The sequence below is a fragment of the Sorex fumeus genome, unplaced genomic scaffold (genome assembly GCF_029834395.1).
Source record: "Sorex fumeus unplaced genomic scaffold, SorFum_2.1 ptg000058l, whole genome shotgun sequence".
Classification (NCBI taxonomy): domain Eukaryota; kingdom Metazoa; phylum Chordata; class Mammalia; order Eulipotyphla; family Soricidae; genus Sorex; species Sorex fumeus.
This window is the reverse complement of record NW_026606115.1, coordinates 74,422-218,600: the sequence shown is the minus strand read 5'-3', so window position 1 is coordinate 218,600 and position 144,179 is coordinate 74,422. Positions and strand designations below refer to the sequence as shown.

Sequence of the window (144,179 nt, the reverse complement as noted above, 5' to 3'; positions counted from 1 at the left end):
TCTTATTTTTGCAATGGTGTCCTGCAGTAGTTTTCTGCATATGAACCTGAATTCACTTCTATTATCTTCTTGCAAGTGGAATTGTGATTTTAGTGCTGGAATTCTCCTTTGGTTTTATGAAAATGAAGGAGATTGTTAAGTCAATGTCAGCGAGGAAATGGAAAACTTCTATTGATAGATCTGTGTTGCCAGTAGAATTTGGGAGGGGTTCAGTCCAGAGGGCGAGCTCCTAGGCCTCTGTGGCCACTCTTATCTGTTTCTGCCAACAGTCCACCTTATATTCTGTAATATAGGAAAGAAGAGACTCAACTGGTTCAGTTGCTGCTAGCTCAATAGATTATGACTCAGGATTTTTGTTGTTGCTTTTTTCCCAGAGATTACTTTCTTCCAACAACACAGTCTGTTATCTCTTACAGAGAGAAGGAAATTTGTAACTCACACCTAACTACTCCAGGCCTGTTGCTATGGGAAACAGCTTCTTGGCTAAGAAGCCTATCAGTAATGTTATTGTTACACTGCATCATTTTATTACTTCATTCTACTGTAGATCTGCCGTTTATGTTTGATTTTGATACTTTTGGTCGGATGAGTGCTTTTTAACAAAGGTACGATTATCTGTCATAGCTTTGAGGGAAGAAACTGCAGACGAAAACACACCATTTTAAAAGATGCCTTCCATTTCCGATTGTTTATACTCATGATATGCTCTAAAGACGTATTCAGGTTCTTTTCACAAGTTATAGTAATACGTTTCTTTATGGCTTATCACTCCCAGTGTTATATACCTTAGAAAGGTATCTATGTCCCCATCCTAGAAAATAGACACTATGTAATTTTTCTTTTTGCTTGCCTCACTGTCCTCTCGTTATTCAGTTATTCATCGATTTGCTCGAGCAGGCCCAGTAACGTCTCCATTTTGAGACTTGTTGTTACTATGTTTGGCATATTGAATATGTCACGGATAGCTTGCCAGGCTTTGCCGTGCGGGCGAGATACTCTAGGTAGCTTGCTGGGCTCTCTGAAAGGGGCGGAGGAATAGAACCCAGCTCTGTCGGGCTGGCTGTGTGCAAGGCAAACGCCCTACCACTGTGCTATCGCTCAGAACTTAATGCTTGCCTCATAGTTTTCAATAACTATATCTGAGATCATATTGAATATATCAGTGGCCATTAGCCACTAGTATAATCCAAAATTACTTAGGACACTTGATAAAAGTGAGAATGGTAAAATTCAACTTAAGATGTCTGAAGTGATTTAAGAAGCGTTCATATTTTCAACAGTCATCCAGTGATTCTGAAATTAGCATACTTAAAACACACATAGAAATTAATAAATAAAATTAAATAAAATTAATAAAATGAGACTATAAAAACCAGCTCCCGGAACTGCGCGGCCACGAATGCCATCCTATTATGACATCTTATTATCTCATTCCTACTTTGGACAAACAGGCAGGCTACCGAATGTAGCCTGCCCACATGGCAGAGTCTGGCAAACTCCCCGTGGCGTACCCAATATGCCAAATACCAGTAACAATGATGGGTCTCATTCTCCTAAAGAGCCTTGAATATAATCTCAGGGCTAGGATGAAGGAGACGTTACTGGGGCCTGCTCGAGGCAATCGACGATTAACAGGATGATTTGTGATTTTGTGATTTTGTGAGATAGGGTTAAGTATGTGTTTCAAACCCTTCATATAGAGTTCAATTTTGAACTCCAAATTCATTTTCTAGAGAAATCATTTATGTATACTGGAAAAAGTTGGAGCAAGAAGTCCTATCTCAGCTGTTACTTATTTTCAAATATATTAAGAACTTGGGCTGGAGCGACAGCATAGCGGTAGGGAATTTGCCTTGCATGCAGCCAGCCAGGCCGAGCCAGTTTCGATTCCTCCTCCCCTCTCGGAGAGCCCGGCAAGCTACCGAGAGTATCTTGCCCGCACGGCAAAGCCTGGCAAGCTACCCGTGATGTATTCAATATGCTAAACACAGTAACAACAAGTCTCACAATGGAGACGTTATTGGGCCCACTCGAGCAAATTGATGAACAATGGGAGGACAGTGACAGTGACAGTGATTAAGAACTTATTACTTGTTAGACAATGTGCTGGGTATTAGCATTAACACAAAGGAAAGACAGGCGCTGTGTTTTGATACAAGAATAATGTATTGTTTCTCAACTTGTCTCTTTTTTTGAGGCATAACCTGCAGTGCTCAGAGGCCTTGAGGTCAATCACAGCTGTATTAGCTTCCAGATGTGCAAGCCTGCTGGTTCCATGTTTGGACCTGATAATACAGTGCTCAGGCCTAGTGGTGCTAGGAACAACCAGGGCCGAAGCAGTTCTTGGAGGATATGACGTCCAGGAGTTTGAACTCTGCTTCTTGACTCACTCACTATATTGAGATATTTCACAGACCCCCCCATTTCTCAATTTTTATTTATCTATTGGGTAGTTTGGGCCATACCTGGTGGTGTTCAGGGCTTATCCCTGCTTAAGATAAATTTCTCCTGGCAGTGCTCAGGGAACCACAAATGGTGCTGGGGGTGGAACCAGGTTCAGCTGTGCACAGGCACGTCCCTTTGCCTCTGTACTATCTTTCTGGCTTGATTTTTAGGGGAGGCACACCCAGAGGTACGCAGGGGTTATTTCTGACTCTGCATTCAGGAATTACTCCTGGTGGTGCTCAGAATACCATAAGTCAAACTCGAACTGGGCATATAAAAGACAAACTCACGACCCTCTGTATTATGTCTGTAGCCTCCAAAATCTCAATTTTTATAAAGGACTTTAGCTCACACTCAGAAATTTCTTCATCACAATTCAGAGTGTAAAAGTATAACCATATGCATATTGCCGAAATACGTCATGAAATGTTATGCACCTGCAATGCAATCCAGTATTTACAATATGGTTCAAATTAATATTATTCTAGCTTATTTCATTTTTAAAATTGCAGGTATGGGGGCTGGAGCAATAGCACAGCGGTAGGGCGTTTGCCTTGCACGCGGCCAACCCAGGTTCGATTCGCAGCATCCCATATGGTCCCCTGAGCACTGCCCGGGCTGATTCCTGAGTGCAGAGCCAGGAGTAACCCCTGTGTGTCGCCAGGTGTGACCCAAAAAGCAAAAAAAAAATTGCAGGTATGTCTAAAACTCAAATAGCAATAACTTTGTAAATCACAGTGTTTTAATAAAATAAATTTAAAAAAATTAGGTTTTGACTTGCTGAATTTTCAAGCTCTACTAATGTAGGGAATGTAGTATTTCTGTTTTGACAAATAGGTCTAATTATTAATTTATAATATGCATTATAGTATTATAAAATTAATCATAACACATATATTTATCCTTCAAACCACATACTTTGTGTGAAAGTAAGAGTGGGTGGTTAAGAAGACGCTACTTTAAATATTTGGTGCTTCTCAAATTTTAATGTGCCCGGAATGGCCTGCAGATCACGTCAAAATGTAAATTCTGATTGAGTGGGTCTGGGATAGGAACCTCAGATTCTGCATTTCTAAGTATCTATCAGGTGATGCAGGGAGTTCTGCCATTGACCAAAACTTAACTAGTAGTATTCTAAAATCCACAAGTGATGGTAGGTGTGTTAACCTTGTAAAGTAGAACCTGGCAGAAGTTTCTCAGCAAATGATTTCCTTAGTGAGATGAGACCAGTATATGCTGCTTGGAGTTCACATGGCCCCACATAGCTTAATCTGATGAAGAGACAGCTATATATGAAAACCTGTTTGGAAAGAAACATGGAAAGTATAGTTTTGCTAAAAATCAGAAACCAATTAAAGACTAAAGCATCACTGAAGTATCATTCACATTGCTAAGTATTTAGCATCATCATTTACATGGCTCAGTATAGCTCAAATGTGGAAGAAATTGATTTATTCACACATCTAAAAATCTTGGGATGGGCCAGATTTTAGTTCACTGGAAAAGAAAATAAAAAGAAAATCAAAATCAAAAATCAAAGAAAAATTAATTATGCTTTGCCATCTTGAGAACTCCAAACCTATAGCATCAGTGAGGGCCTATGGAGTGCAGGATTCAAGTACTATTCCCAAAAGGCATGATAGTACCCAGAGTATTGGCACATCCCTTTTGATTCCCTGAACCTATTTCTAGGTACTCTTCTTAAGGAGTTCTGGTCTTGTTAGTACTGGGGACAAGACAGAAGCCAGGCCAACACGCACTCAGTATCTCACCTGATCCACTATTTGTTAATGTGTAGACAGTAGTACTTCCATTTCACAGATGATAAAATTGATTCTTAAATTACTGGATCAATTCCTCTATAATCCCAGAAATAATGTCTCTTATGTCATTTCAGGTTCTTATAACACTTTTTTGTTTTGGATTTGGGGCCATAATCATTCAGTGGTGCTTATGCTTCGGGGACCACATGCAGTGCTTGGGATAAACCAGGGTCAGCTGAGTGGTGCAAGGCAAGCATACTGTACTATTTCTCCGGTTCCTTGGCAATAATTTTTTCTCTTGTTTTTTAATTGAATCACCATAAGAGTTACAAATCTGATCATGATTGGGTTTCAGTCATACGGTGTTCTAACACCCATCCCTCCACCAGCGTACATTTCCCACCACCACTGTCACCAGTTTCCCTCCCGCTACCCTCTGCTCAGCCTGTCTTTATGGCAGGCACTTTCCTTCTCTCTCTCTGTCTGCCTCACCATCCTACTCCCCCGACACCTTTGTCTCTCCCTCCCCTTTGAGGCATTATGGTTTGCAATATAGGCACTGAGAGGTTATCATATTTGTTCCTTTACCTACTTTCAGCACATAGTTCTTATCCAGTGATCATTCCCAACTATCTTTGTCATGGTGGTCCCTTCTCTATCCCAAATGCCCTCTCCCCTAGGACTTGAAGCAGGCTGCCAACTGTGGACCAATCCTCCTGTCCCTTGTTTCCCTGACAATAATTTTGAGTTGTCTGACAAACTTCATAAACACACCGAATTCTTTGTATTGCTTCTAGTATGTTGTTTTAATTAAAATATGTTGCTATTTATTTTAAAAGGTAATCTCTATTACTTTGGAAAAATAAGCACATTAACAGAAAGGCACCGAGGAGTCACTTATAATAAAACAACCCAGAAAACTATGATAACCCTTTAGTGAAAATGTTTTTCTATTTTACCTGTACATAGATAAACTACATAAGTTTATTGTTTCTGAAAAAAAGTGAACCATTCCTGTAGATGTTATAAACTGCTTTATTTTTCAAAACTTCATATTTTTGTAGTGCACACGAGTGAAAACACATACTTATAGGACACTCTGAATGGGTCAGAAGGCTACTGAAGAATGCCACCTAAAGCAATGTATCAGAATAAGATTAACTCAAAGGGCCTGCAAAACCAACATAATGGGGGAAATGACTCACACATCTGAGTTGGAGGGATTAAAGGGAGAGGAGTTGGGGTCCTTGGGGGAAGGAGGTGGGTAGAATGCTAAGTGGCATCATGTCAGATTCAAATGCACAGAAACACTCATTAACAGTATTATAAATCACAGAACATCAATCAAAAGAAAAAGTTTAAAAAATGTAAAGCAAAGGAACTGGCAAAAGCTTGTCGGGGGGATTAAATAGGAGAAGTGTCTTCAGGGCCCTTCTGTGGGGCCATGCCACCACCCTGATTTTCCCTTGGACCCCTTGGCTGAGAGGCATCCTCTGATCTTTTATGCATACACATAAATCTCCCCAGTTTGAGTCTGGTTTTCTTCACTTCATCCTCCACCCAAGCCATCTTGTCAAATTCTTTTATCATCTCCTCATTGCTCAAATGCTTCTCATGTATGGCCTCTTTATGTTCTTTGAGGCACTGAGCCAACCCCTTGGTTTTTCTTTTGACTTTCCTGGGTACATCATCCTCAGCTGGACGCTTTTCTGCAGCCCTTGGTTCACTGGTTGGCTTTTCTTCATTTGCTTTTTCCTCACTCTCTAATTTTCCCTCACTTGCTGGCTTTTCCTGGGTCTCAGGGTGTTCCTCTTTTACATTTTCATGCTCTAGTTTTGCCTCATTGTCTACCTTTTCATTCTCTATTAACATTTCATCACCCGTTTTTTTCTCATTGTATAGCTTATCAGTGTTGTCTACAGTGGAAGCTACTTCTTGCTTTACCATATCCTCTGGCTTTTCTTCACTTTCCATATTCCCTTTGTTCTCAGATATTTTTTCATTTTCAGAGTAGGGTTTTTCCATATTGAGACTCGCACTTCTTTTTCTGTACTGGAGGATGGGACATGGGGTGGGGAAAAAGAGACAAAGAAAAGATAAGGACAACTGAGAATTTGAGCGTAGAATCTGTCTCTCTAGTTCTGATTACTCTACATTCCCCTGGACTAACCCGATGGTCTGACTGTGCCTTCAACAACCTCTACACCCCTGACTTTCCCCAACTTTATGCCACTGTTTCTCTCACACAAGCCAGTCAACCATTCTTTGGCAGACTTTACCAAAGAATGGTTCAGGGGATTTTAGTGTGTACAAATGGGTTGGGAGTTTTGAAGCTGAGCCCCAAATTCTGTTTAGAACCAGTCTTCCACTTTACCCCCCTGCCTCCACACCACATATGGGTACTTGATCAATGCCCCACCCGAAGAATCCCTTTTACTGACCTACAGGGATTCTGGATGACAGTTCCTCCTCCTTTTCTAGCTGTGCAGAGCGCTGGAAATTGACAAACAGACCTACAGGAGACAGGAGCAGGAGCCATGCATGAGGTGGCCTGGGGTTCTTTTCCATAAGCCAGGCCCTTCTCCCCGCTGGTCCCCTCCCCACCTCTCACGCCTCCCTCCCCTCTGAATCGCAGCCGCCATTACTTTCCAGGCCTCTGGCGCAGGCCAAGATGCTGTCCAAACTGTTCTGTCTCCACGTTTTCTTCCCTTTCAAGCCCTCCACCCTTTCTGCGGCGGTTAAATTTCCTCCTAGGCGCAGCGCACGAGAGGGGGCTCTTTCCAGAATCTACGTTTCACTGCTGCACTGGCACAGCGGGGGCGCTCCCCTCCCCCTTCTTCTCCCCTTCCCCCCTACACGCCCCGAATCGCTCGGAGCTGGGAAAGGGAGAGGGCGCCAAAACGAGGGGGGTGGAAGACGCGACAGGGCTGTGGCCGCGGTCTCCCTCCCTCCCTGCATGCTCCGGGTCCCAGAACCCCTCTCACCAACCTCCCGGTCTCGAGCCCTCATCCATCCCTTCCGCAGCGGGGTCCACCTCCAGACCTGCATGGGGACGCCGTCAGCGCCCCCTTTACACTGACCTGCCCGGCCCGGGGCAGGCCTGCGCCTCCTCGGGCTCGCCGAAGCCGGCTCGCCCCTCGCCCGCCGCTCCGGCAGCTCCGGGAGCCCGTTCCACGCGGACGGCAGACACCAACCAGGAGTAAGGCTGGCTGGGGACTGCTACCCACGTCGGCGCCCGGCCGGTCACGTGAGCGTGGCGTCACTGGCGCTCAGCCCCGCCGTCCCGCCCTCCGCCCCTCCCGGGGGAACTGGACAGCTGCAGACTGGGGGCAGCTGGTAATGGCAAGGCGGAACTCACCCAGCGAAGAGGTGGGCAGCCCTCTGACTGCAGGTGCTTTATCTGGTGCATACTAGCGCCCGGCACTGCATCCTTTGGAGATGCCCGTGAGCTCCAGGTGTGAGACAGGGAACTCCCTGACTTGACACAGAGAGATACCTGACTTGACCTAGAGAGCCCAGCACTGAGACCATGGCCCTCTGGCAAGACAAGCTGTGGCTGGTTCCAGAGCCTTGTGGTGGTACCTGCCGGGGGAAATGAGCTGCTTCTTTTTCTCCTCTGAGAACATACCCTCTCTCCCTGATGTACTCTTTTGATTTCCTTCCAAGCACAGATGATTCCCACGTCTACCTCTGAATCTCAGATCCTCCTTAACACTGTCTACTAGACAACTATGATCATAGACTATAAAATTATTTCTCCTACTTCCCTTTGCTTCTTTCACCTTTCTCCACAGTGAAAATTAACAGGTGTCCTGCTTTTATCTAGAGATAATGTCAGCAAAATTGTCATTTAAAAGTGAAGTGCTGAAATATTTTAGCTTCATATTTTATTTAAGTAATATTAATTTTCTAAAGTGAACACTTTTATATTTTAGTCGTATGATGTTACCGAGGTATGAGTTTTGTCTCACTGGGCCTTTTAAGTACAAATCTTCCCACCAAGGCATCCTCAGTCCAAGGATTTGTTTTACATGGGAATTGTCTATTCCTTTTTCTTTTTTTCTTTATATACCACTAATGGGCTGGAACGATAGCACAGCAGGTAGGGTGTTTGCCTTGCATGCGACCAACATGGGTTTGATTCCTCTGTTCCTCTTGGAGAGCCTGGCAAGCTACCGAGAATATCCTGCCCACATGACAGAGCCTGGCAAGCTCCCTGTGGCGTATTCAATATGCCAAAAACAGTAACCACAAGTCTCAAAATGGAGACGTAACTGGTGCCCGAGCAAATTGATGAACAACTGGAAGACAGCGCTACAGTGCTATGCCACTAATGTGTCAGATAATCAGGTATTTGTCTTTGTTCTACGACTTATTTTGCTTAGAAGGACATATTCAAGTACCATTCCTATGCAACAAAAGGCCATAGTCTATACTTTCTCACATCTGATTAGTATCCTGTTGTTTACACATCCACTCATCTGTTATTGGACCCTTGGGTTATTTCTAGATCTTTTCTATTAGTGTTTTCGTGGTCTTTGGATATATAGCTATGTGTGGGATTTCTGAGTTTTGTTGTTCTAGTTTTTATTTTTCTTAGAAACCTCCATACTGTTTCCCATAAAGGATCAGTCAAATTACATTCCCACCAACATTGAATGAAGATTCCTTTTTCTCCACATTCACGATAACACTTGTTATTTCTGCTCTCTTTGATATAGTAAATTACCAATACTGTGAAGCTATATCTCAATAGTATTTTATTTTGCATTTACCATAATAAGGTATTTTGAACACTTTTTTTCATGTGCCTATTAACCATATATATATCTTTTTTTGTTGAAATACCAATTCAATTCTTGTCTCCAGTTTATGGTGGTGTTTACATTTATAGTTCTTTATATATTTTGAATATCAGCCCTTTGTCACATCTTTGATCTCTGAATAGTTTTCTTATTCAGTAGACTATCTTTTTTTTGTATTGGTGATAACTTACTTGGTTGTTCAGAAGCTTTTTAGTTAGATGAAACCCCATATGTTTATTTTGTTCTTGCTGATGAAGTTGTAACCATAGGTGAAGCAAATATGATTGTTTACCTATTAAGGTTTAACATATGTCTTTAACTTTTCATAAACTTTTGTGTTTGGTGTCATCTATTTTATTTATTTCAATGTAGCAATCTAGTCACATTTGTTGATGAAACTTTCGTTTCTCCATTTTATGCTCTTGATTACTTGGTCATAAATTCACTGTCCATGTGTCTAAGGGTTTCGTCCTGGGCTCTAAATTCAATTTAATTTGGGGCTGGAGTGATAGCACAGTGGGTAGGTGTTTGCCTTGCACGCAGCCAACTCCAGTTCGATCCCCAGCATCCCATATGGTCCTCCAGCACTGCTAGAAGTAATTCATGAGTGCAGATCCAGGAGTAACCCCTGTGCATCGCCAGCTGTGACCCCAAAAGCAAAAATAAATAAATAAAATAAATAAATTCACTTTAAAAAATAAATTCAATTTAATTTAAGTGTCTGTTTTATTCTGACACTACATTGTTTTGATGATTATATCTGTATAGTATTGTTAAAGTCAATAACTGCAATGCCTCCTATCCTTTTTTTCATGACTACCCTGTCTGTTTGTAGACTTTGTGATTTATGTAGATTCTGTGGGTTTGAACAATGTCATTGTAATTTTGACAGGGATTGCAATGACTCTGTATATTCTTTTGTGTCAGCAGGCCAATTTTACAGAGCTAATCATTTCAATCAATCCATGCACATGGATAATCTATTTTCCTATATCTTCTGTTTCATTCATTGACCATTTATAGTTTTAATGTGTATGTCTTTCACTTTGTTTGTTGATTCCTTGGTACATAATTATTTTCTCAGTTAATATATATATATATATATATATATATATATATATATATTTGGCTTTTTGGGTCACACCTGGCTATGCACAGGGATTACTCCTGGCTTTGCACTCAGAAATTACTCCTGGCAGTAGCTCAGGGGACCATATGGGATGCTGGGAATCGAACCCGGGTCAGCTGCGTGCAAGGCAAACGCCCCACCTGCTGTGCTATCACTCCAGCTCCTCAGTTATTGTATTTTAAAAATTTGCATTATTATTGAGGTAACATGGTCTGCAATATTATTAGTGCTTATGCTTTGTGGCTACAAAATTGTTGCTGCTCTACCATCAACAAAGGGCCTATATCACTATATCACTTCTAGTCAGCCACATTCCTCCTCCTCATCCCCATCCCACAACTGGCTTGGTAATCTGTTGCCACAAGTGCTTCTTTTCATTTGTCTTTGTTTCTTTATATACCACATATAAGTGAGCTCATCCCGGAAGTTTCCTTTTACATCTAACTTATTTTTTCTTAAAACAACAATTCAATAATGCTCAGTGAAACGAGGAAATCAATAGAAAAGAGCATCAACTAAGAGGGAGAAACTATGAGAAATAACCAAGCAGAAATCACTGAGAAAAAGAGTAGAGCAGCTAAAAACGAATCTCTAAAAGCTGAAACTTTTTAGTTTCATCCAAGGTGTAGCAAAAGGCAAGATTTTAACTTTTATGTATAGCTGAGTAATATTAATTAGTGCATATTTAGAATAAAATTTTTATGCAATCATCTACTGTTGGGTACCTGAGTTGTATATATGTAGCATTGTAGTGAATATGTGTATATATCTTAATATATGTATCTACCATATTTGATAAAGTAATATATATATTACTTTATATTTATATTTGGGCTGGAGCAATAGCATAGGGGTAGGGCGTTTGCCTTGCACACAGCCAACATGGCCGACCCGAGTTCGATTCCTCCACGCCTCTTGGAGAGCCTGGCAAGCTACCCGTGACGTATTCGATATGCCAAACACAGTAACAACAAGTCTCAAGATGGAGACGTTACTGGGCCCACTCGAGCAAATCGATGAACAAAGGGAGGACAGTTATTTATATTTATATTTATATATTACTCCTGCCCCTGCGCCTGGCTGTCCTCACTGGGGCCCCTTGGAGGGGGTTGAGTTTCTCTCCCCACCCCGTCCCGAGAAGAGCCCCAGCAGCTGAGGACCTACGGAGCCAGCCACAGCCATGCTGGGACCACTCTCCACATGTCTGGATGGGCCTCATGCATGAAAGAACTGGCAGAGGAACCCAGGCATGAGGGTCCCCGGGCTGAGGTCTCCAAGCCTACCCGGATTGGGACTGGGCCTTTTCCACCCAGACCCCCCATCTTCCAGTAGGTAGGCGTCACACCCACCAGCTTCCGCCAATGCCAGGTTGGTCCCATCAACAGCCAAGATGCAGAGACTATAAAACCCAGATCCCGGAAGCGTGCGGCCGCATTTGCGGCCGCACAACATCTTATTATCTTTCCTTTGGAGAACCTGGCAGGCTACCAAAAGTATCCTGCCCGCATGACAGAGTCTGGCAAACTTCCCGTGTCATACTCAATATGCCAAATACCAGTAACAATGATGGGTCTCATCCTCCTAATCCTGAAAGAGCATTGAAATGGCTCTTTTAAAATCTCAGGGCTAGGTAGAAGGAGACGTTACTGGTGCCTGCTTGAGTCAATCGATGAATAACAGGATGATCGTGATCGTGAATATATATATATATATATATATATATATATATATATATATATGGGTAGGGTGTTTGCCTTGCATGCAGCCAACATGGCTGACCCGAGTTCGATTCCTCCGCACCTCTTGGAGATCCCGGCAAGCTACCGAGAGTATCTCGCCCTCACGGCAGAGCCTGGCAAGCTACCTGTGATGTATTCGATATGCCAAACACAGCAACAACAAAAGTCTCCAATGGAGACGTTACTGGGCCCACTCGAGAAAATTGATGAACAACGGGAGGACAGTGATATATATATATATATATATATATATATATATATATATCTTGGAGAGGCCAGCAAACTACTGAGAGTATCCCGCCTGCATGGCAGAGCCTGGCAAGCTAATTGTGGCGTATTTGGTATGCCAAAACAGTAATAACAACGGGTCTCATTCACCTGACCCTGAAAGAGCTTCCAATATGTTGGGAAAGACGGTAAGGAGAGGCTGCTAAAATCTCAGGGCTGGGACAAATGGAGACGTTAGTGGCGTCCACTCGAGTAAATTGAAGAACAATAGGATGACAGTGATACAGTGATACAGTGTTCTTAACTAGTGAGTAGTTTGTGTTCTTTGAATATCAAGGTCTATAGTCTCTGGGAAACATATAAATTATGTTTATATATTTTTTTAGAAATCCCCATATTGTTTTCTATAGAAGCTGAACCAGATATCAGTCCTACCAACAGTGAATGTGAAGTGATATAGCATTGCCATTTTGATTTTTTTCTCTGGTAGTCAGTGGTGATTAATATGTTTTCATATGCCTATTGATCATCTTTTTTACTGCTTTGAGGAAGTGTCTATTCAACCCCTTTCACCATTTTTGAAGGGGTTGTTTGCTTTGTGATTGATGTTTGTGTATTTATATTAGAACTTTGTCATATATACTGTCTGCAAACGGCTCCCACATTCAGTGGGGTGTGTTTTGATTTTAATCATAATTTCTTTCCCAGTCCAGAAACTTTTTAGTTTGTTGTGAACTCATTTGTTAATTTTCTCTTTTTGTATTCTTTGTCAATAAAGTTGAAAAATTGAAGACAACTATGAAATCAGTATTACAGAGAGTTACACCTCTGTTTTCCTCGAGGTATTGCATAAATTTGTATAATATTGATATTTATAGTCGATTTTTGTATTACATTTTGCGTATTGTGTGAAATGTGGATCCAGTTTTTTTTCTGGATAGAGTTAACCACTTTCAAAGAGACTTTCCCTCCTTTACTTAAATCAACCAACACCATTGTCATAAACTAACTTTCACATATCTGAGAAGTTAATACTGGGCTCTCAGTTGTATAAAATACATAGATGCCCATTTTATTTCATTATCACTATAGTTTTAACCACTATAATTTTATTTCATTATCACTATAGTTTTAACCACTATAATTTTATTTCATTATCACTATAGTTTTAATCACTATAAATTTATACTGTAGTTTAAATTCAGGGAATGCAGTGACCCCATGTACTTTTTATCTCAGGATTTATTTGCTATTCAGGGAATTTTATAGCTTTATACAAATTTTAATAGCATTTCTTCTGTTCTACGTCTTTGAGGGCTTGTAAGCAGCGAACTTTGGTTTGATACCCCTCACTCCACATCTGGTCTCCTACCATTGCAATGTAGCAGAAAAAGGGATTCCTGAATATAGAGCAAGGAGTGATCCCTGAAGCCCTGAGCATGGCTGGGTGGGTGTGGTGCAAAAGCCTCAAAATGCTTCTGGAATTTTGGTAGGGATTACATCCTGTCTGTGTAATGCTTTGGGCAGAATGGTCATTTTTTCAAAAAAATTAAGACTTTGTGATTTACAAAGTTAGTCACACTTGAGTTTTAGTTATAATATGTTCTAGAATCAGTTCCACCACCAGTGTAACCCCCTCCACCAGTGTACCCACATTCCCTACAGTCCTGCCTCTTTGACAGCACATTAAGTTTGGTTGTTGTGGTTTGGATTTCCTGCTTTCATTACTGACTCAGAAGTTTGAATGTATAACTATAGCACTCCTCTGTACCACTTATGTATCCAAAGCCCTGGGATGATTATTTTAAACAATGTTAATTCTTATAATCCATGAGCAAGGAATATTTTCTATTTACTTGTGTCTTCTTGTATTTCTTTCAATGACTTCACAGTGTGTGATCCCCAAACCCAAATCCAAAATTGCTCGAGCGGGCCCAGTAACGTCTCCATTGGAGACTTTGTTGTTACTGTGTCTGGCATATCGAATACGTCACGGGGAGCTTGCCAGGCTCTGCCATGCGGGCAAGATACTCTCGGTAGCTTGCCAGGCTCTCCAAGAGGGGTGGAGGAATCGAACTCGGGTCGGCCATGTTGGCTGCGTGCAAGGCAAACGCCCTACTGCTGTGCAATTAAAATAATAAATTTGAGTTGTATGTAAGCCTTATACCTTCTCTATTAAGTTTATTCCTTGGTGTTTGGGGACATACTTGTAACTTTTAAAATATATTCCCTTCCTGTTGTTTTAGTTATTTATTTCTTTGTTTTTGGGGCCACACCTGGCCGTGATCAAGGCTTACTCCTGGCTCTAAACTCAAAGATCATTCCTGGCAGCCTCAAGGGATCAAATGGGATGTCATGGATTAAATCTAGTTTAGCTGCATGCAAAACAAGCACCCTACTGACTACATTATCTCTCCAGTCCCCGACATTGTTTATATACATCAACACAATAAATTTTGTGGGATTCGTTTTCAGCTACTCTACTTTTTTTTCTCAATGATTTCTGTTTGGTTATTTTTCATATTTTCTCCCTCTTGGTTGATGCTCTCTTCTATTGATTTCCTCATTTCACTAAGCATTATTGAATTGTTGCTTAAAGTTTTATCAGTCTTATAAAAACTACTGCCCCCGCACCTGGCTGTTCTCACCGGGGCCCCTTGGAGGGGGGAGGGTTGAGTTTCCCTCCCTGCCCTGAGCAGAGCCCTGGCAGTCGAGGACCTCCATAACCAGCCACAGCCATGCCGAGACCACTCTCCACACGTCCGGACAAGCCTCATGCATGAAGGAACCGGCAGAGGAACCCAGGCATGCGGGTCCCGGGGCTGAGATCTCCAAGCCTGCTCAGATCAGAACTGAGCCTTCTCCACCTAGATCCCCCATCTTCCAGTAGGTAGGCGTTACACTCACCAGCTGCTGCTGGCGACAGGTGGTTCCCATCAACAGCCAAGACCCAGAGACTATAAAACCCAGCTTCCAGAAGCACGCGGCCGCATTTGCGGCCATGCAACACTTATTATCTCATTTTTTACTTTGGAGAACCCGGCAAGCTACCAAAAGTATCCTGCCCACACGGCAGAGTCTGGCAAACTTCCCGTGTTGTACTCAATATGCCAAATACCAGTGACAATGATAGGTCTCATTCTCCTAGCCCTGAAAGAGCATTGAATATGGCTCTTTTAAAATCCCAGGGCTAGGAAGGAGACATTACTGGTGCCTGCTTGAGGCAATCGATGAACAACAGGATGATCGTGATCGTGATCAGTTTTATAAAGTTGTTATGTGCTTGGGCGTTTTTCCCAGGTTTTTGTTTGCATCCACAAGTGCAGGTAAATTCCTCCAATTCATTATGCCAGTGTGGGGGGAGGGGAGCTAGTGGCAAACACCTGTTTTCAAATAATCCTGGGTGGATGTGACAACTGGAGTTCACAACTATAACTTCCATGCAGTGGCTTTGACCACTTTCAACGAGAATACACTGAAAACTAGGAAAACCTTGATGGAGGTCAGAACTTTCATATCCATGCTGTGCAGTACTCATGCATACTTTTAGCAGTTCTGAACTCCCTGGCACTTTACAGATGAGGTTATAGTAGGCAAAGCAGGAGGGCAGTAGCACTCTCTGTGTATTGTATCTCACTCATTCCCTGACTTTTCACCCTCCCATCTTGAGAACAGACATATATTCATTACTTCGGAAAAGCATTTATTTATGACAGTGATGTTCATTAAAACTTGAATTAACAGTGTATCTGTGTGCATGTGAGTGTGCACACTCACATTCACACACACACCACAGGTTTCTCCTCTTTTTCTGTTACCCCAAACATGTACTCACAAGTGTCACTTTGTCTTTAGGTTAAGATTCAAAATCACTTTGTCTTCAAATCAAGACTTTCAATCTAATATAATGTTGATATATATGAGAGAATGGAGAACACAAATCTATTTCTCACAGTAGGTGCAAAAGCCCCAGAAGAAATACTCTATGATGTAGCTAAGCCAAGATCATGTCTATTACTCATCCCTCTTTCCCCCTTGATGAGCTAGTTCCTAGATTTGAACTTATCAGTGCAGCAATGATGAATCCAACCACTAGATAGCCACTATCTCCATTTTGCTTTTTTAAATTTTGACTTTTTGAGTCATATCCTCCAATGCACAGGGATCACTCCTGGCTCTGCACTCAGGAATTACTCCTGGTTATGCTGGGGGACCATGTGGGATGCTGGGGATCAAAACCAGTCGGCCATGTGCAAGGCAAATGCCTTATCTGCTGTACTATTGCTTCGGCCCTCCATTTACTTTGTTTAGGGATTTGCATCTTTTGCAAAAATGTGATACAAAATGTCTATGGTGTCTATGGTCCTATAGGCTAAGATTAATATAGTGGGTTCGGCGCTATCCTTGCACAGGCCTGGCACAGTTCAATCTCGGGTATCCAATTTGATCCTTTAAACCCTGCCTGGAATGATCCCTTACCAAGAATAACTCCTGAGAATCACTGAGTGTGACTACATCCTCTCCCCCCAAAAAACTCAAGAAAAGTGTTCTATGATATAAATTATATTTATAAAATTCACATGTATTCAATAATTTGAGTTTGTTGTTAGCCCAAATCTACATATTCTTCACTGAATTATCTTTGTCTCTCACAAATATAGTAGAGGGGGATCACAGCCACGAGTTGTAATTCACGTTCCATAATCCTACATATGTAAGGCTTTACAGAGATTCTACCACGAGTCCTGGATACCAAAAACAGATGCCCAGATCCAGCTCCAAGGCCCACTCCCTTCTCAGTCAAGTCCCACTTGTCCTGCACTATCCTAAACCCTATTCCAGCTGACCTCCCCAGCAATACATCCACTTTGGGCTTCACTAAGAACTCACATTGGAGTTTAGGATTTCAACATATGAATTTTCGAGGCACAAAGATTCATTTTGTAGCAGAAATATTATTAGTATGTTCTAGAAGTGTATCTTTGCTTTGTAAACATAATTGTCAAAAATTGCTGAACCTCAAGGAAATTGTGAAGAACAGGGAAGCCACAATGTAAGCCTGGAATATCCTGTTGTGCCAAAAATAAGAACTATTTTTGGTTCAATCTCTTTGTTTTTTTTTTAGCCCACACCAAGTGGTTCTCAGGGTTTATTTCTGGCTCTGTGCTCAGGCATCACGCTTGGCAGTGCTCAGGGGACCGCATGTAGTGCCAGGGACCAAAGCAGAGTTGGCCACAAGCAAGGCAAATTATTAACTCCTGCACTACCTCTCAGTTCCAACAAGAATATTTTATTAGATATTTTTAATTTTTAGCAAGGCAGTGTGGTTTGGTTATTCATAATTGAGTTTTAGGAATACAGTATTTCAACACCAATTTCCATCACCAGAATCAGTTTCTCTCCTGCCATGTCTCAAGTTTCCCTCCCACCTGTAAGTCTGCCTCCTTGACAGGCAGACTCTTAAGTTTGGTTGTTTGGAAATTATGTTAGTCTTGTGGTTCACGTTTATAGATATATCATACCCCTACACCTCCAGTGTGTCCAAGGCCCTTTCATCATGTCCCTGTTGTCTCCTTCCTGCCTCTTCTTACTCCCCCACACCAGTTTCTTTCCTTCTCTCTCCTTTTCAGTTTTGTAACCTAGATATCCTACCTTTCATACTTTGAAATCCCTTGTCTTGCTATTATTGTCCTTTGCAATTCCTTGTCCTACTATTACTGTCCTTCGCAATCCATTGTCCTACCATAAATAATAAGGTCAGTCATTTGGTATTTGTCTTTATTGAATTACTACAATTGACATGATATCCTCCAGTTCATGCTAGTTGCAGTGAATTTTATGGTTTCATCATTCCTTGCAACTGCATAGTATTTCATTGTGTATATATGCAACTTTCTATCTTCTATCCTGGATATCTTGGCTGATTCCATATCCTAGCTATTTTTCTAAGTGTTGCAATGAATAATAGGTGTAGGTATGTCCTTTTGAATGAATGTTTTTGTATTCTGGGAGTAGATATCATGAAGTGGAATTGTTTCTTTAACTAGTCATCTGTTCTCGGGCACTCATGTTTTTTCCAGATTCTGGCTATTGTAAAGAGTGCTGCAATGAACAAACAAATGCAGATGTCACTTCGATTATACTTTTTTGCCCCTCTGGGATATATTCCTAGGAGTGGTATTGTTGGGTCAAATGGGAGCTCAATTTCTAATTTTTTGAGAATCGTCCATACTGTTTTCCAAAAGGGCTGAACCAGTCGGCATTCCCACCGGCAGTGAAGGAGGGCCCCTTTCTTGCCAATTCCACGCCAGCACTGGTTGCTTTTGTTCTTTTTGATCTGGGCCAGTCTCTGTGGTGTGAAATGATATCTCATTGTTGTTTTGATCTGCATCTACCTGATGATTAATGATGTAGAGCATTTTCTCATGTGCCCAATGGAGTACTATGTAGCTGTTAGAAAAGATGAAGTCATGAAATTTACATACAAGTGGTACAACATGGAAAGTATCATGTTAAGTGAAATGAGTCAGAAAAAAGAGGGATAGACATAGAAAGATTGCATTCATCTGGGGAACATAAAGTAACAAAATAGGAGACTAACACCCAAGAGTGGCCAAGATTAATACAAGGAGGTTTGCTCCATGGCTTGGAGGCCAGCCACACATGCTAGGGGAAAAGGGAGCTCAGATAGAGAAGGGAGCGCCAAATAAAGGGTGTTGGGAGGATTCTCCCAGGATGGGAGAAGCATGCTGAAAGTAGACTGTAGACCAAACATGATTGCCACATAATGCCTCTTTTGCAAACCACAACACCCAAAAGGAGAGAGAGAACAAAAGGGAATGCCCTGCCACAGAGGCAGGGTGGGATGGGGGGATTGGGGGTGGGAGGGATACTGGGACCTGTAGTGGTGGAAAATGGGCACTGGTGGAGGGTTGGGTACTTGGTCACTGTATAACTGAAAGCCAAGCACAAAAATTTGTAGGTCTACAACTGTACCTCGTGGTGTTTCACTAATAAAAATTAAAAAATAAAAAAAAGAAGTTGAATTGTTGTGTCATCTGTAACTCTATTGTTAATTTTAGGGGAAATATCCCATTTTTAAAAATTAATCAATAAGTGCCATTCTAACTTGTCTGAGATAATACCTTGTTGGTATCATCTTGATTTAGATTTTCCTGCTAGTAAGTGATAATGAGCACTTTTTCATGTACTATTGACATTTTATCTTCTTTGGATAACTATCTACTTATTTTCTGTCCCTATTTTGGATAGGGGCTTTTTTGTTGCTGTTATTTTTGTAAGTTTATTATATATCTTGGATATTAGACCTTTATCTGATGTGTTGAGTACATATATTTTCTTCCATTCAGTTGGATGTCCTTTACTTATATATTTTGTTACATCACTCTAATTTACAAAGTTGTTTTTAATAGAGTTGTTCCAAGTATACAACTTTCCAACTCTAATTCCACTACCAGTGTGCACTTTCCTCAACCAATGTCCCCACTTTCGCTCCCACACTCAGCCTGTCCTTTTAGCAGACATATAATAAATTTACTTCATATTATTTGCTCCAACAAAACTCAAAAGAATGCAAATAGAATTATCAGAAAATATACCAATAAAAGCCAATAGGAATATTTAAAAATGAGTCATTACAAAAAAGATATCTTTACAGGGCCCGAGTTGTGGCTATTTGAGCATCAAGATAAAAAATGAGTAGTTGAGAGAGACTGAATTAATATACTGAGGTCCAAAATTATGCACAAAGAGAAGTCAAGGTAAATAACACTTATTTGTCATTATGTAAGGTGACTGTTTAACAATCTTCACATCTTGAACATTGACAACATAAAGTGAAAAGTAAAGTTTTTACTAGTTTTGCAAGTTGTAGCTGAATGCTAGGTAATAAAATAATTATAACCAAACAATTCATTTTGGTGAAATTTCTACTTTATAGAAGAATAAGGTAAGGTAAAGGTAAAGGCCCTCCCGTTGATCGTCGATTTGCTCGAGCGGGCCCAGTAACGTCTCCATTGGAGACTTTGTTGTTACTGTGTCTGGCATATCGAATACTCTCGGTAGCTTGCCGGGCTCTCCGAGAGGGGCGGAGGAATCGAACTCGGGTCGGCCATGTTGGCCGCGTGTAAGGCGAACGCCCTACCTGCTGTGCTAAAAATAAACTTAACTAAAGGGATGAAAGATGTGCACATTGAAAACAATAACACACTGAATAGAGAAACTAAGACACAAATTAATTGAAAAATGTATGTTCATAGATAAAAATTAACATTACTAAAATGTCCATCTACCCCAAACAATCTATAGATTGATTTTTTCTTTTCTTTTTTTTTGCTTTTTGGGTCATACCCGGCGATGCTCAGGGGTTACTCCTGGCTCATATACTCAGGAATCACTTCTGGCAGTGCTCGGGGGACCATATGGGATGCTGGGAATCGAACCTGTGTCGGCCATGTTGGCTGCATGCAAGGCAAACGCCCTACCCGCTGTGCTATTGCTCCAGCCCCTATAGATTGATTTTTATCTCTATCCAAGTTTCTTTTTTATATTTCACTGGGAGAAAATATACCACAATTCATATAGAACTATTAAATACCCTGATTATCAAGAGAAATAACAAGAAAGAACAAATTCTGGAAGCATCACACTTCCTGATTTAAAAACATATTGCAAAACTGTAGTGATAAAAGTAAGTATGCTCTAGGCATAAAAATAAACCAGTGGAACACAATAGAGAGCACAAAATTAAGTCATACATGAAAAATTAGCTAATCTTGCACAAGATCTTTGAGATATATCACTATCTATCATTAAGTTTAGTCTATTTAGCAAACTATGTTCAGAAGATGAATATAAATATATAAAAGAATGACAATCAAGTATTATACCATATTTAAAAATCAACTACAAATAGATTTGAGACTTAAATAAAAAACCTCTAATTGTCAAACTTCTAGAAGAAAATGTGAAAATACCTGTCATAGACCTTGGAAATGATTTTTAATGTAGCATAAAACATAAATAAATAAATAAATTGATCTATAGCCTGGAGCTATAGTACGACACTTAGAGCACTTGCCTTGCATGAGAGCAACCTAGGTTTGATCCCTAGCCCACTATATGTTTGCCCGACCCTGCCAGGAGTGATATGTGAGTATATATAGTCAGGAGTAAGTCCTGGGCACTTCCAGGTATGGATCCCAAACAAAAGATAAGATTAAATGCATGAGTAAAAGTAACCATCAATAAAAATGAATAAAAGAACAACCATGGGAAAATGTAATATATTTAAAAGTCATATATATGTAGTAAGGTAAAAATCAAATATATATGGTAATCAAGCAATTCAAAAGCAAAACAGAAAATATACCAATGGAATACTATGAAACTCTTAGAAGAATAAAATTATGCAATTTTGGCACATGGATAGAACTAGAGGATATGCTGAGTAAAGTTGTCAGAAGGAAAGTGATAGCCCCAGAACAATCTTTCTCACATGTTGCACTTAAAGATACATAGAAAGGGAAGAACAAAGAGACAAAGAAAATCCACAAAATTGAGCTGGTGTTGGGGAAAAGGTTCAAAAGAAGGGGCATTAGGGTCTTGGGGGAGGTAGATGGGTACACTAGTGGCAGGTATGGTGTTGCAATTATGTGACTAAGAAACAATTATTAATCTCAATAATTTTTTTAAAAAAGCGAAACAGTAAATAATAATTTTTAATGGATAAAGGATCTGAAGAGATACTTTTCTAAATAAGACATGCAAATGATCAACAAGTTCATGAAAGGTGTTAATTATTGGGGAACTGCCAGTCAAAACTACTAGGAGATACATCCTTGTACCTGTTAGCATGATCATCATTAAAAAGACAAGAGATAAAATGTACTGTTGAGGATCTAGAGAAAATGAACCCTTGCACACAGTGGTGGAAATACAAATTTATGCAACTTTTATAGAAAATGATATGGAATTTCCTCTAAAACTAAAACTAAAAAGGAACTACCATATTATATATTTGAAGTAATCCCACTTTGAAATATATATCTGAAGGAAATAAACTTGGTATCTCAAATATTTGGAGATATTTGGATATTTGGATCCCATCTCATTATAGCATTATGCACAACAGTGGAAATTTAGAAACAATCTGAATATTTAGTGACAGATTGATTAATAAAGATTATGTGACTTGGGGGAATGCAAAGGGGGGATTCCCAGATCAATCTTGGCCCACAGTATAGGGAGAAGAAAAGAAAGAGTGGAAGGGAGGGGAAAAAAGATAAATGAGAAGCAATTGGGACCAGGTCAGGGGATTCAGGTACAAAGGTGATGTTAAGGAATGATAGATTCAAATATCCAAACCACAGAGTCAACAACAGTGAAATCACTCTTGACCAAACTTAGAAAAGTACCTGTCAAGAGGGCAGACTGGAGTGGGGGATAATATGAGATGGTACCTGGGAATACTGGTAGAGGAAATTTGACACTGGTAGTGGGATTGGTGTTGTAATACTGAGTTTCTAATACATTAGTTATGAATAAGTTTTAAAATCATGATACTTCTATAAGAAGGGGTGTGTGTGACTTACATCACAATCACATTTTCATTATATATGATATTATATATACTTATAAAATTCAGCCATGAAAAGAACTAAATTTTATAATTTCAGCAACATGAGTGAATCTGGACTGCATTATGCTAAGTAAAATAAGACAGACATCAATTTATGGTATATTTATATGTGGTGTTAAAAGAAAGTGAACCCATAGAACAGTGGTTTCCAGTGACTGTGGAATTTTTCAAGTAGGGAAATGTGAAAAATATATCGTAGAGACTAATATCCATGGCCAGCGAAAACAGGGGGTAGGAGGATTGGTCAATGGTTGGAATCAACCACAAGTGTGTGTGGGACAGAGGGTGGGTAAGATCAAGAAGAGACCAGTATGATAATAATAGCCGGGAATGATCACTCTGCACAAGGTCTGAGTGTTAAAAGTAGGAAAAGGGATATTCCTGACAACGTTTCAGTGTCAATATTGCAAACCACAATACCCCAAAGGAGAGAGACAGAGACAAAGAGAGAAGAAAAGCCCCTGCCATAGAGTCAGGCTGGAGGGTTAGGGAGTGGTGGTGGTGGGTTATTGAAGGGAACTTGGGAACACTGGTGCTGGGAAATGTACACTGGCTGAGGGATGGGTGTTGGAATATTGTGTGACTGAAATCTAATAATCAACAGCTTTATAAAGGTCTATTTCACTGTGATTCAATAAAAAAATTTAAAAACCCTGGGGAAATGTTGATCTGAGTGTGAACTTTATATTGTAAGATTAATACATCCTAGAAATCTAATGAACAGCTTAGTGACTGTATTTACTAATAATACAGTAATAGTGCTGACAGTTCTGCTGCCACAAGCGATTTCTGGCTCCACAGCAGTCAGATGTATAGAAAGATCACACAAACTTTGGTGAACATCACAGCTAAATGAAAATGTAGTTGGACTATCTAAAATATCCACATGTTAACGCCTTTACAGGCAAAAATTAATTATTATAAAGGATATTTGGTGAATGGTAGACAGAAAGTGGGATAATTGTTTAGTTGCGAAGTAGCAGGAAATCAATGAAGTTTCCTAGCCTCATTAAAAATAACAAATATAACAACAGGATCAGGTTATCATCATCTAGATATAGACATAGATAATGGAGACAATACTGGTGAGAGTCATAAATTATGCTTCTGGAATGATGTAGTATAATACCCCACCATCCCTTTAGTAGTTTTTCAGACAAAAATATTTCGCCTCAATGTGACCAAGACATTTTCAGGAAATACAGGAAACTGAGAGTCAAACTAAAGAATAACCAGGCAAAGCAATTTTCTAAATTCTGAATGAGGGGACACTTGACAATGCCTGATGAAAATTTCAGGGTCATGAAAAAGGCATGGCTTAGTTTTAAAAGGACTGTTCAGTCAGAGAGAGGATCAGATGCACCAGGTTTTCTCTCTTTTGATCACGATCATCCTGTTGTTCGTGGATTTCCTTCTTTCTAGCCCTGAGATTTTAAAAGAGCCATTTCAATGCTCTTTCAGTATTAGGAGAATGAGACCCATCATTGTTACTGGTATTTGGCATATTGAGTACGACACGGGAAGTTTGCCAGACTCTGCCATGCGGGCAAGATACTTTTGGTAGCCTGCCAGGTTCTCCAAAGGAAAAATAATATAATAAGATGTCGTGTGGCCGCAAATGCGGCCGCGTGCTTCCGGGATCTGGGTTTTCTAGTCTCTGCGTCTTGGCCATTGATGGGACCAACCTGGCGCTGGTGGCAGCTGGTGGATGTGATGCCTACCTACTGGAAGATGGGGGGTCTGGGTGGAGAAGGCCCAGTCCCAATCCGAGTAGTCTTGGAGACCTCAGCCCCAGGACCTGCATGCCTGGGTTCCTCTGCCAGTTCTTTCATGCATGAGGCCCATCTGGACGTGTGGAGAGTGGTCCCAGCATGGCTGTGGCTTGCTCTGGAGGTACTCAGCTGCTAGTGCTCTGCTCGGGGCGGGGGGAGGGGAGATAAACTCAACCCTCCCCCCTCCAAGGGACCTCGGTGAGGACAGCCAGGCACGGGAGCAGGAGACTCTGCGCTGTTCTCCTCCGGGAGCTGGGTTTTATAGTCTCTATGTCTTGGCCGTTGATGGGACCAACCTGGCGCTGGCGGCAGCTGGTGGATGTGATGCCTACCTACTGGAAGATGGGGGGTCTGGGTGGAGAAGGCCCAGTCCCAATCCGAGTAGTCTTGGAGACCTCAGCCCCAGGACCTGCATGCCTGGGTTCCTCTGCCAGTTCTTTCATGCATGAGGCCCATCCGGGCGTGTGGATAGTGGTCCCAGCATGGCCATGGCTGGATTCGGAGGTCCTCAGCTGCTGGGATTCTGCTCGGGGTTGGGGGGAGGGAGAGAAAGTCAACCCTCTCCCCTCCAATGGGCCCTGATGAGGACAGCCAGGCGCGGGGGCAGGAGACTGCGCTGTTCTCCTCCGGGAGCTGGGTTTTATAATCTCTGCATCTTGGCCGTTGATGGGATCAACCTGGCGCTGGCGGCAGCTGGTGGGTGTGATGCCTACCTACTGGAAGATGGGGGGTCTGAGTGTAGAAAGCCCAGTCCCAATCTGAGTAGGCTTGAGGACCTCAGCCCCGGGACCCTCATGCCTGGGTTCCTCTGGCAGTTCTTTCATGCATGAGGCAGAGTTTCCTGCCCCCGTGCCTGGCTGTCCTCACTAGGGACCCTCGGAGGGGGGAGGGTTGAGTTTCTCTCCACCCCCCCTGCCCCGAGCAGAGCCCCAGAACCTGAGGACCTCAGGAGCCAGCCACGGCCATGCTGGGACCACTCTCCACATGTCCAGGCGGGCCTCATGCATAAAATTTCTCTCTTTATCTCTCTCATATATGAAATATAAATAAACAGTTAGGTGTGAAAAGTAGCCAATGGTGAAATATTCTGTGAGTTGGAATATAAAACTGAATTTTCTAAAGGGGAGAGTTAGTTAGGATAGGGAGACCTTGAGACATTTGTGGAAGGACTCTGATATTATTGTGGTAAGTGTGGGGTTGGAACTTACTGTGCCTGAAACACTACTATTAACATCCAGCATCATACCCAGTGCATGCGGGACCAGAAATTTGAACTCTTGACCAAATGCTTCTAAGACAAGTGTTTCTCTGGGTCTTATCTAAATACATATTTTAAAGCTAGTGTAAAGGTAGTGTTCGTTATTCTTTATTAAGTTACAACTGGAAACAAAAATTGTATATATAAGTCTACAGTTTAGTAATTTCATATACATATACAAAAATCGTAAAATGATGACAAAATCAAGTTTATCAATATATCAATCACGTCAGAGTTTCTATTTTATTGTCTATGGTATTGGTAAGGGTACAGTAGCTTTGAAAAGAAAAATAATAAGTTTAATACTATTATAACATTATAGCATCTATAATAAAATAAATCATCACTTCTTCATTGGTCCCAGCCCTGCGATTTTAACAGCCTCTCCTTACTCATCTTTCCCAACACTGCCGTATTGGAGGCTCTTTCAGGGTCAGGGGAATTAGATCCATTATTGTTACTGTTTTTGGCATTTTATTTTATGTTTTTGGCATAAAATAAAATTCTAAATAAAAAACCAATAGATAGAGGTACAGGGTTTATAGTAATTCAATGCATTGTGTGATATTTAATTAGATTCTGGTTTAAATAAGGATCATTGAAGCAATTTGAATTGAGTACTCTGATAAAGAATTATTTTATATGATCATTAAAATTTTTTGTAATAGGTATAACAATGTTATTTTGACTGTCAGAGCAATGTGCTTTCTTTGTAGTGGTTAGTACTTAATATTTTAGTGTTATAATACTATGATATCTTTATTTTTAATTTTTTGATGATTTAATTGCTTTGGGCAGAGTGATAACACAGTGGCAAGGTGCTTGCCTTGCATGCAGCCAACCCGGGCTGACCCCGGTTCGACTCCTCCACCCCCTTGGAGAGCCCAGCAAGCTACCAAGAATATCGCGCCCTCATGGCAAAGCCTGGCATGCTACCTGTGACATATTCGATATGCCAAAAACAGTAACAACAAGTCTCACAATTTCTTGTGAGACGTTACTGGTGTCTGCTCAAGCAAATCGATGAACAACAGAGGACAGTGCTACACAGCTATTTAATTGTTTTACAATAACCTATTCTAGTGGAGGAATAGAACATGTAACTGTTCTTAGAAATAAATATGTCTCTTAGTAAAACTGACATAATGTTTGGTTACTGTCATTAAAGACATTTGATATAATGCATCCTTCTTCGCAGGTCCAAATAAAGACTACTGAATAGAGAACACACTCATTTATTATGCCATCTGGTAATCCAAGCTCACAGTCATACAGAAAAACAAAGAGTCTGGACCTGCCTTAAAACTATCAATAATGCATGCTCAAAACAGAACTGAGAAAGGACAGAAGGAACCTAAGAATAATGGTGGAAGAATGAAATATTTATAAAAACAACAATAGTATATATAGTAAAATTTAAATGTATAGAAAAATATGCATTAAAGTCATCATTGACTTCCTTTGATGAATGGGGGAAAATGGGATGAATGGATAGGGAAATATTATTTGTTTTTACTTCGATAAAACAACTTTGATTGACATATTTTAAAGAATATTACTTTTATAAGGGCTGGAGCGATAGCACAGCGGGTAGGGCGTTCGCCTTACACGCGGCCAACATGGCCGACCCGAGTTCGATTCCTCCGCCCCTCTCGGAGAGCCCGGCAAGCTACCGATATGCCAGACACAGTAACAACAAAGTCTCCAATGGAGACGTTACTGGGCCCGCTCGAGCAAATCGACGATCAACGGGAGGGCCTTTACCTTTACCTTTACCTTACTTTTATAAATTAAAAAACCTAGCGAATTACTATAAAAACGCTTTTTGTCCAATGGCAGTTACTATACACAATATAAAACTTAATAAATCTTCTGACTTTATATACATAACTTTATATACATATAAATTTGGATTAAAATTGAGTTTATACTTTGGTTTGGGGTAGACTGAGATATTTGTGATTGAAAGACCAAATGAACAATTATAGAATTTTAGACTCCAATAATACTGCATACAAAAATCTCAAAATTGACAACAGAGATATTCCACTAATTGCATGAAGTTGCTAGTGATTCAGACTTCTAGCACTCACTATTCATTAAATCCATGCTATTTCTATGTATCTGATGGGATATATTTTTCAGAGTAAATGAGTTTGGAATATGAGATAATCCTCTCTCTAATCAGAGGAAATAATGACCAGATTTCCATTCAATATGCTTATAATATCAGGGTGTTTCTAAGTTTGATATTCCTTAGCTGTGATACTAATCTACTGTATGAAATAGTCACTTGACTACTCTATATCATCCACATAGGACAAGAGAAAACAATGTTTATGCTACCTGCTATACCAAAAACAATCAGTTGTTTAAACCTATTTTGACAATTGTCTTGCCTCCTTACAAATCTATGAAAGAGTATCACTCTTAATAACTGTAGTAGTCTTTCTTGACCATTTGAACTTGTTATATTGTCACATAGGATATGTACGTGGGCCCGCTTGAGCAAATCGACGATCAACGGGAGGGCCTTTACCTTTACCTTTAAGTTGGGACCACACCTAGAAATGCTGGGAGTCCATCACTTTTGATAGCGCTACACTTAAAAGACAAACAGTGTTTGGCTGGTGATGCTTGGGGTTGGGTGGAAGTGGCACTACGTCCACACCAAGCATCAAGCCCAGCTTTGCTCTGAAGCCACCAGGGTTTTACCTAGTGTGAAGGAGTAGAGGCAACATCAGGGATCAAATTCAGGTCATTATACTTACTAGGCATGTTGTCTTACCACTTGAGCTATCCTCCAGGTCTAAAACTATATTTCATAATGTAACTTGTAATAAATAAAATTTGAAAAACTAGAAAATCACAAAAATTTGATGGTTTTAGGTTCTTTTTTGAAAAAATCAAACGGGTCCTATAGTTTGATTAATAAAGCTTTTCTCTCTCATTGGTTGTTCCCAGTAAGAGAACATTATAATCAGCACTTGACTGGAGTGTTTCACTCAAATTAACCCACATAGCTGTTTTTTTAATTCAATCGATCTTTACATTAACATTTAAATGCCATATCAATTTATATTGGATACAGAGGCTGTATTTAATTTCTCCCAAAGGCATGAATATTGTTTATTATCATTGACATTGGTATTGCTATTTCCCTTTAAAGCTACCTACTTCATTTAGTTATAGAAATATTTTAAAACTTCCAGTTTTATAAAGGTAATTAATTTTAGGAATACTGAATATTATTAGTTTTTCAAAATTTCTTACAATAATATATTTTTCCTTCTTGACTTATTTAAAGTCAAAAATGTTGTGCAACAGAAAATATTATCTTCATACACAATTATGTAAATTCTCTCAATTTTCTCATGTGAATGTATTACTTGTAACATTACTTTTAACATAAACTGAGCATCTTTGGGATTAGGTATGCAATTTGAAAAGAGAACTAAGCCCTCTCACAATGTTACTGAGGATGGCAAAGATCTGAGAATTTCAGAGGAGTTGAACATGAGAGCATAACCAGATTTTGCTCCTTTCTGAGCAGTGCAAAGTTTTTCCCATAGTTCAACCAATTCCACTAAGGACAAAACTTTGGGATTTGAGACTTAAAAGTCTGTAACAATTGAAAGATAAATGAAATCAGTCTTGAGACTTTGTGTGTCAAAGATGAATATTTGTTGAGGGAAATCTTGAGTCTGTGCAATCTTGAGTTTCTGTCCCCTTTCTGTAAGATATCATTATACTATACAAAAAATTGATACCAAAGTCTTAAAGCCAGCTTTCTGTCTATCTTTCATTATCTCCACTGATTTATCTTAGTAATAATCTTGTCCCATTACATCATTCAAACTTCAATGTGACATAAATGGCTTACGTGAAGCTTCCTTCATGTATTTTGAGGATAATTGAGGGCCAGCAGAAAATAAATAAAATTTTATTTGAGCTGTGTTTGTATAAGACGGTATATAAGAGGAAGGTGTTAGAGCCTGAATCAGAGAAATTTGATAGGAATATCTGAATAAGAAGTTTTATTTTTATGATTTTAGAATTTAGATTACCTGTGGTGAACATGTGTTAGGTACAGTTTTGTAAAGCAAATATGTATATATCACTAAAAGAATTTATTTTTGTGTTTGTTTTGCTTTTGGGGTTACATCTGACGGTGCTCAGGGTTTACTCCTGGCTCTTTGCTCAGGGATCATTCTTGGTGGGGCTTGGAGGACCTTATGTGGTTCTGGAAATCAAACCTGGCTTGGCTGTACGCAAGGTATGGCAAATCCCCTACTCACTGTACTATTGCTCTAGCACAAAAAATATTTTAAAAGTATATTTCAGACAATGATGTGTACATATTGTAGTTTGACATCATTGAATTTTATTTGTAGGAGTATTGCTATTTATTCAGCTGATTGAATTGGGCATTCATTAGGCTGATTGAATTAGGCATGAACTCCACATTACATTTTTAAAATTTTATTTATTGAATCACCATGAGACCAATTACAAAGCTTTTGCACTTAAGTCTAGGTCATACAATGAAACACTCGTACCTTCACCAGTGCCCATATTCCACCACCAAAAACCCCAGTATACCCCCCACCCCACACCTTCCCCCTACCTGTAGGGCAGATGATTTCCACATTACACTCTCTCTACTTAGATTACATTCAATATTTCAACACCAGACCCACCATTTTTTATTTGGGATTTTACCCCAACACACCGATCTGCTGAAAAGGCAACAGTAGATAATTTATTTCCTATTGCTGGTTATAAATAACATATTATGCCGTGTGGCTGCAGTAGTGGCTGCGCGATTTTGAAATTCCGAAATTTTAACAATTAAATCTGGAGGGATTTCTGCCAAAACCCGCTGGGTTCTGAGATTTACTTCTGAGTCTATGGGATCATGGATGTTAAGTAGTTCGATCAGTAACCAGAGAGGCCTTGCCTCTGGAGGATGGCGGCCACTGAGCCAACAGGGGGAATAGCCCCAGGGACAAAAATCTATTCCTACCTGGGGTGGCTCGGCTCCAGTAACCTACTGCAGGGACCAGACGCATTTCTGCCAAAAGCCACTGGGTTCCAAAATTTGTTTCTGAGTCTCTGGGATCATGGACATTAAGCAGCTTGATCAGGAGCCAGAGAGGACATTTGTGGGCAGCGACTCAGGGTCTCATTGGGATGGGGAGGAAAGGGCCGGTTCCACCCCCATCCCATGAGGCCCCACGTGTCTCATCACTGCAGGCCCAAACCTGACTGTCCAATGACCTCTGGAGGATGGCAGCCACCGAGCTGCCAAGGGGGAGCATGTGAAGGGACAACACCCTTTCCCCCCGGAGTAGTCTGGCGCTGGTAACCCATTGCTGACACAGGATGTGTTTCTGCCAAAAGCCGCTGGGTTTCGAGATTTGTCTCTGAGTCTCTGGGATCATGGCCGTTAAGCAGTTCGATCAGGAACCAGAGAGGCCTTGCCTCCAATCATATAGCTGAGCCCGAGGTGGTTTGTGGGTGTGTCTCCCACATACCTAACTTTTGGCTGTTTACTTTCTTGGTAAAATTTGTCCCAAGTTTTTGGGGTCTGGCCAAAGGCACAGCATCAATTTTGGGGTATCTGGAAGTCTGAAGGTGCCATCAGGCTGCTGATGCACTCACTTCACAGGTACAGATTGACCTACTGGTGGCACCATATACCCGACATCATTGGATTTTGGACTAATGGTCTTGAGTTTTGGTCTAATCCTCTGTAAAGAAAATGAATTTTCTGTGAAGAAAAAGAATCTTCTGTGAAGAAGTAAAGAAATGGGAATATTTAAGGCTAATGAACAGAGGCCATCTCTGGCCCATGCACAAAGGCCATCTCTGTCATCTTTGGCCTACCTCTCTAACATTATTACCCTTCCACCAACATATTGCAATCACTAGTTTGATGTTTATAATATTCAATATTTCTGGGTGTTTCATATAAATGGATTCATATAATATATAGTATTTTATTTCTGGTACCATTAAGTCAAACTTTTGGAGAACTTATTCACTTTATAGTATATATCAATACTGCATTTCTTTTATTAATTAATATCGCTCCAGTATATGGAAGTAAACCATTTATACACTGACAGATATTATTTATACCTTTGGGATATTATGAACAGAGCTTATAATCCTTAATGCACAAATATTTGTTTCATTACCTGTGTTAAATTTTTTGGATGATATATCTAGGAGTGAATGCTTTAGTCAAATGTCAGTAATGTATTTCACTATTTGAGAAAGAATCAAGCTGTTTGCTACAGCAACTGCATCTTTGTATTTCCCCAAGCTATGTATAAGTGAACCAATTTTTTCGCAGACTTGCTAACACTTGCTACTTAAAATTTTAATATAGATATTATAGAGAGTCACCTGATCACTACATCACTTGACATCCCGTTACTCATTGATTTGCTCAAGTGGTCACCATTAACATCTCCATTCATCGCTGTCACATGCCAGTGTAGCATAATGGCATCTGCTTGCTCCAGGAACACGAAGAGCCTCAAACCATTCCTTCAGGGTCTTGACAAAGAATTCTGACTATCTCGTAGATGGGTAGCCACTCAATCTTTTAACATCTTGTGGAATCCAGTCAGAGGTCTAGTCCAAATTCAAGTCCAGCGGTCATCTCCAAATCGCATTATGTGTCCAGCCCATCTGATTTTTGATGCCTGGCAAATGAGACAGCATCCCTGACTCTCGATCGTCAATGGAGGTCAGAACTCAGGATTCCTGCTCTCACTTGAGTGAAGCATGGTACTCCAAGCATAGCTCTTTTGATTCTTCTTTGGGAGACCCGAATAGTGCTCTCATCCTGTTTTCATCTAATCTTTGTCTAAGGGCCCAGGTCTCTGAGGCATATGTTAATGCAGGAAGAATGGTGGATTCGAAAAGATGTGCCCAGAGCCAGAGGTTGTTTACCCTCTTAACTATTTCTTTGACACTCTTGCAGGCATTACATGCAGCTCTCTTCCTCCTGCACAATCCAGGTACCAGGTCTTGCGTCATGTTGACTTCTCGACGTAGGTACACATAACTGCTGAGAGTAAAGGGTTAAATCATGGTAGTTTTTCCATAAAATAATGAATAAATATTATAAGCATATTTTCATGCACCTTATGACATTGGTATACCTTCTTGAAATAATGACCCGAAGAAGTTTTTTACCATTTTAAAAATTGAGTTTCTTTTGTTGTTGAATTATAAAAGTTCTTTATACATTCTGCATAGCAGAGACATCACTTATACAATTTGCAAGTGTTTTCTCTCTTGAAAAAGTTTGATACACAAAAGACTTTCTGTTTCTTGGGGGTATGGTGACGCCAGCAGGTCAATCTGTACCAGTGAGGCGAGTGCATCAGCAGCCTGATGGCGCCTATAGACTTACAGATATCAAAATTGCTGCTGTGCCTTTAGCCAGACCCCAAAAACATGGGGGAAAGTTTACCAAGAAAGTAAACGGCCAAAGGTTAGGTATGTGGGAGACACATCCACAAACCACCTCCGGTTCAGCTATATAATTGGTTGCATGGCCTCTCTGGTTCCTGATCGAATTGCTTAATGGCCATGATCCCAGAGACTTAGAAATCTCGAAATCAACGACTTTTGGCAGAAACATGTCTAGTCCCTGCAGTTGGTTACCGGCACTGGGCCAACCCAGGTGGGAATAGGTTTCATGCCTTGGCCTGTTCCCCCTGGCAGCCCAGTGGCCATCATCCTCCAGAGGCCACTGAACAGTCAGGTTTGGGTCTGCAGTGAAAAAGCATGCAGGGCCTCATGGGATGAGGCTGGAACTGGCCCTTTCCTCCCCACCCCAATGATACCCCGAGTCACTGCCCATGAATGGCCTCTGGCTCCTGATCAAGCTGATTAATGGCCATGATCCAGAGATTCAGAAACAAATCTTGAAACCCAGAGGCTTTTGACAGAAATACTTCTGGATTTAATTGTTAAAATTTAGGAATTTCAAAATCGCATGGCCACTACTGTAGGCACACAACATCATAAGTTATTCTTAACCAGCAATAGAAAGCAAATTGTCTACTGTTGCATTTTCAGTAGATCTGAGTGTTGGGGTAAAATCCCAAATAATAATGGTGGTTCTGGTGTCAAAATATTGACTGTAATCAACGTAGAGAGAGAGAGAGTAATGTGGAAATTATCTTCCCCACAGGTAGGGGGAGGGTGGGGGATGGGGGTATACTGGGGGTTTTGATGGTGGAGAATGGGCACTGGTGAAGGGATGGGTGTTTCATTGTATGATCGAGACTTAAATGCAAAAGCTTTGTAACTGCTCTCACGGTGATTCAATAAATAAAATTATAAAAAATGAAAAAAGTAAAGTAAGGTGGAGTTCATGCACAATTCAATCAGCTAATCAGTGGCATAATAAATAGCAGTACTCCTACATAAAAAAGTCACTTTGTTTCTTTCTTGCCTTTTTTAGTTTTCTTATTAATTTGATTTTGGGGACACACCTGAAAGTGCTTATAGGATGCCCCTAGTACATTGCTCAGGGGTTTTTCCAATAGATGATGAGGAACATGCGGTGCTAGAGATTGAACCTGGGCATACCAAATGTGCTAATCCTTTGGATTGTCTTCCTGGCCCAAAATTTTTATTAATTCAAATTTATCTGTAGATTAGATGGCATTATTCTAACAGTTCATTGGCAAATTCAACATCCTGAATGTTTACCACTATTTTCCTAAAACTTTATAATGTTAGCTGTTAAAATCAGATATTTGTTCCATTTCAGTTAATTTTTGCATGTGGTCTGAGGTTGGGGGTCTAACTTCGTTGATTTGCATTTATATATTCAGTAGTCTCTGAATCACTTGAAACTGTGCTTTCTCCATCAAACACGTTGTCTCATCACCTCTGTGAAAAATCAATTGGTCACTGACAGAGCAGTTTTGTTCTGGACTCAATTATATTTCATTGGTCCTGTATCATTATCACATTCTTTTTTGAGGGTACGGCGTCGTCACCTGCTCAGGGATTACTCCTTGCTGTGTGCTCAGGAATTACTCCTGGCAGTGATCAGGGGACTGTACGGGATGCTGGTGTTGGCCATGTGCAAGACAAATGCCCTAGCCATGTACTATTGCCCTAGCCACTTACTATTGCTCTGGCCACATATCATGCTCGTTTTTATTTTTGTAGTTTTATGATGAATTTCAAAATCAGAAAGTATGACTCTCAGAGGATATGTTTTATTTCACAAACATTATGATTTCCATTTCTTTAAAACTGTACTTGTTCCCACCTGTCCAAGCTGTGAACCGTCTTTCTTCCTCCTCCCTGTGCTAGTTGAGGAACATGTATCATTCAACCTGCCTCCATCATCCCTACACTTTCTCAGGAGAGCTCAGTTCCAAATTTCACCTACCACCTACTAGCTGGATACCCCCTGCCTATATGCAAATGTGTTAAAGCTCTGTCCCACAGACCTAACACACACACACCTATTCCTGTGAACCCAGAGCACTCACTGAAGTCCAAATTCTTCTTAGTCATTAGAACTTGAAAATTAACTCCACTCTTATTAATCTTGAGGAGAAATAAGTAAAACCAGCAATGGCACACAAATAATAATATTGACATAAGTAGTAGCCCAATATTGTAAAAACAGACCAAATTACTGCTTAGACCCTTTAAAATCTAAAATTCTACTCATAGGATTCAGGAAGGACTAAGAAATAATGGGGAAAAAACAAAGGAATTTAGCTGCCTTTTCATAAGGGGACAGAAGTCCAGATAATTAACTTGTCAAGTTTACCAGTAATCTCAATGCTGTCTGAAGATGATTTAAGAGCAGAAACATTCGGAGAGAGAGAACAAAAGGGAATGCCCAGCCACAGAGGCAGAGTGGAAGGTGGGGTTGGGGGTGGGAGGGACACTGGGATCCATGGTGGTGGAAAATGGGCACTGGTGGAAGGATGGGTATTTGATCATTGTATAATCAAAACCCAAGTACAAAAATTTGTAAGTCTATAACTGTACTTCATGGTGTTTCACTAATAAAAATAAAAATTAAAAAAGAGCAGAAACATGCTTGATGATGATAAATAATATAAAAACATGCATTGAAAGACAGATTCATGCAGCTTCAAGAGGCATTGGCAGAAAACAAATAAAATAATTCATTGAAAAAGAAATGAAGGATTTAACAAACAGAGTCACAGACTAGACTAGATCAGCTATTCAATGATCAATAATATCAAAGACAAATATAAAGGAATAAAAAAGGAATAAATAGAAAAATAATGAAGAGACTTTAAGGTATTTAATGGACCTTAGTAAGAGGAACAATCTCAGAACAATAGGAAAGCCAGGAGAGGAAAAAGAGAAAGGGGAGAAAAAGCTGGTTAAGGAGATAATAGCAAAAGGCTGATTAAGGAGATAATTTTGGCACACTTCCTGAGCCTGAGAAGGGAGACCTGTGAGCAGATCAAGGAAGTATAAAAATATTCCAAATAAATTAACTCACCACTAAGACACATTGCAATCAAAATGGCAAGAACGAAAAAGAAAGAACTACTAGAGGCAGCAAGAGAAAAACAGAACTTTGATTATAAGGAACATAGCAGAACGTTCACAGTAAATAATTCATATGAAACTAAGCAAGAATGAATTTTAATGACATACTCAAAGTAGTGAATAAAAGGAACTTCAAAAACCACAAGCTCTCTTCCTTGAGGGTTTTTTATACATATTTGAGGGAGGGATGAAAACATTCTCAGAATAACAGCAGCTTAAGGCGTTTGTTCAACCAATTTTGCTCTATAAAGAGCACTTAATGGTCTCTTACTTAAAACTAAGACAAATAATAAAAAAGGAAATAAATTTGATATAAATATGACTTTAAAGTCATTCATATTTATAATCTCTCTCAATGTCAATGGGCATCACAAGACATCACATAAGTTTTGTCTTCAAGATTATTTATACAGTTTTCAGCATTCTGTATTCAGTTACTATGACTTGCTATTGTATTTGTTATTTTCTTTAATATATTTTGATAAATTATTGTTTTGCATTAATATTTTTATTTTTATTATTTTTCATATTATTTTTTTACTTTAGTGAACCACTGTGAGGTAACAGAGCATTACAAACCTGTCATGATTAGGTTCCAACACCCATCCCCATCCCTCCACCAGTGTAATTTCACAGTACCAGTGTTTCCAGTTTCTGGTCCCACCGCCTCCCAAACCACCCTCCACACCAGCCTGACTCAATGGCAGACACCTCTCTTTTACCTTTCTTTCTTTTTCTCTCTTTCATTTTATGGATTATGGTTTGCGATACAGATGCTGAAAGATTATTATGTCTATCCCTTTACTGGCTTTAAATACTCAGTTCTTGTCCTGAGTGACCATTTCCAATTAGTATTGTCATAATGAACCCTCCTCTATCTTAAATATCCTCCATCTCCCACACCATTGACCCACCATTGACCAGTCCTCCTGGCCCATTTTTCCTGGCCTTGGATATTAGTTTCATACTGTATTGTTTATATACCACAAATGAATGCAGTCATTTTATATGTGTCCCTCTCCTCACTCATTTCACTCAACATGATACTCTTCAAGTCCATCCATTTATAGGCAAATGTAATGAACTCATTTTTCCTAACTCTGAATAGTATTCCAATGTTTAGATGTGCCATAGTTTCTTTATCCAGTCGTTTGTTCTCGGGCATTCAGGTTGTTTTCAGATTCTGGCTATTGTGAATACTGAGATTGGAACACATCCAAATGAACAAGAACAACCAATGCTGGTGCGGATGCATTGAGAAAGGGACTATTATTCATTTCTGGTGGGAATGCTGACTTGTCCAGCCTTTTTTTGACATTCCCCCACAAAAATCTAGAAATTGAGCTCCCATTTGATCCAGAAATACCACTTCAGGAGTATACCCTGGGGTCCAAATATACACAACAGAAACACCATCTGAACTTCTATATTCATTGCATTAATATTTTTAAATTGATTAATTTACGCTTCCAGAGTTTCCTTCATTTCCTCAACAATCACAAAAACGATTATTCTGAGATTCAGGCATAGTTGCATCAAGGTTCTTGATAAGTTTGAGGACTCCCCTGGACTTCTGTTCCCTTATGACTTAGAAGCTATTTTAGAAGCTGTTTCCTTGGAGTTTTCATTGATTTAAGTATTACATGGGTGGTAACATTTTGACTTCAGATGTAAGAGATATCAATGGAGATACAATATATTGGCCAACACAAAAACTTGTATTAGCCATTTGCTGCTTTCCGACCAACTCTTTCTGGCTATTTCAACAAGATAGGTTGGGAAATGCTAAGTTCCATGCTTTTATAACAGGGACTTTATGAATGTAGACTGGAACTAAACAAGACTCATGAATTTCCAACACAGGTTAGCATCCATTTGTAAGAAATAATACATGGGAATATCCAGTGGAAGAAGCCCAAATGAGGTGTACTGAGTGATGTGGGAGGATTAGAGTTGTCATGTGGATGCATAAGGAATTCAGGCACTTAGATATGGGGCAGTGTTCTTGGGAAGTCTCAATCACAATATATTCTGCATTGGATATAACTAGGGTCAGGGAGTGCTGCTGTCCCAAATCTCAGACTCAGTGTGTGGGATTACCAGAGGTTTCAGACAGACAAGAGAATGCAAGGTACCAAAGTTGGGAAAACCATTGGCTTTAGATTATAGAAATGAAAAAAAGAAGAGAGAGAAATAGCAGGGGAGCAAGGGGTAACAGAGTCAAGCATAGGGGCCTTGGACACATTGGTAGCATAGATGTGTGGATATTTTATATATTTAAACCACAGAAACATTAATACTATAATAATTAATCTTTTTAATATTTAAAATGTGCCGGTTTAAAAGGCAGATGCTAAGATTAGTGAAAGGAAGGAATCTGAAGGCATTCGTGGAGGGAAGGTGACACTTGTGGGTTTTAAATATTATATGCCTGAAAGTCTAGTTTGGACACAATTACAAATATCACGTGCCTAAATAAAACACTTATTTTTAAAATGACAGAATTGCTGGATAGATCAGGAAACAAAATTCAGCATTTTACTACTTACAGTAACCACTATACCATTGGGGCCGGAGAAGGTAGGGCATTTGCCTTGCATGTAGCAAACTTGAGTTCAACCCCTGGCATCCCACATGGTCCCCCAAGTACCACCAGGAGTAATTCCAGAGTGCAGATCAAGGAGTAACCCATGAGTATCGCTGGTTGTGACCCAAAAAGAAAAAAAAACCTTAAAATTAAAAAAAGTAACTACACTTGATATCAAACAATGAACACATCTCATAGTGAAAGAATGAAAAAGTCATACAATAGTCAAATGCATCTCTCCACAATAGACATTACTTGCTCCATGTCTGTCCCCAAGCCCATGCAAGTGACATGTTTCCCAGTGAATGCCAGTTCTTATCTTCTTTGTTTTCATTGTCTTTGGGTATTTGCTATTCTATCATTATGTTTCTTTATATGCTACATATGAGAGAGAGCATTCTGTCTCTCTCCCTCTGACTATCTTCACTCAGCATGATACTCTTCAAGTTCCTTCATGTAGCAGGAAAATTTCATTGTACTATCATATAGTCTCCTGTCCCCGAGCCTGGCTGTCCTCACCGGGACCCCTTGGAGGGGAGAGGGTTGAGTTTCTCTCCCTCTCCCACCCCAAACAGACCCCCAGCAGCTGAGGACCTCCGGAGCCAGCCACAGCCATGCTGGGACCACTCTCCACACGTCCAGACAGGCCTCATGCATGAAAGAACTGGCAGAGGAACCCAGGCATGAGGGTTCCGAGGCTGAGGTCTCCAAGCCTACTCGGATTGGGACTGGGCCTTCTTCACCCAGACCCCCCATCTTCCAGTAGGTAGGTGTCACACCCACCAGCTGCCGCCAGCGCCAGGTTGGTCGCATCAACAGCCAAGACGCAGAGACTATAAAACCCAGATCCCGGAAGCACGCGGCCGCATTTGCGGCAGTGGACATCTTATTATCTTTCCTTTGGAGAACGTGGCAGGTTACAAAAAGTATCCTGCCCGCATGGCAGAGTATGGAAAACTTCCCGTGTCGTACTCAATATGCCAAATACCAGTGACAATGATAGGTCTCATTCTCCTAATCCTGAAAGAGCATTGAAATGGCTCTTTTAAAATCTTAGGGCTAGGAAGAAGGAGACATTACTGGTGCCTGCTCGAGGAAATCGATGAACAACAGGATGATCGTGATCGTGATATCATATATCTCTAGCTCCAGTAGTGGGATATTTTAATACAATAATTTTGTCATTGACTTGATCAATGAGACAGAAATTTTGTAAGGAAACAGGAGTTCTAGATGAAAAATGGAAAGAAATAGGGTTGACATATAAAAATAATCATCCAACCCCAAAATGCAGTATATGAACTCTTCTCTAGTGCACATGGAGTGTTCTCCCCTGTAGCCCACATGCCAGGGTACAATTCAAGTAAGTATAAAATTTAAAAAATAGAAATTATATCAATAACATATTTTCTCTTTACCTTTGTTTAAGTAAAGAACTATGATTTACAAATTTATTGATAGTTGAGTTTTAGGTATATAATATTTCAACATCAATCCCATTGCTAGTGTTAGCTTCCCTCCACCAGTGTTTCCAGATTTCCTCCCCACAGCAACACCCTCCCCAACCCCACCTGTCAACTTAACAGGCACACTACAAAGTTTCAGTGGTTGCAGCATGGATCTCACATTCTCAATTATGTTGAGTCTGTGTTTTGGATATATGGCTATACCACTCACACATATTACCAGTGTAACTGAAGCCCAGATGTTTTTTCATCAATTATTTCCCGTTCTATTCTTCCCACCTATAGAGACTATAAAACCCAGCTCCCGGAAGAGAACTGTTCAGAGTCTCCTGCCCCCGAGCCTGGCTGTCCTTGCTGGGACCCCTTAGAGGGGAGGGGGTTGAGTTTCCCTCCCCATTCCAATCAGAGCTCTGGCAGCTGAAGACCTCTAGAACCAGCCACCACCATGGTGAGGCCACTCTCCACACGCATGAAGGTACCAGAAGAGGAACAAAGGCATGCGGGTTCCGGGGCTGAGATCTCCACGCCTGCTCAGATCGGGGCTGAGCATCCTCCACCCAGATCCTCCATCTTCCAGTAGGCAGGGGTCATACCTACCAACTAGCCCCCTGGCGCCGTGTAATCCCATCAACGGCCAAGACCCAGAGACTATAAAACCGAGCTCCCGGAAGAGCAAGGCTGCATCTGCAGCCACGCAGCATCTTATTATCTCATTCTTACTTTGGACAACCTGGCAGGCTACCGAATGTTACCTGCCCACACGGCAGAGTCTGGCAAACTCCCCATGGCGTACCCAATATGCCAAATACCAGTAACAATGATGGGCCTCATTCTCCTAATCCTGAAAGAGCCTTGAATATAGCACTTTTTAAAATCTCAGGGCTAGGACGAAGGAGACATTACTGGGGCCTGCTCGAGGCAATCGACGAACAACAGGATGATCGTGATAGTGATTCTTCCCACTTAATTTCTTTCCTTCCCTATATTTTTTTCCTCTAACACTGGGGTCAAGGGTGATCTTGGTACCTCCCTTTTACTATAATACATGTTATCATTCATTATTCTATAAACCACAGAAAAGTAATATTGTCCCATGTTTGTTTTCTGACTTATTTCACTGGCATGACATTTTCCAGTTCCAACCACATTACAGCAAAGAGCATGATTTTATCACTTATTGCAGCTGCATAGTATTTCACCGAGTATGTGTATATATGCATATATACATCACATCTTCATAATCCAGTCATCTGTGATTAAACACCTACATTTTTGTCTTATATTGTATTGAGTGCAGAAATGAATGATGGTGTGCATATATATTTCTGAAACTGTTTTTTGCTCTGGGGGTAGATGCTCAAAATTGGTACTCTTGGGTCATACGGCAGTTAAAATTCTAAGTTTACTGAGAACATCCAATAGTGTTTTCCAAGGGACAACATTCCCACCAAGAGTGGATGAGAGTTTATTTTACACCATGTCCCTCCAACACACATTATTTTGAATAGTTTTGATATGTGTGATTCTCACTGTTGTGAGATGATATCTCATTGTAATATTGATTTGGTTTTCTTGATGATAAGTAATGTTGGGAATTTTTTGATGCCGAGTAATTTTTCATGTGATTACTGGCCTTCCACCTGTTTTCTTCGCAGAAGTATTTATTCATTTCCTCCACTGATATTTTTAATAGAGTTTTTCAATTTTTTTTATGCAGGAGTACTGCTATTTATTCAGCCACTGATTAGCTGATTAAATTGGGCATGAATTTCATCTTACTTTTTTTCATTCTTTTATAATTTTATTTATTGAATCACCGTGAGAGCAGTTACAAAGCTTTCGGGTCTAAGTCTCGGTCATACAATGAAACACCCGTACCTTCACCAGTGTCCATTCTCCACCCCCAACAACCCCAGTATACCCCCATCCCAACCCTCCCCCTACCTGTGGGGCAGATGATTTCCACATTACTCTCTCTCTCTACTTTGATTACATTCAATATTTTGACACCAGACCCACAATTATTTGGGATTTTACCCTAACACTCAGATCTGCCGAAAAGGCAACAGTAGACAATTTGCTTTCTACTGCTGGTTATGAATAACATATGATGTTGCGTGGCTGCAGTAGTGGCCACGTGATTCTGAAATTTTGAAATTTTTACAATTAAATCTGGAGGGATTTCTGCCAAAACCTGCTGGGTTCCGAGATTTGCTCCTGAGTCTTTGGGATCATGGCCGTTAAGCAGCTTGATCAGGAGCCAGAAAGGCCGTTTATGGGCGGTGACTTGGGATCTTGTTGTGGCCACCAAGCCACCAAGGGGAAGTAGGCGGAGGGACAGCACACTTTCCCCCTGGGGTGGCCTGGCGACAGTAACCTACTGTGGGGTCTGGACGCATTTCTATTTTATTTTCTTTTTTGGTCACACCTGGTGGTGCACAGGGGTTACTCCTGGCTCAGAGCTCAGGAATTACCTCTGGTGGTGCTCAGGAGACCATATGGGATGCTGGGAATCGAACCCGGGTAGGCCACGTGCAAGGCAAACGCCCTACCCGCTGTGCTATTGCTCCAGCCCCCAATCTGGACCCGTTTCTGTCAAAAGCCGCTGGGTTTCGAGATTTGTTTCTGAGTGTCTGGGATCATGGCCATTAAGCAGCTTAATCAGGAGCCAGAGAGGCCTTGCCTCCAATTGTATAGCTGAGCTGGAGGTGTTTGTGGGTGTGTTTCCCACATACCTAACTTTTGGCCGTTCGTGGGGGGCGATTTGGGGTCTCTTCGGGATGGGGAGGAAAGGGCCGGCTCCACCCCCATCCCACGAGGCCCTGCGTGTCTTGTCACTGACTGTACAGTGGCCTCTGGAGGAAGGCGGCCACTGGGCCGCCAGGGGGAACAGGCCAAGACACAAAACCTATTCCCACCTGACTTGGCCCAGCACCAGTAACCTACTGCAGGGACCAGACACATTTCTGCCATAAGCTGCTGGGTTTCGAGATTTGTTTCTGAGTCTCTGGGATCATGGCCATTAAGCAGTTCGATCAGGAACCAGAGAGGCCATGCCTCCAATTGTATAGCTGAGCTGGAGGTGGTTTGTGGGTGTGTTTCCCACATACCTAACTTTTGGCTGTTTACTTTCTTGGTAAACTTTTCCCCAAGTTGTTGGGGTCTGGCCAAAGGCACAGCAGCAATTTGGGGGTATCTGGTAGTCTGAAGGCGCCATCAGGCTGCTGATGCACTCGCCTCACAGGTACAGATTGACCTGCTAGTGGCACCATACCCCCGATGTACCTGATTTTAGAGGATTTTTTTTTCAATTTTTCACCATTGAGGATGATACTGGCTGTTTGTTTGTTACAGATGATCATTACTAACTTAAGGAAGGTTTTATAACACCTATTTTGTTGAGGGTATTTTTAAAAAATAATGAATGGATGTTGGATCTTGTCAAATGCTTCCCCTGCATCAATTGATATGATTATATTATTTTGATACTTCCTTTTATTTATGTTTATTGATTTGCATATGTTGAATCAATCTTGCAGTCCTGTGATGAATCTCACTTTATCATTGCACGTGATGTTTTTGACATGTTGTTATATTCCGTTAGCTAAGACTTTGTTAAGGATTTTTGCATCAATATTCATCAGGGGGAGTGGTGAAATTTTCTTTTGTGTGAGTGTTTCTGTCTGCTTTGGGAATTAAAGTAATTTAAGCCTCATAGAATGTTTCAGCAAGTATAATCTGTGTCCGATATTTTGGAAGAACTTAAGGAGTAGAGGCAGCAAATCTTTGAATGTTTCATACAACTCACCAGTGAACCTACCTAGTCCAGGACTTTGTTCTTAGGGGGCATTCATTTTTATTTTTTTCTTAAATTTTTATTAGTGAAACACCATGATGTACAGTTGTAGACTTACAAATTTTTGTGCTTGGGATTCAGTTATACAATGATCAAATACACATACCTCTACCAGTGCCCATTCTCCACCACCACCAGTCCCAGTATCCCCCCCAACCCCCCCATCCCACCCTACCTCTGTGGCAGGGCATTCCCTTTTGTTTTCTCTCTCCTTTTGAGTGCTGTGGTTTGCAAAAGAGACATTGAGTGGCAATCTTGTTCAGTCTATAGTCTACTCTCATCACGCATTTCCCATCCTGAGAAGAACCTCGCAACACAGGAGGTATTCTTAATTACTGCTTCAATTTCCTTATTTGTATTCGGCCTGTGTAGGGTTTCTAATTCTGCCTTGTTCAGCTTACATGGCTCTTAAGCATCTATCCATTTATTTTAGATTATACAGCTTAAGAGCTTAAGATTGCTCACAGTAACCTCTCATTATATTTTTGTATTTCTGAAAGGGTCATTGCAATTTTTCTCCTTTCATCCCTGATGCAATTTATTTGAACATTTTCTCTTTTTACCCATTCATGGGTCTGTCTAAAGTTTTATCTATCTTGTTTATTTATTTGAAGAACCATCCCCTAGTTTCACTGATTCCTTGAATTGCTTTCCTGGTTTTTATGTTGTTGATTTCTGCTTATAGTTTTTATTATTGTCCTCCTTTTATTACTTATTGGATTTATTTGTTGTTTCTTGTCTATACTTTTGAGATATGTGTTTAGGTTGTTGGTTTGGTACTTTTTCTTCTTTCTTAATATAGGCCTGCATTTTTATATATTTTCTCCCTTAGTATAGCTTTTGCGGTATCCCATAGATTCTGGTAGCTTGTGTGTGTCTTCATTCTCATTACTGTCACTGTCACTGTCCTCCTGTTGTTCATCGATTTCCTTGAGCGGGCCCAGTAACATCTCCAACGTGAGACTTGTTACTGTGCTTGGCATATTGAATGCATCACGGATAGCTTGCCAGGCTTTAATTTCAAGGAATTTTTTTTATTTCTTCCTAGACTTCCTCTTTGATTCAATTATTGTTTAGCAGTGTTTTGTTCAGTATTCAAGTGTTAGAAAATTTCCCCATCTTCTTTCTGGGGTTAATTTCTACTTTCATAGCGTTGTGGTCTGAGAAGGCAATTAACATGTTTGTAAATTTATGTATGTTTGAGTGTACCTTAATATGTGATCTATCCTGGAGAATATTCCATGTGCATTAGAGAAGAATGTGGATTCTTGTTTTGGGAGATGTATAGCACTGCATATGTCCAACAATCCCAGTTCTTTCAGATCTTGTCTCTTTACTGATATTCTGTCTACTTAATCTGTATCACTTAATCATTTAATCTGTATAGTGGGGAAATTAGTGTGCTGAAGTCTCCCACTACTATTGCGTTTCTGCCAATGTGTTTCTATAGGTTTGTAAGCAGAAACTTTATCAACTAGGCTAAACCTTCATTTGGTGTGTAAAAGTTGGCAGTATATGTAGAGCAAAAAAAGGCCAGATGTTTACACTCAAAATGTTAACAGTTTCCTTCTCTAGGTAATAAAATATTAGTGGATTTGTGAAAAAAAAGTTGGCAGTATTTCATGATATATCCCCTTGACCAATAAGTAGTGTCCATCATTTTCCTCCAATTATTGTCTTCATATTGAATGGATTTGGTATGATATATGTATGGCTTCCCAGCTTTTTTGGTCTTCCATTGGATTGTATGATTGTTTTCCATCCTTTCACTCTAAGTTTGTATTTATCTTGAGAGTTTAAGTGTGTTTTCTATAAGCAGCAAATGGATAGATTTTTTCCTGGTTCATCCAGATACTCTGTTTTTATAGAGAATTTTAGTCTATCAACATTCATGGATATTATTGACATAAAGGGCTATATTGCCATTTTTGTAAATGTGTGTGACCCAGTTATTTTTTGTAAGAGTCTATTTTTAAAAAAGGTGTCCTTTCAGCAATTTTGGCAGAATTTGTTAGCTGTTTCAAATGCTGCCAGTTCTTGTTTGTCTGAAAAGGTCTTATCCCTCCTCCAAATATAAATGGTAACTTTGCGTGGCTGCATGGCAGTAGACTCTTGCCTGGAATATTTTTGTCAGTATTATTTCAACAGTGGATATATCATTACACTCTTTCCTGGTTTGTAAGATGTCATATAGAAGGTATGTTGTGATTCTTATCTTGTATCCCTTATATTTGAGCGTTTTCTTCTTTTTTGCTATTTTAAATGGTCTATTTTTTTATTTACCAGTTTGATTACTTTGTCTTGGCATTCTTTTGTTTGAGTCTATTTTGTTTGGTACTTTGGGACTCTTGAATATTTGCTAAAGGAACCTCTCTTAAGTTATCAAGAAAGTTCTCAGTTATTATTTCTTTGACCAGCTGTTCTTCTACATTTCCTTTTTTCTTTTCATATTCCTATGATTTGAAAATAATTTCTCTTGCTGTTATATATCAAGTACTACACATTTATTCCATTCATTTGCCTCTTTTTCTTTTTTCACTTTGTTATTGGTGATGGCTAGTATTTTGTCATCAATATCATTGATATAGTTCTCTATATCATGTTGAATTCTGTTACTGTGAATTGATATTGTATTTTTTAACTCCTTCAATTGTATTTGTATGGATTCTGATACCCTGGATCAGTTCATGCTTAAGTTGGTTGAATTTTCCCTCCAGTGATTGTTTTAGTTCCATGGGCATTATATTGGAGCATTTAATTTAGTTCCTCATAGATGAGGCTTGAAGGTTTATTTGTGTTTTGTGTTATTTGTGTTATCAGTGTTTTGCCAAGACTTCTCTCCCAGTCTGTCATAGCAGTTGAATTTGTTTGTATTACTTTCATTACTAAAGATTTGTAGGTGCTATGATTTCAGTTTCAGATGTCAGATATCCGAGGTCTGATCTAATTTGATACTTTTTGGCAAGTAGTTCTCATTATACTCTATTAGTCTAGCAATGTATGTGCCCGTACACTGTTGCATCACAACATAATGTGTTTGTGATGTCTAATATATCTAATATATTCGCTTGTATAGAAGGGTTAAACAGATATATTTGAGGAAATTCGTAAGACCCAATAGCCCTTGAAATTGGTGGTCAGAAGGGCTGGCATTGTCATGCAGAAGCTTTAGTACCTGCACAGTTTTGAGTTTGAGAGGGATTTGGGAGTATTTTCCTCGGTCCTGAATAGCAAGGAAGTAGCTGTAGATGGTGCAGGAATCATGTTGTGGGATGGGGGCTATTTCCCTTGATTCACCTGGGTGACGAAAGAGGCCAGTGTCAGTTTTTTGGGGCCTTTGGGGGTGTAATCTGTATTTGAGAGGGATTTTTAAAAAAATTTTATTGAATCACTGTGAGATAGTTACAAGCTTTCATGTGCCTTACAAGCGGCCAACATGGCCGACCCGAGTTCGATTCCTCCGCCCCTCTCGGAGAGCCCGGCAAGCTACCGAGAGTATTCGATATGCCAAACACAGTAACAACAAAGTCTCCAATGGAGACGTTACTGGGCCCGCTCGAGCAAATCGACGATCAACGGGAGGGCCTTTTACCTATGTTTGGGTTACAATCACACAATGTTCAAACATCCATCCCTCCACCAGTGCACATTCCCCACCACCAATATCCCCGGTATACCCCCCTTTCCCACCCTCCCCTGCATCCATGGCAGACAATATTCCCCATACTCTTGAGAGGGATTTTGGAAGGGTTTCCTTGGTCCTCGGCATTAAGGAGAAGGTCTCAGACTGATATCAAGTCTTGTCAGACCACAGTGCTATGGTGTTAGAAATTAACCATACAAATAAAGTGAGATAAAATGCAAACATTTGGATATGAGATAATGTGCTGTTATATAACTATTAGATCAAAGGGGAAATATAAGAAGTAAAAAGATTCCTTGAAACAAATGAGACTGAAAACACAAACTATCAAAAAGTAAATGGAAAGCGTTTGCGATACTAATACAAACGTTCAGAGCAATACAGGCTCATATCTGAAAAGAAGAAAATGTTCAAATTAATGGCCTTTCCACATTACTTCAGAAATGTTAAAAAGAACAACACACACAAGTCAAAGTAAATAGAAGGAAAGGAATTATAAAAATTACAGCAGAAATTATAGAAACCAAGAAAGCAATATAATGAATGGGTCAATGAAATCAGTAGATGGTTCTTAAAAAACTATACAAGATTGACAGTTCCTTACCTAAATAATGAGGAAAAATGATGAAAAATCCAAATAAATCAGATCAGCGATAAAAAGAAGAGAAAACAAAAGACACCTCAGAAATACAAAATGTTACAGATATGATTATCAACAAATCTATTACACTAAGCTGGAAAACATAGATGAAATCCTTGGTAATTTTGTAAATGATGTATACTAGGGGTTTAAATTCATTCTTAAACATTTGGCTTATCCCAATATCATTTGTTGAAAAGATGACATCTTCCTATGTAATAGTTTTGATAGGCTTGTTGAAAATCAATTGATAATAAATGTAATACATGATTTGTGAACTCATTCTATCCCATTGATTTATGTTTCATGATTTTTTTCCAGTACTCTTAACCAGGACACACTACTGCCTTTATATATTATGTGAGACCTCCTTGTATATTTGTGGCACCAGGCACAATAGATTGGTAGGGCAATAGCAAAGGACACTTTTCCCAGTAATTCAACAAATTGAGGCATATGTGCATGTGGAAGTTCCAGCTCCTGAACTAAACTTCTTTACTCAACTGTACTAATAAAAATGTGGTATAGCTGTGAGTCACAAATCCATCATAAGCTTCTATTTTGGTTGTTTGTGCAATATGATGTCATCACAGTTGATGACTGTTGCACTTCTGATGAGCTCTTGAAGGTCATTCAGAACTCCTTTAATCTCTTGCATAATGCTATCCTGTATGATAACTCCATTTTCTCTGCCAACCATAGAACTGCAGTTTGCAGCACACATCTCACACCAGTTTAAAAACATTAATCTGAATGTCAAGCATCTAGGGCTCCTTCGTATCTCAATGCCTATAAAACAAAAGCTTCTTCTTTCCGGCTTTGGTGGGTCAAGACTGGTGAGTCATATATGGTGATGGAGGAAGAGAGGAGTTTTTGGCTCATCCTAAGAAATGTGTTTGCCATATAAAACTAGTGATGGACTCCAAGTGTTCTTGCTTTTCCTTAGGTGAATGCCCAGCATTAGTAAATTCATTTATTGTATTTTATTTTACATTTTATTCCTGTAATGTTATTATTTTGGGGTACCCAAACCAGTTATTTTCAGGGATTACTCCTGTTCTATGCTCAGGTTCTATGCTCAGGTTCTATGCCCCTGGAGGGACTTGAGGGACAATATGTAGTGCAGGGGATTGAACTTGGGTTGACTGTATGCAGGTAATACCTAACCTGCTGTATTAGTTCTCTAGCCTTCTCTTTCTATTTTAATTGCTTCAGCAAGGACTTCCAAAACTATATCGAGTAGTTATGCTAATAGTGGACATCCTTTCCATGTACTTGGTCTTATAAGATAGGCTTTCTTTCAGTTATTTTCCATTATGATGTCCTGTGGGTTTGTTGTAAATGGCTGTTACTATTGAGAAACATCTTATCTATCTCCGTTTTATTGGGTATTTTAATTATAAATGGAATGAGATAAAATGTTTTACCTTGACTTTTGCTGATATGGTGTACTATGTAATTGATTAATGCATATTATACCATTTTTGAATGCCTGGTATAAATCCTACTTGATCACAATGTATGATACTTTTGATAAGCTGTTAGATTAAATTTGCTAACATTTTGTTGAAGATTTTTGTATCAGTGTTCATATCATTCTTTTAGTGGGTTTTTAAAATAACATCCGGGTATGATTTGGTACAAGGGTTGACCTCATAGAAATTCTTATGCGGAATTCTTTTTTTCTTTTGTTTCAGAGCACTTAAGTACAGGCAGTATTTCTTTGAAGGTTTGGTAGAAATCCATCTCACATGCCATTCTGTTCTTGGGTGACTTGTAGTTACTGTTTAAATTTCCTTAGTTGGAATTGGTCTGTTGAGGTTTTCTACTTCATACTAATTTAGTCTTGGAAGGTTATATGTTTCTAACAATTCATCCATTTCATATGATTTAGAATAACATTGGTTTGCCCTTCCTCCCTGGCCACAGGGAGCTTGGGTTTGTTGATTGCTCCCCCAACATGTCAATTACTTTTGCCTCCTGATCAGACACTGTTAACTTGTAAATATTGTTTTTCTCTTCTCCTTAATGTCCTTTGCATGGTTAGTTACTTCAGAGCAATTACTTTTTGTAGACACAGGAAGACAGTTAAAAAGACATGCTTTTGTAAGTTGGGAGTTAATTGATTCCAGATAATATTACCTCCTGGACATCTGCTCTCTCGACTTAAGTCTCAATTGCCTTCACTTCCTAGATCCCCCAAAACAGGGTCCCAACGAGGGACTGGATGGACCCAGGGCAAGTTGTGAGCTACTCTGGCATCAAAATGGGCCAGGCCAAAGTGCCATCATACTTAACTATAAGTTAAGAGCATGGTCATGGACAAATTCTGTCATAATACAAAAAGTAATAACAAGATTCAGACCCTGCTAGGGTTAGGAATGATTAATCTGGCCTGAGCACTATAATATGAGTCTGTGGCTGATGTCCCCAGGAGAATCACCCTACAAGCCTAAATGTGTCTATTACTGTGTCCATACAGAATGGCAAATGTTAGGAAGTTGAATTAAGATGTTTATTAAGTTACTGGTCTAAGGAGAGGAGAAACACACCCTAAGTGCTGTTTAGCCCTAGTGGGCTGCAGGTGGTCAAGAAGGCTTGATAAACATATCAATTGCTCTTCCGGGATGGGGGGGAGGTGTGGTTTGGGAGGCGTGGTTAGAGAAGAGGTGGTTGAGGTGGTGACTGTAGCAGAGTTGGGAGTGGGAGAGAGGGTTGGAGAGGAGAAGAGAAGAGGTGGTTGAGAGGGTGGCTGCGAACTGAGCTGGGTGTGGGAACGTGAGAGACAGAGTTGCAGTGAGAGTTGGGGAGAACGTCATGGAGCGATTTAGAGAAAGAGTTGTGGAGAGTTTGGGAGAGATGAGAGATGTAATAAACGGTAACTGATCACCAACCAGCTTGGCCCTCGTTCCTCCTTTGTCCAACCATTGCAACAGCTATCCTTGATGCAGAAGCGGTTCGAGAGCACCAAACGCGGGTAATGAGAGAGGGTTGCCCGAAGAGCCCGCGAACATGCGTTAATGTGTAATCCCCCATAGCGTCACCCAAGTTAAGGAGTTTACACAGCTCCTAGTTAAGGGATTTACACAATATGGGTTCTTCACTTTGGTGGCATAAAGGTTTTATTATTATGTTTTGTGTTTCTGGTTACCTATTGTAATTTCTCCTCTTTCATCTCTAATCCAAGTTATTTGGGTTTCTCTATTTTTTCTCATGTAAATTAAGAGATTGTAAATATTGTTCAACATTTTGAAGATCAGCTCCTGGTTTTGTTTATCCTTTGTGTAGTTTTATTGTTCTCTATATCATTAATAAAATATGTTCCTACTTCATTGCATGTAGAAATGCAAAAGGAATTATTTTGCTTTGTTTGTTTTGGTAACACCCTAAGATGCTCAGGGGACAACATGTTGGTAGGGTTACCAAGAGCTCCATCGAGCAACGTATGCATTATAAAACTTTGAGCCACCTCTGTGATCCAATAACTAAAACATATTTTATATATTTATTTTGAAACATGACATTTTATTTTATTTATTAATTTATTCTTAGACTTCTAACACTTTCATTAGTTTAAACAATTTTGTTTGGGGGCCATACTTGGCAGTGTTCAGTGTTTACCCCTCTTCTGCACTCAGGGACCAGTCTTAGTGGGTCTTAAGGACTACATGGGATGCCAGGATTGAACAAAATTGGTCATGTGAAAGGCAAGTATTCTATCCTCCCTATAGTATTGACCTAGTCCCCAATTTTTAATAAATAAATTTGGGGCCGGAGCGATAGTACAGCGGGTGTGGCGTTTGCTTTGCACGTGGCCAACCTGGGTTCAATCCCCAGCATCCCATATGGTCCTCTAAGCACTACCAGGATTAATTCCTGAGTGCAGAGCCAGGAGTAACCCCTGAGCATCGCTAGGTGTGACCCAAAAAGCAAATTAAAAAATCAAATAAATAAGTAAATAATAAATTTAAATGGGGTAAATGTCTTTTAGTGAACTCTTTAGGGTTTGTTCATTACATTATCATGACATCTGCAAGTATTGATTGTTTAACTTCTTTTCAAATTTTTAATATTTGTTCTTTTTCTTACCTAATTATATGACTAGACATTCAGATATCATGTTGAAGAATGGTGATGAGAGCCTTAGATGCATTAGCAGGAGATGCAGACATGGTATTTTTTAGTTCACAGAGGTAGGGCAATTGCCTTGCACGCAGCCGGTTGTGATTTCTCCGCCCCCCTCGGAGAGCCCTGCAAGCTACCATGAGTATCTCACCCGCACGGCAAAGCCTGGCAAGCTACCGTGATGTATTCGATATTCCAAACACAGTAACAACAAATCTCACAATGGAGACATTATTGGGCCTGCTCGAGCAAATTGACGAACAACGGGAGGACAGTGCTACAGTGTTAGATTGCTACTGCTTTTTTTTCTATATCTCATATGGTCTGATAATTTCGCATCTTAATTCTCATGTTTCTATGAATTATTTTATCTTTAATCCAGTAATTGTTTAACATTCTCGCATTTCAAAAAGATTGGTTTTTTCCAGTTTTTATTAAAAAAATTGTGGGGCTAAACATGGTGGTAATCAAGGCTTACTCCTCTCTCATGGTGAGTGCTTTACCCTCTACCAACTCTCCAGCACCCCAGTCCAGATTTTATTTTTTGGTTGATTTCTAGAATTATTACCTTTTGACATGAAAAGTATTTTATTTGATTTCAATATTATAGTCTCTGGGTCCCGCCAGGGGCAGTTGGTGGGTGTAAAGCCTACATACTGGAAGATGGGAGTTCTGGGTGGAGGAAGCCCCAATCCCAAATCGAGCAGGCTTGGAGATCTACACCCCGTCCACAAACTATAAAACCATGCTCCTGGAAGAGAACAGTGCAGAATCTCCTGCCTCTGAGCCTGAATGTCCTCACCAGGGCCACTTGGAGTAGGGTGGGTTGAGATCCCCCCACCCTGAGCAGATCCCTGGCAGCTGAAGACCTCCGGTTCCAGCCACAGCCAGGCTTAAGACCACTCTCCACACGTTCGGATGAGTCTCATGCAAGAAGGAACTGGCCGAGGAACACAGGTGTGCAGGACCCGGGACGTAGATCTCCAAGCCTACTCGGATTGGAACTGGGGCCTTCTCCACCTAGAACCCCCATCTTCCAGTATGTAGGCGTTACACCCATCAACTGCCCCTGGCACCGTGTAATCCCATCAACGGCCAAGACTCAGAGACTATAGAACCCAGCTCCTGGAAGCGCGCAGCCGTGAATGACATCTTATTATCTAGTTCTTACTCTGGAGAACCTGGCAGGCTACCAAAAGTATCCTGCCCATATGGCAGAGTCTGGCAAACTCCCCGTGGCGTATTCAATATACCAAAAACCAGTAACAATGATGGGTCTCATTCTCCTGACCCTGAAAGAGCCTCGAATGTGGCACTTTTTAAAATCTCAGGACTAGGACGAAGGAGACGTTACTGGGGCCTGCTCGAGGCAATTGATGAACAACAGGATGACAGTAATACAATATTATGTCTTTCTTGACACTTTTGTTGTTTCTATCTAGATGTTCCACATTATTATGTATTTGACTGCAAATATTTACTGTCTACCTATTACACGTCCTCATTTAAAGCTTTTGCTTATTTGCTGATTTTCTGTGTGGTTGATTTGTTCATCAATGATAGTGGAGTTTAAAGACCATAACAACTATTGTGCTACTGTCTATAGACTCTTCAAATATGTTAATGAATGATTTACATATTTTTGTTGCACCTTTATTTGGCTTATATATGTTAATGAATGCTATACCCTCTTGATATATTGATACCTTAATCATTACACAATATCAATATCTGTTACTTATTTATAGTTTAAATATATATTTCAACTGATATGAGTATGGTGATCTTTGCCTCTTTATGCTACGATTTTTTGGGAATTTTTTAAAAATAGAATCCCAGTGAGATACACAGTTAAAAAGTTTTTCATGATTGGGTTTCAGTCATACAATGTTCCAACCATCATCAATTCACCAATGCACATTTCCAACCACCAATGTCCCCAGTTTCCCTCTGGACCTCATCCCCGCCTGTCTCTATGGCAAACACTTTTCTGTCCCCCACTCTACACTTTGGGCCTAATAGTTTGCAATACAGATACTGAAAGGTTATCAGGCACTTTACCTACTTTCAACACTCAGTTCCTTTCCAAAACAATCATTTCCAACTATTTTTGTCATATTGGTTTCTCTCTCCTAACTGCCCTTAACCCCCAGACACACTTGTGGCAAGCTGCAGTGAACACAGAAGTGCAGATGGCATTTCTGCTGTGTGCTTTTGGGGCCCTGGGTTTTTTCTCAGAAGTGGTAATACTGGGTTAAATGGGAGCTCAATTTCTAATTTTTTGAGGAATGTACATATTGTTTTCCAAAAAGGCTGGACATCTCACCACCAGTGAAGAAAAGTCCCGTTCTTCTGCATCCGCTCCAATGTTTGTTGCTCTTGTTCTTTTGTATGTGTGCCAGTATCTGTGGAGTTAGATGATATCTCTTTTTGATTTGCATCTCCCTGATGATTAGTGATAGTAAAGTAAAGTAAAGGCCCTCCCGTTGATCGTCGATTTGCTCGAGCGGGCCCAGTAACGTCTCCATTGGAGACTTTGTTGTTACTGTGTCTGGCATATCGAATACTCTCGGTAGCTTGCCGGGCTCTCCGAGAGGGGCGGAGGAATCGAACTCGGGTCGGCCATGTTGGCCGCTTGTAAGGCGAACGCCCTACCCGCTGTGCTATAGAGCATTTTTTCACGTGCTTTTTGAGAATTTGTATGCCACAAAATAGGAGAACCTAGAGAAATGGGTAAATTTCTAGATTCCTATAACCTCCCAAGTGTGAACAAAGATTTGGAATACCTGAACAAACTAACCACTATAGAGAAAATTTAAACGGAAATCAAAAGTCTTCCTGTAAACAAAACCCATGCCCAGATGGATTCACTAGTGAATTATTCCAAGCTTTTAAAGATGACGAAATACCAATATTTTTCAGACTTTTCCAGGAAACTGAAAAAAAACATAAACACTTCCAAACAATTTCTATCAGACAAATATCACTCTAACAACAAAAGCAGAGAGACCCCACATAAAGAGAATTACAAGCCTATTTCCCTGATGAACCATACAAAGATACTCAACAAAATACTAGCAAACATAATCCAATGACCCATCAAAAAGATCATAAACCATGACCAAGTAGAATTAATCTCAGAGATACAAGGAGGGTTTGACATTTGCAAGTTCATGAACATAATACACCATATCAATAAAAGAAAAAATAAAAACCATATGATAATATTGATAGAGTCAGAGAAAGCATTTGACAAGATCCAGTACCAATTGATGATAAAAACGCTAAACAAATTGGGATTTGAAGGAACTTTCCTCACTATAGTAAAGCATCTGCTACAAGCCCACAGCAAGAATTATCCTCAATGGGGAAAAATTAAAAGCCTTTCCTCTAAGATCAGGCACAAGACAAGGTTGCCCACTCTCACCACTTCTATTCAATATAGTACTGGAATTATTGCCATTATGGTTAGGCAAGAAAAAGCTATAAAGGGCATCCAGATAGGAAAGGAAGAACTCAAGCTCTCACTATTTGCAGATCACATGATACAGTACTTAGAGAACCCTAAAGATTCAACCGAAAATGTTCCTAGAAACAATAGATGTGTATAATATCACGTTACAAAGTCAGTACCCCCCCCCAAATCCATGACCTTTCTATATACAAATAATGAAAGAGAAGAAAGTAATATTTTAAAAAGTCCCAACAATGAATGAGTGTCCTTTTCTTCCCTCATCTGCACCAGCACTGGGTTGTTCTTACTCTTTTTGATGTGTGCCAATCTCTGTGGTGCAATGTGATATCTCATTGCTGTTTTGATTTGCATTTCCCTGATGATTAGCGGTGTAGAGCACTTTAAATATGACTTTTGGCCACTTATAATTCTTCTTTAAGAAAGTTTTCGTTCATTTCTTTTCCTGATTTTTATGGGGTTGTAGGTTTTTATCTGATAAAGTTCTACCAGTACATTATATATCTTGGATATTATACACTTATCTAATGGGTATTGGGTTAAATAATTTTCACCATTACATGGGCTGTCTCAATATCTTAGTGGCCATTTCTTTTGAGATTCAGACATTTCTTAGCTTAATATAGTCCCATTTGTTTATCTTTGCTTACACTTGCTTGGTCCATGGTGTTTCATCTTTAAAGATGTCTTTAGCTTTAATGTTATGGAATATTCTGCCTAAGTTTTCCTCCATGTGTCTTATGGATTCATGTCTGATATAGAGGTCTTTAATACATTTTGATCTTAATCTTTTGCATGGTGTTAGATAGAGGTCTGAGTTCATTTTTTGAATATAGCTGTTATTTTCCCAGCACCACTTGTTGAAGAGGCTTTTCTCCCTCATTCCAAGTGGTCCAGCCTTTTTGGAAAACAATATGGATATTTCGTTAAAAAATAGAACTTGAGCTTTCATATGACCCAGCAATACCAATCTTGGGAATATATCCTCAGGGTGCAAAAACACATAGCAGAAATGACACGTGCTGCTGTATATTCGTTGAAGCACTGTTCACAATATCTAGAATCTGGAAACAACCCCAGTGCAGAAGAACAGATGACTAGTTCAAGAAACTCTGGTATATGTACACAATGGAACTCTATATAACTGTTAGAAAAATGAAGTCATGAAATCCACTTACAAATGGATGGAAATGGAGAGTATCATGCTGAAATAAATAAATCAGAAGGAGAGGGACAAACATAGAATGATTGTACTCATTTGTGGGATATAAAAAACATAGTAAGACTAACACCCAAGGATAGTAGAAACAAGGGTAAGGAGGTTTGGTTCATGGTTTGAAGCATGCCTCAAGGACTAGAGGAGATGGTAATTGGTATAGAGAAGGGACAATTATGATAATATTGGTTGGAAGTGATTGCTCTGGATAGGAGAGATGTGCTGGCAGCAAATAAAGGACCAAACATGATGGCTTCTCAGTATATGTATTGCAAAACTTAATGTCCAAAAGTAGAGAGACACACAAAGAAAAAGAAGTGCCTTTGAGAGATACAGAGTGCCTGCCAGAGAGTAAGGCTGATTCATATCAGGAGGGATATGGTGTATATTGGTATTGGGAAATGTAAACTGGTGGAGGGATGGGTGTTGGAACATTGTGTGACTGAAACCCAATCACAAAAGCATTGTAACTGTCTCTCACAGTGATTCAATAAAAGGTAAGTTAAAAACGAAAGTTAAAATAAATAAATAAATATACAAATAATAGAAAAATAAAAAACAATCCTGTTCACAATTGTGCTTGTTAAAATCAAGTACCTCTGAATCAACTTAATTAAGGAGGTAAAGGACCCATATAAAGAAAACTATAAAATACTACTCCAGAAATAGAAGATAATATGAGGAACTGGAGATGCATCCCCTGCTCACTGGGAAAATTAACATTGTTAAAATGGCAATACTCAAAGCATTATACAGATTCAGTGCAGTCCCCATAATGATAACAGTGACACTTCAAAGAAACAGACCAAACTCTCCTGAAATTCATATATAACAGTAGCCCCCCCCCCACACACACACGAATAGCCAAAGCAATCCTTAGGAGAAAGAAGATAGGAGGTAATCACCTTCTCCAACTTCAAACTGTAATAAAAAGTGGTAATAATTAAAACACCATAGTATTGTAATAAAGAAAATATTGTCTTTATTCCAGCTGCAATGAACAATGGAATATAGTTGAATGTCCTGACACAGACCTTCAAATATGTGATCATTTAATCTTTTATAAATCAGTAAGGAATATGAATTGGTGCAAAGAAAGTCTCTTCAGCAAGTGGTGCTGGGAAAACTGAGGAGCTACACGTAAGAAATGAACTCAAAACTTTAACTCTGCAAAAAAGTCAGATCAACATCAGACCTGAATACACAAACACCTCCATGAGACTGAAGCTAAAGGCTCCTTCAAAGATGAAACACCATTGACCATGCAAGTAGAAGAAAAGATTAACAAAGGGGACTACATTAACCTAAGAAGCTTTTGCACCTCAAAAGAAATTGTGTTTAAGATAGAAAGACAACCCACAGAACGGGAAAAATATTTACTCAATACCAATCTGATAAAGGGTTAATATCAAAGTTGTATAAGGTACTGGTAGAACTTTACAAGAATAAAACATCCAGCCCCTTCAAAAATGGGAGAGGAAATGAAAAGAAACTTCCTCAAAGAAAAAATTCAAATGGACTTTTTATGCTGCCATTTTCCTGCGTGATTTCTTTTTTCAATTTTTCTGTAATCTTATGCTTATCATTGAAGTTCAATTGGGTCTCCTGTAATGATAGAAATTTGGGTTTTGCTACTTGATCTATCCCACTACTACATGACTGTTGATTGGTTAATTCAAACCTTTGACATTGAGTGAAATTATTAATAAAAGTTATTTATTGCCATATTTTATACGGATTCTGAAGATTTTTACATTATCTTTGTCCTTCTCTTGCACTTTGATATTTTCTTTTGTTCTCATTTTATTTTTAGTTTTCTGTTGTTGCTGCACCCAATAGTGTTCAGGGGCTATTCCTGGTTTTGAACTTGGGAGGCCAATGTGGTGTCAGGGATTCTATCCAGGGTCAGCAGAATGCAAAGCAGTGTCTTAACCACTGTACTGTCATGGCACTTGCTTTTCATGTAGTAATCAGCTTAAGTTTGTATTTTATTTTTGGTTTATTCTAAATTATTTTTATATTAGCATGAGGTTTACATCTAGATATCTAAGTTTCTGTCACATTTTGAATTGAAGCTAGTGAATCTCAATTTTATTTTGAGATACCCCAATACTATTTCTCCTTCCCACATTTTATGTTTTTATGTAATTACCTTCCTATTAGAATTTCTTTTCCTTTTATGTAAATTCCTTTAGTATTTTCTGCAGATCTGGCTTAGTGGCCACAAATTCCTTTATCTGTGGTTTGTCTGAGGAACTTTCCATCATTCCTTCTAATTCTTTTGATAACATTACTGTATAGAATATTCTTGATCAGAGGTAGTTTCCATTCAATACTTTAATTGGATCATCCTATTCCCTTCTGATTTGTAGCATTTTGGTTGAGAGACCTGAATCTTAATGTTCTTTTTCTTGTAACTTCCTCTTTTCTTTTTTCGTGCTAGTTTTAGGATTCTGTCTATCTTTGACTTTTGCTGTTTTTACTACAGTGTTTTCTGATGTGCATTTGTTTGGGTGTAATTTGTTTGAAATTCTTTGTGTTTCTTGTGTGTGGATGTCTGTCTCCTTCCTCAGTGTATGTTCTTGACTCTTATTTTCAACTTTCTTCTGTTCCCTCTTATCTCTTTCTGTCCTTCTAGAACCACTGCGATATGATATTTCTATTGATTCTACCCTATAAAATTCTTATGTTATATTTATATTTAAATTTCTTACTTTTTGTGATTTCCTCATCCTCATTGTTCAGGCACTAACAAAAGAGTCAATATTTGCTGGCCCAACAGCAAGGTTTTGCGGGGTCACCAAGATGACATTTGCGGAGATTTTATACCCTATTTTTCTATAGCTTCTTATCTCTCATCCGAGTGTTAAACTTACAGAATTGTAGAATTACAGTTTTGAGTGTTCGGTGTAACCTGTATTTTCCAGGGAGAAGTTCTGTACCTTAGAAATATAAGTGCAGTGGGTTGTAATGTGTTGATCCATGACCTGGTTTCTATCTTTTTTGTTTATTTGTTTTTGAGCCACAACCTGCGGCGCTCAGGGACTACTCCTGGCTCTGCACTCAGGCATTACTCCTAACTGTGCTCAGTGCTTGTCCACTGGCAGAAGTGTACAGCTCACCATGTGCCAAATCCACTATCTCTAGGCCTGGAAGAGGAGTTGGGAAGCCCCAAACTTCAGCGACACATTTCTCAACTCTAATAGGTAAGTATGAGTGAAGGATCCAAAAGCTCTTGTACCAGAGACCTTTTGAAACACCCTCCCCTCTTCTCCTCCATGGGAACCTTATGGTTGTGTAAGTGCCTGCACAATGTCTATTGTCCACTGATCTTACAACTTCATACAACTGAAGAACCATGGGGACTAATTGAAGACACCCTGATAATTGCCTCCCTTTTAATCATGGTCCCCACTATCCATTGCCTTTTCTTTATACCACTGAGTCCTAAGTCCTCCTGAACAATTTCTTTAGCATCTGACCCTTGAATCCTAGGCTTATATCATTTGGATGGACCCGTGTATTTGATTAAAGCATCCTAGATACCTCCCCGGCCCCTGTTCTGTTCTACATGCAGGGATAAACTTGGCCGTAGTCACTTGGGCTGCAGAAGCTACCACCAATTATTCACACACCAAATTTTCTTCTCCAGCTTCATAATTATCACCCATAAAACACAGAACAATATAAAACCTATTAGCTTTTTAAATTAGCTTCTAATGCACAAAAGTACAGAAGTTCAAGGGTTTTCTGGATCCCATCAAATGACTTGGCACTATTCAAACAGGACCTCCAAACTACAATCTTCATGGTGGTGATAATAAGTAAGGAAGCTCTGGCAGAGAAATTCAATTAATTTCAAGAAAAAGTGATGCAAAATAATAAAGAATACATTGAAATGGAGTTATAGAGATAAAGAATACAATAGCAAGTTACATCAACAGAATTCAGGATACCAAAAATTCTATCAATGATCTTAAAGATAAAGATAGCATCACAAAAGAAGAAGCAATGCAAAAAGCAACTTAATATTCAATGGACAATAGCAAATGGAACAATCTTTTAGTAATAGTAATTCCTGTAGTAGAGGAAAGGTGATAATGGAAAACTCCAATTATTGGAGGGAGATCTGTGCATAGACTGAAGAATCCCAAAGAATACCAAACAAAATGTACACTAATAAAATAACACCAAGACACATTGTAATAAAAATGACAAGAACCAAAGAGAGGTAAATTGGTTAAAGTATCAAGAGTGAAGCTAGTTCTAAAATACAAGGGAAGAATATAAAACTCACAAGAGATCTCTCATACAATCAAGAACATGATGAAATAACATATTTGAAATGCTTCAGGAGAAAAGTCTTTAATATAGCCCTACAAAGCTATCAAACATGTTTGAGGTAATTATAAAATCATTCTCATACAAATAAGAACTAGAGATCTTTGCTACATCGAATCCAGTCCTGCAATGAATATTAAAAGATCTTCCACAAAAATAAAACATGCAAGGGCAAAAATAGCCAAAATGGGCATCACTCATTTGTATTAATAATTTTGATGGATGTCAATGTAATAAACTCCCCCATTAAAAGGCATAGAGTGGACTAAGACTCCAGGCCTCATGGTGGCAGCGGAGATGGGTTGTTCCTCCCTGTCTCCCTGACCATTTGGGGTCCTGGCTATCACACCCAGGATCTGCTTTCAGGCACTATCTCAGCGCATCAGCTGTCTTGATCCAGAGACACAGCAGTAAATCCTGGAACACAGCAGCTCACCAGAGATTTCTCCAAACCCCGTACTCAGCCAATTCCACTGGAGCACCTCAGATCGAGCAGATGTACTCTCTCTGACCACTCCAAATGAAACCTCTGCATCCATGAGCTTCCAGAAGCAAAACCCAGGTATGCGAGATCAAGGACTAAAACTCCAGACCTCATGGAGGCAGCAGATACTGGCTGTCCATCCCTGTCTCCCCGCCCACTTGGGGTCCTGGCTGTCACGCCTGGGATCTGTGTTCAGGCACCATCTCAGCGCATCAATACCCAGATCCATAGAATCCCAATGGAATCTCAAAATGGATTAGCTCCCTACAGAGATGGCTCTGGAACCCAGCCATTTACAATTTTCGAATTACAGAAGCATGCAACCGTGAAAATGATATTCATAATAAGCAATAGAAAATAAATTATCTAGCGTCTGTCCCTGGCAGACAGGCTTGAATGGTGGTGGGAAAATTCAAGCAAATCATAATGCCCCAAAGTAGAGAAAGTATGGGGGAAATTGTCTACCATAAAGGCAGGGGGAGGGTAGGGATGGGAACAGGGAATACTGGGTACATTGATGGTGGAAAATGTGCACTGGTGGAGGGATGGGTGTTCAATCATTGTATGACTGAAACTTAAACATGAAAGTTTTATAACTATATCACAGTGATTCAACTAAAAAAGACATAGAGTGAGTCAATAGATCAGAAAACAAAATCCATCTATTTTCTACTTACAGGAAACAAACCCAAAATCACAGGTTAAAGGGTCAGAGTGAATGTATGGAAAATAGTCATACAAACCAATAGTAGAAACAAAATTTGGGACAGCTATAATTAGAGCAAAAGCATGGAAAACAATCATACAAAACAAGGGAAGGAATAAAAGTTGGGACAGCTATACTTAGAGCAAAAGCATTTAATCTGAATTCGCTCGAGTATTCGATATGCCAGACAATCTGAATAAAGTAATTAAATATAGAGACAGACAGTACTTATTGGTAAGTGAACTAAAGATTAAGAAATACTTAATCATCGCATATATGTGCCAAATGAAGGGCCAGCAAAGTTAATAAAACTTCTACTCACAGAGCTAAAGAAACACATTGATGGAAACACAATATTGGTTAGCACTGTTAGCACTTTCCTCCCGTTGTTCATCAATTTGCTCGAGCGGGCCCAGTAACGTTTCCATTGTGAGACTTGTTACTTGTGTTTTGGCATATCAAATATGTCACGGGTAGTGTGCCAGGCTTTGCCATGAGGGCAGGATACTTTCGGTAGCTTGCCGAACTCTCCAAGAGGGATGGAGGAATCGAACCTGGGTCGGCAGGTTGCAAGGTAAATGCCCTACCCACTGTGCTATCGCTCCAGCCCACACAATATTGGTAGAAGACTTTAACAGTCTCCTTTCTCTATTAGACAAATTAACCAAACAAAATATCAGTAAAGATACAAGATCCCTAAATGAGTAATTAGAACAGGGATTAATTGACAGGCACAGGGGTCTTACTTCTCAAAAAGCTGAATGCATATTCTTTTCTCGTGCACATGGATCTAGATAGAACACATACTAGGGCATAAGTAAAACCTACGTTTACAAATACAGAAATCATATTAAACTTACTTTTAAACCACAATGCCATGAAGGTGAAAATTGTTCATAAAATAAGATGGGTGGCGGGAGTGGGGGGCGCCAACATATGGAAGCTGAACAAAACACTGCTAAATAGCAGCTTATTAGAGAAAAGATCAAAGAAGAAATTACAAGATTTCTTGAAGCTAATGAGAATGAAGAAACAAATTATTAAAATATATGAAACACAGTAAAACTGGGGAATTCATACAAATACATGTCACATTAGGAAAAATGAAAAGCTCAAATTAGCAATCTAAATACATATCTTAAATACTTGTACAAGAAACAGAAAATACATCTAAAAATAGTAAAAGGGAAAAATAATTGCAACTAGAATGAAAATGACTGGTATAGAAATCAAGAAAGTAATGCAGAGTCAAAATCAGGAGCCAATTATTTGATTTTTTTTTTTTGCTTTTTGGGTCACACCCAGCGATACACAGGGGTTACTCCTTGCTCTGGACTCAGGAATTACTCCTGGCAGTATTCGGGGACCATATGTGTTGCTGGGAATCGAACCCAGGTCGGTGCATGCAAGTCATACCTGCTGTGCTATCGCTCCAGCCCCTGGGAGCCAATTATTTGAAAGAATAAACAAGACAGACAAACATTTGGCTATGCTTATGTGTGTAAACACACAAAAAGTACTGGCAAGAGGGACGGCAGCGGCCTATCTCTCCTACCGCCCGCGTCCGGTAGTCTCAGGCCATTTCACCACTCCAGGGAGGTCGATGGCGATGGTCAGGCGAAGGAAGGAAACGGGAGCCAGGCTGGTTGGTTTTAGTAGCAATTTATTACATGGAAGAGATGTATGTCATGGAGGCCCCAGAATCTCTCAAGCACGTGCTCACTAGTTCTCTCAGCTTCTGTCCCCATTCTCTCAGCCTGTGTTCCCCATTCTCTCAGGCATGTGTTCCCCCAGAGAGCCCTGAAATCTCCCTTATATAGATCATGGTACCTCTAAAGGGCACAATACAGTGATGTCATTAAAAGGAGTTACAGAAAGAACATTGAGGGGGCAAAACATATTGTTTCTTTACACCCACAGGCCAGTAATCTTGGCTTCACCTTTCACAAGCTACAAGCCCTTGGATTTGCATACCAAAGACCAGTCTGCTAGAGCTTGGAATCTCAAAGACTAGCCCAGCTAGAGCCAGGCATCTACATCCCAAAAGTCAGACCTGGCTAGCACCGGAGATCTGCATATCTAAGACCAGCTAGGTTTCTGTGAGAAAAGGGAAACTTCCTCTTACAATATACTGAATTTATTTACTGAAGGCAGTTTGAAGGGGAGAAATGTTCAGTCTCATCCAAGCTAGTCAGGACACACGGGAAAACTGCTTCTAGGACAGATTCTCATTTAGCAGATCTACCCACCCTAGAACAGAATTCCCTGGGTGTGTTTCTCTTCTCCTTATCCGACCAACATATAAGCATACATAATATAAATCATTTTGTATGGACACAGTAAGAAATACTTTAAGCTTATAGAATTGCTCTCCTAGGGCCATCTCGATCTCAGACTGCAGTGCTCAGGCCAGATATCTTTCCTATTCCTAGTAGCAGGGTCCTAGTATTGTCGTTACTTTTGGATCATGACAGCATTTGCCTATGATCAAACTCTTAACCTATAGTTAAGAATCGTGGCACCTTGGCCTGGCCCATCTCGATGCCAGGGTAGCACATAACTTACCAGCTTGCCCTGGTTCCATACAGTCCCACGTCGGGACCCTGCCCTTGTGGTGCTAGGAAGTGAGGGCAACTGAGGCTTAAGTTGAGAAAGCAGATGCCCGGGAGTGAATAATATTCAAAGCCAATTAAATCCTAAGTTATAAAGCATAATATTAATTGTCTTCCTGTATCTATACAAAAAGGACATTGCATTAACCTATTCAAAAGACATAAGGAGAGGAGAAAGGCAATATTAACTTACAGTACAAGTTCAGTGTCGTAGAAGGATGAGACCTTACAAATTGGTTGGGGAAGAGAGCACAAAGAAGTAGTTACAGACAAACAAAGTAATGGGAGTGACTCGGGAGCACTGTGATGGGTGCAACCTGATAAACCTAAGCTCCTTGTACTCCAACACTTATGAAAATAAAAGAGAAAATGCCCAAATAAATACGATAATAAATGAAGGGGGGAAAATGTTGGGATCGGGAGTTCCCTAGCCCTGGGAGGCGCAGAGAGACCAGATAGACACAATTCCTGCAGGAGTAAAAACGGGGTTTATTTAGAGCAGCATGCTGGGGCTCCACAGCATAGGCCAGAGTGGGCAGTGACTGAGCGCCCCGAGCTTCTTCAAAGGGGATCTTATATAGGCCTTCACTGGCCGTTACAGCAAGGCCCGCACATTTCATAGCCAATAGATTTGTAACAACATATACTTTCTTAACCAATCCATTTAAAAGTACCTCACTCCTTAGCCTATAGATTCAAAGATCAGCATTTATGTACATCGATTGTCAGCACAAGCAAGGTTATAGCCGGAATCATTAAGCCTTAGATAATCCCCCTTGACCATCCACATTTTGAGTTACCCAAGTCTGCAGGGTGTTTTAGTGAGACAATACACTCCAGGAAAAGGCAATTTCCCCCAACTACCCGCATCCTGAGTTATCCTTTACCCAAATCTGCAGGGTGCTTTACTGAGACAATACATTTCAGGAACAGTAAATACACCTGAATCCTGTCACACTTGGTTTAGAAAGAAGTTATGCCCTGTTCACTTTCCAAGTCCCCTCTCCCCCAGGTGCAAAGCAGCCAAGCAGTTTTACAGAAAGCAATGTTGCAAGTTAGCTAAAGTACACAAAAATTTGATGCCCTAATATGGATTCTTTCAAAAGAAACAGCCTCCTCAGAAATTTAAGATATTATGAGAGTTTACGGTTTACAGTTTAAAACCTTAAGCTGTTATGTTGGAGAACCTGAAAGAAATGGATAAATTCTTATGTTATCTTCCAAAACTGAGTGAGGAAAAAACCAGAAAGCTTAAATAGGTCTATCATAGGCAAGAAAATAAAAAAAGTAATTAAGAATATCCCCAATAACAAATTCTCTGGTCCAGATGGGTTCACTGGTGAGTTCTATCAAACCTTCAAAGAAGACTTTTGTTCCTCAAACTTTTCCAAAATATTGAAGAAACAGGAAAATTTCCTAACAGCTTTTATGAAACCAATATTACACTAATATTCAAAGCTGACAGAGATATTATTAAAAAGATAAAATTACAAACCAATTTCTGTAATTGGCGTCAACACAAAATACCTAAACAAAATATTAGTAAACTGATTCCAAGAGCATATCAAAAAGATCATACACCACAATAATTTGGGATTAATTTCCGGGATACAAGGATGAATATAGTTGCATATTCAACGCACGCATACTCAACACATTGCATATTCAACATTTGCAATTAGAATAACATAATTAACATAAAGATATTAACATGAATATATAAATTGACAAGCAAAAGCTTTCAGCAAGATCTGAGATCCATTCATGCTAAAAAGTCTAAAAAAATCAGGTTGGAAGGAATCTTCACTAGAATAATTATGGCCATATATAACAAGCCAACAGAGAGTATCTTTCTCAGTGAAAAAACTGAAAGTATTTCCTCTGAGAGCATACATATAGCAAGAATGTTCACTATCTCCACTTTTATTGAATATAGCATTAGAAGTTCTAGAAACAACAAGCTAGCAAGAAAAAGTTATCAAAGGAATCCAAATTGGAAAGTAAGTCAAATTATCACTATTTGTGATGACATAATAATATACAAAGAATACCAGAAAGAGGTCACTAAAACGCTCCTAGAAACAATAAATCAACAAAGCAAGGTAGCCAACTAAAAATCAATACACGAAAATCTGTTGCATTCCCAAATGCAAAAATAAGTTAGAAGAAAAAGAGATCAGCGTCTAGTCCATTCATAGTGCTAAAAACCATTAAGTATGTAGGAATCAATTTAACAAAACTTGTGAGAGATATGTATCAAGACAAATATAAATCATTAATGAAAAAAATCGAGAAGACTTAGGAAATGAGAAAAATTTTCCCATTAATGGATTGGGAAAATCAATATTGTCAAAATAAACATCCTGCCTAAATTATTATCTAGATTCAAAGAAATCCCTATCCAAATTCTGACTTAGAACAATCAGTAATAAAGTTTCTGTGGCATAAAAACTCAGCAATCAGAACCATAAGGAGAAGTAAGAAGCTGTGAGGTATCTCCTTATCTAACTTGAGCCTATACTATAAAACTACCGTGATTAAAATAGCATGGTACCGGAAGAAGACTTTATGACCAAAGGGTTTGTATCAAGTACCCAAAGACAAATCAAGACAAATCCCTAAAAATATGATCAACTAATTTTCAACAAAGAAACTATGTGTATGAAGTGGAGTAAAGATAGCCTCTTTAAAAATGGTGGTGGGAAAATTGGTGTTAACCAATGTAAAAAAAATAAAGCTTCTACAGGGGAAAAGAAATCCAGATTAAAACTAAAAGACATCCAACTGAATTCTAGAAAATATAACACTCAACACATTAAATAAAGGGTTAATATCACAGATCACAGATCACAGATCATCCTGTTATTCGTCGATTGCCTCGAGCAGGCCCCAGTAACGTCTCCTTCATCCTAGCCCTGAGATTATATTCAAGGCTCTTTAGGAGAATGAGACCCATCATTGTTACTGGTATTTGGCATATTGGGTATGCCACGGGGAGTTTGCCAGACTCTGCCGTGTGGGCAGGCTACATTCGGTATCCTGCCAGTTTGTCAAAGTAGGAATGAGATGTCATAATAAGATGTTGCGCGGCCGCAAATGCGGCCGCGCAGTTCCAGGAGCTGATTTTTATAGTCTCTGAGTCTTGGCCACTGATGGGATTACATGGCGCCAGGGGGCCAGTTGGTGGATGTGACCCCCGCCTACTGGAATTTGGAGGATCTGGGTGGAGGATGCTCGACTCCAATCCGAGTAGGCTTGGAGATCTCGGCCCTGGAACCCACGTGGCTTTGTCCCTCTGCCGGTACCTTCAGGTATAAAGGGTTATTATAAAGGGTTAATATCCAAGATTTATAAAACATTCACAAAGACCAACAGAAAAATGCAAAAACCCTGTAAAATTGGGAGAGAAAATGAAAAGATATTCCTCTGAGGAAGAAAGACGGATGGCCAATGAGCAAATGAAGCAGTGTTTATCATCACATACTATGAGGGATGGGCTGGAGCAATAGCACAGCGGGTAAAGCTTTTGCCTTGCACTTGGCTGACCCAGGTTCGATTCCTCCACCCTGCTTGGAGAGGCCGGCAAGCTCCCCAGAGTATCTCGCCCTCACAGCAAAGCTCCCCGTAACGTATTCGATACGCAAAAACAACAACAACAACAAAAACAACAGTAACAGCAAGTCTCACAATTTGTTGTGAGACGTTACTGGTGCCTGCTTGAGCAAATCGATGAAAAACGGGAGGACAGTGCTAATATGAGGAGTGAGGAATATCTAAATCAAATCAACAATGATATGTCTCAACAATGAGAATGGCACAATGAGAACGGCACCAGGAAATACTCGTGGCGTGCTTGGAGGACAGTATAGAATGCTGGGAATCAACCTAGGTCGGCTGCATGCAAGGCATATGCCCTACCCGCTATGCTATCACTCCAGACCCAGAGAGAATGGCACAATTTTCAAAAAAATTGGAAATAATTTGTGTTGGTGTGAAGGTGGCTTAAAAGGAACTCTCATCCATTGCTGGTTGGAATATTGTCTGGTTCAACCCCTATGGGAAACAGTATGGAGATTTCTCAGAAAAAAATATGAAGAGAGCTGCCATATGCTCCAGCAATTCCGCTTGTTGGTATTTACCCCAAAACACAAAAACATTCATTCAAAAGAATATATATACACTATTATTCTATTATTCATTTCAGAAATTAGTCCAATAACTAGGATATGGAATCAACCTAGGTTACGACAAATGAATGGCTTATGAAGATGTAGTATATATTCCTAATGGGATACTCTGAAGCTACGTGGAAGGATGAAATCAAGCAATGCACTGCAACTTGAATGGAACTGGAGAATACCAAGTTAAGGCGAGTCAAAAGAAGAAAAATTACCAAATGATCTCACTTATCTGTGGTATATAGAAGAGTAAGACAAGGCAATGCAAGGAAAACTGAATGAGTTTTCCTTCCCCCTACCCCATTCCCACCAACACTGATTGTTTCTGGAAATTTTTTTCAAAGTTCTACAGTTTTATTTTTTTCCATTTTGTTTAGTTTTTTTTAAATTTTATTGAAACACCGTGAAATAGTTACAAGCTTTCATGTTTGGGTTACAATCACACAATGATCAAACACCCATCCCTCCACCAGTGCACATTCCCCACCACCAATATCCCCGGTATACCCACCTTTTCCATCCTCCCCCTGTCTCCATGGCAGACAATATTCTCCATACTCTCTCTCTACTTTTGGACATTATGGTTTGCAATACAGACACTGAGAGGTTATCATGTTTGGTTCTTTATCTACTTTCTGCACACATCTTCCATCCCAATTGATTTCTCCAGCCATCATTTTCTTAGTGATCCGTTCTCTATTCCAGCTGCCTTCTCCCCTTTGCTCATGAGGAAGGCTTCCAGCTAAGGAGAAATCTACCTGTCCCTTGTATCTATACAGTAGAAGGAGATGTCACCTAAGGAGGTGTCAGCCTCATGTTATGTTGTTTCATACTCCACAATGAGTGCAGTCCTTCTATGTCTGTCCCTCTATTTCTAACTCATTTCACTTAGCATTATAATCTCCATGTCTATCCTTTTATAAGCAAAGTTCATGATTTCATCTGTCTTGACCGCTGCATAGTATTTCATTGTGTAGATGTACCAAAGTTTCTTTAACCAGTCATCTGTTCTAGTGCACTTAGGTTGTTTCCAGATTTGGGCCATTGTGAACAGTGCTGCAATGAACATATAGGCACAGATGTCATTTCTACTGTGCTTTTTTGCATCCTCGGGATATATTCTGAGAAGTGGTATTGCGAGGTCATATGGAAGCTCAGTTTCTAGTTTTTGAAAGACTGTACATATTGTTTTCCTGTTTCTGGAAATTCTGATGAAGGTCATTCTCAGTGGTGTGAGTTGATATTCGATTTTAATATGCATTTTTCCTGATCATTAGTGATGATGAACAGATCATTTGTCTGTCTTCATTGAGAAAATTTATGTTCAACTCCTCTCATTTTTATGGCTTGCTTTTGTTGCTGGCACTTGTGATTGCTTTATATGAATATGGATATATATATATGAATTGGCCTTTTGTCAGGTACATATATCATGTGTATATTTTCTCCCAATTCAGTAGGGCGTCTTCTTATTTCAGTCCAAGTTTCTTTAGAAGTGCAGAAACATTCCAATTTGATATTGTTCTGTTTGTTTATTTCTGCTTCTGTCTTCTTTGTCAATGTAGTTGAATACTGAAAACTCCTCTCAAGTCAGTATCACGGAGAGCTCTGCCTATATTTCTCTTTATGTAATTTAAGGATTCATGTCTAATGTTAAGGTCTTTAACCCACTTTGAATTATTTTTTGTGTTTTGGGTAGGAGCTGTATAGCTCTCTATCTAAAGCACACACTCAGCAACACTGAAAACACAAGATATAAATTACAAACAATTTTTTTTATGTTCCTGAAAAGGTCTCAGGTTGGGTGGGCAGGAGGGAACATGGGAACACTGGTGGAGGGATGTTGACACTGGTGATGGTATTGATGCTAAAACACTATATGCCTAAAACTTAAAGGTTAATGACTTTTAAAATCAGTATTAAAATAAAAAAATTAAAAGGAGAAAAACATGCCAGATGACCTAACCTTTATGTGGAGTATAAAGAAACAAAGCATAGGATTAGAGAATACCCAGTGTAAACAGACTTTGAGTCCAGATACTACTGGCTGTAGCTTTGGAGACCTCTAAGCACCACTATGTATGGCTTCGTGGCCCCCAATAAAATTCAGACTTAAAAAGCAATTCATTCTTTTCTTTATTTTTTTTTATTAGTGAATGAATCACCGTGAGGTAGTTAACAGACTTACAAACTTTCGTGGTTGCGTCTCAGTCATACAATGATCGAGTACTCATCCCTACACCAGTGCCCATTCTCCACCATCAATGATCCCAGCATCCCTCCCACCACCACCACCTCATTGTTCCCCACCCCATTCGCCCCCACCCCCCGCCTCTGTGGCAGCGCATTCCCTTTTGCTCTTTCTCCTTTTGGGTGTTGTGGTTAAAAAGCAATTCATTCTTGAGTTCTAACTTTGAACCCTATAGTCTTATTGGCCAACTTTTACTGGGAGTTTCCCCTGAGCACTTTTTAGGCGCTCCATCATTTAAAGAAAAAAGGAAAAGGGAAAGAAAACAAACCATGAGATACTGTGAATTAACTGATTAAGGGCTAGACAGGACGTAGGGACAGCAGTAGAGCACTCTGCTGTTGTGTGTATTTCAGATGTATTGTGATCCTAAAACATTAGTATTAATACTATTAAAAGTATGGTACATCTATGAACATTTGATTGAAAAAAATAAAATAGAAACTATGAGTTAGGAGCAAGGATACAGCTCAGTGGTACAGCACAAGTTTTTCATGTACCAGGCACTCAGTTAAATTCCTGATACAAAAAGTATAGAATAATAAAATAAAATGTGATTCAAAGGCTCAGAGTGACACATTGTCTGCCAAAAAAATTTAAGCAAGATCTGTATTAGGATTTAAGTGTTTGATGTTTTGTAAACCCATCACATATTCCAAAAGGTTAATTATGAATTTTGAGATATGAAGATCATGATGTTAGAGATCACTTGATCACTTGATACCTCGTTACTCATTGATTTGCTCGAGCGGGTGCCAGTAACGTCTCCATTCATCCCTGTTGCGTGCTAGCATAGCCCAATGGCATCTGCTCATTCTAGGAACATGAAGAGCCTCAAACAGATCATTCAGAGTCTTGATGAAGAAGTCTGACCATCTCGTAGGGGGGCGTCCACGTGATCTTTTGACCTCTCGTGTAATCCAGTTGGTAATGGCTCTAGTCCAGCAGTCGTCTCTAAATCTCATTATGTGTCCAGCCCATCTGTTTTTCGATGCCTTGGCAAATGAGACAGAATCCCTGATTCTTGAGCATTGACGGAGATTATAACTCCGGATTCTATCTCTCATTTGAGTTAAGTGTGACACTCCAAGAATAGCTCTTTCGATTCCTCTTTGAGAGACCCGAATAGCGTTCTCATCCTGTTTTCATAGGACCCAGGTCTCTGAGGCGCATGTTAATGCAGGAAGAACAGTGGAATCGAAGAGATGTGCTCGGAACTGGAAGTTCTTTGTCCTCTTAGTTATTTCTTCAACGCTCTTGAAAGCGTTCCAAGCCGCTCTCTTTATGCTGCGTAACTCAGGTGCCAGGTCATTTGTCATGTTGACTTCTCGACCTAGGTATATATAACTGTTGAATTTGGAGATGCTCGTTCCATTGAGAGTGAATGGAACATCAGGAACAAGACTGTTTCTCACGAACATTGTCTTTGTGAGATTCAGTTATAATCCGACATTTCCACACTCACGGCCTACGTTGGTCAGCACCTGTGCCGCTTGGCTGATGTTTGGTGTTATTATAACGATGTCATCAGCAAAGCGGAGGTAGTATAATTGCCAACCATCTATCTTCACTCCCATTCCTTCCCATTCCAGTTGTCGCATGACGTTCTCGAGGGTGGCACTGAAGAGTTTCGGTGAAATTGTATCACCCTGCCGAACCCCTCTCTTGACATGGATGATCACTTCTTTGTAGAATGGTGAGATCCTGGTAGAGAATCCGCAATACAGCTCACGGAGGATCTTGATGTATTGACTTTGAACTCCCTGATTCGCTAGGGCTTCGATGACCGCTTCCATCTCAACAGAATCAATGGCCTTCTTTAAATCAATGAATGTTAGACAGAGCGGCATCTTGAACTCCTGAGAAACCTCAGTGAGCTTGGTTATCATGTGGATATGGTCGATGGTGCTGAATCCTTTTCAGAACCCGGTTTACTTGCATGGTTGTCCTTCATCTAGTGTTCTGCCAATCCTATTGAGGATGACTCGAGTGAACAGGTTGTAGATGACAGACAATAGGCAGATTGGGCGATAGTTGCCAATGTCGTGGATGTCTCCTTTTTTGTATAGTAGTACACTCCTGCTGGTTTTCCATTGGGACGAAACCTTGCATTCAGACAGATAGCATGTGAAGAGCCGAGTCAGTGTATTGATGAGTACTGATGGTAGGTTCTTCAGGTGTTTATGTCTGACATTGTCTGGGCCAGGTGCTCTTTGTTTCTTTACCGACGAGATGGCGTGCTGGATTTCGAAAGGGAGAACATTGGGAACGACATATCCATCCTGCGGATTTTGGTATGTGGGCAAGTGGACGTGGCTATTAAGGAGATCTGAGTAGAAGTCATGAATAATCTTCTTCATTGCCCTTCTGGAAGATGTGATAGATCCATCAGGATGTCGGAGGGCAGTCATCTTGGTCTTGTAGTTGGTGAAGGACAGGGCATTACGAATGCTTTTCCCGGCTTCTGCCACATATACCAGCAGTGCTGCTCTTCTGTCTTTGAAGTCATCCTTGATCGCTTCTCTGCACTGCTTTGTGAGCTCTGACATTTGCTTAAGGTTGCCTGAAGCATACACCAAGCCACATTGGTGAATAAGCTCAAGAGTGTTCGAAGAAAGGCCTTTTTTTGTGGTTATCTCTCTCTTGGCATTCCTAGCGCAATCATGGAGCTGCTGAACCAGTCGATCATATTCCTCGTCAATGTTGTCAATGACGGCATCGTCCATGTTGCCGCAACAGAGCCAAAGAGCTCCCAGTTGGTGGTCGTTCTGGGAGTTCTCTTCTTAAACTTTGTATTCCCTTCTCCCCGCTCTGTGAAGTAGAATTTTGCACGAAGGAGACGGTGGTCTGATCCTGTTTGGAATTTTGGGACAACAGCAACATCGGTCAGGCAAAACCGTCGATTGAATATGATGTGGTCTATTTCATTGTGGAACCGTCCATCGGGAGACTCCCATGTTCAACATTTAGATTTGGCCTTTTGGAACTGTGAGTTACCATGGATGGTCTTGATTGACATGATGAACTCAGACAGTCTGTTAGAGATAAGTAATAATAAACATGAGTGATTAATGAGATATAGAACTTGGGTTACAAGATGTTTATTAAACGAAATATAAATTGTGAAATATATGTATTGCATGTCTAGGATACCCCATAACATTTTGTATGAATCAAATTATCTTGATAAAATATAATTAGGAAATCCAAACCACTCACTGAATTGGCGTCTCAAACCAAGAAAATTTCTAAGTCAATAGAAGAGTAAACATCACTTTAGTGAGAACAGTTACACTTTTCCTGCTTTGACATTAACCAGTTTCTATTATTTCCCACCAGCATTTATGTTTTTGGTGCATTAGCAAGTTTTATTATACTGGTGTAGACACCCAGTAGATGGGTGTCCTGAGATGACGTTAGAGATCTTAAGAATTATACTATAAGCTACTGAGTTAAAATAAGACCTAGAAAACATACTTTTCTCAAATTTTTATCTCTATGGTTGAGTTTTCTGCTACATTTTAGGCAGCTCCCCATAATACAATTTTATTTTTACTTTCTCAGCACTAACAAATGAACGATTCAGATAGATTTTCAATTCCATTTTTCTGACACGTACATCTATCCCCCACCCACAGTATCAATATGTTCAAACTGACATCACACTGCTTAGCCTGATATATCTTAAAGCTTTTTTCAAGGATTGAAGAGGGAAAATAAAACTGTTTATTTAAGTCCTACAAGAGGCAGATACTGTGAAAGTGTTTTCCATAGAGACACTTGTTAAAATACAAAACACTTGAAAACTTTATTATACATAGAGGTAGGTGAGTTTTTATAACCATCCACCACTACTGTTCTTTATTGGCACTGAAGTAATATCTTTTAGTATCTCTTTAAGTAATCTCTTCAGATGTTAATGCCCTTCTTCTATCCCCTTAAGTTTGAGTTAGATACTTTGGTGTCAGACCTGCTATGTCAACTTGATGAAGACAATACATATTTTTTCGACTAAATGTAAGGAGTAGCTACTCTTTTTGACAGAGAATAAACTTTTTAGAGACCCTGTACAACGAAGTAAGGTTTTTTCCAGAGGTTTGAATTACACCACTTTTCCTTTCTGAATGACTTACATTGATACCTGTTTTTGGAAACAAAAATAAATTCTAAAAGGATTTTCACTGCTACAACAGAAAATGAAAACGATGTTCACTGTTTGGAGCTGCTGTTTACATCCTGAAGAGTAATTTCACACAGCCAGCCTCCTTCCCCAGGAACCACTTTATACAGCCTGCAATTTTATCATATAATTCCTGCTTTTACTGTGTGTTAGTGTAATTTTAGATGTTATGAGTTATCTGGAATGATTGGCAGGTTTTTTTGCTCTGGAGTACTTAAATGTTCTTTCCATACAAATCAGTGGTAATTACTTCTCTGCTTTAGGTCATTTTGACCTACAAATGATTTCATCAAAATGCTCTATTTTCAATTGCAGGGGAAACGTGTAACATTGTGCTGTCATAATTTTGTCTTACTAGTTATCACCACCACTTAAAAATGAAGAAATACATGAATCATTATATAACTTCATCTCATCCTTGAATTGCCACAGCTATTTTATATATATTTGTATATCTTTTCCATAAATATAATTTATCATGTATGCTTTATGTGTTTGAATCTAATTAAATGATATATGTTCATCTGATTTATTTTAATACAAAATAACATGATATGTGATATTGTATTTTATTTGTGTATCACAGTATGTATACTTTCTTTAATTTAAATATTGGACAGCTTTGGAAGCTTGATTGACACCATTATTTATCATGTTATTGATAAAATTGAATATCACCGTTATGCTTAGATTTTATCAATTTATTTGTTTTTTTGTTTGTGGCCACATAAGATTTTTTTTTATTGAATCACCGTGAGATACAGTTATAAAGCTTTCATGTATGAGTTTCAGTCATACAATGATCGAATACCCATCCCTCCACTAGCGTACATTTTCCACAACCAATATCTCCAGTATTCCCCCCACCCCCCCATCCCTTTGCCTCTATGGCGAACAATTTCCCCCATACTCTCTACTTTTGGCCATTATGGTTTGCACTACAGATAAGTGAGAGGCTATCATGTTTGGCCCTTTATCTACTTCAGCACACAGCTCCCATCCTTAATGATCCCTCCAACCATCATTGACTAAGTGATCCCTTCTCTATTCCAGCTGCCTTCTCCCCTGGCTCATAAGGCAGGCTTCCAACCATGGAGCAATATTCCTGGCCCTTGTCTCTACTGTCCTTGTATGTCAGTCTCATACTATGTTATTTTATATTCCACAAATGAATGCAGTCCTTCTATGTCTGGCTCTCTCTTTCTGACTCATTGTACTTAGCATAATACTCTCCATGACCATTCACTTACAAGCAAATTTCACGATTACATCTCTCCTAACAGCTGCATAGTATTCCATTGTGTAGATGTTCCAAAGTTTCTTTAACCAGTTGTCTGTTCTGGGGCACTTGGGTTGTTTTCAGATTCTGGATATTGTGAACAGTGTTGCAATGAACATACAGGTTCAGATGTCATTTCTACTGTGCTTTTATGCACCCTCTAGATATATTACCAGAAGTGGTATTGCGGGATCACATGGAAGCTCAATTTATAGTTTTTTAAGGAATGCTCATATTGTTCTCCAGAAAAGCTGGACCAGTTTGTATTCCCACCAACAATAAAAGAGAGTCATTTTCTTCCCACATCTGCGCCAACACTGGTTGTTCTTGTTCTTTTTGATGTGTGCCAGTCTCTGTGGTGTGAGATGGTATCTCATTGTTGTTTTGACTGGCATCTCCCTGATGATTAGTGAAGTAGAGCATTTTTTTTCATGTGCCTTTGGCCATTTGTATTTATTTCCTGAGTAAGATTCTGTTCATTTCTTCTCCCCATTTTTTTTGGTGGGGTTGGAGGTTTTTTTCTTGTACAACTCTACTAGTGTACAAGGTGTGTTTTGGGGCTACTTCCCACTGTATACTCATGAATATCACTGCTTGGCAGTGTTTGGAGCATCATGAGGTTCTAAGGATTAAATCCAGGATCCACACATGCCTGATATGTCTCTGGCCCTTTACCTATATTGTTAAAAATTATATTAGTTTTATGCCTTTAACTTATGTTTTAATTAATTCTTCCATTTTCTTTTCTTAAGTGTACTGTGTTAAATGGTAGGAGAATTTTAATTTTCCCATATTACTCCAAACAAAACACATTTTTCACTAAAAGTAATAAAAAGGCAACCAGTATGCTGTTTTTTGCTCATAAAAATATATTCTCATCTGTTGATTTTTGACACCTAATGTCTCCACCTTACCCTACTTCCACGGGAACCATGGTCTTCTTCCTGGTTTGGGGGAGTTGGTAATTAAAACTTATTTTAGTCAATAAAGTTCCCTCTCTATGATCCAGTGATAAACCATTTAAATTATTAATTAATAACAAGAAGGAAAAGTTAATGTTGGTGTTTGCATTTTAATAGCACAATTAATATCATTGTTTTGGGAATACTTGAAAACTACTGGAAATATCTAGCACATAAGAGGATTTCATCATTCTTTTACTCTAAGTCATATTTACTCTCCTCTTTCCTGTGAAAGAAATTACTTTAGTATTAACTTGGTAGCATTACTGTCATAGAATGCAAAAGAAGGCATAGAAGGCATTACTGTCATAAGCAAAGGAGAAAAAAAGGAAAGTATGTTTAACATATTGTATGATTAAAATTTGGTTGCTTTTTGTTTCGTCTTTTTGTTTTTTGGGCCACACCCGGCATTGTTCAGGGGTTACTCCTGACTCTAAACAACCGCCCCTCTTGTTCTGGGGGTATCATATAAGATGCTAATGATTGAATCCAAATCAGTGGCCTACAAGGCAAGCACTCTACCCACTGTACTAGCTCTCTGGCCATTCGTTGCATTTTTGTACCATGGGAGCCATCTACTGGTGTTTGAGATTGGGGAAAAATGCTGCTTTCTTTTTCTTTTATACATTGTACTCTCCCCGCTTTTTACTATTCAATTGAACAGCAGAAAAAAAAATTTCCATCGGGTCGAAGAAGAAAGAAATAATTCCAAGATTAATTAAATATTTATTGACTACTATATTCCAATAACAAGAAAATGTCATTACCACAGAGGTTAAAACTTTCAAGTCTTACATTCTCGGGTACAAAACTTAGAGATTGAGTGAAAGACCCATTAAAAAATCGAGTTTTATATCTATTGGACTCCACGCAAAAAATTGTTTTAAAATCTCCATTCTATTTTAAAATAGCAATATAGTTGCTGAAGAGCTAGTACAGCAAATAGGGTACTTGCCTTGTATGCAACCAACCTAGGTTTGCTCCCTGGCATCTCAGATGGTTCCCATATTCCCAACAGGAGTGATTCCTGAGCTCAGAGCCAGGAGGAAGCTCTAGTTACTGTCAGATGTGGCCCAAAAGCAACAATAAAAAAGTTACATGAATATATACTATGGTGGGACCAACACCATATTTAGAATCCTGTTGGCCAAGAATTTTTTTGGGGGGATGTAACTCACATGCTTCTAATGTCTGCAACATGGGGGCAAACAAAAGAAAATGAAAAAGCTTCCCTTTTCAGAGAACTGTCCTCTGAGTTTTATTACTCAAAAATTTTGAATTTTAAGGAATAGCTGACTCCCGATGTTAAATATTTTGTCTGAAACCTGGCGTCATTTCTCTTCTGATGAAAATTCTGAGTGATTTTCTGAGAATCTGATTAAATGGTTGCTAAGCAAGTGAACTATGACTCATAATTGAGAAACAATTTTGAGGTATTTTTCCTCTTATTTTTAAAGGAATCAAATTACACATCTCCCCAATGTTTATCTTGTTCTGCTGGCTATTTCATGGAACATTTCTTGTGTGTGACATATCAAGTAATTTACTTAATGAGTAATAGTTACATTAACTTAGAAGGAGGGCAGAATAGAAGATTATAAAAACCACATAATGACTCAGATAATCTTAGGTAAATTACTTAATGACAAAAGTAGCATAAAGATTTGTTCTTGGCGTCCAACACAAGTATCTAAGTCTACTCTTCAACTTCATATTGCCAGTCAGTAAAGCACAGCAATGAGCGTAAAATCTTCAAATGTTTCTTTTTCAGAGACCTTTTTTTTTGTTTTTTGAGTCACACCTGGCGATGCTCAGGGGTCACTCCTGGCTCTGCACTCAGGAATCGTTCCTGGAGGTGCTCAGGGAATCAAATGGGATGCTGAGAATTGAACCTGGGTCGGCTGCGTGCAAGGCAAACGCCCTACCCGCTACAGCCCCTCAGGACCTTTTTTGAGATGAACTAATTATACCTTTCAAATGTTAACAATAAAGAAAACTCATAATTGTGAGGTTAATACTAAACATTTCTGTGATCCAAACTTAGGGACTTTAGGCCCTCACACGACTGGTTGATTCTTTATTTTTAATTTTTTTTTAATGAATCACCATGAGGTACAGTTACAGACTTACAAACTTTCGTGGTTATGTTTCAGTCATACAATGATCGAGTATCCATCCCTTCACCAGTGCCTATTCTCCACCACCAATGATCCCAGTATCCCTCCCACCACCCCTTGCTCCAGGACAATACTGCTGGAGCATGAGTCTCAAAATTAAAAGCCATATCTTAGCATGGCCTCGGGATATTAAGAAGAAAAGACACAATATAAATATAGAAAATATATAGGTTTATTCCAGAAAAGGGTGGAATTAAGTCCAAGCAGGGAAATGTTGCATTATCTTGATCTCAAGAGATCTATAAGGTTTCATTAATTAGGTGTCTGATGTGGGAAATATCCATTTGGGTAGAGAAAAGACATGTATAACATGACTTTATACATATTTATATACACATATTCAGTAACATTGCATCATGAAATAACGTAATCTTCACAGGAATCTGTAAGGTGATATAATATCAAAGTAAAATCAGATGGGGAGGTGGTGGAGAATAAAAGGAATGAGATTAATTCACGTGGGGAAAGACTGAAAGGTATATCCTTTGATTTATAACAAATATTGAGGAGTTATATATGGCAATGATATGGTAATGGGTTATAGGGATTGACATCAGAGGCAAGACCAGTAGAGCAGATGTTATGGTTCTAACAAGAGGATGAGAGTTTGAAGTAGGGCAAAGAAAGAGATTAGAAAGGAGTGATACCCAAGAGAAGCTTTTACATAGAGGCCAGGAAACAATCCACCAATAGGCAAATGCGTGGGATATGCCACATCATTGACAGTGAATAAACAATAAAACCCGGGTAAATATTAGAAAAAAATCTAGTGAAAGAAACAAGCACCCAAATGCCACTTAGAGTGCATATAAATACATATGAATTATATATAAATATATACATATATGTGTATATGTATATATAAATACATAAATACATATATATGAAATGGAACTATAGTTAATAATGCAAAGAGGTGTGTGTGAGATACTACAGGGGTTAAGGCACTTGCCTAGCACGCAGCAGACCCCGGATAGATCCTCAGCTCTCACCCATGGTCCCTGGAGCACAGAGCCACTAGTAAGCACTCACAACTGCAGGTATGGCCTCCAAACAAAAGAATAAAGTGTCATGGAGATGGTACAGGGGTGTCCCTGTTGGACCATAGCCTTCAGGATGCAGGTTGTAACTCTAGAGGCCCCTAGCACCTCCAGGTATGGCTCTTGGATCCCGAACACCAGCGATGTGTTTTGGATACTTTCACACTGAACCTTCAGGATCCCTAAGCAAATGCTTGAGAAACTCCCAGCCCCACAAAGTCAAGGAAATAACAAATATACATCAAGATACTGGTGTCTGTGTAAGGAAAATTGGGGAAAATTTCAAGTATTATAAATAAAGGCCCTCCCGTTGATCGTCGATTTGCTCGAGCGGGCCCAGTAACGTCTCCATTGGAGACTTTGTTGTTACTGTGTCTGGCATATCAGATACTCTCGGTAGCTTGCCGGGCTCTTCGAGAGGGGCGGAGGAATCGAACTCGGGTCGGCCATGTTGGCCGCCTGTAAGGCGAACGCCCTACCCGCTGTACTATCGCTCCAGCCCTGGGTTGGGTACAAGAGCTACACGATTTTATTGCAACTTAATGGGCTAACCCGTAGATAGCAATAGCTAAGGCACTCATGAGGAAACTATTACGATCAGGTTTTTTTCAAAAAAAAATTGGCCACAACTTGCAGTGCTCAGGGATCACTCCTGGAGGGGCTCAGGTGATCGTATAATATAGGGTGTGGAGACTGCAACCTGGGTCGATGCAAGGCAAGCACCCTATCCACTATACTATTGGTCTGGACCTGGACTCTGCTTTTGTTCTCTGTACTGGGATTATATAAAATGGTGCGGTGTGTTTGTGTGTGTGTATGTGTGTGTGTGTGTGTGTGCATTTTAGAGATTTTTTTGGAGGAGGTAGTATATCAGTTCCATTCATGATAGTTCTTTGTTTTGTTTTTTTGGGTCAAACCGGATTTTTTTGGGCTCTGCACTCCTGCACCCTGGAAGTTTTTAGGCTCTGCACTCTGCACTCCTGGCTCTGCACTCAAGGATCATTCCTGGCGGTGCTTGGGAGAGGCTTGCGAAACCATACGAGGTGCCCTGGATGGAATCCTGGTAGCCACCTTCAAAGCAAGAATCCTACCCACTTTGCTGTCTCTCCAGCCACCTCCTCCAGGTATTTTTTTAGAAGGAGGTCTCACAGAGCCCCAGGTGCTTTTCTATCCCGCGCCAAGAGCCTTAACCCCTGTACTTGTCTAGGCCAGTCTCGAACTCGTTGCCCTTCACTCTTGGCCAGTGCCGCACCCCCGCTGCTGGGAGGCGCCTGGTGGCAAGGACGGGGACTGTGGAAAGGGGCCCCCTGCAGCTCCAAACCATCCTCCCCGGTAGAGAGAAGGTGCGAGAAGAAGGCTCAAGCGGAATCAGGACTGGAGGGGCGCGGGGACGGGGCTGCTAGAGGGGCGGAGCCGAAGGCGCTTGAAGGGCAGAGGCGAAGGCCAAGTATAATAGTTCGCGAAGGCGGCGGCGCTGGGCACTGTCGCCCGGCCGGTGGCCGATCTTCCCCTCAGGAAGCTGCCGTCCCGGCCCCTTTTTCCTCCCCCTCCTCTTTCTCCTCCCCCTCCTCTTCTTCCTACACCGCCTGCGCAGCGGCGGCGGCGGTGATCGCGCCCGCCTCCCCCGCCACGTCCATCCCTGCCTGCTCGCCCGCCCGTGACTGTGGCGTCGGCGGCGGCGGCGGTGGCGGCTCCACTATGGCGGCGGCGGGGAGGGGGGAGAGTAGTTTTAAAGTAGACACCCGCCCTTGCCTCAGAGAAGGTGAGTTCCCGTCCCGGGGTGCGGGGGCGGCCCCATCTCCTTAGCTGCCTCGCTCTAAGCGGGTCCGAGACGGGCTAGGCGCGCTACGCCACCCGCCCACTCCCCCTACTGTGGCGCAGGAAAGGCCGAGCTCGCCCCGCCCCGCCCAGCCCCGCCCCGCCCCTCTTTATTGGCCCCGAGAGCGTGACCGGGACGGCCGCATAGTTGGGCTTCCCGACTCCTGTTCCCACCGAAAAGGAAGGGGAACCCTAGGAATACGAACTTCAGGTACTCACACGGCAAAGAGTTTGAAAGGAAAGAGCCATCACATAATCTTCCCGTCCGGATGCCACTAGTGCGCTCTACAAGAGGAAGGTGTGGTTTGGTAGAAGAGGTGAAGCCAGGTAGACGGGCCGTTTGAGCTAGACGCTCAGGGCAAGTGGAAGAGGGAAGTAATGGTTAAGAAGAGATGAACTAGGAATCCCCCCCCCACCCCCGCAAACAGGGAGGAAAACTCTGGTGAAAGTCAGCGTCCTGCAGGGTAGAAACTTGTCTTGGGATATTTGAGGAGAGATGACTAGGAATTTGGGGAGGTCACAGTGCTTATGTGAACTTTAGAGTAGGATCTGTGGGATGCCAGGATCATAGTGTCTGGTGAATGGGACTGTACAGTTGAGATATCGTGGCAGAAGCATATGTTTCAGGAAGCACTTGAGGAATTTTTCTTTGCGTGAAATTCCTTTTGAGGCAAGGTTTAGGGGCCCATTTTAAAGTTGGTTTTAGATTTTATTAAGTGTTGGCCTACCAAAACATAGGACGTCTAACATAATGATATATTTGATTATTTTAGTACTATAAGTGGTAGTTAATTCACACAAAATTATTTATACTTTCAGACAGCCTACTAATAGAAAACTATACATTTTGCCATTAAATGTATTTTAAAGCAGTTTTCAGATGCTTAATGTTGTTGAGACAGATTCCACTGTGGAAGATCTCAGTAAAGCATTTGTCATCATGAATTTTGAAATTTCTGGGTTTTCTGTGTTATACTTTTGTTGCTTATGTGTTTCTAAAGTAAAGATTATAAACCCCCAAGATAGCATGGGCTTTTTTCAGTTCCTTTCCTTAGGAGGATGCCCATTAAAATTACCCCATAAAGGGATTCATTCAAACAGTTTTGAGGGGGTGGTCCTAAGCACTGCTTTGAGATCCCAGGAACAACAAACACTCCCTGCCATATTCGGCCATTGTGGCTGGAACCAGCTCAGGGAGGGGGACTGGGAGTGCACATAAAGAAGACACCAGGCAGTACTACTCCAGCTCTGTTGAAGGAGGGGCTAGGAAGAGCTGGGGTGGGAAGAGTGGTGACAGGGATGGAACCAGTCCTTATGTTTGTGCTCCAGCCCCTATGCTGTCCCCCCATCTGTATTCAAACATTCTTAAATGCTAGATCTCAAATCTTGCACACCTTTCTCTTCAAAAAATGGCAAGCCAGTGTAAAACAAAAAAAATCTTACATATTTGAATAGGTATATTATCGAATGCCATTTTCCCAATGAATAATTTAAATATGTTGTAATATATATTAAAATTGTTAACTCTTACTAAAGGCAAACATTGGAAAACTTTAGTATCTTCATAAACCTGGATTTGTACAGTTGTTCTGGGGTGAAAATAAAGAAATCTCTTGTATTTTTGGTTTTAGATTTAATAGCAAATTTTCTGTCTTCAACAAGAGGGAGAAAACATTTTTAGTTAGTTAAAATCCCAATTCTGTTAGACTCTCATTACCTTTTGACTCTAGGTTTATACATAATATTGGAAAATGGCTTTTTGCCTGATTTTTTGACTAGTTTAGTTGAAGTATATTTCTGCATACACAATAATTAATGGTTTCAAGATTATACATCAATAAAGTTGCAGCATTAACCTATCTTTATTATTGCTAGCAGTAAAATGAGGAGAACCCCAGCATAGGAGTTTGATGTAGTTAACCTAGGTTCTGTTGCTAGAACCCAGATAATCTTCTAGAGTTTGTGTCTGTTTGTTACTTGATTATTTGGGTGGGGGGTTTGGTTTGGTTTGATTTGGGTTTGATTTGGGAGCTACACCCCACAGAGTCAGGCATTACTCCTAACTCTCGAATCAGGGATAGTGCCTCAGGTGTTCAGGGGACCATATGTGATTTGGGGATCAAACCAGGGTCACCCACCAGCAAGGCAAGTGCCTAAACCCCTGCATTAAACCCCTGTATCTTTTAAATTTTGACACTGAACAGATCTAAGCTTCCTGGATTTGGGTTCTGAAATAGAGTTATTGAACTAGCCAAAATCTGAAGATATTTTCACATCTAGAATATGAACCATGATTTTGTAATAATGCATTGAGACTTTTGAGGTTATTTCCATGGCTGTGTAGAAAGCCATAAGAAACAGTACCTCCATCCATGGAGCAATCTTCCTGGCCCGTGTATCTACTATCGTTGGGTGTCAGCCTCATGTTATGTTGTTTTATACTCCACAAATGAGTGCAGTCCTTCTATATCTGTCCCCCTCTTTCTGACTCATTTCACTTAGCATGAATACTCTCCATGTCTATCCATTAATAAGTAAATTTCATGACTTTATCTCTCCTAACAGATGCATAGTATTCCACTGTGTAGATATAAGGGGAGAAGGCAGCTGGAATAGAGAAGGAATCACTAAGAAAATGATGTCTGGAGGAAACAGTCGGGATGGGAGATGTGTGCTGAAAGTAGATAATAGACCAAGCATTATAAACTCTCACTATTTCAAACCATAATGCCCAAAAGTAGATAGAGAATATGGGTAATATTGTCTGCCATGGAGGCAGGGGGAGGGTGGCAAAAGGGGGGTATACCGGGGATATTGGTGGTGGGGAATGTGCACTGGTGGAGGGATGGGTGTTTGATCATTGTGTGATTGTAATCCAAACATGAAAGCTTGTAACTATCTGACAGTGATTCAATAACATTAAAAAAAAGAAATAGTACCTTGTAAGTCATAAGAAACATTGTCAATAGTCAAAACCAGACAGTAGTTGAGTAATGAAACATTGACCAATAGTTATAACCAGTTAGTAATTGAGTAATAAACTTAGCGTTAGCTTTGAGATAATTTCTTGAGGGTATGAAAACCAAAGATAATTTTACCTAAAAAGTTCTTTTAATCACTAATTGTTAACTCCAAGCAAAACCCTTTCACTTAAACAATAAATATTTCATACAGTAGAAAACACTCTAAGTTTTAATTTTGTATATTTATAAAAGTGACAAATGGTTCCAGATGCACAGTGTATAAGGAAAGAGAAAAATATGCTGCTTTCTGGATTTGTGTGCTATATTTTGCTTCTTTGCTTTTTAAGTCCTACTTTGAATTTACAGTTGCCATAAATGGTGGAAAACAATTGTCAAGATTCCAATTATTACAAGTCCACTCTTGATAGAACTATTAAAAGTGGCTTCATAAGCATTTGCTCATGATAGCTAACAATTCTGAGGATCTGTTAATAAGCAAATATCAGTGCAGATTAGAATCTCCCAAATAGGAAGATTAACAGTTGCCAAGTAGGGAAGATTAGAAGCCTCCTGAGATTATATATGGGAAATTGAGTAATCATTTTGAAAGCAAAACAACAAATGAAAGGAATGTCAGGTTAGTGATCCCTGAGCACAGAGCCAGGAGCAGTGAGCATCACCAAGTGTGGTTCAATCCCAGTCAGTCTCCCCCCAAAAGAGAAATATCCCATGAATATACATATGAGAAGACAGATATACACCCCAAATTCATGATTCAGAGAGTTTTGAAGTTTTGGGGGGCTACTTTAAGTTTTTTCAAAAATATTTGATGACTCAAAAATAAATTTTCACCCAGTATAATCATATGGTCCAGTATAAAAAGGCCCTCCCGTTGATCGTCGATTTGCTCGAGCGGGCCCAGTAACGTCTCCATTGGAGACTTTGTTGTTACTGTGTCTGGCATATCGAATACTCTCGGTAGCTTGCCGGGCTCTCCGAGAGGGGCGGAGGAATTGAACTCGGGTCGGCCATGTTGGCCGCTTGTAAGGCGAACGCCCTACCCGCTGCGCTATCGCTCCAGCAGTATAATCATAGGAAAAATCAAAACAAAAATAACGTCCATGTTAATTTACCTCTTCCTTTTGTGAAAAATAAATTATTAGGTGGATTACATTTTCGACTAAAGGATAATCTTGATTTTTATGTAGTTGATAAGTCTTTTGTTTTTATATTTTGGGCCAGGTCTGGTGTTGCCTAAGGCTTACTCTTGACTCTGTGCTCAGGGATCACTCCTGGTGAAGCCTCAGGGGACCATATGTGGTGAGGATTGAACCCATGTCTGTGTCATGAAAGACAAGCACCCAACCCTCTGTGCTATTCCTCTGGTCCATAGTTGATAGTCTTTTCACATAACAATGACCTAACAAGGCTTTCTTTGTTAGAGAAATCATTCTGCAATGTTTCAGATCCACCCTAAGAAGACCTAGTTAACAGTCTTTCCTTAAGAATCCCTAATTGAGTGGCCTGCAGTGAGAGGACAGAGGGTAGGGTGCTTGTCTTGTGCAAGGTCAACCTGGTTTGTCTACCTGGATTTGATACGTGGCATCCCATATGATCCCTCAAAACCTCCAGGATTGATCCCTGAGCACACAGTCAGGACTAAATCCTGTGCTCCACTGGTTGTGGCTCAAACAAACAAACAAACAAACAATAATTAACTGAACACTTATTAGTGTGTCAAGCACTATGCTTAGTGTTCAGTATATACAAAGGAAACTAAACTATATTAAATAATTCAGTTATAATGTATAATAAAAATTAGGAAATGAATAATTAGGAAAGTACAGTTTTAAATATGTCTAATCAGACTCCTGCATCATCAGGACTGTTACATTGTTCATTATGTACTCTATCTGTGGTGTCATATATACAGCAAACACATTATATTCTTTTTTTTTGCTTTTTGAGTCACACCTGGCGATGCTCAGGGGTTACTCTTGGCTCTGCACTTAGGAATTACTCCTGGCAGTGCTCAGGGGACCATGTGGGATGCTGAGAATTGAACCTGGGTTGGCCGTGTGAAAGGCAAACTCTCTACCGGCTGTGCTATTGCTCCAGCCCCACATTATATTTTTTATCAGTGGTTTTCAATCTTTTTACAACCGTAGACTTCTTTTTTTTAACAATATCATCGGGATTTTATTGGTTTTTTACTACATCTCAATCATTGTTTTACATGCTTGGTGTGAATTACATCACTGAATTAACACAACAACCCTCTGAGGTAGACACTTGATAGAAAGAAAAACAGAAGATGGAAGGATGCTCCAGGCCTTACATATATATATCACGATCACGACCACCCTGTTGTTCGTCGATTGCCTCGAGCAGGTGCCAGTAACGTCTTCTTCGTCCTAGCCCTGAGATTTTTTTTTTAAAGTGCCATATTCAAGGCTTTTTCAGGGTTAGGAGAATGAGACCCATCATTGTTACTGGTATTTGGCATATTGGGTATACCACGGGGAGTTTGCCAGACTCTGCCGTGTGGGCATGTTACATTTGGTAGCCTGCCAGTTTGACCGAATTAGGAATGAGATGATAAGATGTCGCGCGGCATATTTATATATATTTAAATTTATTTGTTGAATCACCGTGAGAACAGTAACAAAGCCTTTCAGTTCAAGTCTCGGTCGGTCATACAATGATCAAACACCTGTCCCTTCACCAGTGCACATTTTCCACCACCAGGAATCCCAGTATACCCCCCCTCCCACCCACCTCCTGCCTTTGTGTCAGATTTCCACTTTACTCTCTCTCTCTCTCTACGTTGATCACATTCAATATTACGACAAAAGACCCACCACTGTTATTTGGAATTTTCCCCAACATTCATACCTGCCACAAAGACATCATTAGAAAATTTGTTTTGTAATGTTGATTCTGAAGAGCATATGATGTTGTGTGGCCACAATAGCGGCCACGCGAATTTGGAATTCTAATATTTTAGAAATAAACCTAGAGGGATTACTGCCAGAAGCCCCTGGGTTCCGAGATTAGTATGTGTGCCTCTGGGTTCATGGTCGGTCAGAAGCCAGAAGAGGCATTTGAGGTTGGCAACCCGGAGCATTGTCATGGTGAGGATCAGGGCCCATTCCACCCCCCATCCCATGAAGCCCCACGTGCTTCGTCAATGCAGTCACACACCTGGCTGTTCATTAGGCTCTAAAAAATGCAGGACACAATGTCGCTGCCGCAGAGGGGGACAGGCGGAGGGAAAGACACCTTTCCCCTCCCAGGGTGGCATAGCACCATAGTTAAATACACAGTCCAGATGCATTTTGTACAACCATAGACTTCTAAGACAGAAATAAAAAGCATTGTTTATAAAAAGAAAATGTGTATCAATATTTATAATAACATTACTTCATATTCATGGTGTACCATGTATTAAGTGGTAACCTATTTACTCATTCACAGGCAGGAAATTTCAGCGGATTGACATGTGTCCACAGAGAGACAGTTAAAAACTAGTGTCCTAAATCAAATATAGGAAGAATAATAGCAAACTGAGAATTGATATTTAATTATCACCATTTAGCAGAGTTGGGATGTCTGGATAGAAGTTAATGGTCATGTGCCAGTATATGAAAATGTTCATTAAGGATGCCCCCTCATATTGTGATTTAGCTCTATTCTTTTCTACTCGAAAGTAATTGTTCACAACCATTTACACACTGACTAAGCTGTTGGAATTAATTGCAGAGTGGTTTTCAGAAGCAAAGTATTTGTCATGGGATCAAGCAAAATAATAAATTTACACAGTTATGACTCCTGGATTAGCTAGCCACAGACGCTTATGATTATGAAAGTTCATGACTTAAAGATAAAGTAGGGATAGGAGAGATAGTAAATGGGTTAAAGTTCTTGCCTTGCATGATGGGGGGATAGGGGGTGGGAGGGATACTGGGACCTGTGGTGGTGGAAAATGGGCACTGGTGGAGGGTTGGGTACTTGATCATTGTATAACTGAAACCCAAGCACAAAAATTTGTAAGTCTACAACTGTACCTCATGGTGTTTCACTAATAAAAATTAAAAAATAAAAAAATTAAAAAATTAAAAAAAAGATTTCCTGAGTACTTCGAGAGGTTACTTCTTAGCACAGAGGAAGGAGTAGTTATGGAACACTACTGGGTGTTGTACACACCCCAAATAACATAAGCATGATTATATTATTAGTGGATTTTATTAAATACACATTGATTACACTAAATATAAAACATGTATAATTAAGAATTATTTATTATTACATAAACTTAAGATATGTGGGGTTGGAAAAATTGTATAGCATGTAGGATGCTTGCTTTCATGCAGCAGACCTGGGTTTGATCCCTGGCATTTCGTAGAGTACACCAAGCACAGCCAGGACTGGTATCTGAGCACAAAACCAGAAGTAAGCCTTGAGCACAGTTGGGTGTAGCACTGACCCCTCAACTTAAGATATAGTCCTTATGTATTATTATATAGAAAGTGACTACTAAATATATAACTAGCACTCCCAATTAATTATTTTGTTTATTCTACTGCATTTAGCAAATGAAAAGATCCCTCAATATTGTTCAGTTATGGCAATTTTTGTAAAATAGCCAAAACTTACCAGACTAATAGGTCAGGTACTCTTTTGTTAACTTGAAAAAATAAAGATTATAGACAGCATTATAGTTCTATGTGTTCATAATATGAAACTCTGTAAGTCAACTGTTTTGCACGCCAAGGTTCAGTAAGAAAAGATGCTTTTGTTAGTTTTAGCGTTTATTTTTTAAAGTGCTTAAATACACGTAATATAAAATTTCTACTTTAAGTGAGTAATTGAAGTACATTCACAATTTTATACAATCATATGGAAATACTGTTAATGCTAGTATTAAAAACTCCTAGGTTTTAAAGTCAGGATAGTTCAGTCCATATTTGAGAACATGCTGTTGTGTTATTAAAATCTCACTCTAGGGGGCCCAGCCCATAGGACAGCAGGTAGGGGCATTTGCCTTGCATGAGACCGACCTGAGTTTGATCCCTGGTATTCCATAAGGTCCTCAAAGCACTACTACGAGTAATTCCTATATGAAGAGCCAGGAGTAACCACTGGGCATTAGAGTATGTCCCCAAACCAAAACTATTACTCCATGGGCCAAAGATATAGTACAGGGGTTAAGGGTTTCCCTTGCATGTGGATGGCTCCTGTTTGATCCTCACATGATCCCTCTTGAACCATGGTGAGTTATCCCTCAACACAGAGAACGTAGTACTCCTTGAGAACCTTTGGGTGTGGCCCCCAAACAAAAATAAACCACTGCCAAGTTGCAATAAATTGGATTTTGTTTTTGAGTAAAATCTTGCTATCTTATCCATATCTTCTTTCCAAGCATACGATGACATAAAAATGTCAAATATGTCAACTAATAAAGAAAAATGACTAGTGTAATGCTAGGCATATGAAAACAAAATGTCTAAGATCAATGAAGCGTTATTTACCTTCCTATATTCAAAGATTTTTTTTGTTACAAATGACTGACAGAGTCACTTCAAAGCATTTTGTATTTTGTATTTGATACTCAAAAGTGTAATTTTGTACTTGGTAGTAGAAATGATGTGTATTTACCCAAATAAATATTATGGAGATAATTTACTTTATGATTTGGACATAGACAAAGACAGAAAATTGAAGAATAGGAGAAAATATACTACACTCTGGATGAGAGGTATAGATACATAAAACTTCAAAATATTTTGGTTTGGTTTTAAGGCTACACCTGGAAATGCCCCAAGCCTGTTCTTAGCGCAGTATTCAGGGATCAATATGGTGCCTGAGATGAACCTGGTCCTTCCACATGCAAAGCAAGCACATAGTCCTTCAAGTTACCTCTATAGCCCTAAGTAATTTATTATGTTTCCTGCCAATTTTCATGGTTTAGAACAAGGTAGGATATTTGGTGTCTTCTATAATTCTCTATAATTGCTTCTGGTATGTTTTCCTGTCCATAATACTTTGTTTTCGAGTCCAGGAATGTAGTTCGGCTGCAGATACTTGCCTTGGATGTGATTGAAATACCTGTCACTGAAAATTAAAATGCATTTTCCATTGATGACTTTCAGATATGCATAGTCAAGTACAAAAGGAACTTCAGCAATAGAAACCTGAAAAGTCATGTTATATTCTAACAGCATAATGATGGTGATGCAGTTTCTATTATACTATTGTTTTTTACAAGTCTCAGTGATTTTGGAATTAAAAAATAATTCATATTTCAAGCTAACCAATGAAAAGACCTATGTTTTGTATTCTAATGAATTAAGGAAAAAGACGTGGAAAGGTGAAAATACACATCCCCAAATTTCTTCAGATATACAAATGTTTCCTAAAGTAAATAATACCACCTCTAAAGGCAAGGGTGACCCTGAAAGAATGCTTAAGTACAATAGTAGCTTTGGGGATGCTTTTGTGGGGATGCTTTATGGTTTTATTTCCTCTTGAAGGTAAATTTTCAGGGGCCACTGAGTGATATCTTTTCTGAAAAGGGATTTGTATTGTCCAAGTAAGTCTGGGAGCCTCTGTGTTATACCTTGGCGTTGGCCCCCATTTTTTTTTTACCAGAGTCACTTTCTAAGCCCTAATTACTTGCCAGAATATTGAATTTGGTTCCTAGCAAAGTACTAAGTAAATATAGGTTTCAAGTATACAGACTTACATGCCATATTATGCTTATCATCAACGATTTAATTTCTCTCCAACAGTTAAAAAATTATTTCTCTAGTAAATCCTGGGAAGACTTAGATTTGAATCTTTGCTTTGACGTTTACTAGCTGGGTGACTTTGGGGAAATTTTCTCATCTCTCAAACTTAGATATCACCTTTAAAAGTATAGAAATTACTTTATGTCAAATTTAGGAGAATTTGAAGAGAAATTGGCAGTGTAGAGTACCTCTGAATAATAATGGAGCCAATCAATATATGATTGTTCTCAGTAGAGATCCACCTTCCACAAATCTGCCTCCATCCAGTTCCAGAAATAAAAAGATCTTGAGTGACCAAAATGGTACAGTATAACAGTAGAATTTAAATGGGACAAATACAAGTGTGTTGAGGCCCCGAAGAATTTCTATTTCTCTGTGTTTAGAGGACAGAGTTTAACTAGCTCAGAATAAAATAGAAAATTGTATGTTAGTCAAAAGTTAGTATGAGGGGCTAGAGCGATAGCACAGTGGGTAGGGCATTTGCCTTGTACGCGGCCAACCTGAGTTAGATTCTCAGCATCCCATATGACCCCCCAAGAACCGCCAGGAATGATTCCTGAGTGCAGAACCAGGAGTAATGCCTGAGCATCGCCAGGTGTGACCCAAAAAACAAACAAAAAAGTTAGCATGAGTATGATGTGGACACCAAAAATGTGGAAAATTTTTAGGCTGTATTAAAAAAAGAAATATTCAAAATGAGATTGTTAATGTAGGTAACACTATTGGATTGTGCACTTAAATGGTTAAGAGAATCAAGCTTATGTTTTTACCATAGTAGTCAAGAAATGAAGTGATGGTATGTGATTTCGCTTAGGATGATTGTGTCTAGGTTACACTTTATGATAGCAGAGATTTAGGAAAAATAGTAAAACGTGCTGTATGATTGAATTTAGACTAATTTGCAAAGAGAAGCAAATAATAAAACTTTAATGGAAAAATTTCTGTTTCAGAGGATTATATGTGCTATGACTTCTAGAAATAGAACTGTGCTCTAGGAAAATGTTTTCAAAGGGTAAACATCACCATTGGACTACAATCACCATTAAGAAACTAAATTATATGTTCTTGGCTTTAATTCAAAACTACTGAATCAGAAGTCCTGGAGGATGTGTCTACTAATTTCCTGTAACTACTTTTCCAGGTGCTTTTTGTGTCCATTGAAGTTTGAGACCTCCTAATCTAGAAAGACCTTTCAGTTATGTGCATGCACACAGACACATAGATGTGCACATGCACATACAGACACACACATTACAGTTTCTCTACTTAAAAATATAGTAGTTTCCATGTTGATCCACTTGTATGCAAATTTCATGACTTCATCTTTTCGAATAGCTGCATAGTATTCCATTGTGTAGATGTACAAAAGTTTCTTTAACCAGTCATCTGTTTTGGACACTCAGGTTTTTTCCAGATTTTGGCTATTGTAAACAGTGCTGCAATGAACATCTGAATGCAGATGTCATTTCTACTATACTTTTATTTTGCTTTTTGGGTCATACCCAGCGATGCACAGGGGTTACTCCTGGATCTGCACTCAGGAATTCCTCCTGACAGTGCTCAGGGGACCATATGGGGTGCTGGGAATCGAACCCGGGTTGGCCACATGCAAGGCAAACGCTCTACCTGCTGTGCTATTACTCCAGCCCCTCTACTATACTTTTTTGCCTCTGAGTGCAGATGTCATATCTAGTATTCTTTTTTGCTTCTCCAGGATATATTCCCAGAAGTGGTATTGCTGGGTTAAATGGGAGCTCAATTTCTAATATTTTTATTATTGAATCACCATGGGCTACAGTTACAGACTTACAAACTTTCGTACTTGCGTTTCAGTCAGTCATCGAGTGCCATCCTTCTATCAGTGCCCATTCTCTGCCACCAATGATCCCAGTATCCCTCCCACCACCACCCCGCACCCCCCCACCACGCCTCTGAGGCAGGGAATTCCCTTTTGTTCTCTCTTTCCTTTTGGGTGTTGTAGTTTGCACTAGAGGTATTGAGTGGCCATTGTATTCGATCTATAGTCTACATTCGGCTCTCATCTCCCAACCCGAGCTGGTCCTCCAAATACCCTTTATTTGGTGTTCCCTTCTCTTTCTGAGCTGCCTTTCCCCCCATTATTTGAGGCTGGCTTCCAAGCCATGGAGTAAACTTCCTGGTCCTTATCTCTACTATTCTAGGGTGTCAGTCTCCCATTCTATAACTTTATGTACTAAAGATGAGTGCAATCTTTCTATGTCTCTCCCTCTTCCTCTGACTCATTTCACTTAACATGATACCTTCCATGTTTGTCCATTTATATGCAAGTTTCATGACTTCATCTTTTCTAACAGCTGTATAGTATTCTATTGTGTAGATGTGCCAAAGTTTCTTTAACCAGTCGTCTGTTCTTGGGCACTTGGGCTTTTTCCAGATTTTGGCTATTGTAAACAGTGCAGCAGTGAACATAAAAGTGCAGATGTCATTTCTACTATTTTGCCTCTCTGGGATATATTCCCAAAAGTGGGTCAAATGGGAACTCAATTCCTAATTTTTTGAGAATCGTCCATACTGTTTTCCAAAAGGGCTGAACCAGTCGGCATTCCCACCAGCAGTGGAGGAGAGTCCCTTTCTCCCCTCATCTGTGCCAACACCAGTTGCTTTTGTTCTTTTGGATGTGGGCCAGTCCCTATGGTGTGAGATGATACCTCATTGTTGTTTTGATCTGCATCTCTCTGATGTTTAGTGATGATGAGCATTTTTTCCTGTGCCTTTTGGCCACTCAGATATCTTCTTTGAGAAAGTTTGTGTTCATTTCATCGCCCCATTTTCTGATGGGGTTGGATGGTTTCTTCTTGTAAAGTTCAACCAGTGCCTTGTAGAGGGACAGGCATAGAAATATTGCACTCATCTGTGGAATATAAAGTAACAGAATGGGAGACTGACATCCAAGAATAGTAGAGATAAGTACCACGAGGTTTGCTACACGGCCTCACATGCTGGGGGAAAGGGTAGCTCAGATAGAGAAGGGAACACCAAGTAAAAGGTATTTCGAGGACCCACTCGAATGGGAGATGTATGCTGAAAGTAGACTATAGACTAAACATGATGGCCACTCAATACCTCTATTGCAAACCACAACACCCAAAAGGAGAGAGAGAAGGAAAGGGAATGCTCTGTCACAGAGGCGGGGTGGGGTGGGGGGCAATGGGGGTGTGGCTGGTGGGAGGGATACTGGGATAATTGGTAGTGGAGAATGGGCACTGGTGGAGGGATGGGTACTTGATCATTGTTTGACTGGAATGAAAGCACGAAAGTTTATAACTCTAACTGTACCTCATGGTGATTGACTAATAAAAAATGTATAAAAATTAAAAATATATATATAATTTCTTAGATTTGTGAAACCAAAGAAAGGTATATATAGCAGTGATTTATAAAGTGATTTATAAAGGTAAAATATAGCAGTGATTTTCAACCTTTCATATACAATTAAATCACCCAAAATTTTCTTTTAAAAAAGAAAAAAAGTTTGACTGAAATTGCCCTTAGACATTCAGGTTATTTGATCTGTGATGGACTTTGGGCAATAGCATATTTAAGAAATAGCTAAGGTAATATTAATATGCAATCCAGAAAGAATACCGTGATAGAAGGGAGAACTAGGATCACTAGATTGGTTAAGAAAATACTTTGAAATCTTGTTAAAGTATACTATTATTAGGCCTCAGTCCAGTCAATTTTTTATAGAACGATATATTGTCAAATCTTGCTTTTTTATTCCTTTCTTTAAAAAATCTTTTCACTTTACACTAAAACACTGTTAAATTTTTAGGTGCCATTCCTAGCTCTTAACCATGGGGGTTCTGTGTTCCTGACTGTGGAATCATGGAAAATTTGGTAACAATAAACATTGAATACACATCAGCCACAGATTAATTCAAAACAAATTGCTTAATAAATCTGAGGTATTTATAAGCAATGCTTACCTTTTCTTGGTTGAAGAGGGGTCTTGAATAGGAAAAGTTTGAGAATCCCTGAGATGTAATAATTGCCATTATATGTATAAGAAACTTACTTTGTTATCTAAGGCAGTGATTTTGCAACAAAGTTGACCATTAGAATTATTTATGGAAGGATTAGACCACTCATTTAAATATTTTATTATACATGTATGAATTTCAAAAGATGTGACAATGAATTTGATATAAAACAATGATTAACAATTATTTTAGGGACCAGGAAATAGCTCAAAAGACTGGATTGCATGGCTTGAAAAGTCTAAGATCTATTTCCAGTCCCTTATGGCCCTCTGAGCACCACCCTAGTGACTTCCAAGTGTTCCTGGGCTGAACACTGAACTGTTATGCCCACACAGCTTGGAAGAATATTTTCAGAAATGGTCTCCGGCTCCAAGCACTGCTGGGGAGACTTCCCTTTGGAAGAATGATTTTTACATGAGATTTGAAATTTTGAACGTAGATTTAATCATGTTTCAATTGACTTAAGAAAACATGTTATTTAAAGAAATGGTGAATCATTTTAAATATATTTAATGTGCGTCATCACTTCTCTTTTAATTTCAGATTTTTATATTTCAGCTGTTAATTCTCTGAAGTTTGAACATCAAAACATCATTATAAAGATGATTTGCAATTTATAAGTAATTGTAGGTGAATTTATTGATTGTAAGGTCAGAACTCCACTTACTGAAGTAGGAACGTTTGTTGCTCATATCAAGTCTGTTCATATCAAGTACTCTTTTTTTGCTTTTTGTATCACACGCAGCGATGCACAGGGGTTACTCCTGGCTCTTCACTTAGGAATTACTCCTGGCGGTGCTCGGGGGACCATATGGGTTGCTGGGAATCGAACCTGGGTCGTCCATGTGCAAGGCAAATGCCCTACCGTCTGTGCTATCACTCTAGCTCCTCAAGTACTCTTAAGTTCAGGTTTTAATACCTTCTCATTTAGCAATATATTAATTTTTCTTCTATGTACACTGGCCCTCTTCTGGCTTAAGCCTTATAACTTGTTTCCTGCGGCTGACTCCTAACTCATATTTCTATTTTAAGTCTCTGTTTCTCTCTCAATAAATGATTAGTTTCATATGTCACAATGAAGTCAATCATCATTTGACCCTATTCCAAGCTTTCAATTTTGTCCCTCACACTCTTGTTCTCCCATCTACTTACTTTTATTCTACATTTTTTACCTGAAATGTATGCATATTTTAAAAAATTATTTTATTTTTAAGTGAATCACCGTGAGCTCCACAGTTACAAAGTTGTTCACAATTGGGTTTCAGTCATACAATGTTCTGACATCTGTCTCTTCACCACGTACATTTCCCACCACCAATGCATCTTTTAAAAAATTTTTTAAAAACTTGTTTTCCTCTAGAAAGTTTTAGTGGTATTTTTTGCTTTAAGTCACACGCACAAGGTTCAACCAAGTGCAAAGCAAACGCAGTACCCACTGTAACTACTCTTTACCCTCCTCAAAAGATTTCCCTAAACTTTTTGTCAAGAAACACACTGTACTTTATGTCTAGTTACATTTGTGATATTTTGTGATTTCTGAACCATAGTTCTTCTTGTGTACCTCATATCTTCCTTTTTAAATTGCAAATTTCTCAAGGTTAGGGAATATTATTTTATCATTTCCAATGTGTGGGAAAGTTATATGGTTTTAATGGAAAATGTCAAGGTGATACAAAGTTTTATGTGTGGTTAGAGATAGTATAGTGTAAAAGAAGCTTACTTTGTACCCGGCCCATCTGAGTCCAATCACAAGCACTGCATATGGTACCCAAGCCGTCCAGGAGTGATCCCTGAGCACAGATCCAGGAGGAAACCCTGAGAATCTTTGATATGTGGCCCCCAAACCAAAAATTCCCAGTTTTATGTAACGTTCCACCAGGTCACACGCATGACAAGTTATTTTAATTTCATGAAATGTCAATTTTGTAACTTTCAGAATATGGAAAACGCCAGTTCCCTTTAAGGCTAAAAAAAAGCTATTGTGAAGGATACATTAAATAAGGTTAATTTTTAAAAAACTCTTTCTAAAATGACTAATAGAAGACTCCCAAATTTAGTCTCAATAAATATCAATAAAGCTAAATGGTTCTTACTGGCATTGAGGACCTGAATTAGTATGATGTTATAGGGAATGAAAAATAATGGATATAAAAGAAACCTATAAATTGACATTAATATGAAACTAATTTATTGGAAAGAGGAGTAGCCTAGTTTTTTAAAAAAAATTTTATTAGTGAAACACCATGAGGTACAGTTGTAGACTTACAGATTTTTGTGCTTGGATTTCAGTTATACAATGATCGAGTACCCATCCCTCCACCAGTGCCCATTCTCCACCACCACTAATCCCAGCATCCCTCCCACCCCCCCATTCCCCCATCCCCCCCTGCCTCTGTGGCAGGGCACTCCCTTTTGTTCTCTCTCTCCTTTTGGGTGCTGTGGTTTGCAAAAGAGGAATTAAGTGGCAATCATGTTCGGTCTATAGTCTACTTTCAGCATGCATATCCCTAGATTTTTATAAAGAAAAGGGACCAAGAACTTGTTTGTGGAAAGCAAAAAAAGGTCTTGGCAATGTAATTTAAAAAATAACGGACCCCAGTAACCTCATTTTCTTTGTGAAAATTATCTAGGGCAATAATAATAAATAGCTGGGTTAAAATACTCAGTCTTAGTAAACACAAACTTTGTATTTACCACCTTCATTGTCAGTGTCAAACTATGACGATAGAAATGGGAAAATCCTGAATTAAAGATTGATCTAGGAGAGAAATGAGCATTCACTTTTATGAATTCTTCAATTCTTAAATTAGTAGTTTAGCTTCATCATCTTAAAATGTTCCTATGTAATAAATTATGTAGCCATAAAAGTATATTTACTTATTTTTTATTAAAGATATTAAAGGGAAGTTCAAAATTTTACCAATATGCTCAGATTGCATATGTAATTAATGTTAAAGCAAAAGAAGTTCTGAAATACCTTTTAGTTAAACACTTTACAATGCAAGCTTTAGAATCAAGGTAAGATAAATCATATCTTGCTGTAAAATCTTAAAAGTAATTCCTAAGATATAATTATTTTACTATATAGGGGACAGTTTATTTAATTTTTATTCCTATAAACAGTTAATGTGTCCTGATTAAATATCATTTAAGAATTCTTAAGTTTACTCAGCATAAATTTTATGGTAATGCATTTAAACGGCATATCAAGTCATTTCTAACATACTCCTAATGATTTTTTCAAGTTTTCTTTCCTTTTTTATTGAGGTATTGTGATTTACAATACGGTTAAGGTTATGTGCATGCATACATTATTCCAAGACCTCACTCTCCACGAGAGTGCTCACTTCCCCACAACAGAGTCTTAAGAACCTCTCTCATTCATCTCCTTTTTCCTCATCCCCAGGTAAACTCGGTTCTTTAGACTAGTTGTCTGATTCTGATGCTTTTGAACATTTGTTATTCCTTTACTAAGTTTAGATGTCACATATGAACGACATCATTCTCTATGCCTCTCCTCTGACTGACTTCACCCAGCATGGTACCCTCTGTCTAGTTCCATAGTTATTCTTTTCTTAAATATGAAAAATAGTGAAGTAACCCTCTTAGTCATACTGAAAATTGAATTTAACTGAAAATGTACAACATAATTTTAAATACAAACACCTAAGGATTTTAAAATATAAAGTCCACACAGTTTTCATGAATTAAAATAGCAGAACTTCATAGTTTTTATAGCTGAGTAGAATTTCATCATAAATGTTACAACTTAATTTAATAATGTTTCAATTAATGATTAGATTATTTTAAACTCTTAGCTATTGTAAACAAATAATTATTTACATGTATTTACAAATACATGTAAATAATTCCCACAAATATAATTTTCATAATTTACATAAAGGTGAGTAACTCTTGCAGTGAACATGGGGATGCACATATCTATTTATTTTTATAATTTTTTAATTTTATAAAGTAGTTCACAATATTTCATTCCATTTACTATTTAAACACCAATCCCCCTACCACTACACCTTCCCACTACCATATTTCAGGTGTTTCCATCCCTGCCCCGAAGCAGAACCAGAATAATGTATTTTGTATTCCTTGGTATGAAAAACCGCTGAAAATGCTACAAAAAGTATCCTTAGACGAAAGAGGGTGAGGATTGTTGTATTCCACTCAGGGACCATTAAGCCCTTCTATAATAGGTTACTAACATGTTGTTAGAAGTTGAACCTTGTGTTCTTTTATATAGAGAGCATTGTCCTCCCATTGTTCATCAATTTGCTCAAGTGGGCACCAGTAACATCTCCATTGTGAGACTTGTTGTTACTGTTTTTGGCATATTGAATATGCCACAGATAGCTTCCCAGGGTCTGCCATGTGTGCGGGAGACTCTTGATAGCTTGCTGGGCTCTCTGAGAGGGATGGAGGAATCAAACCCGGGTTGGCTACGTGCAAGGCAAATGCCCTACCTGCTGTGCTATCGCTCAAAAAAAATATTTCCCTATAAGATTGGTTACCTTCTACTTTGAACCCCATCAAATGTGGTGCTGTACACTTGGAATATGGGTAGTGTGTGTGATATGAAGTGTTGCACAGCCGCAAATGTGGCGGCGTGGTCCAATAATAGATTCACTCGTGGGTGAGGCTCTGCCCAAGCATGTGGAGAGAGGTTGTGAGCATGGCAGTTGTTGAGTTCTGAAGGTTTTTGGCTGCGGGCGCTGGGTCCTTTGGGGCGGAAAGGGCTCTCAACCGCCCCTCTCTGGGGCACCCCAAGTGAAAAAGCCTGGCGTGGGGTCTGGTGGCATTGTTATGGCGAGCATAATGTTATGCTCCCTTCTGGGAGAGAAGGACATGTGATCTGGATGGTGGCTGATAACAAGACTTTCTGGTGCTAGCCAGAGGTGGCTTATGGGCGTGAGTACTGAGTCGCCTGAGACAGAGGGATGCAGGCAAAGGATCTCTGTTCCTGGTCCCATTGAACCCAGAGTTCTAAGTCACAAAGACCCGCATACCTGGGTTTTCCGGTGGTTCCCTCATGGGTGAGGCTCAGCCTGAGTGTGTGAAAGTGACCATGAGTGTGGCAGCAGTTGAGTTCTGGAGGTTTTCCACTTCCGGGTCTGGGTTCCTTGGGGTGGGGAGGGCTCTCACCTGTCCCCCTCTGAGTCTCCCTGGCATATCTCTTTTTAAATTAGTGTACTTGTATTCTTTGGGTAAACACCCAAAATGAGAAATCAGATTGTATAGAAACTATTTTAATTTTTGAAAAATATTTTTATTTAAGAACAATGATTTACTTGGGGGTTGGAGCGATAGCACAGCAGGTAGGGCGTTTGCCTTGCACACGGCCAACCCGGGTTTGATTCCCAGCATCCCCTATGGTCCCTCTTTATCACCAGGAGTAATTTTTGAGTGCAGAGCCAGGAGTAAACCCTGAGCATCACCAGGTGTGACCCAAAAAGAAAAAAAAAACAATGATTTACAAACTTAATGACAGTTGAGTTCTAGGCATCTAATATTTCAACACAAATCCCACCACCAGTGTCAACTTCCCTCCTCTAATGTTGAGTCTGTGGATTGGATATACCATTCTCCCACATTACCTGTATATCTTGATTTTTTTGAGGATCTCCATACTATTTTCATAAGACTGCACCAATTTACTTTCTAACCAGCAATATTCATTTTTCCTTCAAATCTTTTGCAGCACTTGTTCTTCAGTGTCCTTTGGATAATAACAGTCTTCACAGATATGAACTGACACCTTACCATTTTGATTTGCTTTCCCTAAATAATAAGAGATGATGGACATCTTTTTATGTGTCTCTAGGTCATGCATATGTCTTTTGGGGAGAAATATAGCTTTAGATCCTCTGCCTATTTGTTTGTTTGGGGGTCATACCCAACAATATCTGGGTCTTACTCCCGGCTCTGTGCCCAAGGATCACTACTGGTGGGGCTTGAGCGACCATATAGGGTGCCAGGGGTCAACTTCAGGTCTGCTGCCTGCATTGCAAGTGGCCTGTATGTTGTACTATCTCCCCAGGCCCACCTCTGCTCATTTTAATCAGGTTGCTTGTTGAATTGTATCAGTTTTCTGAGCCCTGAGATTTTTAATACTGCCTTTCATAACTGATATCCCAAAATATTTCATGAAGCTCATTAAATTACTGGTCTCCCCATAGCTTTTTCTTTGGAATGTTGTAGCATAGACTTACACTAAATATTAACCCTTGCCATATCAGACATTAGATGCATAATTAATGTGTCCATATTAAATGGGATAATCATTAAGCAAAATATTTTACTGGAATGTTACATATATTCAGATTTAAGGTAGTATGTGAAATTACATAGTTGAATATGAAAATGATAATTCTGTATATTTATTATTATATATAGTCTGTTTTATTCATAGATATTTCTTGGAATGAACGAAAAAATGCTGAACTTTTTACAAATAGATTTTGTAATGTTTGTGGAGTAAGACTGCGGTTTGAATCACAAAGGATTTCACATTATGAGGTAGGTTAAAATAATGGGGATTTTTAAAAAGTTACTTTTTAAATGTAGCAGGTAAAAGTCATGTTATCTTTTTCCTTAGAATTATATGAAACATGTTGTATTATTTCTCTTTGATAAGAAGACTTACTCAGAGAGCGGCAGTATTTACTAGCTTACATTTGGATTTAAACTCGGTATTTTTATTCAAAGCTTGTTTTCTTTCTTTCTTTTTTCTTCCTTCTTTCTTTTTCTCTCTCTCTTCTTTCCTTCTTGCTCTGTCTCTCTTTTTCTTTTTGTTCTGTCTGTTTTCAGTCTTTTTGTCCACACCTTGTTGTGCTCATGAGCTACTCCCAATGCAGTGTTTGGGGTCTCTATCAGTGCTAAGAACCTACTCTTCAGCACATAAAGCATATGCTCCATCTCTTAGAACTATCTTGTTTCCTTTGACTCACACCATTCTACTGCACTTTCCATCGGTCACGGCACTTTATCTTTCATGTTCTTGTAGATATAATGGAGACTTTGCTGGAATAGGATATTATTATCATGAAACAAGGAATATCACAGAACTTTATATTCTTCCTTTACAATAAATGCAAAGTATACAACTGTCCTCCCGTTCATCGATTTGCTTGAGCGGGCCCAGTAACGTCTCCATCGGAGACTTTGTTGTTACTGTGTTTGGCATATCGAATACTTCATGGGTAGCTTTCCAGGCTCTGCCATGTGGGCAGAGGAATCGAACTCGGGTTGGCCATGTTGGCTGCATGCAAGGCAAATGCCCTACCGCTGTGCTATACAACAGAATTAGCAAATCCTACATATATCTTAGCCATATGTTTTTTTAATTTATTTTTTATTTTTTTATTAGTGAAACACCATGAGGTACAGTTATAGGCTTACAAATTTTGTGCTTGGGTTTCAGTTATACAATGATCAAGTGCCCATCCCTCCACCAGTGCCCATCATCCATCACCACGGGTCCCAGCATCCCCCCCATCCCCCCCCCCCCGTCCCATCCTGCCTCTGTGGCAGGGTATTCCCCCTTGTTCTCTCTCTCTTCTTTTGGGTACTGTGTTTTGCAAGAGAGGCTTTGAGTGGCAATCATGTTTGGTCTATAGACTACTTTTAGCATGCTTCTCCCACCCTGGGAGGGTCCTCACAACACCCTTCATTTGGTGCTCTCTTCTCTATCTGAGCTTCTTTTCACCTAGAACGTGTGGCTGGCCTTCCGTTCATGGAGCAAAATTCCTGGTACTAATCTCAGCCATTCCTGGGTGTTAATCTCCCTTTTTGTTGCTTTATGTTCCCCAGATGAATGCAATCTTTCTGTGTCTATCCCGCTCTTTCTGACTCATTTCGCTTAACATGATACTTTCCATGTAGTACCACTTGTATGTAAATTTCATAACTTCATCTTTTCTAACAGCTACATAGTGCTCCATTGTGTAAATGTACCAAAGTTTCTTTAACCAGTCATCCAAATTCGAATGGCAAAAAGGCACATGAGAAAATGCTCTACATCACTAATCATCAGAGAGATGCAGATCAAAACCACAATGAGATATCATTTCACACCACAGAGACTGGCCCACATCCACAAGAACAAAAGCAACTGGTGCTGGCGCGGATGTGGCGAGAAAGGGACCCTCCTTCACTGCTGGTGGGAATGCCGGCTGGTCCAACCCTTTTGGAAAACAGTATGGACGACTCTCAAAAAATTAGAATTTGATCTGCCATTTGACCCAGCCTTAGCACTCCTGGGAATATATCCCAGAGAGGCAAAAAGGTATAGTCGAAGTGACATCTGCAATTGTTTGTTCATTGCAGCACTCTTTACAATAGCCAGAATCTGGAAAAAACCTGAGTGCCCAAGAACAGATGACTGGTTAAAGCCATATGTTTTTAAACACCAAATCATAGAATACTAACTTAGGGAATATTTGATATTATTCCATTAGTTTATTGATTAGAAAATTGCATTCCAGAGCAGCGATTCTCCACAGCTAGTCATTGACATGACTAAGCCAAATATTGTACAGTGGTTTTTTTCCTGTTGTTTGGCATTCTCTTCCATTTCTACATCATATGATGAACCATTGAATTTCTTTCATATCTTGTATGTAAAGTTATAAAAATTCTATGTGGAATTGATTTATTTGCATTTTTAATTGATTGACATTCTGTGGTTTACAAAACAATTAACGTAAATAAGTATGTCACCTCTACTTTTCTAAACACCTATTCTCATTTTCCCTTTGCAATCCTATGGCAGTCCTTATGAATGAGATTTAATTACTATAAGTCATTGTGTTGGCTATGGATTAAAGAGACCTAGGTCCAATTCTACTCCACCATTGTTATGTAATCTGAGAAAAGACACTTTATGTCTCTGAGCACATTTTTAAAAAATTTTTTCCCTTTATTTTATTATTTTTTTTACAGTTGTAGATTTACAATTTTTTGTGCTTGGGTTTCAATTATACAATGATCAGATACCCATCCCTCCACCAGTGCCCATTTTCCACCACCATGGATAATTTCCCTCCCACCCCCATCCCCCCATCCCTCCTGTCTCTGTGGCAGCGCAATCCCCTGTGTTCTCTCTCTCCTTTTGGGTGTTGTGGTCTGCAAAAGAGGCATTGAGTGGCAAACATGTTCAGTCCATAGTCTACTTTCAACATGCATCTCCCCTCCTGGGAGGATCCTCCAAACATCCTTTATGTGGTGCTCCCTTCTCTATCTGAACTGCCCTTTCCTCTAGGATACCCGGCTGGCCTCTAAGTTATGGAGTAATCCTCCTGGTGCTGATCTCAGCTATTCTTGGGTATTAATCTCATACTTTGTTACTTTATATCCCCCAGATGAATGCAATATTTCTATGTCTATCCCTCTCTTTCTGACTCATTTCGCTTAGCATGATACTTTCCATATTGTACCACTTGTATGTAAATTTCATGACTTTATCTTTTCTAACAGCTACATAGTACTCCATTGTGTAGATGTACCAAAGTTTCTTTAACCAGTCATCTGTTCGTGGGCATTCAGGTTTCTTCCAGTTTCTGGCTATTGTAAAGAGTGTCTGAGCACATTTCTTGAACTTACCAAATGCTAGTCATAGAGACTATATTATGAGAAAAGTAAAAGTAAAATCAAATGGACTGGAGCAATAGCACAGCGGTAGGGCGTTTGCCATGCAAGCCTCTGGCCCTGCCGAGCCAGGTTCAATTCCTCTGCCCCTCTCGGAGAGCCTGGCAAGCTACCGAGAGTATTTTGCCCACATGGCAAAGCCTGGCAAGCTACCCGCGATGTATTCGTAAACAATAAACAAACACAGTAACAACAAGTCTCACAATGGAGAGGTTACTGGGCCCGCTCCAGCAAATCGATGAACAATGGGAGGACAGCGCTACAGGATCAAATGTCTGAGAGTGCTGAGTACATATTTAAACTTCACAACCTTAAATTTAGTGTTAGTAATGGCAGAGAATCAAAGGGTTCTGTAATAATTGCAACTGGAATTATGAATTAAATTTTAACAATAGCTTCTAATGGGATTATTAAGTACTATTCAATGTAGAAAATATGCAAAAATAAGTAAAATAAAAGTCAATTCTAATTTTGTCACTTGTTTACAATCATAAATAATGTTGCTTGTATGATTCCAGTATATTTTCTGTATACACACATTACAAAATAGTGTATTCTATTTTGTTTTTTATATTGGACCAGATTCTAGACAGCTTATCTTATCATTTTAACTTTTTTCTTTTTATATTTTACTGCCTATAAAAATTGTACTATGTAATGTAGCATATATAAAGTTTTTAATATACCTGTAATTTTGATGTTAAAGCTTGTTAAATTATCAGATCAAAATCATATATTAGAGATGTTTCTGTAAGAATAGTCCAATTAAAATAATTTTTTCACTTTTAGTATGCAGCTTCATCAGTGTTCTCAGACAATTTCAGTATAGTAATAATTTTAGATTGAAATTATTAAAATAATTTGTTGTAATAACGTTACTGTTGTAAAAATACAATAGTACTGAAAACAATTTAATTTGCTTATACTTATTGATATTTATCTTTGTACTTATAGTAACATGTTTAAGAAGCCATTCTTTGGAGCTGATGAGATAGTACAGTGGGTAAGGTGCTTGACATGAATGCAGCTGACTCGGGTTGGATCTCTGGCACCATTTATGGTCTCCTGACAACTTCCAGGAGTGATTCCTGAGCACAGGAATTTGCCCTGAACCCTGCTGAAAATTGGCAAAAGAAAAAAATCACTTCCCCTTGGGGCTGGAGAGATAGCACAGCGGGTAGGGCATTTGCCTTGCACACGGCCAACCCGCATTCATTCCCAGCACCCCATATGGTCCCGTGAGCACCGCCAAGAGTAACTCCTGAGTGCAGAGCCAGGAGAAGCCCCTGTGCATCGCCAGGCGTGACCCAAAAAGCAAAAAAAAAAATCACTTCCGTGAATTTTTGTCATATAATTTCCCTTTAATTTCTTCTAACACTTTAAAATGTTTTTACTTATTGCATTAAAGTGTTTAATTAAATTGATATTGATTTTCACATATGGAGGGAGGCAACAAAATTTAATTTATCAATATATGTCTTAACCCTACTTTTCAATTATTTTGTTGTGACACAAATACGTACATAGGACATATATACATACTTGTTTGTTTTGAGACTCATGTTTTATGATACATTTCTCTTCTCTATCCTCTCAATAATAATTTTGTCTTTTACATAGCATTACAATAAATTATGATATCAACTAGAGAAAATTTATATGAAAAAATTCATAAAATTAAAAGACAAAACAGATTTAGTGATTTTTATATCATATAAGCACTGGAGCGATAGCACAAAGATAGGGTGTTTGCCTTGCATGCGGCCAACCATGCCGACCCAGGTTCGATTCCTCCACCCCTCTAGAAGAGCCCAGCAAGCTACCAGTAGTATCTCGCCCACATGGTAAAGCCTGGCAAGCTCCCCGTGACATATTCGATATGCCAAACACAGTAACAACAAGTCTCACGATGGAGACATTACTGGTGCCCGCTCAAGCAAATTGGTGAACAACGGGAGGACATTTCTACAGTGCTACTATATCATATAACTAATAAAAGTATCTATAATACATAAATATTAGAGCAATTATCATTAGAAAATAGAAAGTGACATGAACAGGCTATTAAAGAGATCATTGACTTCTGATCATACAGGAAATGCAAATTAAGTGATCATGAGCTGTATTATCAAAACCATCATACTGGGAAAAATTAAAATCTTATAGCAGTAACAGTTTGGGAGAACATATAAGACAGAATCATTCATAACACTGCATTTGGAGTTGTAAAGTTATCCAATATCTTTGAAGAGAAGTTTTAGAATAATTTTTGGGGGAGCATACTGGGGATTGAACACAGGTTTCATGTATACAGAAACACACTTTACCACTGAACTACATGCCCCACCTTATAATTATTAAAGTTGAAATCCCTCATAAATTAGTAGTTAAAATGCTACTTTCAAGTACCTCCTTTAAGGAAACTCTTGGACATCATGCCTATTAAATTATATGCTTACCTATAATGAGTATAGAAATGCTTATAATTCCAGAAATGAAGATAAACAACTTCCTCCTGTAGGGATCTTTATGACTAGTATATGAATTGGCTTATTGAATGTATTATTGATTAACTTGAACTATATTCAAAATAAATACATTTAAGTAATATAGCAGATAACAAAAGTCAAGTTGAAAAATAATTTACATAGTATTGTTCCATTTTCATAAATGATTAAGATAACAATAGTATTGTTAGTGAATACATATGTAATGAAAATAAAAGCATTAGAAGAATGATATAGAGGAACTTAAGAAAGTGGCTGACTACATAAATTAACTAAAAAGGGAAATATTAAGAGCATTAAAGGAATAGTATTATATTTTAAAATGTTTAACTTCTTTGGAAAAAATCACATGAAATACAGTAAAATGTAGATATCTGTTAAAATTGGATGATGGGCATGGGTTTTAGCTTTATTATTTCCTGTTCTTTTCTATTTGATGTATTTAACCATTAAAATTTTGTTATAAGGGTGACTCAGTAATACATTCAGAAATGTTAATTTTCCCTCTCCTATACCAACAATTTAATCATTTCTTTTTTTAATTTATTTTTTTCTCGCCACACCAGGGGTTACTCCTGGCTCTTCACTCAGTGATTACTCCTGGTGGTCTTAGGGTATCATAAGAGATTTTAGGGATCAACTCCAGGTCTATTGGATATAAGGCAAGCACCCTATGCACTGTACCGTGTCAAGTCATTTTATGTATTTCCTTTTACATTTGTTCAGAGGTTTTACAATATGTTTAACCCAGAAAGATTAATTTCATCACATAATATAATTTTCAAGGTCTCCAACACTTGCCTTATATAATAACTCCTCAAGATCTCACATTGTTCTTTATGATAATTGGAACTCTGCCTTTGCATCATAGTTCAGAAGCAGTAGGGTAATTGGATGGCAATAGGACTCATCCCTTAGCCTCACAGAAATTCTACTCAACCCTTAACACAGTACCTCATTAGATAGAATCTTGTCAGATCATCACATCTTGCTGAAAGTAGCCTAGAAAATTTATTCTTATCTGGGAACAAAGAGTAATTGATTTTATATTGGGCAGCAACTATAAATCTTTCAAAAATAATAAGAGAAAAATTTTCAGTTTTTAAATTATAAAATTATTTTTAATTATAAAATTATATTTTAAATAATATTCAGATATTTGTTACCATATGGCACTTTCACATTCTTGGTATGTGCCAATTATATTAAAACTCAAAACTGCTGATGTCAAACTTGAGGAGTGTAATCTGTCTGTTACTGAACAAAGTTACACTGTATCTTTTTTTTTTCAGAGTAAAATCCATGCTCAGAACATCAGGTTTTATTTTCAAAAGTATGGAGAACAAAAAGAACTGCCTGGTAAGAAAATGAAGAAGTTCATTTGGAATTTTCAGGTGAGTAGCCTATGTTATCATGGTAATTCTAACCCTCGAGTCATCAACTTTTTCTAACAAGATTGTGTCTATTTTAGGCACGTAGGAATGAAGGCTTAGAGGGAAACAAATTTTGTGATCTCTGCAACATGAGTTTTAGCTCCCCAGTTGTTGCTCAGTCTCATTATATGGGAAAATTCCATGGTAAAAATGTAAAGCAATCAATGCAACAGCAGCATCAGGTAACTCCACAATATCAACAATGCAAAGGTATGATTTTTTCACCTCTTTGGCTTCAATAGAACATTTATAATTTTTGAAACTCTGACATTTTTCATTAGGGTGTTTGTCATGGCAATAATTTGACTTCTCTTCTGCTCAGATAGTCTCTTTCTGTATCCTTGTCATTTAATGTGAAGATTATAGTTGCTAGTTGAATTTTAAGAGATTTTATGACCACTCCCTTTCAGTTTATTTGATCAAAATGAAAGTAATTGATTTGCTATGTTACTATAAAGAAATAATAAGTGGACTGAGCTCTCTAATTCTAATTAAATCATAGAACATAAAATATTAGCTCCTTCCTTCGTCTTCACAGCATACCTCAGTTTTGTTTTTTGTACTTTGCAAAACATTATCTCATATGTGTCTTCAGACCCGTGTTTTCAGCACTATATTGTTAGGGTGCAGATTTCCTGACTATAATTGTGAACAAAATGTAAATTATATAATCTCTTTACGCTCTGACAGTTTAAATCTTTTTTTTCTTTTTGGGTCATACCCGGTGATGCACAGGGGTTACTCATGGCTCGTGCACTCAGGAATCACTCCTGGCCTTGCTTGGGGGACCATATGGTATGCTGGGAATCGAAACTCGGTCAGCAGAGTGCAAGGCAAACTTCCTACCCACTGTGCTATGGCTCCAGTTGAGACAGTTTCTTTTTTCTCAGGAACATGAAAAAAACACCACTATTATTATCAACCAGTAGTTCCTGAGTAATTTTTATGCTTAATTTCAAAGATACAGAAAATTTCATAATACTATCCTTTTCCTTGGCCTTGGGCTAGAGCTATAGCAGAGCAGCTGGGACATTTGCCTTTCATGCGGCCCATATGGCCGACTGGAGTTTGATTCCTCCGCCCCTCTTGGAGACCCTGGAAAACTACCAAGAGTATCTCGCCCGCTTGGCAGAGCCTGGCAAGCTACCTGTGATGTATTCAATATGCGAAACACAGTAACAAGTCTCACAATATTATTGGGCCCGCTCAAGCAAATTGATGAACAACGGGAAGACAGTGAAAGTGATCCTTTTCATCTTTCCTGATATATTGAGTAACCAGTACATATGAAATGACACCCAAAGATGTCACTCTTAGACTGAGATGGAAGAAAACACCCTGGAGAAATCTAGTAGTTTTTGAAAAAATATGATATAGAGAAAAACACAATTAATTCCGTTGAATAAGTGACTTACTGCCTTCTCACTACATTCAACACTAAGAATAAGGCATAAGTTATGGAAAATTAACCAACATTATTTTCAAATCATGGTATAGGTCTCATCCAAAATTAAAATCTAGTAATTAATTAATTGAATAAATTAATAGATTGATAAAGTAAATAATAAATTGATAAATTGATTTCTTAATAAATTAAACCAGAAATATTTTAAAATTTATTCATTTTTATAATTTTTTTGTTTTTCTGTACATCTTTCTGAAGGACAGAATTAATATTATTTGCAAGAGAAAGAATCTTTTAAAGCATTACCTTTAATTCTCCAAGTTCTCAATTTGGCCACAGAAAGGAGAGTAAATCAGTATCTCTGAAATAGTTGGAATTGTGGAAATGTAAATTTTATAATTACATAAATTTTACTTTGTAATCACAAATCTATACTGAATAGCTGCCTTACATTGCTACTTTTAAAACTACATCAAATTAGAAGTCTGTTCCATCTTTTTTACCTTCACTGATTTCAAGAACCATCCTAAGACAGTTCTCATGTTTCTATTGCTTCTTCAAATAAATATAATTAGGCAATACCTGATGTTCATTGTTCTATCCTGTCTCTTTGTCAGAGAAACTTTGTGATAGACTTTTATATGTGTTTCCTTCTTACAAAAATTATTTTTAACCAGAGTGAATTTATCCAGCAGCCCTATATTAAAAAGTTAAAAGATAATTGGGTTTTAAAGAATTCAGTCTTCTTTTACTACTGATAATGGATGCACTTCTAAAAGCTGATCCATACTGATCATTTCTCATAATGACTATTTTAGCAGGTATACCTATTACTACTTCTGCAGAGTCAAGTTTTCCGAAGTCCTCTGCTGTCAAGCCTCCTGAAAGTGGGACTAAAGACAAGACTATGCTTCCCTCTTCCAGAAGTGATTTGGATTTGAATAATCCAAACAAGTATTGCAAGCTGTGTCCTGCTTCATTTAATAGTCCATTAATGGCCCATCAACATTATAGTGGGAAAAAACACAAGAGGAATGAAGATAGGAAGACATTTATAGATAAGACAAAAGAGAAAACTCATCTAGAAAAAGCAGACGCAAATGGTAAACAGTTTATATATCCCAAAACTCTTTCATGGACAGTTTGTGTTGCATAAGGCATGCTGGTTTATATATATATATATATATATATACACACACACATATATATATATAATTTTACTCTTTTGTTTTGGGCTTTTGGGCCATACCTAGTGGTGCTCAGAGTGAACTCCGGCTCTGCCTTCAGGGCTCACTTGTGGTGGTCTTAGAAGACTAGATGGGGAGCATGGAATTTAACCCAGGGTGCTGCATGCAAGGCAGGTATCCTACCTGCTGTACTATCAGTCTGGCTATACTACTTTATTCTTATTGATGAGAAGATTAATACTAGTTATAGATAGATCACAGAAGATTAAATAAATAAGGACTTTAGGTACCATCTAATTCTGGCTGTGTTTCCCTAGAAAATGAAACCCAGAAAGGTTTATTAGATGACCCTTATTATATAATATATAATATAATATTTAATATTATATTGTATTATATTAACATGGATACATATTATAGCATAAGTATCTAAGGAAGTATTTAAAATTAGTATAAATGTGGTTGCACTACTGTATCACTAAGTATGGCTTAATGTCATTTGGTGCTAGGCTTGTCATTCTGAGGAATGCAGTTAAGGATATACCTTTTTCCTTGAAGGAGCTATTGAACAAAACTTGTTTTTTTTTTTAAATACATCACTGAAGGAGGTTGAGTACGTGGATTTTTGTGTATATAGTTTTGGTAACTAGAGGAGAGGAACATCAATCATAGTTCAGAAAAACAATCAATGAGAAAGTATATTATTTAGATAAAAGTGGAAAGGAGAACAAATTAACATAGGAACTAAGTGGCAAACATTGAGGCACTCAAAAGATTCTGATGCTGACTTGAGTTATCTATTCACACTTCTAACCACATTTTCCCATTTCCCTCTCCACACAACACAGATACTTACTCAATATTAGTGTACTTTATTCCCTTTTCATATTCTCCCTTCCACCCACTTTTTCTCCATTAACTGATATTTTTCTGTTCTTTCCTTATTAGGCATTTCTGTTATATGTAAAAATGTTTATTTGTCCCTATTTGAAATCCTATCCTTAGTCTTACACAACTCCTCTTGCCCTGGTTCTTCTCTGGTATTCCTATTCTTTTAAAAATTTTTATTTGTGTTCTGTTTAAAAGTTCTTACCTAAGTATAGTTGTCCACATGATTTCATTCCTGCCCTTACTCTACAAACATGAACTAATCTGTTCTCCCTGATTTTATCTCTCAGCTGTATGCTTATGATATTTCTGTCAACTTTTAAGCCATATATTGTAATGTCCCTCTGCTTTTGGTTAATTCCTACTTAATATCTATTGTGCTATTATTCCTCCTGAAATAAAGTTTACTTACTTCAAGGCTTATCTTCTGTGCTTCATTTTACCAGTACATCTATTTATCTCTCCACATTTCTTTATCGATATTAAATTATAAGGTCTTTTAGTGAAGTCAATTCATCTAACACATCTGTATTTCCAGTGTTTAAAATAGAAACTGGCAAGGAAATGGTCTACCTCAATACAAATTAGTCTAATATGTGAATTATTATGATATTAATTATTATGATATTAATATTTTTGAGTTCTTATTGTGTTCATTGCATAGTTTGATTCATCATATGTACATTAGATAAAAGGATCTGAATAAGCTATGAGAAATGCATGCCCTATGGTCACTTCTGAAGGAATGATCATTTCAAAATTTTGAAGTTTCAAGGTTACTATAATGAGAAACTTGATTTGACGGATTTTTCATCTGGCTGGGAGATTGCTGATCATAAACATAACCCAGTTAATGAATTCAAACTGAAGTTTAAATAACAGATTTTCAATCCAGCTTTACTATTCTATTTTTAAAATAGTAAATATTTGAGGATTTGAAAAATAATCAGAAAATTTTAATTAACTAATAAGAATTTCAATGAATTCAGTCACAACAGAAGTCAATGTTACAAGGAAATGCTAAAATAAAAATAATTCAACATATGCCACTTTAACAGTTTCAATTCTCACCCCTTTCTCCTTTCTGTCTCCACATCATTTGCCATATGATATCATTTCATTGTTTCTACCATATCAACCTCTTTGTCTTTATTTGCCATTCTCACTGCTTTTTTTCTTGCCCATCATCAAACCCTGCTCTAATTAGTATAGAAGTGTCTACCATAATGATATGGAACTGAGATATGTATTCCTTATTTTTTAATTTGGTTTATAATGCTAATTTCTAACCCCATTATTTAATTTAGACACTTAATCTTTAACTCAGTGTATCTAAAACTTAATATTTTCTAACCCCAAGTAAATTTTCCAGTATTTATTTGTCAGTAGTAACCTATACTTAAATCTTTAAAGACATCTTTGATCACTAAATTTCCTTTTATTCTATCAGTAACTCTTTTTAAGTAAAGAAAATACTTTGTATTGAAAGAAATTAAGGAAATGTGAAGGGAGAGAAAGAGAGAGATACGTGATCAAATGAAAATACTGGCTTTTCCAGAGTGGTAAGAGCCTTTATCAGCAGCTCATACCAAATTTTCTTAGAACTGTTTCTTTATGTACACTGCATGTATTTCCATTGCTATATCTCATACATGAATGCTGTAACAGTGTTTACCAAAGCTTTACATATACTTCATTTTTATTTTCTCATCCTAGTAATATTTCAGTCCTGGATAAATTACCCAGTGTACTGTTTATATTTTTACACTAAGGATACTGAGTATGCTATGTAAAATTATATAGCTTTCTATATTCTGAAGTCTTGATATTCAGTCTCTATGGAATTTTAATCTTATTATTAATGCTTTCCTTCACTTCATCATTAGCAGTAATTAAAAAAATGCAGTACATGACTGAAACATAAGGACGAAAGTTTGTAGTCTGTAACTATACCTCATGGTGATTCATTACAAAAAATTTTAAAATACAATACTTTAAAAGACTTCATCCAATGTTCTAAACTCCCTCTCCTCATACATTCTTTAACCTTGAGCGCACTTTAAACTGCCCTTTTTCTTTCCCTTTCATCCAAGTATTATTTTAGTGAAGTTAAAGTTTCATTAAGAGAAATTTAGAGATATGAAAGGGGAGAAAAACAGAGAGAGATGTGTTCAAGAAAGAACAATGGCTTCTACAGAGGGAAAGAAGACAAAGTATATTTTTATTGTACATTTGTTGCATCTGTGCTCTTACTGTTTTCACTATTATTTATTTAGTCCTGAATGCACTGTCATTTTTGGACACACATTTTCCTAGTCCTTTCCATGCGACCATGTCCACTCCATTCAAAACGCTTATTTAATATCACTTTCTCCTTTTCACTCATAACTCTGCCCTTTCCTTTATGACCTTTTCATGAGTTCCCCTACTATCTTAGTTTAAAAACTGACTCTTCTCAAGGTTATGTAAATATGTTACTATTGTTATGTCCACTATTATGTTATCCTCAGGAGATCTTTCACCCCCCACCCCCACTTTTTGGGTCACACCCGGCGATGCACTGTGGGTACTCCTGGCTCTGCACTCAGGAATTACTCCTGGCAGTACTTGGGGGGACCATATGGGATGTTGGGAATCGAACCCAGGTTGGCCGCATGCAAGGCAAACACCCTATCCATTGTGCTATCGTTCCAGCCCCTTGGGAGATCTCTTTCACTGAATGATTTACCCTCATCCTCTGACTTCTTCAAAACCACTGTGATGTTATCTCTTCTGCTTTTTGAGCTGCACCAGGCGATGCTCAGAGCTTACTCTTGACTCTACTCATAAGGTTCACTCCTGGTGGGTCACTTATGTATGGGGAGCTAGGGATTGAATAGTGTCAACTGCGTGTAAGGCAAATGCCCTACCTACTGTATTATGACTCTATGCCCTGTATCTTCTGCTTTCTAAATTTCTATATCCAACACCCTATTAAACAATTTTACTTGGACATATCAGATATTTTTCCGACTCTGAGATATATGTAAGCTCAGGTTCATTGTTGTTTAATTTTCTACTTCCTAAAACAATACTTTATTTGGAAATTTTGATTAGTTAACAGGATCACCACCTACTTAATTGCTAGACTATCATCCTGATTATTACCAGAATCTCTTCTATCCGAAGGATTATCTAGAGGCCTTCTTCTCCTTTGTTTCCTACATTCAGTCAAGTTTTGCCAGAATTTTAAAAAATGATTATAATCAGGATATTGTGTTTATGATGTGTTGACAACTATGTTTTCAGGGTAAACATCCCCTCACCAGTGTAAATGTTACATCACCACCGTCAAAGGATCCCCACCCTCATCCATGCCCCTGTGTCACATCTTGTCCACCTACCTCCTCTCTAACCTGCGGTTCACGGTTTGTTTTCCAGTACCAAGAGTTTGTTATCAATTGATATATATAGTCTCTTAATTTGTTTTCCTAAATACCACAGATAATCATCTGTTACTTGTCTTTCTTCATCTGCCTAATTTTGCTCAGCATGATGCCCTCCAGTTCTGTCCAAGTTGCAGCAAAATGTGTAATTTCATCTTTTCTTATAGCTGCATAGTGTTCCATTGCATATATACACCATAGTTTCTTTATCCACTCATCTCTTGTTGGACATTTGGGTTGTTTCCTTATCCTGGCTATTGTACTAAACATTACAATGACCTAGATATGCTTATCTTTTTGAATTTGTGTTTTTGCATTTTGAAAATAGATGCCAATAAATGGAAGTCTGGGTTAATATGGAAGCTCTATTCATAGTTTTCTTTCTTTTGAGACATCTGTTTTCCTTAGATGCTGAATCAGAAAATCTTCCTACTAACAGTGAATGAGAGTTCCTTTTATTAAACCCCATCCTAGACAACACTGGTTGTTTCCAGTATTTTTATGTATGTCACTCTGACTGGTGTAACACGATACCTTACTACTACTTTGATTTGTATTATACTAATAAGTGACTAGGAGCACTTTTTCATATGCTTGTTGGCTATCTATATAACCTCTTTGTGAAAGTGTGTGTTAATTTCCTATTCCCATTTCTTGATGGGGTCATTGATTTCTTTGTTGCTTAGCTTTGTGAATGCTTTATATATGGGACATATTTATCTGATGTATTATGTGCAAATTAATTTTCCCACTCAGTATGGTGTCTTTTCATTTTAATCCAAAGCATCTTTATGTTTTATCTCCAGCTTCTTTTGCCATGCAGACACTTTTAAATTTGATGTAGTCCCTTTTATTTTTTTTTTCACTTTTGTTGTCATGTTTTTTTCAAGTGGGATCAAATCTTTGAAGATGGCTTTGAGATCCAGATTCTGGATAATTCTCCCTATATTCTCTCAATTTTTCTAAATGGACTTTGGTTTATCTAGAGGTCTTTAATCCATTTTAATTAACTTTTATGAATGATGTAAGATTGGTATTGTTTCATTTTTATTACATGCAGTTATCCAAATTTCCTATTACTATTTGTTGAAAAGGCTTTCTTTGTTACAGTTCATTTGTCCAGAGCCTTTATTATGACTGTCTATAGATCTGAATGTTTATTTTTGAATTTTAAATTTAAATCCATTGGTTTTGCAGTCTGTCCTTCAGATTATGAGACTGAAACGCTAGTTACTACACATAGAAGGCAATTTGATTGTCCTTAACTCCAGTATCATGGTGTTTTGATTACTGTATTTGTAGAGTATAATTTAGATTCAAGACATGCTGGCCTGAAGAAGTGGTACAGTGAGTAAGACACCTGCTTTGCATGTGACGACCTGTGTTTGATCCCTGAACCCCTGAGTTCTGTCGGGAGTGAATGCAGAACCAAAAGTAAGCCCTGAACACAGTCAAGTGTGGGCTAAAAAACAAAACAAGTAAATAATCCACAAAAATTCCAGAAAAATTATAACTACAACTTCTTTTTCTTTAGAATGGCTTTGGCTATAAGAGGAGTTTTTGGTTCCATACAAATTTTATCAGTGATTTTTCTAAGTCCTTGAAGAATTTCATCAGGATTTTGATGGGAATTGAACTGAATCTGCATAATACTCTGAATAGCATGGTAATTTTGATAATGTTAATTCTTCTAATCCATTATCATGGAATATTTTTTCATTTCTTGATATCCTATTTATTTCATAAGTGACATAATTCTCAGGGCACAGGTGATTAACATATTTGTTAAAACACCGGTTTTTGTTACTAAATTTAAATTAAATATTTGATCTTTTGGAAACTGTTTTTTAATAGGGTAGTCTTTTCATATCCCTTTTGCTTTGGTTAATTATTTGCATATAGTAATGCAATTGATTTGGTGTGTTGATGCTGTAGTTTGCTATGGGCTATAATGGTTTACTGTTCTGAGGAGTTTTCTATGGCATAGTTAGGCATCTTCATTTATGGCATCTTCTATATATTATCATATAATATGCAAATACCAATAGTTTTAGTTCTTATTTTACAATTTTAATTACTTTGATATATTTTTCTCTCTTAGTTGCTGTGTTGAGGTGTTCCATTACTATATTGAACAATAATGGGTGAAAATGTACATCTTTGCCTTGTGCCCAATTTCAGAGAGGAGGCTTTCAGTTTTACTCTGCAGAGAATGATACTGGTGGTAGTTTTGTATTTTTTTGTAAATGCTCATAAACATCTTGAGGAAGATTATTTCTATGCTTGTTTTGTTGAGAGTTTTATTAGAGGGTATTGAGTTTTATCCAAAAAAGCCTTCTCGTATGGGGGCTAGAGTGATAGTACAGCAGGTGGAATATTTGCCTTGCATTGCAGCATCTCATATGTTCCCAAGCACTGTCAGGGGTGATTCCTGAGTATAGAGCCAGGAGTAAGCCCTGAGGATTGCCAGGTGTGGCCCTCGAACAAACAAAAATTCTTCTTAACACTTCTTGTATCGATGGATATGTTTATGTGTTTTTTCTTTTTAAAATTTGATTTCTGTATGTTCTTCCTCAAGATACTTATTTTTCCAAGAGAAGAGAAGAACAATCATCAACAGTAATAGGCAGTTGAAAAAACAACACCTAGAACAGGCCTCATGCACAAGATAGGATGCTCTGGCTCCTTATTTCAGGGGCTCTGCACAATCACAGAAACTTCTATAGTAACTAACCATAGAAATGATCACTGAAACTATAGTCTTCATCACTTGATATTTTTAAGACTTTTTTTTGGTTTACAATACTACTAATAATGGTTCTCATGGACATAATTCCAACATCACACCAATCATCTGTGTATCTCCGCCAGTCCCAAATTCCCTCCTTTACATTTCCCCGAATTCAATTGTGTGAATCAGTTTTCCCATTAAGTTGCCTTTGGACTTCAGTTCCTGCCTAACTGTGTATCCCCACATAGGAGATAGATGATTCAGTCTGTCCCATGTCTTCTGACATCACTCAACATGATATCCTTTACTTTCATACATGTTGCTTCAAACTGCATGACTTTGTTCTTTCTTAGAGCTGCATTGTATTCCATTGTGTATTTGAACAACTCAGTTTTGCAACATATACATTGTAAAATACAATTTATTCAGCTTAAAGTATCACTCTTATTCTGTTATTCTTATGCCTCTCCTACCTTATATGCTTAGAAATTTTCTGCAATTCCAAATTTGAAACTTCTTGTAAGCATTGATATGCTTTATTTACTCTAACTCCTCAACTTGCAATGATCCTCTCAATTCTTTTATTCAAGTTAGCTTATTTTTCATTCTTCCAAGTTTAGCTAGAATTTTACCTCTAACTAAACCCCCCTGGTTCTGACTACCTAATTGTAATAAATACTTCTTCTTTTTGAAGTACCATGCTTCACTAAGTCCACCTTTGTTAGTTTTTACCAAATCAGATTAAACTCTTCTGTATATATATCTATATATATCTGTATATATATGTATATATACCCTTGGATTTGTGGACCACTCGACTTGCCTGTTTAATTATATTATTGTGTGTGAGAGAGGCCACACCTGGCAGTTCTATGGCTACTCTTGAGTCTGTGCATAGAGTTCACTCCTGAAACTGCTCAAGGAAACATATGAGATGTCAAGGATTGAATAGCCTGTTTAATTCTTTTTGTAACACCAAGAGTCTAGCATAATTTTGGTGTCACATAGGTGCTCAGTGTTTACTGAACAGTTTATTTGAATTCAACATGCCATTTTCAATTAGAACAACCTGCTATTGTTCTAATTCCTTGAAATTTCTTATCTTCTTTTTGAAAAAGTAAATTGTTTAGTATTCTTCCACACCCATCACAACTTCCTTCACTGTTCTAGCTCTTGGTATTCCTCTTCTTTCAATTTCTCATAGAGTTTACTATTAATTGACTAATGAATTAATTATAACCCATTACAAGGGATTGTATTTTATTCTGGAACATTCTTTTCAATGTTCTTTATGGTGATTAGTACATTTCTGATTACAAATTTCTGATTAATATTTGTTAATTATTAATCATATGTACTATAGAGAGATAAACAGTTTCAGGGATGTTTTTCAATTTTATTGAATCACCATGAGATAGCTACAAGCTTTCAGGTTTGGGTTACAATCACACAATGATCAAACACCCATCCCTCTACCAGTGCACATTCCCCACCACCAATATCCCCAGTATACCCCCCTTTCCCATCCTCCCCCTGCCTCCATGTCAGACAATATTCCCCATACTCTCTCTCTACTTTTGGGCATGATAGTTTGCAACACAGATACTGAGAGCTTATCAAGTTTGGTCCTTTATCTACTTTCAGTACACATCTCCCATCCCGATTGATTCCTCAAGCCATCATTTTCTTAGTGATCCCTTCTCTCTTACAGCTGCCTTCTCCCCTTTTTCCAGTTTCAGGGATTTTTTGAAAGTAATTTACATAGTTGTACCTCAGAGATTCTTTTTTTTATTAGTGAATCACCATGAGGTACAGTTACAGGCTTACGAACTTTAGGTGCTTGTGTTTCAGTCATACAATGATCAAGTACCCATCCCTCCACCAGTGCCCATCCTCCCCCACCACAATGGTCCCAGCATCCCTCTTACCACCCCAATCCCTTCCCCTACACCCTGCCCCACCTCTGTGGCAGGGCATCCCCTTTTGGTCTCTCTCTCCTTTTGGGTGTTGTTGTTCGCAATGGAGGTATTGAGTGGCCATCATGTTTGGTCTGTAGTCTACTTTCGGCACACATCTTTCAACCTGAATGGGTCCTCCCAACATCCTTTACTTGTGTTCCCTTCTCTATCTGAGCTGCCTTTTCCCCCAACATATGAGGCCAGTTTCCAAGCCGTGGAGCAGACCTCCTGGTCCTTATCTCTACTCCTCTTGGGTGTTAGTCTCCCATTATGTTTCTTTATATTCCACAGATGAGTGCATTATGCCTGTCCCTCTCTTTCTGACTCATTTCACTTAACATGATACTTTCCATGTTGATCCACTTATATGAAAATTTCATGATTTCATCTTTTCTAACAGCTTCATAGTATTCCATAGTGTAGATGTACCAAAGTTTCTTTAACCATTCATCTGTTCTTGGGCACTTAGTTTTTTTTCCCCAGATTTTGGCTATTGTAAACAGTGCAGCAATTAACATACCAGTGCAGATGTCATTTCGACTATACTTATTTTGCCTCCCTGGGATATATTCCCAGAAGTGGTATTGCTGGGTCAAATGGGAGCTAAATTTCTAATTTTTTAGAATCGTCCATACTATTTTCCAAAAGGGCTGAACCAGTAAGCATTTCTACCAGCAGTGGAGGAGAGTCCCTTTCTCCCCACATCCGCCAACACCGGTTGCTTTTGTTCTTTTGGACGTGGGCCAGTCACTATGGTGTGAGATGATACCTCATTGTTATTTTCATCTGCGTTTCCCTGATGATTAGTGATGTAGAGCATTTTCTCATGTGCCTTTTACCCATTCGGATTTCTTTTTTGAGAAAGTTTCTGTTCATTTCACCACCCCATTTTTGATGGGGTCGGATGTTTTCTTCTTGTGGAGTTCAACCAGTACTTTGTATATCCTTGATATCAACCCTAATCGGATGGGTATTGGGTGAAAATCCATTCCCCTCAAAGATTTTTTATGATTGAAAAAGATTAAATGAAACAGTATTAATAGAAACACCATAGAATACATCCTCAACAAGATCTATGTGCTTGAAAAGTCTTTTCCTTTCATAATTTAAAACAGGTATGTAGCATGTTTTCTATTTTTCTTTTCTTATTTTTATTGGTTAAATACCATGAGATCCAGTTGTGGACATTACAAGTTTTTGTGCTTGGGTTTCAGTTATATAATGATCGAGTACCCATCCCTCCACCAGTGCCCATTCTCCATCCCTAATGATCCCAGTATCCCTCCCACATCCCCATATCCCCCATCCCATCCCGCCTCTGTGGCAGGACATTCCCTTTTGTTCTCTATCTCCTTTTGGTTGTAGAGGTTTGCAAAAGAGGCATTGAGTGGCAATCATGTTTGGTCTGTAGTATACTTTCAGCATGCATCTCCCATCCTGGGAGGATCCTCCCGACACAGTTTATTTGGTGTTCCCTTCTCTATCTGAGCTGCCTTTTCCCCTAGCATGTGCGGCTGACCTTCAAGCCATGGAGTGAACCTCCTGGTACTTATCTCGACTCTTCTTGGATGTTAGTCTCCTAGTTTGTTACTTTATTTTCCCCAGATGAATGTAATCTTTCTATGCCTGTCCCTCTCTTTCTGACTCACTTCGCTTAGCATGATACTTTCCATGTAGTACCACTTGCATGTAAATTTCATGACTTCATCTTTTCTAACAACTGAATAGTACTCCATTGTATAGGTGTACCAAAGTTTCTTTAACCGGTCATCTGTTCTTGGGCACTCGGGTTTTTTTTCCAGATTTTGGCTATTGTTAACAGTGCAGCAACGAACATAGAAGTGCAGATGTCATTTCAGCTATACTTTTTTGCCTCTCCAGAATATATTCCCAGGAGTGGTATTGCAGGATAAAATGGGAGCTCAATTTCTTCTAATTTTTTGATAATCGTCCATACTGTTTTCCAAAAGGGATGAACCAGTTGGCATTCCCACCAGCAGTGAAGGAGGGTCCCTTTCTCGCCACATCTGTGCCATCACTGGCTGTCTTTGTTCATTTGGATGTAGGCCAGACTCTGTGGTGTGAGATGATATCTCATTGTTGTTTCTATATGCATTACCCTGATGATTAGTGATGTAGAGCTTTTTCTCATGTGCCTTTTAGCCATTCAGATTTCTTCTTTGAGAAAGTTTCAGTTCATTTTACCATCCAATTTTTTGATGGGCTTGGATGTTTTCTTCTTGTGGAGTTCAACCAGTGCTTTGTATATCCTTAATATCAACCGCTTATCAGATGGGGTATTGGGTGAATATCTTTTCCCATTCTGTAGATTGTCTTTGTATTCTGGTCACTGTATCTTTTGGGGTGCAGAAGATTCTTTCTTTATTAATTTATTTTGGTTTTTGGATCACACCTGGCAATGCACAGGGGTTAATCCTGGCTCTGCATTCAGGAGTTACCCCTGGCGGTGCTCAGGGGACCATATGGGATGCTCGGAATCAAACCAGGGTCTGCCGCGTGCAAGGCAAGCTCCCTACCCGCTGTGCTATCGCTCTAGCCTGATGTGCAGAAGCTTCTTAATTTAAGATAGACCCATTTGTTTATCTCTGTTTCCACTTGGATGGTCAGTGCAGTGTCATCTTTGAAGATACCGTTAGCCTCAATATCGTGGAGGGTTTTTTCCGACCTTGTCTTTGATATACCTTATGGAATTTGGCCTGATGTTGAGATCTTTAATCTATTTTGATCTGACTTTTGTGCCTCGTGTTAGGTCGAGGTCTAAGCCCATTTTTTTTTGCATGTGGTTGTCCAGTTTTGCCAGCACCATTTGTTGAAGAGGCTCTCCTTGCTCCACTTCACATTTCTTGCTCCCTTGTCAAAGATTAGATGTTCATACATTTGGGGTTGTGTGTACCGATTCCACCCTGTTCCATTGGTATGTGGCCCTACCTTTGTTCCAGTACCATGCTGTTTGAATTATTACCGCTTTCTAGTACATTTTGAGGTTGGGGAGGGTAATGGCTCCCCACATCTTTTTCCCAAGAATTGCTCTAGTTATTCATGGGCGTTTGTTGTTCCATACGAATTTCAGGAGTGCTTGATCTCTTTTTTTGAAGAATTTCATGGGTATCCGTATAGGGATCGCATTGAATCTGTATAATGCTTTAGAGAGTATTGCCATTTTGACAATGTTAATTCTTTCTATCCACGAGCAGGGGATATGTTTCCTTCTCTTCATGTCCTCGTTTATATCATGGAGTAGCATTTTGTAGTTTTCATTGTAGAGGTCCTTTACCTATTTAGTTAGGCTGATTATGAGGTATTTGATTTTCTGGGGCACGATTGTGAACAAGATTGTTTTTTTCCTGTCAAATTCTTATCTCATTGTTTGCATATAGGAAGGCCATGGATTTTTGGGCATTAATTTTATAGCCTGCAACTTTACTGTACAAGTGTATTGTTTCTATGAGTTCCTTGGTAGAGAGGATTTAGGGTTCTCGAGATATAGTAACATATCATCTGCGAATAGTGAGAGCTTGAATTCTTCCTTTCCTATCTTGATGCCTTTAATGTCTTTTTCTTGCCTAATCCCTATCGCAAGTACTTCCAGTACTACCTTAAACAGAAGTGGTGATAGTGGGCATCCTTGTCTTTTCCCTGATCTAAAAGGGAAGGCCCTTTAGTTTTTCCCCATTGAGGATAATGCTTGCCATGGATTTGTCGTAGATGGCTTTGACTATATGGAGGAAAGTTCCTTCAAAACCCATTTTGGTGAGAGTTTTCATCAAAAACGGGTGCTGGATCTTGTCAAAAGCTTTCTCTGTGTCTATTGATATGATCATATGGTTTTTATTTTTACTTTTGTTGATATGATAGATTATGTTGATTGATTTCCAAGTGTTAAACCACCCTTGCTCCCCGGGATGAATCCCGCTTTGTCGTGGTGTATGATCTTTTTGATGAGTTGTTGGATTCTATTTGCTAATATTTTCTTGAGGATCTTCGCATCCGTGTTCATCAGGGATATTGGCCTATAGTTTTCTTTGTTGGTGGTGTCCATTTTTCTTCATACATTAAATTATACATTAAATTGCACCTCTACCTACATGTAGCTTTCGAGTTTCACCATTGAAGAACCAGACTAAGTATTTTTAACTTTGACTACATATTAGAGTTACATAGGGAGGTTTTACAAATCCCAATGTTCAAACAATCCATAAAATAAATGATATTAGAATCTTTGGGACTTGCACAACTTCCCCATCAATCGCCAGTAATTGTGAGGTAGCCAAAATCGAAAGTCACAGTATTAAATAATGAAGCCTTACATTTCATCCAGTCTGTGCTTTGAGATCCTTAGTCCTGTGAGTTATGAGATATGACTATAATTAGGAGAAAGTTCTTGAAGGGTCAGGATATAGGAGATCTTGAAAGGTATAAAATAAAAATATTTATTTGCTGCAGCCAACATGGCTGACCCGAGTTCGATTCCTCCGCCCCTCTCGGAGAGCCCGGCAAGCTACCGAGAGTATCTCGCCCGCATGGCAGAGCCTGGTAAGCTCCCCGTGACGTATTCGATATGCCAGACACAGTAACAACAAAGTCTCCAATGGAGACGTTACTGGGCCCGCTCGAGCAAATCGATGATCAACGGGAGGGCCTTTACCTTTACCTTTACATAAAGTCAGCAACAAGGAGTCCTGGCAAGATTGATGGCATCAGTGTTGGACACAACAAATAAGCAGGTTTAGAAAGGAAAATGGATAGAGTGAAAAACAAATTGAAGATATCCTATGAGATTGGATAGTGGGTATGAAACTTTCCTTGCAGGTGGCAAACCCAGATTCAAAACTCAGTACCACATGTGTTCTGTGAACTGTTCCAGGAGTAATCCTTAAGCACAGAAAAAAGCGTAATCCACAGGCACAGCAAGGTGTGGCATCCCCAAATATTAAACTGAAAAATATTGGAAGTAGGTTCCTTGAGAATATCAGAAATTTTTACAATGGGGCCAATAAATAGTTTCATATCATCACAGAAAGCGTTGATAGATTTTATGTATTATTTTCTGATATAAGAAAATTTAAAACAAAGGAAAGGGTGTTGGGAGGATCCTCCCAAGATGGGAGAAGCATGCTGAAAGTACACTATAGACCGAACAGGATTGCCTCTTAATGCCTCTTTTGCAAACCACAGCACCCCAAAGGAGAGAGAGAACAAAAGGGAATGCCCTGCCACAGAGGCAGGGTGGGATGCGGGGGTTGGGGGGGTGAGAGGGATACTGGGATCATTGGTGGTGGAGAATGGGAACTGGTGGAGGGATGAGTACTCGATCATTGTATAAATGAAACCCAAGCACAAAAATTTGTAAGTCTACAACTTTACCTCATGGTGCTTCACTAATAAAAATTTTATTCGTCAATTGCCTCGAGCAGGCCCCAGTAACGTCTCTTTCATCCTAGCCCTGAGATTATATTCAAGGCTCTTTAGGAGAATGAGACCCATCGTTGTTACTGGTATTTGGCATATTGGATACGCCACAGGGAGCTTGCCAGACTCTGCTGTGTGGGCAGGCTACATTCGATAGCCTGCCAGTTTGTCCAAAGTAGGAATGAGATAATAAGATGTCATAATAAGATGTCACGAGGCCGCAAATGTGGCCGCGCGGTTCCGGAAACTGGTTTTTATAGTCTCTGAGTCTTGGCCGTTGATGGGATTACACGGCGCCAGGGGGCCAGTTGGTGGATGTGACCCCCGCCTACTGGAATTTGGAGGATCTGGGTGGAGGATGCTCGGCCCCAATCCGAGTAGGCTTGGAGATCTCAACCCCGTAACCCGTGTGGCTTTGTCCCTCTGCCAGTACCTTCATGTGTGCGGAGAGTGATCTCAGCATGGTGGTGGCTGGTCCTGGAGGTCTTCGACTCCCGGAGCCCTGGTCGGGGCGGGGAGGAAAGCTCAACTCGCTCCCCTCCAAGGGGCCCTGGCGAGGACAGCCAGGCGCGGGGGCAGGAGACTGAAAAAAAAAAATAAATAAAATAAAAAAAAATTAAAAAATTTAAAAAATTTAAAAAAAAGGAAAAATACAAGTGCTTCAGTAGTAATAGTAAGACCACAATCCTAGATCCTCTGGATCTTTCATTAATGACAGCAGTTCTTCTAAACCTATATATTGCTTGTATTACAAAATTCGGCTGCAATTCTTGGAGGAAATGTAAAGAACATTATATTTAATTTAATTATAAAAACTAAAATAATATAAATTCTATGAATTTCTAATGCATAATTTGTTTATAATCATAATAAAGGGCTGGAGCGATAGCACAGCGGTAGGGCGTTCGCTTTACAAGCGGCCAACATGGCCGTCCCGAGTTCGATTCCTCTGCTCCTCTCGGAGAGCCCGGCAAGCTACCGAGAGTATTTGATATGCCAAACACAGTAACAACAAAGTCTCCAATGGAGACGTTACTGGGCCCGCTCGAGCATAATAAAGGCTTGAAATATAGGGCAATGCCACTTTATAATGGTTGAACAAATAAGTCATGTAGGACACTTTCTATTTTAATTTTTTTGGATTTTAAAAAATTGAATCACAGCAAGATACACAGTTACAAAGTTGTTCATGATTGGATTTCAGTCATACAATATTCCAACTCCTTTACTTTCACCAGTGCACATTTTCCACCACCAGTGTCCCCAGTTTCCCTCTTGGCCACCAACCCTTCCTGCCTCTAAATAAATCAGTTTTCTTCCCTCTCCTCCCTCACTCACTCTCTTTCTTTTGGACCTTATGGTTTGAATTACAACTACTGAAATGTTATCAGGTATATCCCTTTACCTACTTTCAACACTCAGTTCCTGTCCAAAATGATCATTTTCAACTATTATTGGCATACTTGTCCCTTATCTAATATAGGATACTTTTGTAAAAAAGATAGAAAAACCTGGTTTCAAATCTAGAGATTCCAATTTAATTGATCTGATGTGTATCTGTAATGTTAACATTCTGGGGCTTTCCACACAATTCTCATTATAACTACCATTGAGAACCACCAAAGAAAACTAAGACTTTTGCCCATCTTGCATAAATTGGGTATCCTCAAAATGTATAGTTTATACAAGTAAGTTGAGTCTTAATTTCTATACAAGTTAAATTATTACAGTTCTACTTTCCTGAAAAATAAGTTGTAGTGAGCTTGTATAGCCTTGGATCTAGTCCTTAGCTTTACATCAAGTTCAGAATATTCAGAGTTGACCAGCCTTAAATAAGAGACTATGCACACATCAAAATTGGAAGATGCTGATAAATAAACAAGGAACTAGAAAAGTGTCACTTTTTGTAGTTTCTTACAAGTTTTCTAATGATTACAAAGTTCCTTACCCATCAGCAGTTACCTAAGTTCTCCAGAAGAGAATCCTGGTGATCTATATTTTAAACACTCCCAGGTGATTCTTATTAGAGAAGCATGACAGCCATAAAATGACCTTTTATTAGGAGAAGATTTCTGTTTACAATTCCCAAATTTAAAAAAAATCTCCTTATAGGGTATAATATTTGGGTATCAAATCATATGGAAAACAAAATCATAATCAGAAGGTGACAGCATAAAATTAAATCCCAAAGAGTATAGTTTACCAGGAATTACTTATTCAGACTTTGGCACAATCTACTGAATTCTCTTGGAACTAAAATAAAGTATGTCAATAGTGAGTAAAGTTCTCATGTTGTTCGAAGGCAACATATTTCTCTCCCCTTCACAGTAATGTTGTGTATATAGGAATAATTTCAGCTTGAATAAGGCTAATACACATTTAGTATCCTTTAGATGAATTGATGTTTGATTTAAAATATAGCAAATAGTCTTGCTTTTCACTAAAATCTCTGCAGTCACAAATATACTGCATTCTTTCTAGGTTTGTATTTTTTTCTATGTGACTTTTGGAATGTATAAATTTCTTTCCAACTAAAATATATGCCCTCACCTTCCAAGTCCTCCTAGGAGTGATTCCTGAGTGTTTGTGACAGCCAGGAGTAAGCTCTTAGCACTGTCAAATGTGGTCCGAAACCATTTTTTTTTTAAAAAGAGGGGCCTGAGCCATAGTACAGTGGGTGGCTTACTTTTCTTCTATGGCCAACCCTAGTTTAATCCCGGGCAGCCTATATGGTGCCCTGAGCCTTCTGGGAGTGATCCCAGAGCACAGAGCTAGGAGTAAGCCCTGAGTGCAGATGGGTGTGGCACCAAACAAAACTAAACAAAAACTAAGAAAAAAAAGAAAAGGTGAAAGAATCATGAAAGTAAGAAAAATCTTACAAAATATCCCCTGCTTCAAATTCTACCTAAGAAACTAACTAGGAAGCAGCAGCAGTTCTTAACTCCTTTGAAGTGGTAAGTAATAGTATTGTTTTATAATTGTTTTCAGCTTTTATTCTGAGTGAGGCTCACTGAACCTTTCTCTTTTCTAAAATCTGTTTATTTAATAGCTTTTGATAAACTGATCCACTATAATGATTTATAGGTTAAGTGAATAAATTTACTTATCTTTAATTTTAGAGCTGTTTCAAATATTGGTTGGGTGGAAAACTAGAGGCAAAGAAAAATAAGGTGTTAAAGTGGCAAAGTTGGTTAGACATGCTAAATTTGAGGTGCCTGCTACACTTGCATGTAGTGATAATAAATAGATTACAGTGTCTTTAAAAATAGGCCATGGCTGGAGAAGCAGTGTGGTAGTGTTCAGAGAATTCTATTGATCACTGGCCCTATAACTGTGACCAAGTCATCTGATTTTTCTGAGACTTCTCTTTCTATTAGGATACCCACAAATTAATTAATGCATTGTCAGTTCTTTGCTCGAGCGGGCCCAGTAACGTCTCCATTGGAGACTTTGTTGTTACTGTGTCTGGCATATCGATAGCACAGCGGGTAGGGCGTTCGCCTTACAAGCAGCCAACATGGCCGACCCGAGTTCGATTCCTCCGCCCCTCTTGGAGAGCCCGGCAAGCTACCAAGAGTATTGGATATGCCAGACACAGTAACAACAAAGTCTCCAATGGAGACGTTACTGGGCCCGCTCGAGCAAATCGACGATCAACGGGAGGGCCTTTACCTTTACCTATTGTCAGTTCTTATTCAACTATGTATTATAAGTATAGCCATGTTTATCTTTTTGACTTGAACTCTTCTTTTTCAGCATTTATTATGAGAAACTACGTTTGTCAGATTTGTCGTATTACCTTTACATCTTTAGAAACGTTCCGATACCATATGCAAGAAATTGAACATCACATTAAGTAAGTAGTTTTTGCTAAAATGTCCCTATGATATAAAAATCAGGACTTCTGTCAAATACCCTTGCATATATTTTATGAAATTTCTAGGCATTCATTACCCTATGACTTGATTCTTGATATGGTTGGCAGTATTCATAACACATTACATAACATTATCAGCCCCTATGGAGTTTTCTGGCCATGTTAGTGTACTAACAGAACTGGCTACCTGAAACCCATTTTGATATGGCAGCATTCTCAAGCTAACCTTACAAATTCGAATATTCCCTGGAAGATTGGTTCAGTTTCAGGGATTTGGTAATCCTGTTATTATCCTTCCAGTGAGGAATAGCAGTTAAATTAAGGGTTTTACTGTTAGGCAGACCTGAACTAGAATACCAGATCTATATTTAAGACAGAGTGTGTACCTCTGGACAGCTTCATTATAAAGTATTTATAATAAATTATATATAAGGCTCCTGACCTGGCATATAGCTTAATAAATGTTTACTCCATTACATTCTGTTATGTTAAGGAGACAATTTTTGAGGACAACTGTGAAGTAGATACGTCAAAAAGTAAGACAGAGAATCATTTAACTATTGTGTATTTGATTCTTTTTTCTTTTTAAAAATCAAAGGATAATATTTTTTCACAGTATTTTATTCTGATATAAAATAATACTATTTGAGTCTGAATAGTCAGGAACTAAGCTTGCTTAGCCAAATTTAACCCTTTTGAGAATTTAAAAAAATCTTGTGATCACAGAATTAATAGTTATATGTACATATCTTCATAAAATTGAAGATATTGAAATTGAGTCATGAAACCTGTACAATGTGATGTTCCACTCAGATCATTTTTTCCCCTTTATTTTATTTTATTTTTTTTACAGTTGTAGATTTACAATTTTTTGTGCTTTGGTTTCAATTATACAATGATCAGATACCCATCCCTCCACCAGTGCCCATTTTCCACCACCATGGATAATATCCCTCCCACCCCCATCCCCCCATCCCCCCTGTCTCTGTGGCAGGGCAATCCCCTGTGTTTTCTCTCTCCTTTTGGGTGTTGTGGTCTGCAAAAGAGGCATTGAGTGGCAAACATGTTCAGTCCATAGTCTACTTTCGACATGCATCTCCCCTCCTGGGAGGATCCTCCAAACATCCTTTATGTGGTGCTCCCTTCTCTATCTGAACTGCCCTTTTCTCTAGGATACCCGGCTGGCCTCTAAGTTATGGAGTAATCCTCCTGGTGCTGATCTCAGCTATTCTTGGGTATTAATCTCATACTTTGTTACTTTATAACCCCCAGATGAATGCAATCTTTCTATGTCTATCCCTCTCTTTCTGACTCATTTCGCTTAGCATGATACTTTCCATATTGTACCACTTGTATGTAAATTTCATGACTTCATCTTTTCTAACAGCTACATAGTACTCCATTGTGTATATGTACCAAAGTTTCTTTAACCAGTCATCTGTTCTTGGGCATTCAGGTTTCTTCCAGTTTCTGGCTATTGTAAAGAGTGCTGCAATGAACAAACAAGTGCAGATGTCACTTCGACTATACATTTTTGCCTCTCTGGGATATATTCCCAGGAGTGGTATTGCTGGGTCAAATGGGAGCTCAATTTCTAATTTTTTGAGAATCGTCTATACTGTTTTCCAGAAGGGCTGAACCAGTGGACATTCCCACCAACAGTGAAGGAGTGTCCCTTTCTCGCCACATCCGCGCCAGCATCGGTTGCTTTTGTTCTTTTGAATGTGGGCCAGTCTCTGAGGTGTGAGATGGTATCTCATTGTGGTTTTGATCTGCATCTCCCTGATGATTAATGATGTAGAGCATTTTCTCATGTGCTTTTTTGCCATTCGGATTTCTTCTTTGAGAAAGTTTCTGTTCATTTCATTGCCCCATTTTTGGATGGGGTTGGATGTTTTCTTCTTGTGGAGTTTAACCAGTATTTTGTATATCCTGGATATCAACCCCTTGTCAGATGTGTATTCGGTGAATATCCTTTCCCATTCTGTAGACTGTCTTTGTATTTTGGTCACTGTTTCTTTGGAGGTGCAGAAGCTTCTTAGTTTAAGATAGTCCCATTTATCTATCTCTGTTTTCACTTGCTCGGCCAGTGGCGTGGCATCTTTGAAGATACCATTCGCTTCAATGTCATGGAGGGTTTTGCCAACTTTATCTTCAATGTACCTTATGGTTTCTGGTCTGATGTTGAGGTCTTTAATCCATTTTGATCTTACTTTTGTACATGGTGTTAGGCAGAGTTCTGAGCCTATTTTTTTGCATGTAGCCGTCTAGTGATGCCAACACAATTTATTAAAGAGGCTTTCCTTACTCCACTTCACTTTACTTGCACCTTTATCAAAGATTAGATGAGCATATGTTTGAGGGGAGATGTCAGTGTACTCAACCCTGTTCCATTGTTCTGCAGTTCTGCCTTTGTTCCAGTACCATGCTGTTTTAATTATTACTGCTTTGTAGTACAGTTTGAAGTTCGGGAGGTTGATTCCTCCCATTTTCTTTTTCCCAAGAATTGCTTTAGCTATTCGTGGGGGCTTGTTGTTCCATATAAATTTCAGGAGTGTTTGCTCCATTTCTTTGAAGAATATCATGGGTATCCTTATAGGGATTGCATTGAATTTATACAATGCTTTCGGTAGTATTGCCATTTTGACAATGTTAAGTCTCCCGACCCATGAGCAGGGGATATCTTTCCATTTCCTCATGTCCTCTTTTATTTCCTGAAGTAGCGTTTTGTAGTTTTCTTCAGAGGAAGGGGTGGTCCGGCAGGCAAGTGCCCGGACTCTGGCGCCCGAGCGCGCAGGTTCAAGTCCCACTCAGACCATTTTTATGGCATTAAGTATCACAGGTTCTGTACTAACTAACCAAAAAAACCCTTAAAATTTAAGTATGACCTGAGTATCATGTAGTTTTTCTTCTTTATGCTCATCTTTTATTTCATTCCAGGCCTGAAATTTTTTTTTATTTTTATTTTTATTTTTTATTTATTTTTTTTAAATTTATTTATTGAATCACTGTGGGAAAGGTTACAAAGCTTTCAGGTTTATGTCTCAGTCATGCAAATATCAAACACATTTCCCTTTACCAATACTTATTTTTTTACCCTGAAGAACCCCAATAAAACCCCACTCCCCACCCCTCCCCGTCCCTGTGAGGCAGATGAATTCTAGTTAACACTCTATCTGCTTTGATTAGATTCATTGTTTCAATAAGATTCACCACTATTATTTAGAGTTTACCCCCCCCAAATCAGACATGCTGAAAAAGCATTGTGAAGTGATTTGCTTTCTACAGCTGGGTTCAAGAATTAAATGTTGGTTTTGGATTTCTGCTACTTTACCTATTGACCCTGGAAGTATTTCTACTGAAAGTCAGATAGTTAAGAAATTGGTTTCTGTGTTCTGGAGTCGTGGCCGTGCTGGAGAGCTGCTCGCGGGGGGCAACTGGTGGCCTCGGTAGGGCGTGAAGGGCGGAGCGAAACGCCCCCCTTCCCATGAGGTTTTAGTCACCCCCACACTTCCTGCTCATACCTGCTGTCCACAAGGCTCCCATGTGGCCGCCATCTTTCTTTCCAGAGAGGAGAGGGCGAATGGGGCAACACCCTTTCCCCTCCGGCAGACTTGATGGGCTGGATCAACGCATAGTCCGTTCACTTTTCTGCTCCAAGCTGCTGGGTTCTGCATTAAGTCCTTGTGCTTCTGGGGCCATGGCTGTGCTGGAGAGCCGCTCGCGGGGGGTGACTGGTGACCTCGGTAGGGCGTGAAGGACGGACCGGAACGCCCCCCGACCCATGAGGTTTTAGTCGCCCCCACTCCCCCGGCTCATACCTGCTGTCCACAAGGCTCCCATGTGGCCGCCATCTTTCTTTCCAGAGGGAGGAGGGCGGAAGGGAGCAACACCCTTTCCCCTCTGGGCAGAAATGATTGCCTGGATTAACGCATAGTCCTTTCACTTTTCTGCTCCAAGCTGCTGGGTTCTGCATTAGGTCATTGTGCTTCTGGGGCTGTGGCCGTGCTGGAGAGCCGCTCGTGGGGGCAACTGGTGGCCTCGGTAGGGCGTGAAGCGCGGACCGAAACGCCCCCCTTCCCATGAGGTTTTAGTCGCCCCCACACTCCCGGCTCATACCTGCTGTCCACAAGGCTCCCATGTGGCCACCATCTTTCTTTCCAGAGAGGAGAGGGCGAATGGGGCAACACCCTTTCCCCTCCGGCAGACTTGATGCAGGCCTGAAAATTTTATGTATGTTTTAAATAAGTGTGAGGTGCCTGGGAAGTATGTGACTATTCCTTCTGCTGATTTTGGCACAAAAAAGACAATTAATGGCTTTTGTTTTAAATTAGAATTATTTTTTATTTGGGGGTCCTTTTTCATATTAATCTTTCTTAAAACAAAAAATTAGAATAACACAACCTAGTAACTAGAACTTTCTGTTTTCTTCTTTGCAGAGAATCTGTTTTTATCAATCTAGCTAAGAATTCCAACAAGACAAAAAGCTATTACCAGGATAGGTTTTCAGATTACAGAAAAATGCAGAAAGCAAGAAGATCAGAGCCCAGGATTTCCAGAATGATGGAAGAGAAGTCTTTGGAAAGCCATAGATACAGAGAAGTGGTTGATTCCAGATCCAGATATAGAGTGTCTAGACCAAGATTTCCATGTCACACTTTTAAGGTATGCCCAAGACCATACAATATTTCACAAACATCAGAAAACAAGCTGTCTCATCGCATACCAGATACTTCAGAGAAGACATCTGACTCTTTTCAAGATGAACTTGAAGATTACATCAAACAGCAGAAAGCCAGAGGTCTAGATCCAAACATTCATTTCAGAAAGGTAAAAGAAATCTCTAAAGAAACACGAAGTTATAGAGAAATGGATTCTGGATACAGACAAAGAACATTTGATAAAAATTCTTCATTTGATACTTTACATACTTACCAACAACCATATAATAGTTTTCCAGTGGAAAAGAAGTTACCTTACTGGCAACCAAGTCATTCAAAGAGATCATCTGATTCTTTCCAAGATGAACTTGAAGATTATATCGAAGTGCAGAGAGCCAGAGGACTAGAGCCAAAGACTTGTTTTAGAAGGATAAGTGAAAGCCCAATGACAGTCCGTAATAACAGAGAAAATGTTAGTTACATATTTAGAAATACAATGGTTGAACAAAAACTCCCTTTTGGGACTTTTCAGTCATGTCCAAGATCATACAATGTTTCACAAATAGTGAAGAAACAGTTACCTCCTCAGTGCTTACCAGCTCATGATAGCAGACAAAGCCTAGACTCTTTGAATTATTATCAATCTACCAGAGACTATTTCTCAGAAAATGTGGCATCTCTGAGCCTTAGTGAGCGAAAAACTAACTCTGGCTCCAAAAGTGTAGAATATGAAGTTGACAAACATGTTTCCTCGGAAATAAATACTAGTGAACATCAAGTAGGACATAAAAGGAAACATCAGAAGAGAAGTCACCATGAAGAATACAAAGAAAAGTCAGAGAAGGAACAATCTAAGTATAAAAGAAAAAAGGATAATGAGGATATGGATCAACACAGGATCAAGAGCATACAACAAAGGGAAAAAGAGGGAGATAAAATTCCCTCAGGAAAATCTAAGTATCGAAAGAAGAAAAAGAAGCACCATGTACACTCTGAGAAAGAAGAATGCAAACACAGGAAAAATAAAAAGAAATCTGTTGAAGTAAAGTCAGAAGAGGAAATGCTTTGGGATGAGTCTATTCTTGGATTAACTTTAGGTTCAAAAGATGAAGAAATGAAATAAGAATATGGCATCAGGCTAAAACAGAAACATCAGTGAAGAAAAGAAGAGGTAGGTATTTAGTAAGATAAGGTGAAGTTGGTGTAAAAATTTAAATTAAGTTGAAAGAAGAAACAATCCTAAACTTACCCTCTAAGAAAGAAGAGCATAAGAGCAGATCCAAAACATGAAAGAAGAACATTGAAGAACAGTATAACCACTTTAGGAAGAAGAACAGTATAGCTGCTTTAGGATGTCTCTGTTGTAGGAATTTGAGATCAGTTAATAAAATAAATTTAAACAAAATCAAGATGGAAAAAAGAGAGGAAAGTGCACTACTTGTAATTTCAGGAAAATTATTTTTTGTGAAAAATTGAAATTGTATTGAAATAAGAAGCAAATATGCCTATGCCTGATTTTTGAGAAAGAACATTAAAAAAAACAAGGAAAGAACATAGGGAACACAACAAGTTGTTCCTTAAAGAACTAAGTTGAAGATTTTGGTTCATCAATTTCATGTTACTTGAATTTTGCTAAATGGACACTTTAACAAAAGGAAGTGAATGAAAAATATTCAATACATCTTTTTTCTCATTACTGTTCCTCATTTTCTTTGAAAAATAGAGAAAATTATGTTTCATAAATAATGCAATTTCCCTTAATTATTTTCAAAAATTGCTATGATAGTGAATTGCTTTCATGTTATACGATTATTTTAAGTGATATAGTAATCAGACATTACAAAATCGATCTCTTGTTTGAATTTGTATTAATATCAGTGGTATTCTACCACTGTTCTATTGTTATTCTATTTTATTGTTGTGCTTGTTTATACTCTTTTTGTTTTATCTCAGGAAAATGTGAGTGGTTGAAATTTGGTTCTGTTGTTGTTAAGTTTAATTTTCAGTATATGTTTGTTTTTCATGCTTCTGTTAGTGCAAAATGAAACAATCTATAAGCTTAGAAAATATATAGTTTTTAAAAAGTTTTTAAGTGCTTGTACAAAATCCATCTATATTCTGGAAATGTTTACATTATATTAAAGTGTTTTAATTTCTACATTTTGTTCTACATAAATCGTTATTTTTAATCAAAAGAGGACTTAATTTGGAAACAGGAATAGAGAGAGTTAATAGTTGGCAAATTTGAAGAGATCACACTATAACACTACAATAATTTCACTCCTTATCTTGCTTAGTAGAAGCCAATATTCAGACTTAAGCTTTAAGTTAGAAAAAATATGGCTATCTAAATAATTTAAGCTGAAGAAATAATAATGTATTTGTGGAAGACAGCGGTGACAAGTTATTATCTAAGTTTTTTATGTGGTGATTTGTTTTTACTCTGATGTTATATCATTTATAAACAAGTACCTCCTGTAACCACTTTGGAATCACCAAGGTATAGTAGAAAGAATAATAACCTGGGAATCCAAATACTAAGATTCTCAATTGTACCATCAAGTAGCCATGTCACCTTATTTGTATGTATACCATTAGAATACAACATGGAGTCATCAGGAATAGAAAAATTAGGTCATAGTAGTCTCTTGGTGTCTTAATTCCTGGATATCTAATAGGTTCCTCAAACAGTATAGTCAAACCAAGTACCTGCTTTTTCCATTCCAATCATTCATTTCTTAGTTTCATCTGTTTCTATAAAGACATCCAATTGTTCAAACCAAGAACCATTTTAAGCACCTGTTAACTAGCAGTAAAACAAATGTCAGTGAAGGAATAAAAAAAAACACTTAGATGATACTGCTAAAATATCTCCCTTAATGTACATTTTTTTCTGAACTTTCATTGCTCTAATCTGAGACATTATTCCCTGATCAAACTGGGAATATAGGTTTGAAAGAAACACTGAATGAAGTTATCATTGCTTCTGAAGGCCAGGTTAATGGGAAAAAACTGTGAAGAATAGTCTAAAGATCAGAGAGTTGAAAAGTCCTCATGATTTCAGGACTATCCAGCATTTAATCTCTGGGAGATAAAACTCACATAAACAAAGGAAGAAAAACCGCTGGTTTCAGAAATCAAATTTTGCAAAGTTACAAACGTCGTGAGTAATGGAAAGGGATAGTTCCTGTAGTAGTGGATGAGATGAAGATCCAGAAAAAGCAGATCCCAGAAAGCACTATGATGGCAAAATTAACTTGTCAATGTGAAAGTAACCCTTGATAGGCAGAAATTGTAGGAGATGATTTTAACAGAAAGATGCAGACAGATGTTAAACAGAAACTCTAGGCTATGTTTTCAAATTAAACTGAAAGAATATATTTAGCGAATTAAAATAGACTAACTCAGTGTCTAATGCCAATTTGTTTGGCACCTTCAACCTCTTCAGCTGGGGTCGGTGTGAGAGAATGAGAACAAACACACATATACTGTCCAAACTTTAGAGGTGTCTGAGCAGCCTCAAGGTAGCACACAGGCTGGCAATGATTCACCAGAGTATCACTTCAGCACCACTGTTCTTAGCATGTGAGTTATTATTTAAACTTCCATAGATGTTAACAATTAGGAAGCACATCAAAATTCAATGGGCACATTAAGAGTGAAGAACGGAATATTTCATATAGCCAATTAGCAGGCAACCTTAAAATTTAGAGTAAGATCATGGCAGTTTACTATTCTGTTTTTCACCACTAGAGAACCCCTAAGGGCTAGAGCAATAGCACAGCAGGTAGGGCATTTGCCTTGCTCATAGCCAACAAAGCCAACCCGGGTTAGATTCCTCCGCCCCTCTCAGAGAGCCCGGTAAGCTACAAAGAGTATCTCGCTTGCACGGCAAAGCCTGACAAGCTCCCTGTGACGTATTGAATATGCCAAAAACAGTAACAACAAGTCTCACAATTTGTTGTGAGTCGTTACTGGTACCCACTCGAGCAAGTCGATGAACAACGGGAGAACAGTGCTACAGTGCTACAGAGAATCCTAAACTATTTTATTTTATTCTATATTGGGGGTATTTTTGCTACCTGTTTATATTTTGTTCATTCCTGGGTGCATATTTGCTGTCCGTTCATTTTTTAATACTTAAAATTTCCCTGCCCCAGGGACAAACCCAATATTGGGATTAGGGTTAGAGGGATGAATTTCCTCATCAAGAATAGAGCCCAGAAATTAACAGAAGGATATGAAACAAAAATTATTGCTTAGGAAATAATTACGGAATAAAATTCATAAGTAAAAATTAAATTAGTAGTATAAAAGAAAAGAAGAGGAACTGTCGTAAATAGAGTAAGGAAAATAACAGAAAAAGAAAAATGAAGGGCCAGAGAGAAAGTACAGCTGGTAAGTCACTTGTCTTGCAAATAGTTTACCAGGGTTTGATCTGCAGCACTGTATATGGTTCCCTAAGAACTGCCAGGAGTGATCTCTGAGCACAGAGCCAGAGGTAATCCCTGAGCACAGACAAGTATGACCAAAAAACCCCAGAAACAAAACAAACAAAAAAAAAACAGCCCCCAGGATGCAGTTTTAAAAAAATCACACAAATAATAGATAAAAGACAGTCAATAGAGTTACAAGTAAACTTATAATGAGTCCTATATTGTGCTAGCCTGAACTTCCACAACCCTACCACAATTTTTCAGTATAGACACTCATTAAACAACTTCTAAGGTAATTGCTTTGTCTGAAAGGAACTGCATCTCAAGTCCATGACTTCTAACAGAAGTCATCATTCAATGGTGGGATAATGTAGGTTTACAAAATTCATGGCTTTCTATGTCAATTTCCGGTGACTGAAAGATAATCCTAGTTCCTGAACTCACTATGTTCAGATGTTTGTTAGAACATTCTTTAATTTCTCCATTAATTCTGCTTCCCTCACCTCACTACTTCAAAAGTGTTTTTGTTTTTTGGTTTTAGTATCCAAACAATATCCACCGCAAAAGCATTTTCTCCCAGAATGTTACCTATTACAAGTAGGATCAGCAATAATTCTTGCGAATAGACACCAAAATTGTAATAGAAAGTAGGTGATGAGAATCCTGTCATTAGTAGTGGGTAAAATACTAATAATGGTCTACAAAGTATTATTATAATGTGTTATAACATGTTATATTATAATTACAATAATATACCTATTAAAACTTCATGGCTGATACTAATAGAACGGGATTTATATTTTACACAGTTGAGAGGATTTGGGTGAATCAGTTATGCACAATTTCCTGGCCTGGCGAAAGTCATTGATGCATGATAGAAAGAAAATAAAGACTAAGAAAATGAATAATTTAAGGCAAAATAGGAAAGTCAGGAGGCATCCTTGGTAGCACGTAAAGGGACATGATTTCTTTCTCTTCAATTTTTTTCTCCCATCAATACTTTAAAATAAAAAGAAACGACTTATTTTTTAATCATTTCTCATGTAGTTTGTACTTGTCTTTACCAAGGTGTCATGATCTACACTAGCAGTAATAGTAATGTTTTAAGCCAACAAAGCTACTGTACTACACTTACCATCATAATGCCAGTATCCCTGTGAGCATGTTGAAATTGCAATGGTGGTATGGTTCTAGGATCACCACATAGCATACAAATGCCCAGTTAAAATGAAATTTTGAAGAAAAAATTAATTTTGAGTATAGCACAGCGGGTAGGGCGTTCGCCTTACAAGCGACCAACATGGCCGACCCGAGTTCGATTCCTCCGCCCCTCTCGGAGAGCCCGGCAAGCTACCGAGAGTATTCGATATGCCAAACACAGTTACAACAATGGAGACGTTACTGGGCCCGCTCGAGCAAATCGACAATCAACGGGAGGGCCTTTTATAAATATCATTGAACCCTTTGGGCCAAATTTATATTATAAAAATCCTATTTACGTGAAATTCAAATTTAACTGTTCAGACATTGTTTTATTCCAGTTGTATTCCTGTTCTACTTCTTACCCTTTTCTCATGTCCTTACACTCCAACTTATTTTGGCCACAATTTTTTCTATGACCACAATTTTCTTTAATTTTCTTTTGAGGGATTAAGTTTTTGGACCACACCCAACTTTGCCCAGAGTTTACTCCTGGCTTTGCACTCAGGGATTACTCCTGGTGATGCTCAGAGGACCGTAGGAGGTGCCATGTATTGAACATGAGTCTGCTGGGTGTAAGGAAAGTACCCTATCCACCATATAATCTCTTTGGTCACACATTGAACTCTTTTTACCTGTGCACCCCTAGGAATATATTTTGGGGGAACTCCAAAATTTTCTGAGGAAATTAGGGTCCCACAGAAGATTCTCTGTCAATCTGAGCATGAGTTCTGTATAAGATCCCTAAAATGTGATGCTTCTGGGCCCCTGTCCCACAGATTCAGGGCATCTCTAGGACCACATCTAGTTGTGCTTGGCGCCCTCCTGGCATCACTCAGCAATGTTCTGGGACCATGTGGGTCTGGGAATTAAATATGGTTGGATGCATGTTGGGCATGTGCCGTAATCACTGCACTATATCCTGGACCTGTGGCCTGATTCCTGCCCCCCACACCCCACATTTAGAATTCTATTTTTAATTTTATGTTTTGTTTTAGTACATTTCTTTATATAGGATTTTGTGGTTCTTTTTGCTATATATAGCATACTGAAGATGACATTTATCACTTCAAGTTCATCTATATTAATTTAGAATTACGAAGCAGTATTATATCTCTAGCTTCAGTCCTCAAATATTCAGAAAACTTAGAAAGAGAAAGAAAAATCTATTATGTTACCTAACTATTCTCTCTTTTATTTCTGATGTATGAAGATTACTTCTTCTTAACCATTTGTTTCCTTTTTAAAGAACTTAATTTATTTTAAAAAAATAGATCTGATGTTAATATTTTTTTCTATTCCTCTTCACTGGAGATCTTAATATTTAAATATATTGTTTCTGTAGGATTGTGGGTTGATATATTTTCTTTATTTTAATTGGTTTTTGAGCCACATTCAGCAGTGCTTAGGACCTACTCCTGCCTGGGATCTCAGGGATCACTCCTGGCAGCCTTGGAAGAACAGAACTCAGTTGGCCATATGTAAGACTAGCACCTTAACCCTTGTACTCTCTCTAAGCCCCTGATTGTCTTGTAGTAATTGAGGAATGGTGTGCCTCTTCCTTCTGGTATATATGATTTAAAATTTTTTTGTCTCCCAATCAGTGCTCAGGGCTAGAGGCCATTCCCAGTGTTAATTTCCTGACAGTTATGTTCTCGGGCCACTGAGACTTAAATGAAGTTTCTCAGAAGGCATCAGGTCCATACCCAGCAGTGTTCTGGAGGGAATACGGTGCCAGAGATTGAACTCAGGGCTTTGAGCATGCAAGTAATTCTCTCTAGTCCTCAGATCTGTCTACATAGCCTCCATATTTGCTGTCATTAGAATTGACTCCCACTTTCAAAATCATTTCTCCCTGACTACTTTCAAATTTTTGCTTTGGTTTTATAAAGATTAATTCTCACTTATCTTAGTGTGACATAAGCTTATCTTATTGGCAACTCATTAATAGTACAGAATCTTTAGTTTTATGCCTCTTGTCAAATTTTGAACAAAAAACATAAAATAGATTTAAATTTTTGTTAGATGATTCTAACATTCGGTCATATTGGTTTTTGTGTATATTGACCTTTTTCATTCAGTTTGAATTCTTTCTGATATATATATATATATATGTGTGTGTGTGTGTGTATCTATATGTGTATATATGCACATATGAGCATGGTGGAAGTTGAAGTGTAGGTTTCTGA

At 38.8% G+C, this 144,179-nt stretch overlaps 2 protein-coding genes and 1 non-coding gene across 3 annotated transcripts; 1 reads left to right on the top strand and 2 right to left on the bottom strand.

Annotated features, from left to right (window-relative positions):
- Nucleotides 1-5,225: 5,225 nt before the first annotated feature.
- Nucleotides 5,226-6,701, bottom strand: LOC130034222 (transcription elongation factor A protein-like 4). The gene is made up of 2 exons (XM_056125791.1): nucleotides 6,650-6,701; nucleotides 5,226-6,260 (listed from the first exon to the last, which is right to left on the bottom strand). The coding sequence occupies exon 2, from the start codon at nucleotides 6,231-6,233 to the stop codon at nucleotides 5,613-5,615; it is 621 nt and encodes a 206-aa protein (XP_055981766.1). The 5' UTR covers nucleotides 6,234-6,260; nucleotides 6,650-6,701; the 3' UTR covers nucleotides 5,226-5,612.
- Nucleotides 6,702-51,395: 44,694 nt separating this feature from the next.
- Nucleotides 51,396-137,610, top strand: ZMAT1 (zinc finger matrin-type 1). Its single transcript, XM_056125675.1, has 8 exons — nucleotides 51,396-51,456; nucleotides 82,806-83,360; nucleotides 103,617-103,723; nucleotides 110,652-110,753; nucleotides 110,831-111,002; nucleotides 113,016-113,084; nucleotides 131,573-131,672; nucleotides 136,133-137,610. Exons 1-8 carry the CDS (start codon nucleotides 51,396-51,398, stop codon nucleotides 137,475-137,477), a joined length of 2,511 nt encoding a protein of 836 aa, XP_055981650.1. The 3' UTR covers nucleotides 137,478-137,610.
- On the bottom strand, nucleotides 120,256-120,461 carry LOC130034334 (small nucleolar RNA U3). Its single transcript, XR_008794100.1, has one exon. It is a non-coding gene; the product is annotated as a small nucleolar RNA U3 (small nucleolar RNA).
- Nucleotides 137,611-144,179: the final 6,569 nt, after the last annotated feature.

Coding starts and splice junctions, on each gene's coding strand:
- LOC130034222 (XM_056125791.1), bottom strand. CDS start 6,233: ATGGAAAAACCCTACTCTGAAAATGAAAAAATATCTGAGAACAAAGGG.
- ZMAT1 (XM_056125675.1), top strand. CDS start 51,396: ATGGAGCGATTTAGAGAAAGAGTTGTGGAGAGTTTGGGAGAGATGAGA. Junction 83,361..103,616: donor CCGCCCTTGCCTCAGAGAAG/GTGAGTTCCCGT, acceptor TTTTATTCATAG/ATATTTCTTGGAATGAACGA. Junction 110,754..110,830: donor AGTTCATTTGGAATTTTCAG/GTGAGTAGCCTA, acceptor TGTCTATTTTAG/GCACGTAGGAATGAAGGCTT.